This window comes from Colossoma macropomum, unplaced genomic scaffold (assembly GCF_904425465.1).
Source record: "Colossoma macropomum unplaced genomic scaffold, Colossoma_macropomum, whole genome shotgun sequence".
Lineage (NCBI taxonomy): Eukaryota > Metazoa > Chordata > Actinopteri > Characiformes > Serrasalmidae > Colossoma > Colossoma macropomum.
Window position 1 is genome coordinate 120,422 of NW_023496030.1, and position 122,702 is coordinate 243,123.

At 39.0% G+C, this 122,702-nt stretch overlaps 1 protein-coding gene across 1 annotated transcript; it reads right to left on the reverse strand.

Moving 5' to 3' along the window:
- Nucleotides 1–7,763: 7,763 nt before the first annotated feature.
- Nucleotides 7,764–106,087, reverse strand: nphp3 (nephronophthisis 3). The gene is made up of 28 exons (XM_036564688.1): nt 106,007–106,087; nt 101,461–101,844; nt 88,246–88,371; nt 86,006–86,156; nt 80,114–80,266; nt 79,578–79,711; nt 76,126–76,286; nt 74,913–75,090; nt 73,135–73,209; nt 70,371–70,526; nt 68,186–68,289; nt 61,157–61,271; nt 51,666–51,809; nt 47,626–47,723; nt 46,289–46,391; nt 43,815–43,897; nt 43,384–43,522; nt 40,853–41,017; nt 37,085–37,179; nt 35,843–35,965; nt 33,859–34,048; nt 28,702–28,943; nt 28,538–28,613; nt 24,606–24,733; nt 12,846–13,086; nt 10,861–10,986; nt 9,460–9,575; nt 7,764–9,334 (listed from the first exon to the last, which is right to left on the reverse strand). Exons 2-28 carry the CDS (start codon nt 101,782–101,784, stop codon nt 9,166–9,168), a joined length of 3,915 nt encoding a protein of 1,304 aa, XP_036420581.1. The 5' UTR covers nt 101,785–101,844; nt 106,007–106,087; the 3' UTR covers nt 7,764–9,165.
- Between the last annotated feature and the right edge of the window lie 16,615 nt (nt 106,088–122,702).

The window sequence follows — 122,702 nt, forward strand, 5'->3', positions numbered from 1 at the left end:
TATAGAATCACATCTGAAAGGAATTTTTTTATTTTTAAATTTTTATGTATCTCCTTACAGAAGGGAGCAAGAGCTCCGCATCCCCAAAAGACACGAAAATGGTCAGCATCATTTTTCCCACAGTGTCTCCAGCATCCTGTGTCAATACCTGAATGTCGTTTTTGCAACGGGGTGATAAAAAAGTGCATAGTATTTTTCCAAGCAAATTCTCTCCTCGTTGCTGAACGGGTTGATTTCCATTGTAGTTGGCATATTCTATGCCATTCATCTTCTGTAATTAACATATTTCCCTCTTTTCCCCATTTTTCTTTGACATAAATTGTATTTTCAGATTTTGCCTAAAGAAGCCCTTTATATAATCTAGAAATAACTTTATTACCCATCTCCGATTTTGATTAAAGTAGTGTCGGACTTGGAGATATCTGTAAAAGTCACTTCGTTCCAAACCATATTTCGTCTGCAAAGAATCAAAACTCATGAATAAATGTTTAATAACTTGAGAGTCCTTTTCCCATCCAGGCCTGGAATCTATCATCAAATTTGTCTGCGCACCACTTCAAAAGCCTTGATCAGCTTTGTAGGCCACATAACTGTCCCAGATTTTCATTGCAGTATTTATCCATGGATTATTCTTATCTATCATTTTATTCCTTAGTTTACTATCTGCAATCATAGCTGCTAACGGCGGCCCTTGTAACAGGGCTCTTTCTATTTCTATCTATCTCGCTGAGTATGTTGGGTTGCCTTAGCTGAGCTGCATAATAGTAATCTTATAGACAAGGAAGGTTCAATCCTCCCCTTTCCTTAATAAGCTGCAAAGATTTATATATAATCCTAGGCTTTTAATTTTAATTCAATTTTGGGAAATTTTAATTTATCCCATTCATCGAACTGTTGAGTTGGTGCGTCCACTGGTAGAGTTTGAAAAAGATAAAGCAGCGTAGGTAAGATATTCATTTTAACACATTCAACTCTAGAGTACAGACTCAAATAGGGAATATCATTCCATCTGAACAAATCTGACTTAATCTTAGCAGTTACAGGGCTATAATTAAGCTTCAATAATTCTGAGGTTTCCTTGACCAAATTAACTCCAAGATATTTGATTGAATGGGCAACCCAGTTAAATGTATTCTTCCTTCTAATATGATTTGGTGGATCATAATTAAAAGTAATAATTTGGGTCTTCTGAATATTGAGCCTATACCCTGAGAGCAAGCCATACTCTTCAAGAAAAGATATTAAATGTGGTAAGGACTTTGTGGGCTGTAATAGATATACCAGTACGTCATCAACAAACAGAGCCAGTTTATGTTCCCCAAGTTTTGTTTCTATACCTTTAATTTCAGTGTTTTGTCTTATCCACTGGCTCAATGGTTCAATGAATAGGGCGAAAAGGAGAGGAGAGGCAGCACACCCCTGTCTCGTACCACGTTCTAGAATGAATGCTTTTGACATGTAACTATTAATTTTGATGTGTGCGCATGCCCGGAACGTGTCAATAATTGAATTATGAAAACCAAACCAAATCATGATAACACCTTATATAGAAACAACCATCTAACAAACCAACTGCTTCTTGGTTTGGAGGTTGTTCAGTATACCTGAATTCAATCTCCAAATTGTGGACCGTGGCTTTCTATTCAAATGGAGAGACATATAAACTGGACTATGGCCAGAGATATCCATTGGTCTTATGTCACATTTTTCTATCCTGTGTAAGTCTCTACTGTACATGAAAAAGTAATCTATTCTAGAATAGACATCATGAGGAGAGGAGTAATAGGTGTAGTCTCTGCTAGATGTATACAGTTCCCTCCATACATCTATTACTCCAAGTTCTTCCATCAATACCGTTATCTTTTTACTAATTTGTTTTAGCTCTGGATTCCTTGTAGAACAGTCTAATCTTGAATTTAAACGTATATTTATGTCCCCTCCGCATATCAAAATCCCCTCCGCATTTGTTGCCATTAACTTAAATAGTTCTCTGTACAAATTCCAGCCACTGCCCGGAGGAGCATACACATTCAAAATGTTCACTACTGTTCCTTCCATCTTTCCGGTTATCATTACAAATCTACCTTCTTTGTCCTTCACCTCAGATATTTGTTAATACCTCAGTGTGTTATGTAGTAGTACCGCCGCTCCTCTCCTGTGCCAAGATTTGTAAGATGAATACACATATTCAAAGCCCATCCCCCTTAATTTAGCGTGCTCTTTGCCGCTGAGATGCGTTTCTTGCAAAAGCGCCAGCTGTACTTTATCTTTCTTTCTTTTTTCCTGCTTCCTCTGGGATCCCATATATTCTGACATTCTCGCGTCTAGAGTGGCCCTTTTGATCTGTTATTTTAGCTTCTAATTGCGTTTGTAGCTTTAGCATTCCCACTAAAATGTCTTCTGTACTCTGAATTCTTTCCTCTATTTTCTCAATTCTGCTTTCCGCCTCAGCAAGTCTAGTGTTTGTTTTTGTAATCACCCCCTTAATGTCCTGGAGTCGTTTTTCATTGTCTGAAATCTCTTAATTCTCGAAGAATTAGAGCCAAATCGACATTGTCGTCACCTACGTATGTACAACTCTCACCGACCCGGTCATCCTCCGGAGAGCTGCTGTGGCTTCACATACCTCCGTTTGTTGCGTGGTCTGCCTGCTCTTTAACCTAGTGTCCATCTTTACCCCTTCTTGCTCGCAGTTTTAAATTACTCAGTACAAAATTCTAAGTTTTATGTGGCTTTCAACTCATGTCGGTTCGGGAGAACCTCCTTTATGCCGCCATCTTTGCTGGTGTCAAAACCGGACCCCTATATTTTTCATTTCATAATGTATGCTGATAACAAGCTGAGTGGTCTTTATCCTAGAGGACACAGTGTCCATGATTTCCAAAAAAAAAATTTCAAATGTTGATTCGTCGGACCACAGGACACTTTTCCACTTCACCTCAGTCCATTTTAAAAGAGCTCAGACTCAGAGAAGGTGTCATCATTTCTGGATCCTGTTTATATATGGTTTCTTCTTTGCATTTTAAGAGCTTTAACTTGCATTTATGGATGCAGCGACAAACTGTTTTCACAGACAGTGGTTTCTGAGTGTTTCTGAGCCCATGCAGTGATTTCCTCTACAGATTCATGTCTGTTTTTAATGCAGTGCCGCCTGAGGGCCCAAAGATCATGGCCAGCAAATACTGCTTTTGGCCTTGTCCCTTGAACACAGAGATTTCTTCAGATTCTCTGAATCTTTTAATGATATTATGTGCCGTAAATGATGAAAAATAAAAGTTCTTTGCTATTTTACATTGAGAAACATTATTCTTGAATTGTTGCACTATTTGCTTGCGCAGTCTTTCACAGAGTGGTGAACCCCTCCTCATCTTTACTTCTCAAAGACTCAGCCTCTCTGGGATGCTCTTTTTATACTCAGTCATATTACTGACCTGTTGCCAATTAAACACCAGGCGTTTGTTTTAGCATTACACAATTTTACCAGCCTTTTATTCCCCCCGTCCCAACTTTTTTGGAACATGCTGTTGGCATCAAATTCAAAATAGGAATATATTTTTCAAAAAACGATAAAATTTCTCAGTTTCAGCATTTGTTGTCTTTGTACTATTTTTAATGAAATATAGGGTATAAATTATTTTCAAATCACTGCATTTGTTTTTATTTACATTTTGCACAGTGTCACAACTTTTTTGGAAATGGAGTTGTAAATAGCCACATAACTAAGGCAAGCTGTGACTTCATTCATTAACCGTTGAAAGGTCGCTGGTACATTCTTCATCCCAAAAGGAAAAACCTTGCAGACATCTAAAGAATCAGGAGTCACAAAAGCAGAGATTTCTCTTGTCCTATCTGAGAGTGGAAACTGCCAGTAGCCTTTTAGCAGATCAAGTTTTGACACATACTGAGCTCTACCAATACGATCTATACAATCCTCTAACCAAAGAATAGGAAAAGCATCTGTCTTGGTCACTTGATTCACCTTTCGATAATCTATGCACAACTGCAGTGAATGACCGGGCTTTGAAACCACCAGTTCCACCATCACCATCTCCTCTGACTCAGCTTCACTACACACTGGAGATGCAGACGTAACCAGTACCTCTGTTGCATGGCCATGATAGGTTTAAAGCAGAATGTGACATACCTTAGATTTTCTCCTTCCATCAAGAGTGCTAACCATGTAATTACGATCACTCTGTTTCTTTATGATGGTATATAACCCACTAAAAGCAGCACTAAAACTGTCACTTCGCTTAGGGGTTAACATTAAAACCTTGTCCCCAATTGCAAAGGCTCTTTCCACTGCCTTTTTATCATAATAGCCTTTCATATGCTTCTGTGCCCCTTTCAAATATTGCTCACCACTGGTGTCACACAGACCTGATCTCCTGCTAAATCAATTCCCAAAATGAAACTAATGCCCTTCACAGGCAAAGAAGGCATCACTTCAACTCTTTTTTTTTTTTTGTTTATTTTTAGGATCCCCATTAGACTTTGAGACCTTCTGTAATACGGCCCCAGGCGCTCAAGTAAGGTGAAGTTTGGTATGTTTAATGTCTTCTACTTTATACAGACAAAGTTTTTGACTGCAAACATACATGTATTTGTGGGACTTAACATTATTTTCCTTCTCCAAGATGGTTAAGGCCATTCTGAAGAATTAACAGACCTCAGTCTGCTCCTCCTTCTGCTGTGCTGGTTGTTGTGATTCTGTACAAGTTCCTCAGAAGAGGGAGTGTACCACAAAGTGCGACAACATATCAGTAGCTTGAGAAAACAGAACTAGTCCTCGTCTCTACAAAAACCTTTTGAGAAACTGAAGCATGTTTGACTGAACTGCAGCGATGGTATATTATAGTGTCCATGATAACATTACTTGTTGCATACTGTGGTAAAATTAGTGTGGTATACTGCATTACCGAACACTGTGGAGCTAATTTTGTGCCAAAAGTTTCAAATAAAATAATAAAAATCATTAAGTATTAAAATGTCCAAAATATGTTGCAAATACAAAAAATGAGAGTTAAATCAAACTTTTTTCCAAAACATTTTCAAAAAGATTATTCTCATCTCATTATCATTTTCTCTCATTCTGATATAAATGTATTACTTATTTTGCCCATTTTTGTGTTTTTTTTCAATTTGTTGATTTTGCTATTATATTTTTTGCATCTGTAATTGCTCTTTTGCTTCTGAAATTTTTCTTTTTGCTTCTGACTTTTGACACTTTTTAACATGGGCTGCTTTTTAGAGGAGGTCATTCACCTGCACTCTCTATTTGTCAACTAATTTGGAGTGACGGGTCTTCTAAACATGTAACCATGCCCACTCCATGAGCCGTGATCTGCTTCAAACATGGTAGGAGTGATTTGTACTGAGCATAGTACTGCCAGAGATGACTGCGTTGACATGTCCACCCTTATGAGCAATGTTTGTCATATTTATCAATGTCCTGGGTCAAGCTGTGTAATACATATATATGTGTGTGTGTGTGTATATATATATATATATATATATATATATATATATATATATAAATGGACAGTTCTGGTCCTAAAATCTGATTGGCTGAGCCGCATTGGAAGCTGTTGTAAAATCCACAATATACGCACACCTTTGAACGCTTCACAGCAACTGAACTGTGTATTACCATGCCACGGAAAAAAACCTTGTGCTGTCAATGGAATAATCTTTGACTCTTACACTGCTCGCATGGACCACCGAGTATACACCGATCAGGAATAACCTTATGACCACCTCCTTGTTTCTACGCTCATTGTCCATTTTATCAGCTCCACTTACTATATAAGAGCGCTTTGTAGTTCTACAATTACAGACTGTAGTCCATCTGTTTCTCTGCATACTTTGTTAGCCCCCTTTTACCCTGTTCTTCGGTGCTCAGGACCCCCATGGACCCTCACAGAGCAGGTACTATTTGGGTGGTGGATCATTCTCAGCACTGCAGTAACACTGATGTGGTGGTGGTGTGTTAGTGTGTGTTGTGCTGGTATGAGTGGATCAGACACAGCACCTCCACAGCTGCTGGAGGTTTTAAACACCTCAATGTCACTGCTGGACTGAGAATAGTCCACCAACCAAAAATATCCAACCAACAGCGTCCTGTGGGTAGCGTCCTGTGACCACTGATGAAGGACTAGAGGATGACCAACACAAACTGTGCAGCAGCAAATGAGCTATCATCTCTGACTTTACATCTACAAGGTGGACTGATAAGGTAAAAGTGTCTAATAGAGTGGACAGTGAGTGGACACAGTGTTTAAAAACTCCAGCAGCACTGCTGTTCCACTCGTACCGGCACAACACACACTAACACACCACCACCACGTCAGTGTTACTGCAGTGCTGAGAATGATCCACCACCCAAATAGTACCTGCTCTGTGAGGGTCCATGGCGGTCCTGACCACTGAAGAACAGGCTAAAAGGGGGCTAACAAAGTATGCAGAGAAACAGATGGACGACAGTCTGTTATTGTACAACTACTGATAAAATGGACAAAGAGCATAGAAACAAGGAGGTGGTCATAATGTTATGCCTGATCGGTGTATTGATGAAGTAAGAACACGTTTTTGTTTAAATTGAGGGCTGGCGATTTTATTAACTAGAACATCTGGTCAGCTAGCTAAGAGGCTAAAAGATAGCTAAGAGCCTAAACTACACATTAATATCACAGGCTTGAGTTAAGGTACTTACGATATAATTAACTGTAAAATGTCAATATGAAAGTCAAAAAACATAACTTAAATGGATTACATGCTTCAAATGTTCACATTTCAGACAGAAGTTGTGTCAAACCCAGGCTGAATCCCAAACGGCTCCATACTCCCAAAATAGTATGCTAGCTATAAAAGTTCGGAAATTCTAGCCTCTACAGCCAAACAGTGCATCATTTGTCAAGTTAGGATGTGGCTGAGTCCCAAATGACTATTACTTAGCTGTACTTTGCACTGCTGGGGTGCAGGATCCAGTATTCAAATTCTTATGTAGTGCACTATGTAGAAAGCAGAGAGCCATTTAAGATTCAGCCCCAGCACGAGAAGAGAGGCACCGCTGGCTTGGTGCTAAATAAGACTTGCAGTGATAATTTGGTAACTTATAAAGCGAAAGTTTTTGCATTAAAAAGTGCTTTGTTATCATATGTTCATTGTTATATGACACAAGTTAAAAAGCTGACTGCATTATACAGCAATGAACTACCAAACATTCTTCTCCTCATTCAGCAGTCCATGTGGCAGTCCACATTCTAAAGGAAGTACATTTCTTGGTGGAATACTTGTTTATGTCGATTATTGTAAATAATAACTTTTTTACACATATTCCAACTGAGTGGTATTATTGAAAAGTGGAAGCATTTAGGAACCACAGCAACTCAGCAAAGAAGTGGCAGACCACGTAAAATTACAAAGCAGGGTTAGTAAGTGCTCAACACATAATGCATAAAAGTCCCCAACGATCTATTGACTAAATAATGGCAGAGTTTCAAACCTCCTCTGGCATAACATCAGTACAAAAACTGGGGTTTTCATGGCCGAGCAGCTGCATGCAAGCCTTACATCACCAAGCACAATGCCAAGCGTCAAATGAAGTGAAGCTCCATAGTAATGCCTATAGATTTAGAATGGGATGTCATAAAAGCTCCTGTAGGTGTAATGCGTAAGTGTGTGTGTGTGTGTGTGTGTGTGTGTGTGTGTGTGTGTGTGTATATATATATATATATATATATATATATATACACACACACACATACGTACACACACACATACGTACACACACACGTATATATTTATATTTTAGGTAAACTTGGCTGTTGAATAAAGCTGTATCATCTTTCCAGCTTTGTAGTATCCGCTAAAGGGCTAACTAGGTGAGCTTTGCAGCTGTTTAAATCAGTAACCCTGCTTCCTTGCCTTGTAACACCTGATCCAACTCATCAGCTGATTAATGAGCAGGTCAGGAAATTGCAGAATCTGTGGTGCTGTGAGTCCAGAGAAATAAAGTAGCACTGGCAAAAACAAAGCACAAAATACCACAGATTCCTATGAAAGGTGGTTCAGCTTTGTTCATTCGTAAACAACTAAGTTTATGTTCATCAGTGCCAGACATAACAGATATCCTTTTATTCAGGACCCACAAATATATTACATTAATAATTTAATGACCCACATTGCTCCTAACGTCAGAAATTAGTACAACACTGGACCAACACAAGAACTCAGTACGGTGTGTTCCGCCAAGCTGGGGGCATGTTCAGAATCAGTAGACCAATAGAAAGTGCACATGAACGCCCTCTTTTAAGACCTGCCCCCTGGTAAAAAGTGCCAAAAGTCAGAAGCAAAAGAAAAATTTCAGAAACAAAAATATATCTGCAAAATCATCAAATAGAAAAAAATGACAGCAAAAAAGGGCAAAATTAGTAATAAATTTATATCAGAATGAGAGAAAATGAGTAGGAATCTATTTGAAAAAATGTCAACATTTGAATATTTTGCTCATCGATTTTATTATTTTGTTTGAAACTTCTGGCACAAAAGTAACTCCATAGAATACCAGCCCATGTCTAAGCACCACACTACCATGTTTTTGTCAAGGCTGCGCTCAAAATAGTTAACCACCCAAATACTACCTGATCTGCATTGGATCTGTGGTCAGAAAAAGAGCTTAAAATATTTGTTTAAATCCGACACAACCCAATTACTCACATCGAGTTGGAAAGGTACAGATGTCATTTTTAACATGTCTCTTGGGTTTAAATTTCACATTTGGGTTTTCACAGCCCATACTTTAGTTTTTCTCCTTACTTTGTTCATCCTTCCTCCTTTCATATTTTCTTAGGCTCATTTCAGGTTTGGACTCCCAGGCTGTATTCAGGTTTGGAGTAAAGCTCTAGTCAGAAACTGACAAATGATAAATGATGTAGAGGGTGACTAATAAATTGTGCATGACAACAGATGGGCTACTTTTTATATAAGCTACAAGGGCCTATAAAGTAGATGGCGCGCCAAGTGGTCATTAAATGGAAACTTTGTTCAAAGTTCATCCCATGCGTAATTTCATGCAGCTTAATGAACATACCAAGGTTGGTACTTCTTGATCACTGCAAGTCAGTGGTCACCTGGGCTGTACGAAGCAGTTTTATGTACCAGAGATCACCTAGAGGTGTGAGGTAGGAGGGCGGGGCCTCGTAGGCTAAAGGTGTCACTGCTGGAAGAGTGCCGGGAGAGGGCTTTCCCACAAACCAGAGATGGCTCTGCCTCCTTTATTTCCATGGCTCGTTTGTACAGCTCAGCAGCCTTCTCAAAATCCCCTTCCTCATAACTTCAGGAGAAGCACATGAAGAGAGGGAAGACAGAGAGAGAGAAAACTAGATTTGGCAACTCATTAAGTTCTCCTTAAGGGTCTCTGCTACTGAAGGTAATTAGATCAAACGAGATGAGGCAAACCTGAGTACTGCCAGATTTTTGAGTGTCTCTCCTACTCGAGGGTGCTGTCGGCCAAGGCTGTCTTCATATACTTTGAGAGCCCGCTCATATAATGGTAAAGCCTCACTGTGCTTCTTCTGCAATACACAGTAATACAAAACAAATATGAACACACAGACACCAGGTTAACATTAAAATGTTAATTTCAGTGTATCTCAACCTAATCTGCTTCATCTCTACTAGTTACCACAAACAATCATTTCAATGTGTTTCCTTGTACTTAGAAAAAACCTGATAACTTGATACCAGAAGCCACTGGGCAGCTGCTAAATTTAAACATTTGAAATCCAGACCATCAGAATTATTGGCATACTTCATGAAAATGAGCTAAACAAACTACACATTTTGCAATTTTACAAATTTTTTTGGGCTTAAACAAATGGGTAAGATGCATATTTTTATTTTTATCCTGTGTTTTGGAATAAAAAAGATTTCTTTAGTAACTTTTTTTTTTCAAAAAAACCCGATCATTAATATTTAGTGTCTCCTGGCAAGAACAGCAGCACTGAGCCACTTTCTGTAAAACTTAACAAGGTTGGAGAACACTTGTTGAGGGATCTCCTCTATGCAGAACATTTCCAGTTTCTTAATATTCTTGAGTCTTCACTTGCACTGCCCTCTTTAATACACACCACAGGTTTTGAGTTAGGTTCAAATCTGGAGACCGTGAGGGCCTTTCTGTTTTGGGTCACTATCTTCCTGATGGCCAAGGGTACTTGCCAGAAGTTCCAGCATTCTGGCAGAGACAGATTTTAGGCTAAAACCTGGTATTAAATGGAATTCATTGTTGGACTTATTATGCTACGAATTTTAACAAAAGCCCCTAAGACCATTAGTAGCAAAACATCCCCAAATGCATCAATGATCCGGCACCATATTTGATGGTGGGTATCAGGTGCTTTTCACTGGTTACAGTTTTTATTTTTGTCAGCCGTGATTGTGTGCATGACCAAAAACTACAGTTTTTGTCTCATGTGACCACCTTACACAATTGCATTTGTAATTCCAATAACATTTTGCAAAAGTTTTTTTCTATGCTCCTTCATTTTGTGGATTCAGAGACTTTTGTGGGACTGTTGCAAAAGGTTTCTACTTTTGAAATTTCAAAACCCTAACCTTATACTGAACTGTGCAGTTTGGAAACTATCAACTTTGGGCTCCTCTTTGCTTCTCTTACCTCCTCATTGTATGATTTCCTGGCAAATTTTTAAATGTTAATTTTTTGTCCCATTTTCAAGTCTTTATGTTATCACAGTGATTGTGCTTGTTATTTCAAATAAAAACTAATAAACTGAATTTAGAATCTTTCTTTTTCATGAGTGTGAACAGAGAAATGGTGCCTGATGTGGTTTCTTGTCTTACCAGCTGGCAGTACAGCACAGCTAGGTTAACCAGCGCTGTAGCCACACTGGGGTGTTTGGGCCCAAAGCTCTTCTCTCTGATCTCTAGAGCCAGCTCATATAGAGGTACTGCCTTCTCCAGCTTCCCCTACAAAACACACAAACAAAATACTATATATAAGGAGAACAAAACAGTAAACACACAAACCCAAGCACACACATAAGGGCCTGGTTATACTGCACTGAAACAACAGAAACATGCAGTGTCACAAGACAAGTACTGCACTACTTAAGACTGTACTACTTAATATTTCTGACGCTGAGTGATATACAAACAAGAAAAAAAGATATCAGGTAATCTAGGTTTCACAAATCCACCAATAGAGGGAGCTACAACACAACTATAACATAACTGTTTCTCAGCCACTTTCAGGGAGTATGCTACATTTGGTCTCAAGTGGAAACTACAATGCTAAATCTTGTGTCAGTTATGAAAAAATTATTATCTCTTGCTATGACTAAAATAGATTTTAAAAAGTTCCAAATGACATCCAGTTTAACACATAGTTCAAACACAGTTCAAACCGTCAAAGGTTTAAACACTGACCAATCAAATAACGTTTTATTAATTGAAAATAAGTTAACACATTGCCACAAGGAACAAACTTATATATGGCATTTTTCTACAGAAGTGCACAGTTTATTTTCATTTGCTAAGTATATTTTATGTTTATTTCCCCCCAATATCTTAAATTTAACAAATACTCCATAATTGTGCATTAAAATGTGCAGAAGAGAAAATCAATAACACATAAGTATTAATAAACCTAAAGTGTGTCAGAAAACACTCGCTACACCTCTATCAGCCTAGACTGCTGACACAAGTAGGTTGAGTCCATGTATTCATGCTATTGGCACAAAATTCTGACCGTACTATCTTTGTGCAGAAATTGAGATTCATCAGACTAGGCTATGTTTTTCCAGCCTTCAATTGTCTGGTTTTGGTGAGCAGCCTCAGCTCTCTGTTCTCAGATGACAGAAGTGGAACTGATGTCTGCTGTTGTGACCCATCTGCCTCAAGGTTCGACGTGTACACAATTATACAGAATGGTTATCTGCCTAATTGTAGCCTTTCCGTCAGCTTGAACCAGTCTAGCTATTCTCTGTTGACCTTTCTCGTCAACAAGGTGTTTCTATCCAACTGCCGCTCACTGGATGTTTTTTCTCTATTGACCATTCTGAGTAAACTCTAGAGACTATTGAGTCTGAAAATTCCAGGGGATCAGTAGTTTTAGAAATACTGAAACCAGCCCATTTGGCACCAAAAATCATGCCACAGTTAAAATCACTGAGATCACATTTTTCCCCATTCTGATGGTTGATGTGAACATTACCTGAAACTGCTGGCCCATATCTGCTTGACTTTATGCACTGCACTGCTGCCACAAAATTGGCAGATTATATAATTGCATGAATGAGTAGGTGTACAGGTGTTCCTAAAAGTGTTTGGTGAGTGTGCATTTCCTCACAAATGGTACTGCGCAGACAGTAACCCTGTTGGCAAAGCATTTGCCCTCAGATCAGAAGATTATGTTTGGAGCTCAGGTCCAAAGTTATCTACAGTTGGGGCATGTATGCAAAATGTTATGTTATGTAGCAGGCATCTTCTTTGGAGATCCATCATCAACCATCATAACGAATGGCATCCTTTGTCAAAATTCTGACTGCCCACCATTTATGTTCTCTAAAAAGGCCCTCCACTGGCACAGAAGAGGTTGGACCGTAATGTTTGCTGCTTTAATTGCATGTTTTAATCCAGGTTCTTTGGATTGAAAATGTTCCCGCTGTATTCTATAACTAGTTAGATCATCTTTGACCAAATATTCATAGTGGCCAGTGATCTCTTATTGGCCATATGAAAAAAAGGATAGGTGGCTTATGCTTTCTCACAGCACACTTCTGCTGTAATATCATATTGTGGTAAAACAGAGCATCACTATGTCTTACCCTGCGTTTGTAGAGCATAGCAAGATGTTTGAGGGTGTAGGCCAGTGAGGGGTGGTCAGGAGCGAGTGCTTGTTTGCGGATGTCCAGCGCTCTTTCATACAGCTTCTCAGCTTTCTCGTAATCTCTCCTCTCGCAGTGCAGGGCGGCCAGGTTGTTCAGAGACTGAGCACAGTCTGGGTGATCTGTGCCTAGCACACGCTGCCGCATCTCCAGAGAGCGCATCAAAAACACCTTCGCTGCACTGAACAATCCACAAACCACAACATAGCACAGTCACACTATAATATAATTCAGCTATTCAAGCTTGTAGTTATGTGGTTTAATTTGACAAAGCAATGGTATAACCACAATGAAATTCGCAAAACTTCCCCTTTAGCCCAAATGCAGTCAATTAACCATAATTTGGTGCCTGAAAGTTGCTTCTTCAGTTTTGTACTGGAGCTACAAGGGTAATGTGGGGTTGGATGACGTATTATATTTATGATACATTCACATAATTTCTTTAGCTAAACAAATGAGACAACATGAATAGTCTGTGCATGCACTATTATCATCAGAAGGATAACAGGCATGCAGTTGGGCTCTTTCAAATGCTACAGAAAATGGGCAGGCAGAGGCATCTGATCAAGGAAGATGAAGCAAAAGCATCAGACCGCACAGAATCGGCAGTTGTTCACCTCAGCAAAAAAAGCACACAGACAGCTCTATTTGGGATGATTGAAAACAATATACGGAGTCACTGCTTGCACTCATTAACAGAGTACAAGCAGTGACTCCAGCAGGACTACCTATTAACTAAAAAGGGAGAGCCAGTCATTGCAAGACACAAGTCCTCACTGAGATATCAGCACCCATCTGCTCCACCGTCAACAAACTTGTTTGAGGGTGTGAGAACAGCAGGATGACAGCACCAACATTCTCAGTTTTACTATAAAACTCTATGTTCATGAACACTCCGATATGCACCTTTCATATATAAGGAAAAAGTAATTAACAAGGGCTTAACTAAACAAGTAGGTTCTTGGTCTAGACTCAAAAAGCATGTCTGTGTCTGAGTCCCAGAAACTGACTGGAAGGTTACTCCAAAGCTTGGGGCCTTTGCATGACAGGGCTCTACCCACTGATGTCAACCAAACAACCTTTATTAGGGGGTGCAAATGATTTACAATGTAGCCGAACCTATCCAGAAATCAGGGATTGCAGAAATAGGAGAAGTGGAACATGAGATTGTAAAATCTTAAAAGTGTATTGTTCAGTTAAAACTCTTGGCACCTGAAGGCTAATCCAATCACTGGAACAAGTCTGAAAAATTGCATTATATACACTGAGTATTTTTGTGATGTACAATGGCATATGGCCAGCAAAAGCTTTATGGATAAAAAGAAGCCAATGTGTCTTCTGACACAAAGCCATCATGTCATACAGCATACGGTGTATACTGTAACAGTATAACAGACTGCAAGATATGGGTTGGAATATGGGGTGAAATAGGCTTCCAGAATCTGAATGAATCTGAAGTTGAATTTGAAAATAACAAAGTAATATTCTACTTTGGCTTTTCTAATGTAGGAAGTGCATTTATTCCTTAGCTGTCTGAATGTAAGCCATTGGTCTCTGTCTCCATTTCTTCATGCAAAGCCCTATGCTTTATTTCTTGCATTGAGCAAGTAAGATATTTCAGTGTTGAACCAGGAATTTGATCTTGAACATTTTTATAAGGCACACGCATGTTCAGCACCGGCAAGAATGTGTTGCTAAAATGGTCTAATGCTAAGTCAAGCGCAGGTCATTTAAAAATGATTGGACATTAAAATGCTTAATTTTTTTTCTAATTACCGTCCGAGAGCCTGACTTTTAGAGACTGACTTTTATGCTGGTGTTTATAATGTATCCGATAGGGCAGTGGTCACTAATGCAATGTAACTTTATTAATTTCAGGTACTAACAGTGACTTGGCGCCTAGTGACCTAGGTAAGCATGATGGTTATCTGGTAGAGATAAGTTCACTGTGGTACAGAGGAATGAGACCGTTTAGAGTTTTACATGTCGGAATTTTGTACTCAATGTGGAATTTAACATTACTTACTTACAAGGTAAGTATCAGTATGACAGATCGCAAGCTGTTGCTTTGCCCTGAGTGCAGTATGTTTAGCTATGCTTCTCTCTCCGTCACTAATGACACAGCGATACTAGCTTCGTTTGTGTGAGTGTAAGTTAGTTTCGTGCTTCACAGAGAAGATTATACAGTTAGAGGTGTTAGAAAAGAGCAGGGATAGTCAGCAGGGTTCAGACTCGATGTTAGAAGCTCTGGGTACCTCATGGAGAGCGAGCACGACTCCGGCAGCAGAGCCCTCACAGTGGGGCAAATGGGTGGCGGCATAGTCGCAAAGCTAAAGCTACCCTACGCAAGCACCACTCATCTCCCATTCACATGTCCAACAGGTTCGCCTCACTCAGTGAGACACCCTCTGAGCTGCCTGTTGAAAGAGCTCTGGTTATAGGTAATTCTATTTTATGGCACAAGAAAATACCTTCTTCTTTAGGGGTGCCAGTAGCAGTTAGCTGTATACCAGGAGCCAGGGCACCGGACATTAGACAGAAACTGAAGCTGCAAGCTAGCTGTAGATATTTGAGGATAATTATTCATGTAGGTACTAATGACGTTTGTCTGTGGAAATCAGAAATAATTAAAGATAACTGTAGCACGGCATGTGCTACAGCCCGCTCAAGGAGGACGCTGGAGGCAGGGTTCAGTGTTGCAGCAGCCATATTTTATTTCCCAAATAAACACAAAGCAAACAAAACCAAATAATCAAAGCTCTGCTAAGCTGGCCACTTTCCAGTGGCTTTCAACTAACTAGACTTTTCAGTCTTTTTACTCAAGCTTTTCAGCTCTTCAGTTCTCTGCTGCTGCTTGTCCCTCTCAGCTCTTGTAAAAGGCGCTCATGCTGCCAGCCAGATCAGCATCAGCTGGCTCTCAGTAAGGGCAGCGTGAGCACCTGTGCCAAGAGGGAACGAGAGCTCACTGCTCCGCCTCCCCGTCACCGCCCCTAGCTTGCAGCTCGGCTGCCTGGGTCGAACGTGAGGTGTAGTGAAGCGGCCTCACTGCGTACCGGGGGGGGGGGCTCGGGTGGCGGACCTCGGGACTCGCTCGTGCCTCTCATGGCCGGCACCATCGTCCTCGTCCTCCTCCCGCTCATAGCTCATAGTTTCTCAGATAGCCGTCAGTATAGGACAGTCAGTCACTGACAAACCAGGGCCAAGGCCAGGTTTGTAGTAAGTTTTCAGTGACAGCACCTTTGGTCTAAAGCTAGGGCTGCTTAACATAAGATCTCTTACATTTAAGGCCGCTGTTGTAAATGAAATTATTACTGATCATGATTTTGATTTGCCTCACAGAAACGTGGATTAGACCTGATAAATACTTTGCTCTAAATGAAGCCACCCCCACAGGCTACAATTATGCACATAGCCCACGGCCGGGGTGAAGGTATAGCAACCATTATACAAAAGCTTTAGGCGTGAACCAGAAAGTAGGCTACGAATTCTCTTCTTTTGAAAATCTTTTTCTTAATATCAGTGATCGAGGAACAAATAAGAATTCCTTTTCACTAATTACAATCTATAGACTGCAAGGGTCATATTCTCATTCTTACTGGAATTTTCAGATCAAGTGTAATAACGCTTTCAAACAAAATAATAACTTTCAGAGATCCACTTTGATAAACCACAAGATCCACTAAGTAAAGCATTTATATCTATCGTAGACTCGGTAGGTTTCACTCAAAATATAAAGGGGCCTACTCATTATTGCAGCTACACTCTTGACTTAATTTTGATCTTTGGTGTTAAACATAGATCATTTAGCCATTCTGCCCCAAAGCACAGCAGTCTCAGATCATTACGTACTCTCATAGGAAATTCGCTTTAGTCGTAATATACGTTTATCACCATTCAATTGTGTTAAGCGGACTATAACTTCCTTCACAGCTGGTAGCTTTATCAGAAACCTCCTACAATTATTAGCTGTCCATCTAATCTTACCGAATTAGACATTATGATCAGTGCTTAGAGGATACTTTTCATTCTATTCTAGATAATGTGGCTCCATTAAAAAGAAAAAAAGCTTGCCCAATGGTACAATGATCATCCATCCATCCATCCATCTTCTAAACCGCTTATCCTTCTGGGTCGCGGTGGGGTGCTGGAGCCTATCCCAGCTGTCATTGGGCGGAGGTACAATGATCATACTCAAGCTTTAAAACAGATGTTCTCAGACAACTAGAACGAAAACGGCCCCTGAGTAAACTAGAAGTATTCCAGTCCGCCTGGAGGGAGAGCCTTATAGACTCCTAGATCTTTCCTCTCTCATTGAAAATAATAAGAATAATCCTAGATTATTATTTAGCACAATTTCTAAATTGACTAAAAACTAAACAGGCACTGAACCCCAGATGCCATCAGCCTCCAGCAGCAATGATTTTATAATTTTTTTCAATACTAAAATTGAAGGCAAAATTTTCAAAAAGCACAGTTAAACTCTACAAACCTGCTGTCATTCCAGATCTTGAGATGATTGTAACTACTGCAAAGGGGCTGGAATCATTTACCTAACTTCAACAAACTGAGCTAGTTAAAATAAGGGATGTCCCGATCAAGTTTTTCTGCCCCCGATCTCGATCCAAGTCTTCTAATACCGACCATCTTCCAATAGCGAGTCTTGAACCAATACTTGTATTTTCCTAAATAATACTGTCGCACAGTGCAAAATTCAAGTACATTACATTTATTAAAATGCTTCACAACTGAATAGCTCTGTAGTGCATTAAGAAAAAAAATGCCTGCATTCAAGCTGTTGCTTAATGCTTTTTTTTTTATTTTAACAAAATAACAAAGTAAACAAACTAAAAGATGTCTTTATAAATAGATGAATTCAACTTAGTGCAGCATTGCAGTAGTAAAACTAAAACATTAAAATGAGTACTATAATTATAATAAGTGTTGTAATAGCTTAACATTCACAGTCATGCCATCTCAATTCCACTTAAGTGGTGTAGCAGCTTAACTTGAAAATAAAAGAACAATATATGTTTCTACTTATTAGAGTAACAGCATTACAGTAAAACCTGAATATCAAAATAATTGTACTTTTTTGTTATCAGGGAAGGCCAATTCTTAAAGTACTTTTACTGGAGTTGCTACAGTTTTTTTCTTTCTCTCATTCAGTTATCTACACTCTTTCACTTCAAAATGAAGTGAAGGGTTTTTTTGAGGAAAATTAGCATCTCTGCCGCATTAGGGAACAGCCGGGTCCTCTTCTCATCAATGTCGTTTGAGGCTGCACTAAAGAATCTCTCACTGTCCACACTTGTACAGGGGGCACAGAGAAATTTGTTTGCAATGGCAGCCAGTGAGGGAAATCGTACAGCATGTGCCTTCCAGTACTGTAGTGGATTGTCTGACCTTTGGATTGTTTGCTCTGCGAGGCAACTTTGCACCTGAACAACGCCTTACATCAAAAGTTGAGTCAATCCAGTGTGCCGTGAGGCTAAGTAATGACACTGGGGAAACATAAGAGCTCCAAATGTCTGTGGTAAAGCTAGTAGCACTCGCATCTGATAAAAGACCTCATATGTGGTCACAAACCTTGTTGTAAAGCTTCAGTATGGCTGTGTCTGAAATGTAGTGTCGAGAAGGTAGTGTGTAGCGTGGCTCCAAAAGCTCCAAAAGATGGCGATACATAGCTGGTCACAGCGATAGGCTGGTAATCTAAAGCGATGAACTTGATTACTCTCTCAGTAAGCTTTTTGGCCACGTCGAAGTCTCGAGAAAACTTCTCTGTTCTTTCAAAAGTTTGCTCTAGTGTGTTGTTTGGTGCAGCCTTTGCCTGAGTTACCGGAGTAAATTCACTGTATTCCACTAAGTGTTTACTTTTTAGGTGCCGTATCAAATTGGTAGTATTGAACGTAGCTCTCACTGCATACATTACATGTGGCTGCTGGACTGGTTTCGTTCTCCACTTTAAAATATTTCCACAAGGCAGACATTTTAGCAGCGTCCTGCCACAAATTGTGCTCTCTGCTACGACACCCATGTGACCGCTGATGTAAAACAAAGGATTGGGCATAGATTCATGCTAAATAAAGCCGACGCCGATCAGTTAAAAACGCCTTGATCGGCCCTGATACCAATCTTTTAGATCGGATCATCCCTAGTTAAAATTATTTCCTCTTTAAAATCTTCAACTTGCATATTAGATCCAATTCCAACAAGTTTACTCAAAGAAACTCTGCCAGAAATAACCAAGCCTATTCTGTCAATAATGAACTCCTCTCTTAGCCATGGCTATATTCCAAAAACTCTTAAACTAGCAGTAATTAGACCTCTGATTAAGAAAGCTAATCTTGATCCCTGCAAACTATCAAATTATAGACCTATCTCAAATCTTCCTTTTATATCAAAGATCTTTGAAAAAGCTGTGGCAACTAAGTTCCTATTTACAGAGGAATCATATACAGTATACTGCCAAAAGTATTCACTCACCCATCCAAATAATTGAATTCAGGTGTTCCAATCACATCCATGGCCACAGGTGTAAAAAACCAAGCACCTAGGCATCCATGTAAAATGACAGAGCAGGGTCAGCGGATGCTGAGGCGCATAGAGCACAAAGGTCGCCAACTTTCTGTAGAGTCAATCGCTACAGACCTCCAAACTTCATGTGGCCTTCAGATTAGCTCAAGAACAGGGCGTAGAGAGCTTCATGGAATGGGTTTCGATGGCCGAGCAGCTGCATCCAAGCCTTACATCACCAAGCGCAATGCAAAGTGTTGAATGCAGTGGTGTAAAGCACGCCGCCACCGGACTCTAGAGCAGACGTGTTCTCTGGAATGACGAATCACGCTTCTCCATCTGGCAATCCGATGGACGAGTCTGGGTTTGGCGGTTGCCAGGAGAACGGTACTTGTCTGACTGCTTTGTGCCAAGTGTAAAGTTTGGTGGAGGGGGGATTATGGTGTGGGGTTGTTTTTCAGGAGTTGGGCTCGGCCCCTTAGTTTGGGATGAATTAGAGCGGAGACTGCGAGCCAGGCCTTCTTGTCTAACATCAGTGTCTGACCTCACAAATGCGCTTCAGGAAGAATGGTCAAAAATTCCCATAAACACACTCCTAAACCTTGTGGAAAGCTTTTGGCAATATAGTGAGTACATGAAAAATTTACAGGAAAAAAGTACGGTTTTAGGCCTCACTAGTGAGAACTGTAAAAAAATCTCTTATTATTCTCTGACCAAGGAAATGCATCTTTGCTAGCCCTCCTTGATCTTAGTGCGGAATTTGATACAATAGACCACTCTATCTTACTAGATAGACTAGAAAACCTTGTAGGAGTAACAGGAATAGCTCTTACCTGACTGATCACTATCACGTTGTAAACGTAAACAGCGAATCATCTGTTCTTGCAAAAGTAAAGTATCATATTCTACAAGGCTCTGTTTTAGGAAGTCTGTTATTCACATTATATATGCTACCACTGGGTACTATTATTAGTAATCACAGCATCTATTTCCACTACTACGCTGATGACACACAATTATATAAATCAACCAAACCAGATGACAAATTTTAACTTAAGATTGAGGAGGTGTAAAAGACATAAAAGACTGGATGTCAAGTAACTTTCTCCTACTGAATTCAGATAAAACAGAGGTTCTTCTTCTTGGTCCAAAAGCTGCTAGAAACAAACTGTCTAATTTAAAGCCTAACAGTCTTCTCAATTGCATGAGGTACATCTGTAAAAAACCTGTCCTTCGATGCACATATAACAAATATTACTAAAACAGCTTTCCTGCATCTCTGCAATATTGCCAAATTAAGAAATGCACTGTCTCTACAGGATGCAGAAAAGTGAGTTTATGCATTAATTACCTCAAGGCTTGACTAGTGTTATGCCCTGCTGTCTGAATGTTCCAGCAAAAGCCTTAGCAAGCTTCACTGAGTACAGAACGCTGCAGCCAGAGTCCTCATAAGAACCAGAAAGTTTGACCATATCAGCCAGGTTTTATCAAACCTAAACTGGTTACCAGTTAAATTTCGCATTGATTACAAAATTCTTTTATCTGTTGAAAAAAAGGTGCACATCTGGGGGTTCACAGACATAGAGTTTTATGGTAAATTGGGAGCATTGGTGCTGTTGTCCCGCTGCTCTCACCCGTTCACTCAAGTTTGCTGACGTTGGAGCAGAGGGGCGCTGACATCTCAGGGAGCCCTCATGTCTCTGTTACCTTTCTGGCTCTCTCTTTAAGTTAGGCTGTAATAGCTAGACCTGCCGGAGTCTCTGCTGCACTGTTAACACTGTAAACTGTGATCAGTCACTCTAAAGTTTTCTTTGACAAGTTGTGCAACTGCCCATCCTGTGTGGTCTGATACTGTTGCTTCTTCTGCCTTGATCGGGTGCCCACTGCTCTCCAGCCTTCTGGACCGGTTTGACCAACATGGAGCTTCCCACTGTACAATGCTGTGCAAACCTCACCTGCATGAACAGACCTTTCTGATGATACTGCTGCTGCTGCTGCTGCTGCTGCACAAACACAAACGATTGACTATATAACCATTGCTTCACTTGTTTTTCCCCATTTCTGTATTTTAATATTTTATACTAACGTTGTTTGCTATCCAGTGTGGACCTGTGGAGGATGAGTTCCCCTTTTGAGTACTGTTTCCTCTCAAGGGTTCTTCCACTTGCTTTTATGGAGTTTTCCTTGCCACTGTCGCCATTGGCTTGCTCATGGGGGCTCGGACACGGATTTTTCTGAAAAGCTGCTTTGTGACAACGCCTTGTGAAGTTTGATTTGACTTGACTTGGTAATAAAGCATGAACTAGCTTTTACACACATAATAATAGAGATCCTAAAACAGAGCTTTGTGGAACAAGATATTTTACTTTTGTTTGAACAGATGATTTGCCGTTTACATTCACAAACTGATAGTGATCAATCAGGTAAGATCTGAATCAGGAACAGATCTATTCTAGTTACTCCTACAAGGTTTTCTAATATGCATTTCTGTGACACAAAGAGCATTAAAGTTATGATGAGCAATGATTTCATTTACAATGACGGCCTTAGATATAAGGGATGTTATGTTAAGCAGTCCTAGTTTTAGGCCAAAGGTGCTGCCACTAAAAATTGGTTGAACTACTTTGATATTAAATATAAGCAGAAAAAACTTTCTGAGGGTTTGTGAAATTTTGTTTGATTCAGGAAACACAGGAGACACAGTCTCAGTTGAGTGGAACCTATGTGGGGTCTTAAGGTAGTTAGCAGATGGTCGGTTTAGTTAGTCTGTGTGCTGTTTGGCCTTGTCCCTGGTTTGTTAGCGACTGACTGACCTACACTGTTCTAAGAGACTATGTGCTATGCTACAACAAATAAAAGCAGCACCCTCCCGCGATGGGTGGTTACTGTCCCAACTCAAAAAAACAGGCTTGCCCTCAAAAGTAGACCAACTGTCCACAAAGCGCACTTTTTTTCTGAACACCACTTGGAGAACTGTAGAATGTGTAGTTTGCCACGTTGAACTGGAATGGGAGAGTATGTCGAGTATACTACAGCATCAGACATAATCTTTGCTGATTTACACACTTATTTAATGTTATTTTTAGTTATTTCAGAGTGCCACAGATGAACATCATTATGAATAATTTACATAACAAACATGAATACCTATCACAGAAAATCTACAGTTAGCTAACAGCTTCAGCTTCCCTCTAATTTCCGGTGCCATGTCACCCAATATAGAGCTAACTGGTACTGGTGCCCCTAAAGGAGAAGCTGTAATGTGCCACCTATAAGCAGGGCACTTTTAACAGGCATCTCAGAGGGTATCTCACTGACTCCCGAGACACCACTCATTTACTCAGCTGTGAGGGCTCTGCTGCTGGATTTGAGGTGTGCACACCCTGGAGGTACTTGACAGCGAGTCTGTGCCATACTTACTAGCCCTAAATTTTTCTAATTTATGGATACACACCTCTAACTATACAATCTTTTCCATCAAGCCAGAAACTACTATAGATTTTTCACAAACTAAGTTAGTAACGCTACTGTAACTAGTGATGGAGAATCAGCTAAAGACTAGCAAGATTAGAGCACAGAAAACAGCAACACTCCTGCCTAGTGATTTCAAAAAACAGGAACTACATCACAAGAATTACCCGCAACGTCCAGAAGAACATTTTGTAGGTTGTGCTTCAGACCTCTTTAAGCAGATGAATCTTATGATTGCGAGCATATTGCAACAGCATTCAAAAAGAACTCAGTCAAAATTTATTGATAGACATGTCTTGCAAGCATGTAGGTCAATTATCTATTATTGTCATCATATCTTTATCAATATATGCTGATTTTTCATTTTAGAGATAAACATTGAGCTGTTGCTCGGATAAATTGTTGTACTTTGAATTGTTAAAAATGTCTGACCACAGTGCATATTTATTAGGTAGCTCTTTAATATTTTGATAGCCTGATGGGTAAATTTTGGTCGTAAAGGGATGCACATATTCAGCAACAATACGATACTAAAATCCAAGAAAAGTAAGAAAACATTCCCCACACCATTTCACCACTGACCTGTTGAGACAAGGCAGGTTGGGTCCATAGATTCAGGCTGTTTATAACAAATTCTGATCCTACCATCTACATGTCATAGCAGAAACTGAAATTCATTAGACCAGGCAATGTTTTTCCAATTTTCAATTTGAGTAAGTTTCAGTAAGCCTGTGCACACTGTAGCATCAGATTCTGATACTTGAATGCCTAGAGTGGAAACATACTACTAAAAATGGACACTGTTATATATAAAAATACAAAAAAAATGTGTTATACTGTTTCAGCATATAAGCAAGTAACAGCTCAATGTGGTTCCAGCAAGTGTGTGATTTAGGCGTGCTGTTTGCACAATGCTATATAAAATAAATGCAAGCTGTAATAAAGGCAAAGCATGGACACACTAAATGTTGAAACAACAGATTTTGATATGGTTGTTGAGGCATCTGTCTAATTGTCTGTTAAAAATATATGCTGACTGTTTTTTTCTGATGCTGAAAAATGAATAAACTGTATTTAATTGCTGTTTTGACTGGCATCTGAATGAATGAAAATAAATTTGTTGTAGTTATTAGAGGCACTTCTTACACTGGCCTCGTCAATATCACTTTGAAACACTATCTCTCCAAAGAGGATAGGTCAGGCTCAAGATATGAGCCACATCTGGATGCTCTTGCAGTATAACAGAATGTCAGGTATGTGTCATTTTATAAAATGTGCCACGTTTTACATGTACAGTACTGTGCAGAAGTCAGCATCCTGCAGATTTCTTTGAAAATCTGAAAGAAAGTCTCCCAAAATAAAAGGAAGCTGTAATAAAGGCAAAGGGTGGACAATAAATACTGAAACAACTGATTTTGATATAGTTGTTGAGGAGTCTGTATAATTGTCCGTTTAATATACGTTGACTGCTTTTTTCCTATGCTGAAAAATGAATAAACTGTACTTAATTGCTGTTTTGACTGGCATCTGAATAAATGAAAATAAATGTGCTCTCAGACTTTGGCAATTCACCACAAACCAGTTGGTCTGGAAGACGTACATTCACGATGGAAGTGGAAGCAGGTTTAGAATGTGAAGCAGGTTTAGGAAGGGAAAACACACCCAAACTGGTGTTCGTGTAGGGAAGCAGTAAGTGAATAAGAGAAGAATACTGACTCAAGGTTGTTTTGGAGGTAGTAGAGCACTCCCAGCTCATTGAGGGTTTTGGCGCAATCAGCTGAGTCTTTCCCAAGAGTCAGCTCTTCCAACTGCAGTGCACGCCGACGCAGCAGTGTGAAACCATACTGTAAAAATACACACATAGACAGTTGCAAAGAATAAAATACAAATACTTAGAATTCTCTTTAACTAAAACAGCCATCACAAACTCATACAAGTAAAATCCTAATAACTGTAGTAATTTTAATTATTTTTACTGTTCAACACTGGAACAACTGACGCAATTAAAAACTTGGCACTCCATTTTTAACTCTCATGTATCTGTACTTTATGTAGTTCTGTGTAATGTGATGTTGTTCTGTGTCGTATCTTGGGGCCGGAAGAACAACATTGTATTCCAATATATACAAGTTATATATCGTTGCTGTCCAAAGAAAACCATGCATCTCCATAATTTCAACACACCAGCTCTCCTTTATTGTGTGTGAAAATTTCACAATGGTTAGACAAATAGAAATGCTTACAATATTATCATGGTAGCAGGACACAGAAGCGCTGTAAGTGATGTAAATGCATTTATGTCACTTTTGTGCCATGCTGTCCTGCATTATTTTAAAATAAAAAATTTTAGTTCGCTTACATAGTCGCCAAGTAATTGAAAGCAGTACACGATTTTCAAGCCATCATTCAATAAATGCCATCTATCTAAACATTTAGCCCATCCACCTTTTTTAAAGATGGACAGATAGACAGATAGATACTTTATTGATTCCGAAGGAAATTTAGCAGCCAGTAGCAGTCACACAACACAGCACAGTTATAATAATAAGGGTGGTACAACATGAAAAGAAGAATGTACAGGCTCAGCAAAATTGTCAACTATAAATAATAATATGTGCAGATAGACAAAATAAACCTATGATTTAGCATAAGAGATTCATCTATCCTCTTCTTTCGTCAGTTGTGCTATTTGTAAAGCCGACCTTAGCTGGCATGAGAGTAGAAGTGCACTCATTAGTGTAGTGTGTGAAGTCCAGAAGTGTGTGGGACGCGACGATAGTTGTGCTAGCGAGCTAGTTACGTAATGCTAATGTTAAAAGCCATCCTGCTTCATGTTATGAGCTGAGCTTTAACATTTTCTATTTCGAAATGCATGCTCTCTGGAATCGTTAATGGAGTTGGAACAGACAGGCAAGTAACTGTTATTCACAGCGACCCTGTTCACGTTCCAGATAAAGTTTATAGTTTTAAACACTGCATCGTTGTCTTAACGTGGAGGCCACCGGCGCATTCAAATTCGGCGAACACGAGAGTGTTTGAAAAGAGTTTTCTGTTCTCTGCGAACGTTTAGCACCACTCGCAGTTTAAGGAGGTAGTCCCAGAGCCGGTTTATGAGGTCTTCAAGTTCTCTGGTAGTTCTCCATGAAAACACAGGGTAGCTGGACGAAGGGTTTCCGTTGAAGCGTTTACACAAATCGTTCAAATTTAACTCTTTATAGAGAACAACTCTGCCACAAACATTCAATTTTACAAATTTTAATATTTTCTAATTAAACAACGTATACAAAGTAATTCAAAGTGTTTTAGTGTGAAATGCACCATTCTATGGAATTTTACCACCAGAATTGTTCATAGTGGTGGTGACAGAAACCAAACATTGAAAGTGTTTAATCCCTCTAAAAGATATATCACAAAAAACTATTATAGGGGTTGATATACTGTTTTAAAAATTAAATCTAACACTTTTTAATACGTTTTTAACAGATAAATAATTCAGATAATACTGTTTTCACCAGTGCAAACACTCAAATATGCTTTTATGTCTATTTTACTAAAAGTGGTCAGTTGAAAAAACATAGATATAGCTTTGAGATTGTCTCTTCAGTGTATTTGACTTTGTTATCAGTTCTGCCATCCTGCTGTCCTTCATCAGTGGTCGGATTTAATAACAGGATCAATGTCAGTTGGATATTTCTGGTTAGTGGACTCCTCTGAATACTCTGAAAGTCTTTTCAGTCTATAGGCTTAATCTTATAATTGAATTAAGGATGCCCCAATTCATTTTATTCCAATGCCCAATTTTATCTGAGTAATTTAATATTGAGTATCAGCTGATACAGAGTCTGCAACTTCTTTTTTTACATAGATGATCCAGCTGCATAATTTAGGTAATACTATGCTGCCAATTAATGCTACAGCAAAAGCTGTTCATTTTTGCCTACTTGATGACCACATTATAGTGTGCTTAATATTGCACAATATTGCATAGTGGTATACACTCTATACTGACAGTTTGTGTTTTATTGGCATACTTATGTAAAATGATAATTTTATAGGGTCACAGAAGCCTGCTATTTTTTCTTGATTTTAAAAGCACGGTTTCTGCTAACTGCAATTTAAAATTAGAAGCAGCATGGCCAGTTAAGCTTGTAAAGCACTAACTGTCTTTAATCTGTGAAGGTAAAATTGTAAGTAATATTCAATTACTGTATTAGTATATGGTTTTAGTGGCAAGCTACGTTTGGCAAGTGGCAGAAAACAGACTAGACAAGAGGCAGTGATTTTAAACAGCGTAAAAATGGCACTGCAGATACTACAAGATAATTTTCTGCTTTAAAATAGTTCAGCACTGCATTTATACTGTATTGTTACCTTCTGAAACCACAACTCACTACTGCAGGTTGTGCAATAATGCCATCTGAGGCACTGGAGTAACTCAGAACATTACATACAGAAATTCAGTAGTCATTTATAGGTTTACTGGTCATTTTGGATTGCAAATAAAATGGCAATATTTGCGACCCCTGGTTCCTATCACCACTGCTGTAAAGACATTAGGAAAGATGAGGAACATTTCTCTACAATGCACCATTTCAGGTCAAAACACTTGGCTTCACATCTAAATGACTAAATTATGCAGATATTTTGCAACATTCACACAATTCCCCTTTAACTTTATCTCATGTTGAATACACTTCAGAATATGGATTATCTTGTGAACATTTTAAAATGCAAAAATGTAAAATTATCCGTTAATGGTATCAGTACTGGCCACAACAAAAGTGTTAATTATTGGTTCTACAACCCAAAAAAGTTGTGATGCTGTACAAAATGTAAATAAAAACAGAATTCAATGATGTGCAAAACATTTAAACTCTATTTTAATTGAAAATAGTATAAAGACAACATATCAAATGTTGAAAGTGAGAAATTGTATTGTTTGTTGAAAAATATTATGCTGATTTTTTTTTCTTGCCAACAACACGTTTCTACTAAGTTGGGAGAGGGGCAACAAAAGACTGGTAAAGTTGTGTAATGCTAAAAAAAACATCATGTGGAACATCTCACTAATTTAATTAGGTTAACTGGCAACAAGTCAGTAACCTGGTTGGGAATAAACAGGGAATCTTTTATGGCACATGATATCATTAAAAGATTCAGAGAATCTGAAGAAATCTCTGCATGCAACAGACAAGACAGAAAACTTTGCCCCTTGGATGGTTGTGATCGGGCCCTCAGATGGCACTGCATTAAAAACAGACATGATTCTGTACTAGAAGTCACTGCATGGGTTCAGGAGCACTTCTGAAAACCATTGTCTTTTAACACAGTTTGTCACAACATCCACAAATGCAAAGCTAAAACTGTACCATGCAAAGAAAAACCATATATGAACAGGAATGTGTTGCTGGCATTAAATTCAAAATGGGCATATATTTTTCAAAAATGAAAAGATTTTCAACATTTGATATGTTGTTGTTGTACTACTTTCAATTAAATGTAGTGTTTAAATGATTGCACATCATTGCATTCTGTTTTTATTTACATTTTGCACAATGTCCCAACTTTTTTGGAAATGAGGTTATAGTTAAAAGGTCCATAAACAGCATATTGATGCATCCCTAATAAACTCGCTCCTCTTTTCTCACCATGTGCCCTTTTTGCCGCGCCATTTTCTGTCTAATCTTGATGGACCTCTTCCGCAACTTCTCAGCTTGTTCATACCTAAGAATTAAAACTTCAGTTAAATCAATCATTAGTATCTCAAAACCTTAAGTTTTAAACTGAGCAAAGTTCTAAGCAGCAGACGTACTTGTTTTGTTTCTGGTAAAGGAGGGAGAGGGAGTCTAGTTCTCGTGCTACACTGCAGTGCTCAGCACCGTAAGCATTCTCACTGATCTCCAGAGCCTGTTTGTACAGCTGCTCAGCGTTACCAAACTTCCTCCAGTGGACGTACACCCCAGCCAGCTGGTGTAAAGACTGAGCCACACTGGGGTGGTCCGGGTCTAGAGCTGTCTCACGGATCTCTAGAGAGCGCTGCAAGGGGGCTACGGCCTGGAGAAATTCACCCGCACACACACACACACACACACACACACACACACACACACACACACACAGAATCAAAGCTGGCTGATGCTGATATTTATTGCATTACTTTCCTAATGCTCAATTTTAAGTCTGAATAATATTTTGAAGCATGCAGAAAACAAAAGGCTGATTATAGTGTAATACATTACATTCTTATCCAAGTAGAACAAAGTAATTAAGTATACAGTCTTATATAAAAGTTTCAGCACCCTTGGTCAAATGACGATCAGTTTTGTTGATTTTCTAAGTGAAAGTAAGTTTAAAATTCTCTACATGGAACACAGTTAAATGTGGCATTTATCTTTAAATTGTACTGCACGTTTTATTAGAGTTTAACATTTAAAAAAGATGCCATAACTTTGGCACAGGCCACATTTTATGTTTTTTTTTCTTCTGCAAATAAACAGTAATTGGACATTAAAATGTGCAGAAGTATGTTCTCTGTAGAAGATGTGTTAACTTATTTTCACTTAGAAAATCCATATTGACCAGGGGCACCCAAACTTTTGAAAAATGACTTTAAATATACCAAGCATAAATTAACTTTCAACTCCTTTTGAAGTCAGATCAAAAGACTATGTAACTATAGTATGTAGTTTCTATCTCAGCGCTGTGGGCATTTTAAATGTCTTGAGTTGAATATTGGGCAATTCAAGTGTATGTGCATCCCTATTGAGCTTAGCTTTCTTTCTTTTTTACCTCCAACCGCCTTTCTGTCTTATCCTATCATTTTATTACAGTTAATTACAATAATTATTATTTTTTTAATGTATACAGTACTATGCAAAATTCAGATATCTCCCTTCATTTATTTAATTTCCAGTCAAAAATGTTATGAAATTACATTATTGAAAAGTGGAAGCGTTTATGAACCACAGCAACTCACTCACCAAGTGGCAGACCACTTAAAGTTACAGAGCTGGGTTGCTGAGTGCTGAGGCACATACTGCATAAAAGTCACACCAATGCTCTGCTGCCTCAATAACTGTAGAGTTCCAGACCTCTTCTGGCATTAACATCAGCACTAAAACTGCGACGGGAGCTTCATGGCACAGGTTTCCATGGCTGAGCACCTGCATGCAAGCCTTACATCACCAAGCACAATGACAAGTGTTGAATAGAGTGGTGTAAAGCACGCTGCCACTGGACTCTGGAGCAGTGGAAACGTATTCTGTGAAGTGGCGACTCGCGCATCAGCCAGTCTGATGGATGAGTCTGGCTTTGGCCTAGGCTCCTTTTTCCAGTGACGGAAAATGTAGTGCTTCGGCATACCAAGACATTTCGGACAACTGTATGCTTCCAACTTTGTGGGAATAGTTTGTGGAAGGCCCTTTTCTGTTCCAGCATGACTGCCCCAGTGCACAAAGCAAGGCCCATAAAGGCATGGTTGGGTGAATTTGTTGTGGAAGAACTTGACTGGCCTGTGAAGAGTCCTGACCTCAACTCCATCAAGCACCTTTGAGATGAACTAGAACGGAGATTGCGAGCCAGGCCCTCTCGTCCAACATCATTTTCTGACTTCACAAATGCTCTTCTGGATGAATGAGCAAAAATTCCCACAGACACACTCTTGCAGAGAGCTTCCCAGAAGAGTGGAAGCTGTTATAGCTGTAAAGGGGGGACCAATTCCATTTTAATGCCTATGGATTTAGAATGGGATGTCATCAAAGCTTCTGTGTGTGTAATGTGTAGGTGTCCCAAAACTTTTGTCCATATAATGTGAGATAATCAATTTTTATGGAGTAAATTTTGTCCCAAAATGTTTGAGAGAAGATCATGATGTTTGAGAGAGGAATGTTATGGTTTGAGAGGACAGCGGTGCTCTGAGCGCGCAGCTAATGAACTTGAATGCAGTTGTCAGCACGAAGCACGCAGGTAAACGCCTTTGGATTTGTTTAACAAAACACTGGTTTCATTCAAAACTTGAAAATCTGCACAACAATGCATTTCCCTTTCAGAACTCGTATGTGCAAAACACTCCGGTTTTCACTCAAAACTGGAAACTTGCTCAATCGTGCTCTTCACCTTCAAAACTCGTATGTGCGCGCAAATAATTTCTGCTCTCAAGTTTCACATCTGCTCGCTGTAAAATGTCTGAACGTTTGTGTCAAAACTCCAGCCAATCACAGCTATCGAGGGGGCGTTCCTGTCAGTGCACCAATCATGGCTTCTTTTCTTAAGCAGCTTTATGCCAATTGGTCAAGGTACATTCGTGGCTGTGGTATTGAGTCGGCTAGTGTGCTTGTAGCCTCGACATTAGCTATATGGTTTATAGCTTTCAAGTATCAAATTAATAGAAATGATTTATCAGTAATACTCTGTCATAAATAATAACGTATTAATCTAACTAACATTGCTAACTTCAAATAAATAGCTTAACATTAATCAATTAAGCTGATGTTAGCAGGGTTCCTTTGAATGTAGCTAACAATGTCTAACAGTATTCTATTGAAAAGTCTTAACTCTCCTAACTTGTCTTCATAGGCTCATCTTTTTAATCCTGTATATTTATCTTGTATAATGGCATCATCAAAAAACAATACTGATGCTGTGCAGTTATATGTGGACAAAAAACCTCTTTGCAGTGAGTACAGGGAGTTATACACACACACACACACACACACACACACACACACACACACACACACACACACACACACACCTTCTAAGCTGCTTCTCCTTCTGGGTCGCGGGGGGGGCTGGAGCTGGAGTCATTGGGTGGAAGGCAGGATACACCCTGGACAGGTAGGGAGTTATATAGTTCACCCTATTTTGTTTACTAGACATAATACTGTACTTCTTTTCTAAGGCCCATACATAATGTTTTTCCTGTTGTTATTTAGCACCCATGAACACTAGGTTGGTTTGAAGCCAAACGTCAGTGTGTTTTGATAACCTAAACTTAGTGTCCAGGATATTAACTGCATTAACACATTGAAATGCTAACAACAGATGATAATCAGCCAATTAAGTCTTTTAACAGTAAGTTTCAGAATCATCCAGTTTTTATGTTAGGGTTTTAGAGTATACTGCTTATTTAAAAGGATTGGTGGAAATCCAGAGATGGTAGCAAAGAGCTGAGAATGAGAAATATCCCTTATATTTATAGTTTGTGTGCTTGATATGTTTAATCAATGATTTACAGTAACCGATGCGTGAACATCATACAGAGGAAAATACATTATGTATGGGCCTTAGAAAACAGTATTATGTCTAGTAAAAAAATAGGATGAACCATATTACTCCCTGTGCTCACTGAAAAGAGTTTTTTTGTCCATATAAAACTGCACGGCACCAGTATTGTTTTTTGATGACGCCATTATACAAGATAAATATACAGGATTAACAAGATGAGCCTATGCAGACAAGCGCTATAGGAGAGTTAAGACTTTTCAATAGAATACTGTTTACCTGAAATTGTTACCTACATTCAAAGAAACCTTGCTAACGTCAGCTTAGTTGATTAATGTTAAGCTATTTATTTGAAGTTATCTAATGTTAAGCCTCAGGTAGGAAACAAATGGCCTTGCTACCAATATTAGTTAGATCAATACGTTATTATTTATGACAGAGTATTACTGATAAATCATTTCTATTAATTTGATACTAGAAAGCTATAAACCATCTAGCTAATGTCAAGGCTACAAGAACACTAGCTGACAGCTAAGCACAGCCACAAACGTACCTTCACCAATTGGCATAAAGCTGCTTAAGAAAAGATGCCATGATTGGTGGATCAGGAACAACTGATTGGCTGGAGTTTTGACACAAACGTTCAGACATTTTACAGCGAGCAGATGTGAAACTTGAGAGCGCGCTGTGGAGTTGAGAGCAGAAATGATTTGCGCGCACGTACGAGTTTTGAAGGTGAAGAGCATGACTGAGCCTTCCAGTTTCCAGTTTTGAGTGAAAACCGGAGTGTTTTGCACGTACAAGTTCTGAAAGAGAAATGCATTGTTGTGCAGATTTTCGAGTTTTAAATGAAACCAGAGTGTTTTTGTTGAGCAAATCCAAAGGCGTTTACCTGCGTGCTTCGTGCTGACAAGTGCATTCAAGTTCATTAGTTGCGCACTCAGAGCACTGCTGTCCTCTCAAACCATAACATTCCTCTCTCAAACATCATGGCACAAAATTAACTCCATAATTTTTACTGCTACACTTGGTAGACCACAAAAACTGTGACTTTCAAATATACAGTGCTTAAAAGGAGAAGAGAAAATCAAGCTCTACTCTTGTTTCAGATCTGAAAAAATCCAGATGTTTCTGTTCTTCCTTCTACTGTGAGAAGACATTTTAACATTATGGGTCTAACAGGATATCAGCTGTCAAGAAGTTATCAAGAACTACTCTCAGTCCAGCAGTGACATTGAGGTGTTTTTAAAACCTCCAGCAGCACTGCTGTGTCTGATCCACTCAAAAAAAAGTAAACGGATAAGAAGAAGATAGGAACAGATAAGAACATTTCCAAATCAAACAAAGAAGCTGCTGACATTCTCAGAACAAAGGACTGACCACCCCAGAGCCCAGACCTCAGTATCATGGAATGTGTTGGGGAAAAATATCTTTGCAGATTTCTTTGAAAAACACAAAACAACTCTCCTGAAAAAAATAGCTACTGTATCATTTCAAAGAGTGCACACACTAATACTGAAAAACTAGTAATAGTGTCATATTTAGTTGTTAGGGCTTCTGCATAATTTGTTAAATCTGTTAAATAAATATTGTATGCTTTTGCCTCTGATCCAAAAAAAAGAATAACTTATACTCACTGGCAGATTTGACTGAAAATTAAATAAATGAAGGTCGATGTAAACTTTTGCAAAGTACTGTATATTTTTAATACTCAACAACTCAGATTTAAGAAAATCTGTGTATATACCTGACTGAGCAGCCCAAGATCCTTCAGAAATCTTCCTAGGGTCTCATATAGGTTGGCGAGTTTGCTCATTTTCTCTTCACTCTCACAGCCCCGCTCAAATTCCTTCAGAGCATCAAAATATTCTGCCGCCATGGACACCTTATCCTTCCCAACAAACTGCCAGTACGCCAGCAGCTCTGAGAAGTGTCCCCTGAGAACACACATCAGCCCATCTGCTTAATGTTCATCAAAGTGTCTTCCTTGGTATGGAAAGCAGACTTTGCCTAAATGAAGATTTGACATTTTTCTTTTCCAAACTACTGTAAAAAGCAAATACTGAAAAACTTTTGGCCCAAATGTGATTTAAACAGCTGAAAGATTTAAGTGTTTTACACTACATTTTATGCGTATTTATGGCTTATTCCGCAATCTAGTTAAACTGCACTACCACTGCACTTCCTCTGAGGCGCAGTTTGTTTTTTGAAATCAGTGCATTCAGAAGAGAATCCTAGGAACCACTGGAAAAATACATGGCTCCAGGTGACATTGGAAAAGTATGGGAGGCAAATCCAGCCAAAAAAGAAATTAAAATTAAGACAATAAAATGTAAATGCAAACCTCTTTTTGCTATTTCTTTTTCCAAACGTCTTCATGAAATGCAGAATACGTGTCAAAACTAAAATCAAAATGCAGTGTTTACAATGTTATTTCTTTTTTCATAGCAATAGGCTGCATATCTGACAAAATGAAAATGAAAATGTAAAATGAAAAAAATCAACAGCAAAGTGACAGTCTGCGATTTAGTTTTCGGTGTGGACGTGCTTCAAGTGTCGGAATAAAAAGGCAAAGGGAAACAAACACAGGCGTCATCTGCTGGTGATTTACTTTTCATTTCCCACTTTGCTTTTTTGTTGTCAAGTTGACCAACATGCAAATATATGTTATTTAACACTAGGCGGGGCTATGGGGTACATTTTAGGACATCCTCAGACCTCAGCGTCAGAACGGCATCATTCCTCGGACTAAATGACTTTGAGTCTTGAGAAAAACCATCGTCATGTCTCTGATCTGGTGTAACTGAACATCAGACCAAATGCCGTCAGACCAAATGGCCTCAGAAAAAAAGTATCTGTACAGTAAAACAGTAACACTAAATTACAAAAATAATACAATACAATAAACATTATACCATTTTTCTGAGTCAGATGTTCACTGACACCAGATCAGAGGTTTTTCTTGAGACTTGAAGTCGTTTAGTCCAAGGATGCCATTCTGACACTGAGATCTGAGGATATCTGAAAATGTACCCCGCAGCCCTGCCTAGTGTTAATTAACATATATTTGCGTGTTGGTCAACTTGAAAACGAAAAAGCAAAGTGGGAAATGAAAAGTAAATCACCAGCAGATGGCAGCTGTGTTTGTTTCCGTTTGCCTTTTTATTGACACTTAAAGCGCATCCACACTGAAAACTAAACTGTCACTGCTGTTGATTTATCCATTTTGCATTTTCATTTTGTCAGATATACAGCCTATTGCTATGAAAAAGAAATAACAATGTAAACACTGCATTTTGATTTTAGTTTTGACACGTATTATGCATTTCATGAAGAAAAGGCAAAGCCAAAGTGAGGCTTGGATTTTCTTTTCTCTATTAGCTTTTCCATTTCAGATATGGCCATGAAATACCAGAATAATGAGTAAAGTGAAATGATAAATAATTGTTTTAATTTATTTTTTGTCACAAATGACTCGTGCTTATGTGAAAAATTAAATTGCAAATGTAGGTATTTCATTTCATTTTCAATTTTGGCAGGATATTTGCGCAGATGTTTGGAAAAAGAAATGGCAAAAAGAGGTTTGCATTTACATTTTCTTGTTTTAATTTTAATTTCTTTTTTGGCCAGATTTGCCTCTCATAGAAAAGCAGGAACAAAGACGAAAAATGAACGAAGGCAGGATGAATAGACAGATCGATGGATGGGTAAATGGAGATTGAGAATGGCACCTTTTGTAAAGATTCTGTGAGACAAACAGGTTGAGCAGACTGAGCTGTAGTTTACTTCTGTTCTCTTGCTGTTGTAGTAACCATGGCAACTCATCTGCAACACGCCATGTCACTCTGTTCTGGCTTTAAACACACACACACACACACACACACACGCGCACACACCACCACACACACACACACACACACACACACACACCACACACACACACACACACACACACACATCAATTTGACAAGTCAAACTAGAAATTACCAGGTGTATTTAAGGGCACATATGATGTAAAAACAATTTTTCCTTTTTTAAAATACAAGCATTTGATGTACTATGTAAACACTGTTGAAGTTATCATTTATGCAGTCCATGCAGTTCCTATTCGAAAATGAAGTGGCAAAAACAGGCCATTAAAAAAAAATACCATGGTTTTGATGTTACAAATATGAACACATTTACACATTCAGCATTAAACTGTACTTTCACTCTATTGTTATCAGGGTGGTACCCTCAGGAGCACCCCCCACCCCCTTTTAGTCACAAAACATATTTGTACCATATTCCACTGTTATTATATGTTTTAAGTCTTTTTAATTGATTAATTAATTAATTGATTAATTCCCTTTTCCCTGGGAAAGTGAATGTAGTGTACCTTTAAAACTCTTTAAAATGACCCAATTGAACACTACAGACCTTGTTTTACTTTTCAGGGTACATTTACATTGTTTGTACTTTGGGACAAAACTGTACCATTTTGCAAGCTGAAGTTATAAGTGGTGTTATTACTGTAGTTATTGGAGTGGAAGTTGTGGAGAAAACTATTAAACATTGTACTGTTCCTGTCTGTCAGGAAGCCAAATATAAGGATCCATCTGAAACGAGTAACTGTTAAAGCTGTTTTGTTCTGTACATCGGACCAATGAGGCTCAATACAGAACAGTCAATCAGAACATGGCTCATCTATATACATCCGTCTTAAAGGCACAGTAATAAGAACACCCTGTCTTATTCTAGAGGACAAAGAAAGGTTAGAAATGGTTGTGTAATAATGAATTACCACTGATCTTGGTAAATAAAATCACACATGTGATAAGTGGACTTCAGAAGAAAAATAGAAGTAAATAAATAGTAAAGAAGCAAGGTAAATAGAAGAAAAATGTCAAATGTGGGCTTTTTAACTTTAGGAAGATGTTTATAGTTTAGAAAAACAATATTAAGATGAGCATTTGTGCAAATGAGGATCTGACCTGAGTTGCTGGCTGAAATAGCAAATGAGTTTCTCTCTGTACAATGCACAATATCTCCCTCCATCAAGAAACTCCTGCATTACAGCTTCACATGCCTGCAGAGAATACAGAGTGAAACAAACACACACACAAACAAAAACCTACCTCATTCCAAATGAAACCATTACCGTAAACTTAAACGTAGTCCTGACCACAGTGTCCCGTTTCTAGCTCCACCTCTCCTGTCTCCTCCCATGCAGCCCTGCCTTATCATTAGTGTTGCAACATACGTGTAATTTTTATCCTCCTTTCCTAGGTGGTTTCTATCCTTGTCTTTGGTATAAGTAACTCTCATGTTTCAGTCTGTCTTTGTCTAGCATCATTATTTCATATTTTGCTTTCATTGTTTGCTTTTAAGTTTGCTTTTAAGTTCAATAAAATCAATCAACTCACATATAGACCTAGTCAAGGCAGGATTGATAATGTTTTTTAAGGTTATTTATGGACTAATATATCCTAGTACAAAGAGGTTTGTACATGACTTATGGGCATTTATAGATATTTACAGATTGTTTTCAATAAATAATAACAAATAACATTTCCTGCAGTACAAACTGGCTCTTGGCACGTGGAAGGGTAACTTTACTGGGGGGAAGGAGCCGTAGCTTGTGTGGGAGGTTGAGAGGTACCAACTAGATATACACCGATCAGGCATAACATTATGACCACCTCCTTGTTTCTATACTCATTGTCCATTTTATCAGCTCCACTTACTATATAGGTGCACTTTGTTGTTGTGCAATTACAGACTGTAGTACATATGTTTCTCTGCATACTTTGTTAGCCCCCTTTTACTCTGTTCTTCAATGGTCAGGACCCCCATGGACCCTCACAGAGCAGGTACTACTTGGGTTGTAGATCATTCTCAGCACTGCAGTAACACTGATGTGGTGGTGGTGTGTTAGTGTGTGTTGCGCTGGTCTGAGTGGATCAGACACAGCAGTGCTGCTGCAGGTTTTAAAAACACCTCAATGTCACTGCTGGACTGAGAGTGGTCCACCAGCCAAAAATATCCAACCAACAGCATCCTGTTGGCAGCGTCCTGTGACCACTGATGAAGGACTAGAGGATGACCAACATAAACTATGCAGCAGCAGATGAGCTATCGTTTCTGACTATACATCTACAAGGTGGACTGACAAGGTAGAAGCGTCTAAAAGAGTGGACAGTGAGTGGACACAGTGTTTAAAAACTCCAGCAGCACTGCTGTGTCTGATCCACTTGTACCAGCACAACACACACTAACAAGCCAATGGTGACAGTAGCAAGGAAAAACTCCCTAAGAGCAAGAAGAGCAAGAGGAAGAAAACTTGAGAGGAACCAGTGTCAGCTCTGGAACCAAACTCCTTGATAGGGGTTGGTCCCTCTCCTCCTTAGGAGTTGCACAGGGTGAGAGGCACCGGGCAGGCATGGGAATACTCATAAGCCCCCCAGCTGGCTGGCTGGTGTGCAGTTGGAGTTAGACAAGGTAGACTCAATGTGAATTAAAATCGCAAGGAGGAAAATTCTGACTGTTGTGTGTGCTTAGTCACCAAACAACAGCTCAGAGTGTTCAGCTTTCTTGGAGCAAAGGGGTGGGGTTCTGGAAAGGGATATGTAGAGATGTGCTGAGCTGTCAACTGATCACCATCTGGTGATAAGTTGGCTCAGACTGCAGGGAAGACTGGTGGTCAAACCTAGTAGATCCAAGCGAATAGTGAGGGTGTGCAAAACCTTCACTGTGGAAGCTGTCAGGCATGGCTGTGGCCAAAAGTTTGTTGGTGCCTGTCAGGACGGCAACCCCAAGAACCCCCTGGTGAACACCAGTTGTGAGAGAGGCCATCAAGCTGAAGAAGGAGGCCTTTAGGGACTGGTTGGCCCAGAGAGGTCCCAACCAACAGGTCCTAATGGGCAAAAAAGGCAGCAGCAGTGTTGGCTGAAGCGAAATCCAGAATATGGGAGGAGTTTGTAGAGGCCATGGATAAAGACTTTCGGTTGGTCTCAGGGAGGTTCTGGACAACTGTCCGGGCCACTGAGAAGCGGTCAGAGTGGCTTTGCTCCAGTTGTACTTGGGGTACAACTTGACTGGGAGTGGAGAAACTCTGACTCCATTTCCTACTGGAGATCACTGAGGTAGTTGGCAAGCTCCTCAGTGGCAGGGCACCGGGGGTGGATGAGATTCACCCAGAAGTGCTTAAGGCTCCGGATGTTGTGGGGCTGTCATGGCCAACACGCCCCTGCAATATCACATATTTTAGGGGACCAGAGAGCTTGGGCTGGGACCGGCATCAGCAATAAAACGGTCATTGTACTTGACTGCAGTGGCAAATAGAAAGCTGAGCCATAAGGCAAAGCTCTCTGTTTACCAGTCGGTCTACATCCCAGCCCTCACCTATGGTCATGAGCTTTGGGTAATGACCGAAAAAATGAGATCGTAGATATAAGCAGCTGAAATTAGCTTTCTTTGCAGGGTGGCGGGCTACACTCTACTTGATAGGGTGAGGAGCTCGGTCATCTGGGAGAATTTCAAAGTAGAGACATTACTGCTCAACATTGAGAGGAGTCAATTGAGGTGGTTCAGACATCTGATTAGGATTCCTCCTGGCTGGCTCCCTTTGGAGGTTTACTAGGCACAGTCTATTGGGATAAGACCCTGGGGTCGTCCTAGGACCTGCTGGAGGATTATATCTCCAAGAAGGCCTGGAAGTGGCTCAGGGTCCCCCAGAATGAGCTGGAGGAAGTTGCGGGGACAGGGTCGTCTAGGTTTCTCTGTCTTCCCTACTGCTTCTGTGACCCTAGCTGGATCAAGTGGTTTAAGATAATGATGATTCTCCGGTTTACCAATTACCAGTGCAAATTTCTGTAAGCCTGTCTATGGGGTTTTCAGTGTTACATCAGTGCCAAGTTTACAGTGGTGGATATTCATTTTTCAACGCTGGGTTCAATATTAGCCTAATGAAAAACAAGATGATTTCAGATATCATTATGGTCAAATAATTGCACTCATTGCATCTATCTCTTTAAGTTATCATTATCAATTATTAAATTTAGCAATATATATAGCTTTATTACCCAGCACAATTTTAAGATTCTTTCTGCTCTGGACAAATGACTCACTAGTCTGTACACTGTCATGTGTACCCAGAAACAAATGACGTGAAGAGCATGCTAGCTCACATTCCAAAGCAGCAGGAGAAGATTTAGACAGCTCTGGATGATTAAAACTGACACTATCCCCTCATATTAAAGGTCTAATACAGAGAGTTACCAACAGAGTCTCGATACTCTAATTCTGTCTATGTGGCTTTGACAGGAAAGGACCATTTTAATGACATTAAAAATGGGTACCCATAAATTGTTGTCTTAGCAAAATGATAACTTTACAAGAAAAGGAATAAACCTACTTTACTTTTAATGTAAGTCAACAGAACCACACTTTTTTCCATGTCATTTTGGGCCATTTCTTTTGGTACATTCTTCATTAAATTTACACACAATGTAAAGGGCAACAGGCACTTTTAAATTATGTCAAAAACTGAAAAATGCCAGAAATAGGAGATATGATGTGTGTGTAAAGATAGACCCGCTGTGGATCGGACTTGAACTTTTTGTCTTGTTTCTCAAACCATTCCCTAACAATGTGTGCAGTGTGGCAAGGGCACATTATTCTTTTAACCAGTTGTACTGGTCAATTAATTGTTTATTTGTCTTCTCTTCTCTCACACACATAGGTGCAGAAAAGCACAAGACCTGCAGATGCTGGAAGCGTATGAGTCCGCAGCCAAAGGTGACAATGAGCAGCCCGCGCAGACTGTGGAGCAGAGAGGAGAGGGCAGGGAAACTCAGCTCTGAAAACATCTCCAACACTTCTGATTCGCTAATGCCATTATGACTGGCAAATACCAGGCACAATAACTGCAAACAAAGGATTACAAATACATTTTATGAATAATAAAACAAAGTACAGCACAGAACAAAATATACGAATAGTGTAGAAAGTAAACAAACATTTTCTTGTGGTTTCTGACACTGCACAATAGATTTTGTTTTTGTGTTTTTATTTGACTGATTAAAATATTGTTATTTCATTTTAATTCTATTACTGTTTATTGTATTTTATTTTACTTTTTACAACCCTTCACTTCTTTACAATCCTTTTACTTAATTGCTTCAAATTTTAGTTTGCCTTACTTATCCTTTTATGGTAAAACTTCACAACTACATTTTGGTTTTATTAATTTTCTTGTTTCTCTTCTTAATTAATTCTTAATTTTTTGCTTAAATATTTCTTTTTGATAGTGTTGATTTTAATGTTAAATTATTCATGTAGTTCAGTTGTTTAGTTTAAACTGATTAATTTCCATTTTCACTTCGTTTTAATCCCTTTGTATCGTAAATGCTCAGCTCCCTCAATGCTTTTTCGAGTAAAAATAAAGGTTGGCTGATTGATTGATTAACTGATCGATTAATTTACAGTTACCTAAAAACTGAACAGAAGCACACTGCACAGCTAAACATTAGGGGTGTCACGATATACATAGTGATTTCTATAGTTCTGGTTTCTATAGTTCTATTTAACAAAATCCATGATATTCCTAAAACTGAAACCAGTTCTCAGACCTGTGCAGTTCAGTTAGCCTACCTTGGATGGTTGATTAGTTAGGCTGTTTGAAATGGACAGGTTTCTCAGTCACGTGCAATAACAATGGACAAAGAGTGGTAGACTGAATGGTGACAGAGTGGCCACCTCTGTGGCCACTTGTGTAACATAGGTTTGACCAAATTCCTTATAGGTAAGTCTGTCCACATGTCTGTGATCTTGGCAATCTCTTCAGGGAGTTATTTCCATTCATTCAAGACCAGGCTTCTGTCTCTTTAAATTGGGAAAGACCTATAAACCATGAACTGAAAGCCACAACAGTACAGTAGTGTTTCGAAAACTTTTCTGAAATTACTGACCAAATCTGACAAAATAACGTTCAAATAACGCACAAAAACGTTTTTTCCAACTTGCTGTGATTACTTTGCATATCTATACAATAACAAAGGGCTTTTCCCTCTTGTAGTTTTACCATCAAGCTAACTGTCTCCCTTTTTTTGAAGCGTTGGACCATACCCATAAACAGAATGCTAGAACCCATAAACAAGTGAACTTCTTTTTAAACTGTTTAAACATCTCTTCTGAGTGGCGAGTTGATGTTACTGAGGGCATGTAAAATATATATATATATATATATATATATATATATATATATATATATATACACATATATATATATATATATATAAAATGAATGTAATGAAACTGAGCCTGTCTGTACTTTTGTCCATTTTTATGAGTAACAGAATGTCATGCATTGACCCTTATTCAGCAAAGTTGTGTCGAAACAAGCAACAGATTTGACTGCCCTAACTAAAACAAACTATTCCTCATCTAATACAGCAAAATGTCCCTCGAGGAAAAAACAAGCTGTGATTTGGGTGCAACCGATTAATCAGCTTCAATGTATGAAAAAAAGAGCCTGCACAAGAGTACCTTATTTACATATCATTTGCAACAGTCACACTTCACTTTGCCCTGGTTGTCTTCATAGGTGGAGTTTAGGGTCAAGCAGCAGGTGCATAGCTCAGGGCTTAAATACGTTTATAGTTTTAAAATGATGATGACTGAAGAGCATAAAATGTAAAATTAACAAAAATTCATAGCATTTTTCCCTGAATGGTAAAGTGATGTGAATGTGTAATGTGATTCTTTTTATAAAACACTGGCTGCTTGAGTGATAATATTGCAGTATATGAGTTTCTATTACACAAAGTAAGCTGTGTATTGCATGTTAGAGAGGTAGTTATTTAGGGTATCAGTTGTATAAAGCAATCAGTCTTTAAACTGAATGTATTAGCATATGAATGAGCATTTGTTCATAACAGTGTGCATGTAAAATATAAGAAAAAATCAGACCCCTTTTAGACTGGTAAAATATTACCCTCAAATTAACATGCATTTCTATCAGCTTTGGTGAGGGCAAATGTCAGAAACCACATAAGCATGTCTATTTGAGATTTATGTTAATGCCATTAACCGGCACGTACCAAGCACAATAACTGCAGAGAAAAAACTACACATACACATATTTTATAAATAATAAAAGAAACTAACATATGGAGTGTAAATAGAATTTAAAAGTATAAAAACAAGTGGCATACCCTGTATAACATATGCTTAAAAGTAAAGCAAAATGACTACACACCAGCATATATTACTGCTGTTTAGATGAGCTCACCTCTTTCATGACATTCCTTTCTCTGTCTGTGTTAAGTACATCTAGTGCCACCTTCAGGCAGAGTCTGTATAAAGCAACTGTATCCTGGCATGACACACAGTGATGTAGGGTCCTCTCCAACAACAAGGAGGATCTAGAGCTGAGAAAGACTAGATCTAGATGAAGACTGCATTGTTTACTTCAAAGGGTTTTTTTTTAATTTTGTTGTTTTAAATGTTTTAGACATGTTTTAGTATGTAAACAGAACACATAAAGAGTTGAACAGTTTGAATGGCCGAGATCTTTATTACTCAGAGAGCAAAGTAATGCTATGAATGAACTACCTTCATAGAGATGCATTCACCACTTTTTAATTATTTTAGCCAACACACGGCACAACAAATCAAGGCTAAATGAGTCAAGAACACATATAAACTCTGTATTGGACTTACTGTGTGAGAAGTCTGGCCAGCAGTGAGACGTAGAGAGCATTGCAGGTGGAAGCAGAGCGGCAGTGTACTTCCAGCTTCTTCTCCTGTATCAGAGTGGTGCATAAAAGAGTTTCACAGCAACATTTACAGCAGATCTGAAAGTACAACACTAAGGTGATGGTTCAATCAATTTATCAAAATTTCTGAACTTTGAGTGTTTCAGAAGTTTGTTACTTTAATTTTGCACTGGAGCTACAAGGCTAACTAGAAGTGGAAACATACAGTCAACAGTTAAGCACTGTGCAAGATGCACTTAAATTATCTTCACACTTGTATGCAAAAGTTTGGGCACCCCTGGTCAAATTACATGTGTTTTTGAAGTACAACCCCAATTCCAAAAAAGTTGGGACACTGTGTAAAATGTAAATAAATCTAAATAAAAACAGAATGCAATCATTTGCAAATCTCATAGGCTCATATTTTATTCACAATAGAAAATAGAACACATATTATATGTTGAAAGCAAGAAATTTTACCATTTTATGAAAAATATTAACTCATTGAGAACTTGATGGCAGCAACGCATCTCAAGAAAGTTGGGAAAGGGGCAACAAAAGGCTGTAAAAAGTAAGAGGTACTACTAAAAAACAGCTGGAGGAGCAATTTGCAACTAACCCACATGACTGGGTATAAAAAGAGTATTTTAGAGAGGCAGTCACTCAGAACCAAAAGTGGGCAGAGGTTCACCAATCTGTGAAAAAACTGTGTCTAAAAAACTGTGTAACAATTTCAGAAAAATGTTCCTCAATGTAAAACTGCGAAGACTTTGAGAACAGATGGTGGATCTACAGTACATAATATCATCAAATATTCAGAGAATCTGGAGAAACCCCTGTATGCAAGGGACAAGGCCAATGGTCAATACTGAATGCTCGTGATCTTCAGGCCCTCAGGCGGCACTGCGTTAAAAACAGGCATTTTTTCTGTATTGGAAATCACTGCATTGGCTCACGAACACTTCCAGAAATCATCGTCAGTGAACACAGTTCGCCGTGCAATCCACGAATGCAAGTTAAAGCCATATCATGCAAATTAGAAGCCATATGTCAACACGATCCAGAAATGCCACTGTCTTCTCTGGGCCAAAGCTCATTTAAAAATAGACTGAGGCAAAATGGAAAACCGTTCTGCAGTCAGATTAATCAAAAATTTAAATTCTTTTTGGAAATCACGGACGCTGTGTCCTGCAGACTCAAGAGGAGAGGGACCATCTAGCTTGTTATCAGTGCACAGCTCAAAACCCTGCATCTCTGATGGTATGGGCTTGCATTAGTGCCTATGGCGTGGGCAGCTTACACATCTGGAAATGCACTATGAATGCTGAACAGTATATAGATGTTTTAGCACAACATATGCTCCCAACCAGACAACATCTCTTTCAGGGAAGGCCTGGCATATTTCAGCAAGACAATGCTAAACCACATACTGCATCCATCAAAACAGCGTGGTTTCGCACAAGAAGAGTCAGGGTGCTGAACTGGCCTGCCTGCAGTCCAGACCTTTCACCAACAGAAAACATTTGGTGCTTCATGAAACACAAAATCCAGCAAAGAAGACCCAGGACTGTTGAGCAGCTAGAATCCTACATCGGACAAGAATGGGACAACATTCCCCCCCCAAAACTTTAGCAATTGGTCTCCTCACTTCCCAGACATTTACAGACTGTTGTTAAAAGAAGGGATGCTACACAATGGTAGACATGGCCCTGCACCAACTTTTTTGAGATGCGTTGCTGCCATCAAGTTCTAAATGAGTTAATGTTTTTTTTTTATGAAATGGTAAAATGTCTCATTTTCAACATGTGTTCTATGTTCTATTGTGAATAACATATAGGTCTATGAGATCATTGCATTCTGTTTTTATTTAAATTTATTTACATTTTACACAGCCTCCCAACTTTTTTGTAATTGGGGTTGTAAAAATAAATTGACATATCCTCTACAATGAATATACTTCTGCACATTTTAATGCACAATTACTGTTTATTTGCAGAATTTAACATACTGGAAAAAATAAAACATAAAATGTTGCTTGTGCATTAGTTATTTTATTTTTTTTTACAATATGTTAAACTCAGCAAATAAACATACATTTGGCACTAAAATCTGCAGAGAAATTCTGGGTGTTCCCTGTAGAGGATGTGTTAACTTATTTTCACAATTCAACAATTTGACATGGTTTTTAAACTTTTGCACAAGACTGTATGCTGCACTGTGCCAGAAACCAAATAAAGTGGTTTAATTTTTTTACATAAAGCTTTAACATAAAGCTCTTAATCATGATGGGTAAAAGAAGTCATGAAAAAATATCTTATTTAGCTCTCACATAAAAAATGTAACATTCAATTAAAGTGGATTTAGTGTAAGATCTTTGGTTGTACCATCACTGTAACACACATCAACTCTTGTAAAACATACACACAGCCACACACACACCTGGTCTTTTGTGAGTTTGGTATCAGTGTTCACACACGCTGTGTTGATGACACTTCTCACTTCTCTGGGGCTGAGTGGGTCCAAATGCAATGTGGGCCACAGCCTAGAGAAAGAAGGAAAGAAGGGCCTTATTCAAAATTCTTTTAGTACTTTTCCTCTTACAGTCTTTACATGTTTCTGTGCTCACAAACCAGTAAACTCTACACTGACAAAGCAAAAAAAATGGGAAGAACATCAAAAAGATGTCCTCTGCTTCTCACAAAACTGCAGCACTGCGCAGGATGCTTTCCACTTTGGAAAGCAGAAGAAATGAGAGTTTCTCTGTCTCATTCAGGAGCTTAAACTTTATGAGCTCTTTTGCACCCAGCTGGAATTTCGGTAACTCAGTGTGAGCTAATTTTAGAGATGTAGCTCCACACAGAATGTCTTCTTTGCACATTCTAATGCTTTTGACTTCAGTTAAAAATTCCAGCTGCAACACAGCTGACCCATTATCTAGGTTGCTGCCTTGTCAACGACTGAAACGTTACTGGTCCAACCATTCATGTTGTTGGTAAAAGTTCTCAAAAATTAAACAGCGGGCAAATAACAATGTTGTATTTTCAGCATCAGAAAAAAACCCATTTGGCATGCAAGATATCTTCAGTTATGCACATACTCCAATTAACTTACTGTTGACCGTATAGATCACACAAATAAACTGCACTCGGTTCTTTAAGCTCACATTAAATCTGGCTGAAAATTAAATCTGCAGTGTGTAAGATTTATGGGAAGCTATTAGCAGAATTGTATTTTAGTATACTAAACCATGTTATCATTAGTGTATAATCACCTGTAACTACTAATCATTGGGTTTTCAGTATCATAGAATGAGCCCTTCATATCTACATAGGAAGCAGGTCCTCTTAAAAACAGCGGCCACCACATTGTGGTGCCATGTTTCTACAGTAGACTCATTTTTACTTTGAAGAAGCAGCTTAAAGCAGCAGCTTCAATTTGGTGGCACTTTAGCACTAATTTTGACAAATGGAGGATCATAATTATTACTTAGCACAAGAAAAACAAGGGAGGGTGAATCCTTGTCATCAAAGAAGCGAAAACATGAAGAAACAAAACAAAATCGGAACAGGCGATAGCAAGAAATCTGATGGCCACCATGAGTTCTACTACACACTTGGAAAAGGAGGGGTAAGAGTGGCGTATTTAGTTGGATGCAATCTGCAACCTCTCCACCAGACGCCACTAAATCCTACACACTGCTCCTTTAATAAATCTAGCCCACTGTCTTTAGAACGTCTGCAGCGTGCAATTTGTGAATGTGCGTCGTCATAAAATACCTCCAAGCCTGTGGGCACGTCTCCACGTTGACAGACACCAGTACTCTGACATTAGCTGGAAGAGGATCAATCAGCCACTTCATATGCCGCTCAGCATTCTGGGAAACAAAAAACCGACCAATAGCAATTTCATGTAAAACAATGTGAAATACTGATGAAACAACACATTGCCCCTATGTGACCAGCTTTTCCCCTACCATGATTTAGGCTGGGCAGCCAAACACACTTACCGCCGGACTGTATAAGAGGATGGGACTGGCAAGTTAATGTCTGCTAAGTAATGCCCAATTTTATGTGGTATTAAATTTGCAAAATTTAAACATATTTTCAAATGTGAAGATAAATGTTTCGAGCTTATCATTAATATAGTAGTGTCATATAATGGTGTCCGGTACAAGAAAGCTGTTTTGTGTCGGAAACGCAGCGGCTAGCTCTAAGCTAAAATGGCCCTCAAAGAATTGCTGTGACTAAAAGCTTTTTTGATATATGTGGCATTCAATAAATAGTAATAAAAGACAAGAAATTAGAGCATGGCATTTGTGTTTTGGCACCGTCTTGGGTAAATTAAACAGAGTCAACTCCAGTGGCAGGAATTGAGAATCAGAGGTGACTCATCACTATTGCACATCACTAGCTTCCCCTTCTGGATGATTACAGACATAAGCAAACAACTTCCTATAGCATTCTAAGCCCTAATAAGCAGATGTTATAGCATGATTTTTACAGACTTCACAGTCTAAGTATTTCTATACAATATGTACAAGTTATTATTTGGCCCAGTATGAAATGTAAAACATACAGCTGCACATTAATTATTTTATATAAATTAATGTACTACAAATTAACTCCTAATCAATTACAATTGAAATTCTTTAAAATAATTGAGACTTTATTCATATGTATAGGGACTTAGTGTATGCATATGTACAGTGCATTTACTTTATATAAAAATTCTGTGTTATGACACTACTCTGTCTGGAACTACCAGCCAGTTCTTAAACAAAAAAATCAATGGAAAACAATGATAACCTAATATCTCACATTTAGACTTCGTTTCGGTCCCCTTTAACTAAGTAATTATGTACAACTCCATTTACAAAAACAGTTGGGATGCTGCGCAAAATGTAAATAAAAACAAAATGCAATGATGTGCAAATCATTTAAACCCTACATTTCATTGAAAATAGTACCAAGACAACATGAAGGTTGAAACTGAGAAATTTTATTGTTTTTTTCTTTTTTAAATATATGCCCATTTTGAATTTGATGCTAACAACATGTTTAAAAAAAGTTGGGACGGGGGCAACAAAAGGCCGGTAAAGTTGTGTAAATGCTAAAATTGCTAAAAAACACCTGGTGGTTAATTGGCAACAGGTCAGTTACATGATTGGGTATAAAAAGAGCATCCCAGAGAGGCTGAGTCTTTCAGAAGTAAAGATTGGGAGGAGTTCACCGCTCTGTGAAAGAAAGAGTAAATAAGAGTAAAATAGCAAAGAACTTAGAACTGTAGAGGAAATCACTGCATGGGCTCAGAAACACTTATGAAAACAAGTTTGTTGCTGCATCAACAAATGCAAGTTAAAACTCTAAAATGCAAAGAAGAAACCATATATAAACAGGATCCAGAAACGCTGCCACCTTCTCTTGGCCCAAGCTCACATAAAATGGACTGAGGCGAAGTGGGAAAGTGTCCTGTAGTCCGACAAATCAAGATTTGAAATTCTAAACTGGCCTGCCTGCAGTCCAAACCTGTCACCCACTGAAAACGTTTGGCACATTATGAAATGAAAAATACGACAAAGGAGACCCCGAACTGTTGAGCAGCTGAAATCCTATGTTAAGCAAGAATGGGAAAACATATCACTTTCACTATAGCAGTTGGTCTCCTCAGTTCCCAAACACTTACAGAGTGTTGTTAAAAGAAGAGGTGATGAAACACAGTGGTAAACATGCCCCTGTCCCAACTTTTCTGAAATGTGTTGTTGGCATCAAATTCGAAATGGGCATACTTTTCAAAACACAATAAAATTTCTCAGTTTTAACATCTGATTTTTGTCTTTGTACTATTTTCAATTAAATATAGAGTATAAATGATTTGCACATCATTGCATTTTGTTTTTATTAACATTTTGCACAGCGCCCCAACTTTTTTGTAAATAGGGTTGTAGTTGCATGTCCATATTTGGCATAATAAAATGGATCGGCGTATGTAACTGGAGCTATCTGTGTGCTAGTGTGGTTCTATCAATGTATAAATCTCCATGCTGCTTTTATTGCTGGACGCCCTGAAATAGATTTTGAATGAGCATACACACTTGTTCAGACTGGAAACCGAGTAGTTAAGCACTTACAATTGGCTACATTAAAGTAATAATAAAAGGTGACTGAAGTGTGAACTACATTCCTATGCATTTGTTTTCTTGTTAAAAATGGTGCTTTGAGTTGCATCACCCCACCGAATGATTCTCAGCCTGGTGTGTTCCGTGTTGAAAAGTGTCCGTGTGGGAAAAGCACCAGAACAGTTACCCTACGTGCTCAGAACCATTTGGCCCTGCAGTGGAAAAGAGTCCACTGTTTGAATGCATCCCTTCATGGCCACAATTTACCCATTGTCTAATGGCTACTTTCAGCATGATAATGCACTGTCATACAGAAAAAGTCATTTCAAACTGGTTCAATGTTCTTCTGTGGCCGTTCTGGTCACTGGATCTGAATCCAATAGAACAGGTAAACAGGTAAACCGCTAAAATCAACTTTTTTTTTTTTTTGAATAGGTTTCTTTTTCTTCTTAATTGCTCACACTGAAAACCTGTAAATTAGGGCCTGAAAAAGATCAGATCGCCCATTTCACTTCAACCACAGAAATCAAAATTTGCAGTTATGTTAAAAACATAACATGTTAAAAAACATGTTTGCAGTGATGTCAAAAAAGGGGAGAAAAGAAAAAAGGCAGATGCAGATGTGGACTGTGATTGGAGCTGCAGTCCATCGCATTTTCACTGAAAATACTCTTGTAGCTTTCCCACAGGAGTAACGTTTGGTCTGGAGTCTCTTTAGTTTTGAGGGTTTTAGCAACTCGTTTGAAATAAACCACACTCCACTCAGGGGGCTTTTGGATTAGCGTCATCACAAATCAACAATAATAATAAACCTTACTTGATATCTTCTCCTTTGTCACTGGTTTATCACTGTGAGTTTAACTACAGGTTGCTGATGCTCGGCCAGAAATCAACCGCAGATCTTCGTTCTTATTTTAAGGCTCAACTGTCGTTATTATCCGCTGTGCAAGAACGATATGAGAGCAATGAGAGTCTGTAAAGAGTCAGACGTTAAAACAGGCAGATTATACTGACGGTATACAGCACTGACGTGTTGCTAGAAGAAGAGGAAAGCCGGCTCTATTGACGAATTCTCTCATTTGATCATAAAATGCGTCCCACCAGCAATAAACTGAACATGTTTTTTTTTTTAAGCGGACCGAGACGAACAAGGTAGGAGAAAGTGCCCTTATGAACCTCTATGCCTCTGGCTAACTCTGCACTGCGCGCCGTGGCTGCGTTGTCTCAAATTGATGACGTTTAATCAGCCTGTGACCGCAATGTTTTGATTTATATGTCTCTACAGCCCACTATGAACCACTTTTTCCACCTGAGTAAAGGTCCATGGACCACTAAAGGGTGCTTCACGGCCCACTGGTGGTCCACAGCACACAGGTCGAGAAACAGAGACAGTGCACCTAAAATCTGCAGGAACCGCATGATGTAATCATGTCAACATGAACCAGAATCTCAAAGGAATGTTTCCAACTTTCATGCTACAAAGAATTGAGGCTGTTATGAGACCAAAGGGAGGCCCTTCCCAGCATTAATATTGTGTTCCTAATAAAGAGCTCAGTGATTTTATATCAAAAATGAATGTTACCATATTATTAATGTAGAATAGTAGATTAACGGCAGCAACAGACAAACAAGCAAATACTTGTTAATTATAATGATAAAAACAATCTCTGCTCATTTAACACAATTTTAAGAGCAGCTAACCTGTATTTGGTCAATAGAGTCAATGACAATGATGATGTTGCCATGGTGACGGGCAGACAGTCTCTCCAGCCAGCGTGGGAACTCCTCTAGGATCTTGCAGGGGTCCATAGACAGTCCAGAGATGGACCAGAAATGCTGCAAGAGCTACCGGAAGTAGAAAGTAATGAAATCATATTTACTCTTTACTCTTGTGTACTGTACTTGAGTATATTTTTCTGTTTACTTAAGTTAATTTTTAATGATGTACTTTCAGTAGTTTAGTTTAGTTTTAATTTTTAATAATGTTACAAAGTGAAAATAAATTATGAGCGTATCAGCTCATGAGCCAGTTAGAATAAAACCCGGTTAGCTTGAAAAAAAGTAGCTCTGAAAGCCACTCAAAACAGAGCAGCTGCCAGCAGCACAAACATTTCAGCACTGATGAGTTCAGAGACGTAAAATTTAGAGGATAAAAAAAGAAAAGAATGTTACCAACACACACAAGCAAAATACTTTATCCAAACAATAATATTCTTTTTTTTCAAATGCACTAAAGAAAACGTCATTATCAGCTGCCAAACAAGCATCTCGAAACCTGCTGACATTGCCAGTTTCCACAACTCAACTTCCACTCTGTGGAACCAGTTGTCAGGTAACAGGCTAACCCATCCTATCCTATCTATCCTAATCTATCCATGTTTTAGAATAAAATAGCAGCTATATTAAACTTAAAATCTCTTTCTTATGTTTAATTTCTAGCGTGTCAGTTACTTTAGTTAACATAGACATCATTCCAAATGATTTATCCATGTAAAATACTGTTTTGGAGGAATTCAGCTGTATAAGACTGTGATTCAGAAAATCTAGTTAAATATAGCTTCTCTCATAAACATGTAAACTCTGTCACGATTTTTCACTTTCTATTTATTTAGGCTTATTGGCCAGTCAATTGAACAGACTGCGGTGGACTGTGAAGCTCTATCGCTTAAAACAGATATCACCTCAAATGAATAATGAGCCATTTGAGACATCAGGGCCTCACTTAAACACAGTTTAAAACTGCTATATTATTCAGAACATCGTTTGGTCAGATTTAAAACAAACAAACAAATGAAAAAAAAACAAAAACAGTAAAGCTACTATGTCTGGACGGTCACTTAATTAAAAACGCATTTGCAAAAATACATTTACTCCTCAGTGTCACCTTCCAGATCACAGACATTTGTCAGTTAATCACAGAACTCAGCCTGACTCTCTCTGTGTGAGGTGAGAGGTTGTTTGAGTTTTTTTAACTTAAAATACATTTCTGATTCTCTTTGAAGTAATAACCAGGATCCTTTCTGTGTGGAGTTTGCATGTTCTCCCCTTGTCTGCATGGGTTTCCTCCAGGTACTCCGGTTTCCTTCCACAGTTCAAAGACATGCAGTCAGGTCGCCTGGACACACTAAATTGCCCCTAGGTGTGAGTGTGTGTGTGAATGTATATGTCTATCTGTCTGCCCTGCGATAGACTGGTGAACTGTCTGGGGTGTATCCTGCCTTCCACCCAATGTGTGCTGGGATAGGCTCCAGCTCCCAACACGACCCAGAAGGACAAGCGGCTTAGAAAATGTGTGTGTGTGTGTGCGTGTGCGCATGCGCATGTGTGTGTGTATGAAGTAATTAGTATAATTAACGAAGGAATACATTGCAGCAAAGAAAACCAAAGCTGGCTAAATTGTTATTACTGATTTTCATGGTAAAAATGTTCTACAGTTTTAAGGCTGTGAATGTCATGTTTACTATCTGTAGATCTTGACATCCATTAAAATAAGCTAATGTTCAAGAAGATAATGAGTAGAAGGGCACAATAACATCTTTCTGTGTACTGTTTAAGGAACAGCGTTTGTATTTACCTACATAAATATCATAGTTAGATGATTACATAAGGCCTCTTATTTTATCTCTTTTCAGTGAAGTACAGACCTGCCAACCTTGGGAAAATAATTTGTGTAGCACAACAGTGTAAAAACAAGCAAACAACAAAAAACAAAACACTTTGCTTAGCACATGGTCATTTCCCCACTCACCACCATATCACCAAGTTCGGTTATTCAACACGGCCTGCTGCTCTACCGCTCACCCAGTCAGTGTCCTCCTCATCTGCATGCTTATTTTAACTGTAAGGTACGCACACACACCTCTTGAATTGGAAGTGAGATGTTTTCATGGTGAGCCAAAAGTGGCCCATGGCAACACTGCATTTCACTGCAATGAGACAATTTATTGGTAGGGAGCAATAAAGAATGAATCACTACTTTAACTAGTTCTAACTTTCAATTATTGTGATTACTGAGTAGCATAACAGAAAATTTATACACCCTTTGCTTGTCATTCTGTCATAAAAATGTTTCAAATTCTGTTAAAATCAGACAATTGCTTATGTATTTGTAGCTCTTTAAGTCAGAATAAGGCAGGTCATATGAAGTTGTTCAAATATTGTTGCCACATTCTGATTAAAAGTTTTTAATATTTGTTTATCTCCAGACTCCACAGATTGTTCTAAGTGTAATTTTAAACTGATTCAACAAAAACTCAACAAGCAGTAAAAAAAAATCACCTCTTATACTTTAAACAACTGCAGAATAACTGCATTTAAAAAAAAAAGACTTCTATTTGCAAAATTGTCAGGCTTGGTGGAATACAAAAAATTCAGAAACTTTCTGTGCCATAAGATAAATACTGTAAAGCCTGTGACTGTATGCATGTTTGAAGTTGTAATTTGCATTTGATGCTGACTTTACCTCTGATGGCCAGAAAATATATTGCCATTCCTGATTCTGTGGCCAAGATTTATTTAAGTCAAATATCCATACTTCGTGTGCAATTCTGGAACATGCATATAGTTGAAAATCTTTATATGTTAATGAAAAGTGTAGTTTGAAACCATTATCTTTACTTCAATCAAAGAAAGAAATAATGACATTTAAGTAAATTTGTAGTAGATTAAGCATTGCAGGGGCCCATGGAGACCAATTTAATCGACATGTTGCATACTTCCTCAGGTAACTGTTTTGTATAATATTTCTAAATTTGGCTATAATCAGTAAGTAAGACGGATGGATTTGTAGCCCCTTATGTTAGAAAAAGCAAAGATAAACAGAGTACTTGCTGTCTCACAGCCAATTTTGGCAATAAAGTCAATATTTTTTGAAAACTCCACAGATTGTTTTTAGGACAAATTTGAGAAAATTTTTCAAACTTTGAACAATTGCAGAAATACTTCACAGATTTTTTAAAGACCTGTATATGAAAAAATGTCAATTTCTGTGCTATGCATGAAGTGATTCACTTTTACAAAAAATAAAATGTATAGGACTTATTGTTGTTTTTGTTAAATAGCACCACGTCATGGCTGACTGAGGTCAAACTTTAGAGGCTAACAGAGTTTGCTTATGTGGACACATCATAATATTTTTGTGATGATTGGCCAATGCTAAGCCCTCCAAATAACTGTTGAAAACTTATTGGCCAATGGTGGCCATACTCATCCAATAATTTAGCTGTACTTAACAGGTCACTGAAGTGGACCATTGATGCAGCATACAAAGTTTCAGCTCAACTGGCCAAGCGGTTGCTCACAGATTTGGTTGTTATAGTGCCCCCTATTGAACGATCAGTATGAAACTTTGTGGACTTACACAAAATCATATTGGGTATAGGCCTGTTAAGTTTCATGAGAACTGGTCAAGGGGATCCCGATCTTTAGACATTTAAGTAAATTTAGCTCCACCCAGAAGGGCTTAATTGATGTGACAGTCATACTGTTTACAAATTTGTTAAAAGAGTCTTGACCAGGAGACTCTCATGAACATTTTGAGACCAATATTGCTTAAATATTTAGATAAATCTCAGACCAGTATAAAAATAAATTTTTTACATAATATTATAATAGTACAAAGATTCGGATGATGAAAGAATTTTTATGCTAGGTCTTACAGTTCAGGAGATATGGCCAAAATGTAAAATGTTGCTCTACAGTGCCACCATCAGACCAGTTGTGCTCAATTTATTTGCCTGAGTAGTGGATCTGAAACTACACCTATGCACCAAATTTGGTGTCTGTATGACTTATGATGTCTACCCTACAAACTTTTTTAAGGATGCAGAAGAAGAAGTAGAAGAAGAAGAAGCAGAAGAAGAAGATGAAGAAGAAGTAGAAGAAGTAGAAGAAGAAGAAGCAGAAGAAGAAGAAGCACAAGAAGAAGATGAAGAAGAAGACGATGAGGAAGAAGAAGAAGAGGAAGAAGAAGAAGAAGAAGAAGAAGAATCCAAGCAATTCCAACAGTGTTCAATGCACCTATGGTGCTTGGACCCTAAATACAGTTCTGTGATTCTTAAATTCACGTTTAACAATCTGTGGCAAATGGACTATATAACTTATATAAAGCATTACTTTGCCAACTTACATGCCTAGTGAACAAGCAAGCTAGCCTGCAAATTATGTAATGTTAGGCTAACGTTATTAGCATTAAATATTTTCCCAAGGTTTGCAGGTCTGCGTTCTCGAGTCACAATTTCAACTTTCCACATCCACTCAAGCCTCTCGCTTTTAGATTTGAGTATGGCACATGCACAATTGAACTCAGAGGCATCATTAGCTTTTAGCGTAGTTTACAGTGACAAATCGTATCAGTGCACTTTGATGTTAAAATGCCTACCCGCTATGCAAAATGTGTAAAGGTTGGCAGGTCTGGAAGTAGCTCAGAATCCCTGATAAGATATGCAGAGTTTGGTACTGTTTAAGTAAATCTTTTTTGTTTGCCTTAAAAAAAATGATTACTTGACTGAGTCAAAATAACAACTAGATAACTCAACTTATAATTTATTTTGTAGTGACAGCCCCTCTAATAATATTCAGAAATAGAGTTTAAATTTAAGCATTTACTGAAGGATAGACACAGTAAAACTGCAACATACAAAGTAAAAGATATTACTTCAGTGTCTAATAGGCTTCAAATTTCAGTGTTTAAGACATTGAACATTGATGTATTACATGTGCAACTGCAACTACAATGTACAATATACATTATACAGGGAGATTTACTCGAAAGAGGTCCCGAATATTCTGTTGTAACTCCCGTTAGGATGAAGCAATCTGAACCAAAAAATATGCTACATACCTTGACGTATGTGTAATCGATTGCATTACATGTGATGTTGGAAGTGATCTCCGTTTTCTTCCAGACACATGAAGGGGTAACGGGAGGTATGCACCATTGAAATTGCAAGCTGTCCAGCGCCTACCTCAACACTCCGACGCAGGGCATCCCGGATTGAGGAGCACGTTGCACATTGTTTCATTCCGATTGCTTTGTCCTAGCAAGAGTTATTACAGAATATTCGGGGCCGCTTTCAAGTTAATCTCCCTGTACAATATACAATCTAATATACAACATTCACTTCACAAACCCTGTTCTTTAAACGGTGCACAGAAAGATGTGTAAATGTGCAATATACCGTGATCAGTCTCAGGAATCAAAATGTTTTGTCTTATGTAATATCATGTTTTGCTCAGTTTTATTTATAAAGATTATTTTCAATGATATTGCCAAGCACATTCCGAAATATTTTGAGGTTGTGATTATAACTCAATTACTCAAGCAGTTTTCCAATAACCTACTTACTTACTTTTCCCCAAGTAATTTCCTATAATAATACTTTTACTTGTACTCTAAATAAATTATCATTACAGTCACAGTACTCTCAACTTCAGATTTCAGAACGACTGACCAATTGTGCTTGCATACAGAGGAATTTGACCTACACATTTAGCCCATCTGTGCAGTGAAACAAACAATATTGCTGCAAATATAGTACAAGGAATCAAAAATGGTGGACCAGAATTGCACCAACAGTGGGCATGATCAGAACATATGATAAAGGGTGGCTGGGGCCTGATGGCATCGGCAGCAAGATCTATGTCCGGATATATTTTTGCAATCCTGCACCTAGAAAGACAGAGCCTAGGAAACACTACGTTGAAGAAAACTGTGTCTGATACTAATAGATGTTGAATGTATCCCCTTAACTGCCAATAGCCAAGAGTCATCTGAGTCCTCCTTCCATGACACCCAAATGTGGTTAAGTGACGAGGAAGGAATCATTTCAAACAAAAAAGGTCAGAGGGAAATCTGTACAACAAAAAGATCAAGATGAGGGGCAGGAGGAATGCATGGAATACGAAAGGCCTAGGTTGGATGCTAATGCCCAAACGCCACCTACAAGAAAGCATGATCGCCATTCACTCAGAAATACAATCTCTGTGAGTGGATTTGATGCAGGAACTGACAGACTTCAGGCAGGGGTTTCGGTCAGACATAAGAAAGGAGTTTAGGGCCTTAAAGGAAGACGTTAACAAAAAAATTAATGACGCCGCGGAGAAACTGCAAAGAACTACTTCTTGTGTTGAAGAAGTGGAAGCCCGTGCTCGCGGAAAGAGTCCCCGTGGCTGACGTGTGCAGAGCCTTCAAGCATGTTAACATCCACAAGGTGGCTGGACCTGACGGCATACCTGCATGTGCTCTCAAAGATTGTGCACATCAGCTGGCAGGAGTGTTTACAGACATTTTTAACCTCTCTCTCCCTCTCAGTTGTTCCTGCATGCTTCAAACTGGCCACCATTGTGCCAGTTCCAAAGTTAGCCAGGGTAAATACTCTAAATGACTGGCGCCTGGTTGCTCTGACCTCCATCATAAGCAAGTGCTTTGAGAAGCTGGTCAGAGACTTTATCTGCTCCTCACAACCCGCCACTCTGGACCCACTGCAGACACAACAGATCCACTGATGATGCAATAGCCCTGACTCTTCACACTGCCCTCTCCCATCTGGACAAAAAGAACACATATGTGAGAATGCTGTTTGTGGACTACAGCTCAGCATTCAACACGTTTGTGCCCTCAAGGCTTGACATTTAGGTCATTTGGGTGGTGGATGGTGGGTGGTGGATCATTCTCAGCACTGCAGTAACACTGACATGGTGGTGGTGCTTTAGTGTGTGTTATGCTGGTCTGAGTGGATCAGACACAGCAGTGCTGCTGGGGTTTTTAAACACCTCAGTGTCACTGCTGGACTGATAATAGTCCACCAACCAAAAATATCCAGCCAACAGCGTCCCATGGGCATCATCCTGTGACCACTGATGAAGGACTAGAGGATGACCAACACAACCTGTGCAGCAGCAGATGAGCTATCATCTCTGACTCTCTGTTCTATTAGACTCTCCTACCCTGTCAGTCCACCAAATTGCACACCCCTATTAATAAGAATGGCTATGTGCCAAAATTTAGCATTATGTCTAAAGTGAAAAATGTGAGAAAAGCCCCCCCATACTGAGTCTAGTGCAGTCCTTATTAAACAAGTGAGTTTCAGTTAAGAATGTTATGTCTTTTCGCAGCTTTAATAAGTGTGAGAAACCTTATTATGTTCTACTGGATTGTTAAGCCCTTTGGCATTTCAATTAGTAAATGCAACATTTTCCAGATCTACTAGTATTAGGGCCATACTCCAGTATCAACATTGACATAATAACAGCCTGACTAGAAATAGCATGGTCATAAAACATCCTAAAGAGCAACAATCTTCTGTAGCTTTGTGGAGTTACAGTTGGAAAACATAAAAAAAAAAAACAGAAAACAGGACAACACAATATAACACATACAGTTCACAAAACCCCTTTGCTGGCCCCTCCCCAAATGAGAGGCTGTTTAAATGCCCAAATGTGTACTGTCACTTAACATATCAAAGCTTACCTTGTGAGACTGAGCCTCACTAAAACTATATGAACATCAGCATAAAATGATGCAGCTAAGCTTAACCGTAATCAAACATATAACATTCTCTTTAAATTTCCAAACTTGGGCCAAAGTTACGACGCACTTCATGTTGGTAATGTCAGCCACAGTGAATGGGTAATAACCATGGATATTGTTAACATTAGAAAGATAGCTATCCTGCCAAGAAACTAAACCAAACCAACTAACTATATCTTCACAGAACTCTGTCCATCCCCAAAAAACATAAATCTATTCACCTTCATGGTAATATATTGCATTTTTGGTCTTTAACTTATTCGAGACAAGTAACATTGGTCCAACATACTGCTGTATGGATGTGGAGCCTCACAAAAAAAGTACATTGTTTTTTTTTGCATTTCAGGTTCTCTGTAATAAAGCCCTTGGCCTGTTTGGGATCCTTAAAGTGTGTACACTCGCCCTGCACCTTGTTAAACTCAGCCCTCCGCTTGGCAACTGCTGGAGTATAATCAGGTCGGACGTGGATTTTATTGCCGTCTCCTGTAATCAACTGTTTAATTTGCCTGGCTTTTCTTAGAACCGCCTCCTTCTCTTGTCTGGCCTTCAAAGTGAACCTTCAGAGTGGTGAGTGCTCTCTGCATGTTAGCCATTTCTCATTCCAGACCCACGATCAGATCAAACTGGCTGTCCACACGTTTCTCCAGACTCAAAGACGACCTCACATTTCTCCAGAGCCTTGCTTTTGGCATTTGCTTTATCGTTTGCAAATTCAATTTCTGCTCTGACCTGGTCAATCCGATTTCAGCAGATTGTGCCTCTGCTTTAGTGAGCAATTCAGTCCTCAGCTGGGCAATCGCTTGGAGGATAGCATCCTGCTCTATTCTCCGGTCAAGTGAAGCATTAGCATCTGGGTTAGCCCTGGAGTTAGCAAGTTTGTCGAGCACTGTTCGAGAGTTTTCAATATTTCTTCAAATTAGGTTGCATCACTACAATTATTCTTTTTTATTGGCATGCAACCAATTGAGATTTGCAATTATATATTACAGTGGATACAACTGTGTACATTTCACTTCAGACATTGGGTTCAATACTACTTATGTCAGCTCTAATCTTAAATGTTTATAAGTTTATAAGAGACTGAAGTAACATCCTTTATATGTTGCAGTTTTACTAAATTTAAACTCTAATTCTAAATATAAATGGAGGAGCCTGTTGGCCTCTCAGCTATCTACCAAGCTGATCAGCTTAGATCAGGGGTGCACAATCTTATTTTCAAAGGGCCAGTGTGACTGCAGGGTTTCAGTCCAACCCAAGTAGGAGCACACATGATCAATTGTTTGAAGACACACCATTAAACAAGTAGAATCAGATGAGCTTCTGATCATTTGGAATAAAAACCTGCAGCCACACCAGCCCCTTGGGCTATGTAATTCGTGTACATGCTGGTCCCACCGATTAATACAACATTCCAAAGTCTATGCAAACATAACAGTCAAGGATAATGCCATAAATAATACAGAATGAAACAGTTGATGCGTGTGGTCATAGGTGTGTGCATATTGAGTATTTTACAACAGCTTCAAAAGCGGCTTTGGCAAATCAGATTTTGGAACTGGGATGAGTTGTTTATGATAATATAGCGTTATTTCCATAAGACAATATCAGTAAGTCTTTGTATAATATTACAACTGGAGTGAGATGTGATGTGTAACTGTCAGACCTTTACAGTGAGGCGTTTAATGATGAGGACGGGTTCTGCGCTGGTGGAGAGAGGGCGGCCCACAAAGTGATAGAGGATCAGGGTGTTGGGGGAGTGCTTCTGTTGTAGCTCTATCCTGCGACACATTCATAGAAAAGGTTTCAACATAAACCATACAGACTCAAAACTCAAAAGCTGATCAACATGTAAATGAGGTCATACAGTATCTCACAAAAGTGAGTACACCCCTCACATTTCTGCAAATATTTTATTATATCTTTTCATGGGACAACACTATAGAAATGAAACTTGGATATAACAAAGTAGTCAGTGAAAAGCTTGTATAGCAGTATTGATTTACTGTCCTCTGAAAATAACTCAACACACAGCCATTAATGTCTAAATGGCTGGCAACACAAATGAGTACACCTCACAGTGAACATGTCCAAATTGTGCTCAAAGTATCAATATTCTGTGTGACCACCACTATTATCTAGCATTGCCTTAACCCTCTTGGGCATGGAATTCACCATAGCTGCGCAGGTCGCTACTGGAATCCTCTTCCACTCCTCCATGATGACATCACAGAGCTGGTGGATGTTAGACACCTTGTGCTCCGCCACCTTCCGCTTGAGGATGCCCCACAGGTGCTCAATTAGGTTTAGGTCTTGAGACATACTTGGCCAGTCCATCGCCTTTACTTTCAGCTTCCTCAGTAAGGCAGATGTCATCTTGGAGGTGTGTTTGGGGTCGTTATCGTGTTGGAAAACTGCCATGCGGAGCAGTTTCTGAAGGGAGGGGATCATGCTCTGCTTCAGAATATCACAGTACATGTTGGAATTCATATTTTCCTCAATGAACCCCAGCTCCCCAGTGCTGGCAGCACTCATACAGCCCCAGACCATGATGCTACCACCACCATGCTTGACTGTAGGCAAGAGACAGTTGTCTTGGTACTCTTCACCAGGGTGCCGCCACACATGCTGGACACCATCTGAGCCAAACAAGTCTTGTCAGACCACAGGACACGGTTCCAGTAATCCATGTTCTTGGACTGCTTGTCTTCAGCAAACTGTTTGCAGGCTTTCTTGTGTGTCAGCTTCAGAAGAGGCTTCCTTCTGGGACGACGGCCATGCAGACCGAGTTGATGCATTGTGCGGTGTATGGTCTGACCTCTGACAGGTTGACCTCCCACTTCTTCAACCTCTGCAGCAATGATGGCAGCACTCAGGCGTCTATTTTTTGAAGCCAACCTCTGGATCTGACGCTGAACGTGTGGACTCAACTTCTTTGGTCGACCCTGGCGAGGCCTGTTCTGAGTGGAACCTGTCCTGGAAAACCGCTGTATGACCTTGGCCACCATGCTATAGCTCAGTTTCAGGGTGTTAGCAATCTTCTCATAGCCTAGGCCATCCTTGTGGAGAGCAACAATTCTATTTCTCACATCCTCAGAGAGTTCTTTGCCATGAGGTGCCATGTTGAATATCCAGTGTCCAAAATGGATCAGATAAAAGAAAAAACTTTTAAGAGAAGAAATGTTGGAAAGTAACAGTAAATTGCCTGGTAAAGAGGCAGCAAAAAATAAAGAAAAGAAAAAGATAGAAGACAACTGTGCAATATATTAACCTGGTAGGAAATGTAACACAAACTACTGTTGACTGTTAAAAGTGGTGACCGAAGTGTGACTGCCAGCGTACCTTTTAACTTTTTAATTTTAATGTTGTTGTTGGTACTAATTATAACACCTTAAAATACTATTTTTAGCTGCAAGAACTATATTTTTAGCAGGTAAGATTAGATTTCTCACTAGTAAGAATTCAAGTCGTTCATCATAATTGCAATAATAATTTTTGTTGACATGAATTACAATTTAACATGTGGTCGTATCTGTCCACAAAATTAAAAAACATTTATAGTTTTACCTGTTATTTCATACTTTTGATTTGATTTTAGGAATTCAATTTGCACATTCCATTATTAAATATTAAATTTCAACTATTAAAAATTTAGTTTTGAGTAGTAAGAAATACATTTTCACTTGTTAAAAATTGTTATTTTTAAATGTGTAAATTGAACTCCTTTCGATCAGTTCGAACATGTAATCAGAATCTCAAATTAATCTTTTCTCATCTGGAACACATGCTAAACCTACATTCCATATACAGAAGGGGGTTTAGCAAAACATGAAATTAAACGCAGGAAGGAAAGGACAGTATAAGCACAATACCAGTTGAAAGTCTGATAGGAATCTGTAAATAATGTCTTCTTCTGAAACATCTAAATTTGCATTTCTTATGGTAGAAGTTTGTGGCAATCTGAAATCTTCCTTGTACGCTTTACAACAGCAGCTACGATGCTGAGATGCTCAGTCCAAACAGATCAAACACGCCTTTTTAATATATTGGTTAATCAGTTGATAATTAAATATAATTTAATCTACAACCCCATTTCCAAAAAAGTTGGGACGCTGTGTAAAATCTAAATAAAAACAAAATTCAATGTTGTGCAAATCATTTAACCCCTATTTCATTGAAAATAGTACAAAGACAACAAATTAACTACTGAAACTGTTTTTATTGTTTTTTGAAAAATATATGCCCATTTTGAATTTGATGACAACACGTTCCAAAAAAGTTGGGACGGGGGCATGTTTACCACTTTGTTTCATCACCTCTTTTTTTAACAACACTCTGTAAGCGTTTGAGAAATGAGGAGTACAATTGCTGTAGTTTTGAAAGTGAAATGTTTTCCCGTTCTTGCTTAACATAGGAGTTCAGCCGCTCAACTGTTGGGTCTCTTTTGTCGTATTTTTCATTTCATAATGTGCCAAATGTTTTCAGTGGTGACAGGTTTGGACTGCAGGTAGGCCAGTTTAGTGCCTGGTCTCTTAATACAGAGCAATGCTGTTGCAATACATGCAGAATGTGGTTTGACATTGTCTTGCTGAAATAATCAAGGCCCTCCCCGAAAAAGACGGCGTCTGGATGGCAGCATATGTTGCCAAAATGTATACATTGTTCAGCATTAATGGTACCTTCACAGATGTGCCAGTCATCTAAGCCATGTGCACTAATGCACCCCTATACCATCATGAATACTGGCTTTTGAACTGTGCACTGATAACAAGCTGAGTGGTCTTCAGCCCGGAGGACGCAGTGTTCATGATTTCCAAAAAGAATTTCAAATGTTGATTCGTCAGATCACAGGACACTTTTCCACTTCACCTCAGTCCATTTTAAATGAGCTCAGGCCCAGAGAAGGTGGCAGAGTTTCTGGGTCCTGTTTATATATGGTTTCTTCTTTGCAGAGTTTTAATTAGCACTTGTGGATGCAGCGACAAACTGTTTTCAAAGACAGTGTTTTTTAGAAGTTTTTCCTGAGCCCATGCTGTGATTGCTACTACAGAACCATGTCCCTTTTTAATGCAATGCTGCCTGAGGGCCCAAAGATCATAGCCAGCATATACTGGTTTTTGGTCTTGTCCCTTGCATAGAGATTTCTCCAGATTCCCTGAATCTTTTAATGTTATTGTGTATTGTAGATGAGGAAAAGCAAAAGCTATTTGCTATTTTATGTTGAGAAATGTTATTCTTGAATTGTTGCACTATTTGCCTGTGCAGTCATTCACAGAGTGGTGAACCCCTCCTCATCTTTACTTCTGAAAGACTCAGCCTCTCTGGGATGCTCTTTTTATATCCAACCATGTTATTGACCTGTTGTCAATCAACCACCAGGTGTTTCTTTAAGCATTACACAATTTTACCAGCCTTTTATTTCCCCCGTCCCAACTTTTTTGGAACGTGTTTGCTGGCATCAAATTCAAAATGGGCATATATTTTCAAAAAAACAATAAAATTTCTCAGTTTCAACATTTGATATGTTGTCTTTGAAGCATTTTCAATGAAATATAGGGTTTAAATGATTTGCACATCATTGCATATTGTTTTTATTTGCATTTTTCACAGCGTCCCAACTTTTTTGGAAATGGGGTTGTACGTTGTTTTTTTATGTTGTGTTAAGAATCACTACAGGTGCATAAAAATGAGATAAAAGCGCGGCCACGCCTCACATCACACAAGCAGTAAAACACACCAGTAATCCTCTTTATGAATGAGCAAAGGTGTCACCATGGAGCTTTTTTCTCTTAATGTCACAGTAAATCTGGCAGTGTGTTTTATGAATTTGGTCCATTATGTTTTTTAACAGGAAAAACATAACTGACCTACTTGTTATCTAGTTAATGGTAGGGTGGGCAACTTCTCTGTTTGCATATAAGTAAGGGCGGGATTTAGAAGTGAAGCCCTACTACATTAATGGGTGGCCACAATGTACAAAAACTACTGTTCTCAGTAGCAATGAACATTTTACCTGTTTTGAAAATAGTAAGTTATCACCCACTGTTTCCTCTGATCACACACATCTATCTCATCTCTACTCTGTTGAACTGATTGGCCAGATTAACTATGATTATCCAGTTAGTGCAAGTGCGCATTTTGAGTGCATTTAGCAATAGCCTGTAAGCAAAACTGGACATTTAGAAAAAGAAGATGGCTGTGAAACTGAATAAAAATCCATTCACATGAAGTAGGCCTGCTGTGGACCATCTATGCAATAGGATGTGTTGCTGCACAGTTTTCAAATTCAGTGCTTTTTATTCTATTTTAAGATATCAGCGTAACAAAAATAACACCATTTCCACCACATATCAACACACACTCTCAAATATGGCACATATTAAATATCTATTTGATTAAAACCCACTGGCACAACCCTTATTTGGTCTTTTCAATGTGTTTGGCTTTATCAGTCCTGCCATCCTCTAGTCCTTCATCAGTGATAAGACTACATCATTTTTAGACCAGAGGACTGCTGCTGAGTGGATATTTTGGTTGGCTAACTATTCTGGATTTGTTTAATCTATATATGATATACCGCCTTCAGTCAACATCAGTCATTTCAGTTTATTAACATGTAACTGATCGTTTTTTGCTCTTATTTTAAATTTTGGAGGTAAATAGTAGTATTTAAATATATTAGCTTTTGCTGCTGGTCTTCCATGTCATACAGGAACATTTAATTTAAGTGCAACCAGTGTTTCATACTTTGAGCTGCAGATACAAATCACACCAGCTGCCTCCTGATTGGTTAGACGCATCACATTGGCTGGGGATTCATTTGCATAAAGTTCAGCTCCACACAATTTCTGACACACTGCATTCCCCGAACTCAATGTGCTGGACCAATCATGCACCGCATGGCCGCATCTCACTGAGCGTTCATTGAAAACGAACAGATATGTTATGGTGCGTTGATGTGCCGGAGCACTGCAAGGCCAGAAACAAACTCAACGCAATTATGTGAATGCAAACGACAACACCCGCCCAACGCCTTGCAAACGCATGGCCCTTCTGTACAAACTTACCGTGCATTCTTACACCACTGTGGTGATTAAAGCACTTAGTATTCAAGGGGGCAATAGAGCACAACTTAGAATGACAACTACAAACCACAACTACTAAACATGTGAACAGAAGAGGAGTGTGAGTTGCTTGACCTATCCTATTAGAATGAATAAATTATGATGTAACACATATATGTCTATGCAAGGAAAAAACTGTTGCGAGAGACTCATCCAACTGCTTGTCTGCTATGACAGTTGACCAAGGAAAGCGTATTGGCAGCATGAGACAGCTTGGCCAGGCTTGGCTGTTGCTATAGCACCCTTTGCTGTAATGCTCAGAATGCAGCTCACACTTGCACTGAGTTATTAACTGGATTGTGACACAACTTAGAATGCAACAACGCGCAAAACCATGTCTGTGTAGCTTGATGCATTTGTGTTTGCATACTTGCATGATGTAGGCTGATGCATGACTTGCGTGATATGTTTGGCCTAAATGCAAGATAATACTAAGTAGCTGCTGAAATGTTTTTACCATGCTGCTGTTGTGTTGGTTAGCCAGTAACCATCAATAAAAAAGCTGCATATTTGGTTGTCACAAGGAAATATTTAAGAATAAACAGATAATTGCTATGAGTATTTCAGTTTTATTCAATTCATCTACACATTAGTAACTTCAATCCTAAATATTTTTTCCATGGAAAAAGTCAGCGCAAGCGTTTCCATGGCAGCAAGTTTATAGCAGTTGTGATTATGCTACTGTCATGTTAAAACAACATACACCAGTCAGGCATAACATTATGACCACCTCCTTGTTTCTACACTCACTGTTTTTAAACACTGTGTCAACTCACTGTCCACTCTATTAGACGCACCTGTGTTGTTGGTCCACCCTGTAGATGTAAAGCGAGACGATAGCTCATCTCTTGCTGTACAGTATCAGCTAATCATCCTCTAGTCCTTCACTGGTGGTCACAGGATGCTGCCCCCAGCACGCTGTTGACCAGATATTTTTGGCTAATGGACTATTCTCAGCCCAGCAGTGACACTGAGGTGTTTAAAAACTCCAGCAGCACTGCTGTGTCTGATCTACTCGTACCAACACAATACATACTAACACACCACCACCACGTCAGTGTTACTGCAGTGCTGAGAATGATCCACCACCCAAATAGTACCTGCTCTGTGAGGGTCCATGGGGGTCCTGACCACTGAAGAACAGGGTAAAAGGGGGCTAACAAAGTATGCAGAGAAACTGATGGACTACAGTCTGTAATTGTAAAACTACAAAGTGCATCTATATAGTAAGTGAAGCTGATAAAATGGACAATGAGCGTAGAAACAAGGAGGTGGTCGTAATGTTATGCCTGATCGGTGTATACAGCAGATAGTTGTTACTAGTTAAGGCGTGACAATGATTTGTGGTGCAACAAAATTTGTTATTATAAATTTAGTAAAGCCTTTACGCACAAACCTATATACAAACGTACACAAAACCGGTGCAACCCAGGCCAGATAAATACAATATGCTGGGACTTCGCAAAATTTAATACCTCTAATAGTGAAAAATAAGAAATTTTCAGACTTTTTATGATCTTACATTTTTGGGAACTCTTACGGTGTAAGTTTTATGCAGAAGTTAAAGATACCATTTAGCAAGCAGAAGAGATTTGCCTGAGCCTGGTCCTCCAGACACCAGCAGAGGAGGAGTAGGCGGGGGAGCAGCAACCATGTCATTCAGTCTTTCAATGTACTAAAGAAAGGGAGAGAGAGAGAAAGAGAGAGAGAGAGAGAGAGAGAGAGAGAGATTTAACTTAATACTCTAACTTAATTCAGTCTTATTGATGTATACTATATATCTGTCTCATATCATCGATTAAGACTAATTTCAATTTACTGATAATTACTAAATTACTTAAATAATTACTTAAATTGCATACTAAAATAATTAAATCAATACTTACTTATAACAGAAACCACTGATGGATTGCTGAATCCCATGAATAAATGCTTGCAATACGTGAAAGTTAAATTTTAGGATGAAATTAACATGAGAGATGTTTACTAAAGAGCTGTTCCTAAAGTCTCAGCACGTTATTTCCCCCACTTACTCAAAATCTCAGTCTAGTAGCAAGTCTGTAATTATCCACCTAGCAATACTGCTTTTCAGTGTAACACACTGTGCACTGAACAATGCATGAAATGAGCTCTAAAGTTCTAAAATATATGTACATTGTACAATAAATCACTTTTGAATTACACTGGTCCATAATTAATATTTAGGATTTAGGTGGCAAAGCGGTTGATTATAATTAGTCTGGTTATATGTAGTTAGCATTTGCTCACAGCACTTCATATCACTGCTTTCAGAACAAAACCTCATATCATCATTGTTGTTCTTTTTCAGTTGTTGAGACAATTTGAAAGTACTTGTTGTCCCTTGCATTGTATGCAAATTTCAGGATGAATGGATCAAAAGGAATGGAAAAATAATAAAATTATTATATATTCACACTAGAATGTTGCTGGTCTTCAGAACAAGCCTATATTTTAACTGGCATCCAAAATAGCTAGTAAACAGTAACTATAAACAATCATGATTTTTTTTATTTAGCATCATATATGGGTTTCTTTGGAATTAGAACAGAGCAATATTATATTTTTGTGCACTGGAACATAATTTCAGTCTGAAAGGGTTAAATGCTTGGGGCGCAATGTGACATCATTGACTAGTCACTGTACACAACTGTTGACTATTTACAGTAGTCTGTGAATTGTATTACCATATTCAAACAGACATCAGAGAGACTGTGAAACTGTAAAAAACAAAGAAAACATGTTCCTTGAATGTCTGTTACAATCTTTACTTATCCATGTTTAAGGTATTCAATACTAAAAACAAAAGACACAATAGACAGCTTGTGAATGGGAACTTCTATCAAATTAGCATTATGTTTGCAGTAACAGTTTATTGTAATGAGAATTAAAAACAGTTTCCGAAGTAAACAATGCTGTATTAAATAAATAAATGTTTCGCATGTCAAAGATTTAAAATAAAAGTGGCATATATGTGCCGTATGACATATCCATCCTAAACATTCTGCACCAGTCATTATATTACAAAGCTTAACGTGGAAATTTGTAGTTTATCTTTCTCACCTAGTTAGTTATATATTATGGTTACCAAATGTACTTAAAAGCCTGCCAATAGTGGCCAAATATTAAAGAAAACAATCTATTTTGGATATTTTTAGGTTAGCTACCAATTCTGAACAAAGCATGTATTATCTATTGCACCTTAATTCTCTTAAATGTTTTCATTCCACAATTTAAGGAAAATAAGGAAAGCTCAGCTTCATTCATGATATTGAACAGGAATGGAATAGGTGGGCCATGAGTTTTCAACTTTTTCAGGGAGAAAAGGTCTCTGTCTGCTCTTGCTTCTGCCGTGCTGTGGCTGTTGTGATTCTTTACAAGATTCACTCAAAGGAAGGACCGTTTTTATGTGATCAGAGCATGGGAGCACAAGAGGAGTTTGTGAAAGCAGAGCCTGCATGTCTAAAAAACTGCATCTTGCAGAAAATGCATCTTGTTTGATGAAATTGAACCGACTGTATTTCCAAGTGCCCACATAACGTTACCGTGCATGTTTGATACTGTGGTATAGCAAATGCCAGCATGTGTAACATACATTATGTATCTAACTTGACCAGTACCATCAAAAACTATACTCATATACAAAAAGGCACCAAATTAGGTTAAAGTTCAAGGGGAGATATTGTGGAGTTGGAATAAGAGTATGAGAATGAAGTAAGAAGAGGTGACAAGAAGAACCTTCTGGAAGCTGTGGTTGCCCGCAGCACCGCAGACATTCTGAAAAGCTTCAATCTGCTCCTGTTCATCATGCAGATCCCACAGAACGTCTCCAGAGTCCACATCTTCTCTTTCCTCTACTACTCCACTGTCGTCCAACTCCAAACCTAACAATTCCTATTCACAGAGAGTAAGAGAGAGAGATACAGTGGAGGAGGGGCATCATTATACACTTGCCTCAAATCACACAAAATCACAAACAGATCGCCTATGTGGATGCAGGTTTTCACTCTAATCAACCAGAAGCACATGCAGTTCCACTTGTTTAATCAGTTAGCCTCCTTCCTTCAACACTTGATTGTGATATGAGGTGAGCTCCTGCTTGGTTAGCATGAAAACCTGCAGCCAGAACAGCCATTTGCGGATAAGATTGGTGGCCCCTTCTGTATAACATATTGTTATCTATAAATATGGACAAAAGTACATACATAAAACAGCCTTCAAGGTGTCTGTTACTGTTTTTAGATATGCAATGTACGTCTGTATATTTTTGTAGATAACAGTGTGTCATGCAGCAAAAGAAACCACATAATCAAGTCCATTTGAGACTACTTAACTCATCAGTTTGTTATGTTTGTTATAATTTTGGCAAACAGAGTGCTTGATGCTAAAGTGCCTGCTATACGCCTTTAGTAGTTATATGCTTTTTGATCTGATCTTCTGATCTTCAGATTTATATTCTTTAATTTCTCCAAGTTTAATTACTGCATTCTTTCACCTCCAGCATGTGTTTAACACATATCTACATATCCCACAGATCAAGAAGACCCCACAACCATCGCAGGAACTGCAACAACAGTAACTTCCCCCACAGACATCACATTTTCAGACCAGGGTGACAGGTGGACTCTGAAATTGCCAGTCTGCACTCCAGAAGGCAGAGACTCACATTGACAGGGACTTAGATCAACTACGAAAACTCAACACTTCAGCAACCCTATTATCTGTTTTTAACCCATTCTCCGCTACAGACTGGAGACTAGACTAGAGACTAGAGAGTGGCATTTCACTCCACTATCATTCTCTTCCCCATTGATGGAATGGTGACTTCAACCTTCTATCGGACAAGCTGCAGTCATCCTGCCGCCTTCCACTGTTGTTATCCTTTGACCTCATACTCAACCAGTCTCATTCAACACACAGAGCAGGCACTGTTCTTGATCTGACCTTCAGCAGGCCCCAGAGCAGGATAACACAGTAATCCCCCCCACTTCTTAGATCACTTTCTATCTTTCACACTCTCCCTCACCGCTCTTTCTGTTCACATCACATCTTCCTTACTCACCCCCCACCCCCCAAATCAGGCCTCATGTTCTAGCTCTAAATTCTCTGAACTGTTTTTATTCTTTTTCCACAGATGACTTCCTACAGCCACTGACATCCAGTAATCCAACCATCTGCCCAATAGAACCCAATCCCAGCTCTGATGTCAGCATCTACTGACCAGTATCGCACTTTTCTTTCCCCTCAAAAATTCTTCAACTTGCTGTCTACAATCAATTGTCTCTCTTTCTCACTCCGAACCAGCTCCAAAACACCAATCAGTCTGGCTTCAAACTAGCACACTCTACAAAAACTGCCCACATAGCAGTGACTGAAAGGATCCAAAAAGTATCATCGGTTCTAATCCTCCTTGACCTCTCTGCAGCCTTTGAAATGGTCAAGTCGAAGATCCTTCTGTCCCACAAGGATCCGGTGTTCCACAAGGACTGATGCTGGATCCTCTTTTCTTTTCTCTTACACTCGTTCTCTTGGTGATGTAATTTCCTTTCATGGCTTCTCCTACCATGCTAGGCAGATGACACCCAACTAATCCTTTCCTTCCAACCTTCCGACACTCGGGTTTCCAGGTGCATGTCAGCACACAATTCTAGCAAGACAGAGCTGCTCTTTACCCCTGGAACTACAGGTCCTCACCATGATCTTGCCATCTCCTTCACTGGTCATTCCATCTGAAGATGCAAGAAGCCTTGGTGTGACTCTGGATGATCTGGATTATTGTTCTTAGCTCATACTGCAAACCTGAATTGGTCATGGAGGTTTCTCCTCTACAACATCCAGAGGATTTGACCCCTCTCTCTAGGGATGGCACTCAGGTTTTCAACTTGCTCCTGGCTAAACGTCCTATGTGAGTGATCGAGCCATTGACAATGGATCCAGAATGCAGCAGCACAGCTTGTCTTCAGTCTTCCAAAATTCATGTCACTCCACTGCTGCATTCCCCTTACGAGCTTCCTGTAGCTGTCCACATCAGATTTAAAACCCTGATGCTAATGGCAATGGTCAAAACTCAGTCTGTACCCCAAGCCCTTTGAGGTTCATGTCCAACCTGGCTTGACACACCATCCTACCAATTTCCACTGGCTGTCCGAAAAGCAGGACCTCTCACTGTCTTCAAATGCAGAGCGAAAACCAACCTCTTTGTAAACCACTGAAGTGAACACTAATCTAGTACTTACTGAAATGTATTGTATAGCACCAATGCCATGTCTTAATTCTTATTTTGTATCTTTCTTTCTAGGTTTCAGCACTGGCCTTTGTTTCTGGCAGTGTCTTAGCTCAAGGGTACCTTGAACCTATTTGTATTAGCTATAATGTATTCTCTAAGTGGTCAACAAAGTACTTTTGCAAATTTAGTCTGGATAAGGGTGTCTGCTGAATCACATAAATGAGAATGTAAATGTAATGTAAATGCTTCAACGTATCCAAGAGAAAATGCCTGTACCTGTTTAATAATCTTCTCTAGCTGAGTGTAAATAAGCGCTGCTCCATCCTCTGCAGAGCCTGCATGGTCCACCACCTGTACATGAAAAATGCCAAATGACCACACTGAATTCTTAGTATAAAAAAATATTAGTTTTATTACACAACATAGAACAGACTTTTTCAGACAATTATTTTTAATAATGACAAAGACAAAGTGGTAACATATTAATTGAACTCTGCTTCAAAACACTGACATAACTGTGCAATAACATGTTATGAAAGATTTTGTAATATGACTTTGTTTCATGTTACTATTTACAGACAATTGTCATGAAAGATGCCCTAATGTTTGACATCATGTGATACCACAATAATAATAATAATAATAATCATTATTATTATTATTATTGTTATTATTATTATTATGTTTTTATTTATTGTTATTATTATTGTTATTATTATTATTATTATCATAAAAATTAGCAAAAGGTAAGTTTTGCTAAGTCTACTATAGATAGTTGTCATAACATCAAACATTGAACTCAGAGATATACACGGGGCCCTAGGGGGTCTCGTTTGCCCCTGAATGTCTTAAAATCAAACCTTTTTTTTTCTGGCGAAAAAAAGGTACAAATTCTGAAGAAAAAAAAAAAACAAATTCAGAGAAAGGTCCCTGTTTAGCTTGTTTCACCCACAAAGAGTGAGCTTTTGTCTTTGGTAGTCTTAACTAACTAGAGATGCAGCACTGGTCTGCCTTACGGTTGTGCTGACGCAAAATGGTTCACTCAGTTGGTCCTTCATAGCCGAGCAACTATAACTATGCCAGGTATATCTCTGAAAAACTTTAAATCGTAGCATATTTGTCAATATGAAAACTTGTCCAATTCTCCAAGAGACTGGTTGAAAGAGTGGATTGTTACTCATTTTTCAAACAAAAGACAAAACAGGAGATGTACTAGATTTCTAAGAATATGTGGAAGATTGCATTACCAAACTAGAAAAGAGCATTTTCAAAAGACTGTTAAACCAAACCTTTTTTTCTTGCCACTGAATCTTGCATCAGCACCATTATGGTAACTGAGTTAGCAGCTAGCCACACTGTAAATTTTTTGGGGGTTTTAACTTTAAAAAGTTAGAGTTAAGGCTGCCTAAATATTATTTGATATAATTATCTGAGTTGACAGGACACAAACCACAAATTCTTGTTCCATTAACTTTCTATTTTAAATTCAATTAACTCAAAAGCCCAAGCACTAACTTCTTTAACTTCAGTGCTTACAATGCAACGCTAAAGTAGTCAGCTAACACGGGACCTCCTGAATACACACACTGACTGCAATTAACAGTGAAGTAACATGACAGTGTTATATTAATGGACATAATCTGACATGATGACTCATTACAGCATATGACATGTTTATGGCATTGTTATATCATGTAGCAGGTTTCAAGTAAAGTGTTACCAAAAAAGTTTCACTGGTAAGACAAAATGCCATCCAGGGCAGAAGACATTTATTTTTAGAATGTATGACAACACTAACCTGTTGAGACGTATTTTCTCCATTTTTATCAATTCTTTTAACAATGCTTCCATTTTTGTTCCTATAAACCAAAAAGTCCCTTTTCTATCAAAATCCAAACCTTTTTTCTATTCGAATTCCCAAATCATAGTCTTCCCTTTTAATTTTTTGGGGGCTACATCACATCACACATACATGTTTGTTTTTCATACATTTCTAAATTTGCCTGATTTCAAATAAGGGACCCTTCACACATGCAAATGGTAGTGTCCCCTACCTTAATTTTTGCAGTCTTGTCTGCATTGTTGACCCTTTCAAGTAGCTCTCTGGTGGCTGGGCTGAGACTGGATGCTCCGCTACACTCCCCTTTCCTGTCTCCCAACTTCAGATACACGAGCAGAGGACGAGAGTCTGGACACTTCACAAATGCCTCTTCGACATCTTTCACTACAAAGCTACACAGCCACAGAAAGACAAATCAAAGCTCACAGATAAGAAGTGCATTTTGTATTGTTTTAATCTGCTGTTTTATCAATGATTTTATTTATGCTTTTAATAAATATACTAAATATAAAAAGATAATAAAGAAAATATATTATTAGCTTTCACGTCAGAAAAATCTACTATTAAAATTATTACACTATGTAGGCTATGGTATGTGCGAAGAACTCCAATGTCCCTGACTACAGAGGTCTACTGGCAGAGACATTATAAAGAAGGAGACAGCTCACTAGTTGGAAAATCAATGGAAAAGCTCATTATGCTTAACATGGCGTCTTTTATGTGGAAAGTTGTCAGTTTACAGGTTAAGCCACAAGCGGAAAAACTTTTCCTCATTGTGGCGAAAAGCGCACGCGCAATAGTCAGAACAAACTGTTTTTGTGTGTCATTTGAGCCAAATGCTACAATTTTTTATGATAATTTTCTCTGACTTTACAAGAGACTTCAAAAATGCTTTTGAAATATTAATATGGTTTTTAGTTTCAGGTTTACATGTCTTTCTCCATTCAAAGAAAGCATGGTCTTTAATGACTAAAAATAACTGCCTAGGGACATTGCAAGATGGCTGTTGAGTGGACAGGCTTTCTAATAAGGACTTTGTTGTTAATCATTCAGGACAACAAATTCCATATTTTTAGTTATACTTTGCGCTTAGGCACTGTTGTTTGTAAATATTTTTATCATTTCAAAACCTGTTGCTATAGATAGGACTTCACTTCCTCTCTCTAGTGTTTTGCTAGATCCTGCATATCGAGCGGGACATTGTGGTTTTTTAAGTAGCATCTAACATGGCAAAGTTCAGAGAGAACCATGCCCTCTCTTGTTAGTTGACCCTCTTGTCTAATGTCCCTCATAGAAACCACAAAATAAATCCACCAGACTAATTTTTTTTTTTCATTTCTTTTTGCCTTTTTTCACTTTCTGCCAAAATGTTTCAGTGCATCCATAGTGTGCATGTGTGGATGAGTAGATTTATGTGTAGGACTGACCTGGACAATGAGGACTTGAGTAGCAGCACACACACAGAGCTCCTCTCAATCTCCATCTTGCGTTCATTAGTGTACAGAGCGGCCTTCTCCTCGGGAAAACACACATTCAGGTAGAAATGACCCAAACCCTCGCAAAACCTCTTCAACCCAGGGGAATGAGTCTAAGAGACACACAGTACGAATACTCAGCATTATGGTATGCAATATCACAATACTTTTTCAACTTGATAAGTTGGAAAAGACAAAATACACCCGCAAAGTGCTAAGGTTTTTCCATTTTATATAAACGAGTTTGATATAGTATGAAGCTCAGGTTTGGTTCCTAACTTGTTCAATTCTATGAACAGCACACCTGATATAATTTAAATAAGAATTGATTAGATAATGGTAACTGTAAATATTCAACTTCCTTAAGGAGAGCTTTCTCCTCCCAATAGTTACATCACCAGTTGTTACTGGAGTCCAAAAAGACAAACAAACAAACAAAAAAACATCTGGGCCACAATTGACGGCAAAAGTTGCTAAAACAGATCTCTTATATAAAAGTGTTAGATCAAGTGTGTAAAACTCAAAGTTTCAAAACATGCTGTTTATTCATCAGTCCATACCCAGAAAGCAAGCTGCAAAAATAGCCCCTGGTGAATACACTTTATGAGATGTCATGAAAAATAACATATACCTGCCTATTCAGCCTACAGCAGTATGGCTCTGCCCTTTAATGCTTAAGTTATAAAGAGTGGTAAAGACGGAGGTAAAAAAAAATAATTATTTCGAGCAAACGTTTTGCAGTTCGTAAGCACGTTTTCTTTACTTCATGGGTACGTTGTTTTTAATTCATGATCACGATTTTCTCATTTATTCTCTCGTTTTCTTTTAACCGTTGTCATGTTTCATTTTTAACTGAACGCACGTTGTTTATTTTTTTTTATTCATGTGCAAAATCAATGTAGTAGATATAGGTCGTGTTAGTTACTACTGTACAGGACAAATAACAGCTCCCGGAAACTGTCTGAAGGGTTTTGATGAGTTAGATTGATAAGATAATGGACAGAGATGCTCATCAGGTAATCATGATGCTCAACATGAGGAAACTGTAGCTCCTCTTCACAGAAAATAGCCCACAGATTTAACAGTGCAGCTGCAGTTTGGTGGTGAAATGAAGGAAGACAAACTACAACCACAATCTTCACTAAACTGCACTTTCTAATGATCATACTTAACAGACATATAGAAGTCACTGCTCCAGTGACAAGCTGCAGTGTTAGAGGTCATCACACAATTACAGGAAGAAATGGTCAGCGTCAATTTGTTTCAACAAACTCAAATTAAACCCACAGAAACACTCATGTGGGATGAGGTCAAATGGCAAGAGAGTTTAATAGATCTATAGATTATATATAGATATGTTAAGGATGTTGAAACGCTGATCATTACTTCTTGTAATTGTGTGATGGTCTCTAACACCACAGCTTGATGCGAGAGCACAAACACTCGAATTAATTAATTATTTATTTATTTATTTATTTTACCTCCGTCCCCTCCGGGGCTCCATAGCCAAGCCCCCCCAGACTAGAGGTTATTTACATATATCAGTCTAAAATGGACAGGGCAAAAACAGCCTGTTTTAATTCTAAGGGATAAAACAGAGGTTGGAAAATGGTCATGTAATGGTCATGTAACAATGAATTAGGACTAGTTTTGGTAAATAAACATACACAAACATCATAAGTTGACCTTAAGAGAAACAATAAAATACAAAAGAAGAACAAAGAACACACAGTCTCACTGTCGCCAAGCATCACTCTTATAAAGCATTAAAAACTACCGCCGTGCAAAATAGTACCAGTGGCAATTTTAGCGAAGGAGCCCAATTGGGGCACTAAATCAGATGGGAGTCATATATGAATAATGAATAAAAACACATAATTTCTCAGTGGTGAGTGCAACCTCCATGAAGCTGGCCCCACCATATGATCAGAAATGGAATAAAAATACCACTATTCATTTGTTTCACTTTCTGTGAATAGTTCATCTTATGCCTCAAAACTCTTAAAAAATTAAAAGTTGGTATCACTTTGTCCACTGAAGATCTTAAAAGGTTAAGAAACGAATATGCATACCTTTTTACCAACATTCCTTTCTTTCCATGATAAAGGTATAACATCATCATGCTCCTATAAATATCTGTGAGTCTTATTAAAACTTATGTGATGTGCAGAAATTGGTACAGCTGTTCAGTGCTTTCTGCAGCCATATCTTCCATGAAGCCATATCTTCTATGCTTTGTAGAGGATAAACATATGATAAACATATCGTGGGCCTCATTCACCAACTTCTTCTCCAAGTTTTTTCCCTGAATTTGTTCTTGAGAAAGGATAAGTCTATGTCAGATTCATGACGTATTCCTAAACTGCTGAATTTTTTGTCTCTTGAGTGCGTGTAGACCCCAATTTAAAAAAACATTGGTAAACTTCAGAATTTTCATGAAAACTGTGTAAGTGCATTTTAAGAAGAAATTTCTTCTTAAGAATGGTTGGTGAATGAGGCCCAGGGTTCAAATATTGATCAGCCTTTTTATTTCATTTAAATGCTTTCAAAATAAGCATGTTTACAGTTATTTTGGCATAACAAGCATAAATGCCCAAATATACAGTGCTGTAATTGACTACACAGTACAATTTTACATTATTTGGCACTTAAATGTTTTTATTTTATTCCTTCTGTTTTGTGTGTGTATTTGTTCATCATAGCTTGTTTTCAGGGTCTTTTCTGATTTATTAAGCCTCAGCCTGTTTTTCTCCCTAGTCATGTGTATTCGGTTAAAAAATTTCAAATAGTTAGTTGTATTTTTTAAAACATAAGCATGTGAACATTTTTACAAGCAATAACTTTAATTTTTGTGGTTGCTAAAGCAAAACTGTTACTTGTGCATTATTCTCAGCATCCTTTAAAAGTGACTTTAAATGGGCAGCTCAACTGGCTGGTAGATTTATAACTAACAATCTTAGTGGCTAATTAAAAAAATAAATAAATAAAATATTGCTTGTTGTGACTCAAATTCTAGGAATTAACCATATTTTATTTCAAGGTTAAAATGCTAAAGTGCCTTAGCTAAAGGAGCCTTTAACAACAAGGTAAGACATTTTAGTTCTTCTATTTTATCTGATTACCCAAGTACATGTAAACACACTGAAGGAATTACTGACAAAATCTGATTTTCTGGAGTTATCAGATTGACCACTAATAGTGTGTGGGATGTAAGTGTTTGCAGAGGGACTGTCCTATTTTTGTTCTAAATAGGCTGGTCATAAGAAAGCAGGCCAGGAGGAGGCATTGTGGGGCCTGAAGACAGCTGGCATAAAAAAATCTACTAGTTTATCAAGGCACTCCACAGCAGCGGTTGTTCAGGTCAACCCCCAAGTACCTGCACACTCTGTGTGTTTGTGATGTACCTGTATAAAGGCATGTAGTTCTGCTCTGGTCTCCTGGGTGTAGATGAGGTAACAGCGGACTGTATTACTCCATAAAACCTGAGACACATGTGGAGAGACCTGCAGCAGGCTGGCCACAGCTGCGTCCCAATCATCTAAAATGCAAAAAATGTAAATGTTATCTTCATGTCAAAGATTATGTTGCATTGCATTTTACATGGTTTTGTTCTTTTAACCACAATGGTGTTTTGTTTTCCTGTTTAGCTTGCACTGTGTTAAAAATAAACAGCATGTGATTGCCAACTTAGTGTGGTATAATAAGATTAAAATTCACAGAAATTGGCTTGGATTACATTGCAATATTAAACAAACTCAAATCAATATCAGTGCTTCATCAGTAGGATTTTGCTTGATACCAATACATCTGTGGGATTCCATATCAGCCACTTTAGACATCTCTTTGGCCCTAGCCATATACAGCTGCAAGAAACCATAAACACCTCAAATTACACAATAAGTTTTACATATGCAAGTTTAGCTACACAGAGCGTTCTTACCTCTACTGACATTGGCGAAGGGCCCCTCTACATCTATGAGACTATGGGCAAACTCTGGTCCCCTGTGAGCCTGCTGCAGCTGCATCATACTTCCCAAAGAGGGCTCACTACCCAACACACCTCCACTCCAATACTCACACTGAGTCCCTGCAGCTAAACACAAAGAAATGTAGAAGAATAGGGGCTTTAAAGGTAGGTCTGCTCTTCTTCCTCAGGCAGAGGCCTGTTGCAGAGGGGCTATGACCGCATAGGCTCTAGCGCATAGGCTTTTGACAGTGCAGTGACTGAAGCATGCAATGCAGTTGTTTGTGCAATTGTGTGCTGGGATTGGAGTTCTGAGGCGCTGTTGGTGCCAGTTATGAGCATGCAGGCTACCTTGCCTGCTACATAAGTGACGCACTTGTCAGCCACGTTTCTCCTCTATCTGAATGACAGTTTTTGGTTCACCTGCCAATCATGTTTCACTCATTTCAGTCTTATGAGTATACATGTCAGTTTCTTCGTTTACTGTTCTGGAAGCTTGATCATTCCTATTTGAAGTTGTTAAAAGTTTTTTGTGTTGTATTTTGTGAAGTATTTGTATTGCACCCTGACCTTGTCATTAGTTTTGTGCTTGTGTGTGTGTTGCACTCCTCATTTGCCCTCAGGAATGTTAATTTAATTTAGTATTGCTGAATCGTGCTCATTTGTTAAATTTTAGATATGCAAGTGAAAGATTTAGATTTATGTTCTCAGTATGCCTACAGAAATTTAGAATTGAAAACTTTTTTGATTAGCATAATTGAGTTTGATTGGCATAATTAAGATTTTGGTGTTAATGACCTCCCAGAAAAAACAGCTTCTCTTTGTGTCTGCCTAGGTCCATTTTATGCGTTCCTTCTGTTGTTTTATGTCCAGGACCAGGAGGAGTGAGGTGGAGACAAAGACGGTTACAGTTGTTTTTCGAAGTTACTGGCAGGAGTGTTTGCTGTTTTCTCCGCTCTATATCTTGCTAGTCCCTTGCAGCTTTTTACACTACAATCAATTAGCTGTTGCATATTACTTGCAATTAATTACAACCACCGACTTTTGGAAGTCACTTTTTTTCTCAAGACACCTGGAAGACACCACTCCTCTTCCATTCATGTGTCCAACAGGTTTGCCCCACTCAGTGAGACATCCTCTGAGATGCCTGTTGAAAAAGCTCTGGTTATAGGTGATTCTATTTTACAGCATGTGAAAATAGCTTCTCCTTTAGGGGTGCCAGGAGCAGTTAGCTGTATATCAGGAGCCAGGGCAATGGACATTAGAGGGAACCTGAAGCTGCTAGCTAGCCGTAGATATTCGAGGATAGTCATTCATGTAGGTACTAATGACATTCGTCTGCAGCAGTCAGAAATAACTAAAGGTGACATTAAAGTCAGTGTGTAAATTAGCTAAGACGATATCTGATGCCGTAATATGCTCTTGGCCGATCCCAGTTTGACGTGCCGCTCAGTGGTGCTCAGAAAAACAATGTGGGCTTTGTAGATAATTGGTCTACTTTTGAGGGCAAGTCTGGTCTTTTGAGTCAGAATGGTATCCACCCCTGACGGGAGGGTGCTGCTCTCATTTCATGTAGCATAGCTCGTAGTCTCTCAGATATCCGTCAGTATAGGACAGTCAGTCGCTGACAAACCAGGGCCAAGGCCAGGCAGCAGACAAACAGGCTAAACCAACCGTCTGCTAGCTGCCTTGAGACGCCACATAAGCTCCACCCAATTGAGACTGTGTCTGTTCCCTGAATAAAACAAAACATTAAAAAACCTTGAAAGGTTTGTTCCACTAATTTGATCAATATCAGAGCAGTTAAACCGGTTTGCAGTGACAGCACCTTTGGTCTAAAGCTAGGACTGCTTAACATAAGATCTCTTACATCTAAGGCGGTCGTTGTAAATGAAATTATTACTGATCGTGATTTTGATGCTCTGTGCCTCACAGAAACATGTATTAGACCTGATAAATACTTTGCTCAAAATGAAGCCACCCCCAGGCTACGGTTAGGCACAGAGCCCTGGTTTAAAGTGGCTGGGTGAAGGTATAGCAAACATTCATTAAAAAAAAACAAAAAAAAACAAAAAAACCTTTACGTGTGAACCAGAAAGTAAGCTACAAATTTTCTTCCTTTTAAATTCTTTTTCTTAATATAAATGGTTGTGGAAAAATCCACTTTAAAAAAAAACAAGATCTACTAAGTAAGGCATTTATATCTGAGAATGGTTTCACTCAAAATATGAAAGGGGCGCACTCTTTATTGCAGCCATACTCTTGACTTAATTTTGATCTTAAGTGTAAACAAACATCATTTAGCCATTCCTCCCCAGAGCACAGCAGTCTCAGATCATTACCTAATCTCATATGAAGTTCGCTTTGGTTGTAAGTTTATCGCCATGCCATCATTTTAAACGGACTATAACATCCTTCACAGCTAGTAGCTTTATCGGAAACCTCCCCAAACTATCAACATCTATCAGCTCTCCATCTAATCCTACCAAATTAGATATTATGACCAAGTACTGAGAGAATTCGTTCTACTCTAGATAATGTGGCTCCATTAGAAAGTAAAATAATAAGGCAGAAAAAGCTTGCCCCAGGGTACAATGATCATACTCAAGTTTTAAAACGGCACCTGACTAAACTAGAAGTATTCCAATCCACCTGGAGGGATAGCCTAATAGACTATAGAAGGGCACTTACTGGGGCATGCTCAACCTCTCTCTCCTCTCTGATTGAAAATAATAAGAATAATCTTAGATTATTATTTAGCACAATTAAAACAGCTACTGACCCCCAGATACCATCAGACTACAGCAGCAATGATTTTATGCATTTCTTCAGTAATAAAATTGAAACAATCAGGCAAAAAAAATTCAAAATGCACAGCTAACCTCTACAAACCTGCTTCCTTTACAAAGCCAATCCAGATCTTGAGTATACTGTAACTATTGCAGAGAGGCTGGAATCGTTTACTTTACTTCAACAAACTGAGCTAGTTAAAATGACTTACTCCTCAAAATCTTTTACTTGCATATTAGATCCAATCCCTACAAGTTTACTGAAAGAAATTTTGCCAGAAATATCGAAGCCTATTTTGTCAATAATAAACTTCTCTCTTAGTCTTGGCTATATTTCAAAAACTCTTAAACTAGCAGTAATTAGACCTATGATTAAAAAAAACTAATCTCGATCCCTGAAAGCTATCAAATTATGGACCTCATCTCAAATCTTTGCTTCATATCAAAGCTCTTGGAAAAAGCTTTGGCACAACAACTTTTTTGCACAGAAATCACATACATGAAAAATTTCAGTCTGGTTTAAGGCCTCCTCAAAGTACAGAGACAGCACTAGTTAAAATTGTAAAATTGTGATCTGTTATTATTCTCTGACCAAGGAAATGTATCTTCGCTAGCTCTTTCTCCTTAGGAATAGCTCTTTCCTGATTCAGATCATTTCTGACTGATCACTGTCAGTTTGTAAATCTAAACAGTGAATCATCCGATCTTCCAAAAATAAAAAATGGTGTTCCACAAGGCTCTGTTTCAGGACCTCCATTATTCACATTAAATATGCTACTATTGGGTACCATGATCAGTAAACATGGCGTCAATTTCCACTGCTATGCTGGTGACACACAATTATATATATCAACCAAACCAGATGATAAACTTCAACGTAATAAGATTGAGGAGTGTGTTCTTTTTCTTGGTCCAAAAGCTGCTAGAAACAAACTGTCTCATTGCTTAAACTTAATAGTTTGGTGTCACAATACATCCCAATCTGTCCTTCGATGCACACATGACAAATATTACTAGAATAGCTTTCCTGCATCTCTGCAATATTGCCAAATAAAGAAATGCTCTGTCTCTACAGGATGCTTACCTCAAGGTTTGATTACTGTAATGCCCTGCTGTCTGGATGTTCCAGCAAAAGCCTTAACAAGTTTCAGTTCAGAAGTCCAGAACGCTGCAAGAACCACAGAGTCTGACCATATCAGCCCAGTTTTATCAAACCTACACTGGTTGCCAGTTAAATTCCACATTGATTACAAAATTCTTTTACTGACATATAAAACTCTAAATGGCCTTGCCCCTCAGAACCTGAGTGAACTTATCTCTTATTATGAAACCATCATGCCTACTAAGATTACAAGGTGTTGGCTTACTATTAGTACCAAGAATTAATAAAGTTACATCAAGGGCCTTCTCATACAAAGCCCCCCAGCTTTGGAATAATCTTGCAGTCAGTGTTCGGGACTCAGATACAGTCTTTAAGTCTAGGCTAAAACCTACTTGTTTAGTCCAGCTTTTGGTAATTAGACTTTCTTGTTAGATAAAAGACGCAGATCTGGGGGATCATGGACATAGAGTATTGTGGTAAGCTGTTGTCCCGCTGCTCTCACACGTTCATTCAAGTATGAAGTAGAGCGGAGGGGCGCTGACGCCTCAGGAAGCCCTCAAAAAATTGTGCTGCTGCAGTCAGTGGAATTTTCGATGACAGCATTTTCTGTCACAGCTCCACTGAAAATAATGGAACATTCCAGTTTGCTGCCGTCCGTATACGGCAAACATGTAAATGCAGCAAGAGAGTCATGTATGGAAATACCTAGCATTTGAGGCAGACCACCATTGTGTGCCATTGAACTTTTCAGACAAAGAGTAAACAATTCCAACTTAGCAAAGTACTTCAAAGACAGATATTGAGATTTATTCAAAGAATTCAAGGTGAGTTTCAATTCGTATTAGTATTATATTAAGAACATATCCAATTTTGTTATCCTTGTTATCATTATCCTGGAATACACGTTACAATTATTTTTGTTTGAAACAGCTGGCATTGCTTTGTAGCCAACAATGTTCCATACAACGTTTGCAAAAGCTAAGAGCTAAACAGTAAAGTACTGTAGGCTAAGGTAATGAAACCATAGCTCATAGTAGTAGGCTACCATTATTACCGTTCAGTCTGTGTCATCTATCATCAAAATATGTTGTTAGCGTTTGAAATAAATATTTCTGGACTAATGGTCTGTCACCATATCAGTAAATTTAAACTACTACTTGAACTCATACAGAGGTGTGTGTTGCATTGTATGTGCAGCTGTTTTCATTGAACTATACCTGATAACTGAAATCTCAAAATTGTCCTTTCACAGTATCAGCCGGAGGAGGATGTTGAAGAGGAGAGTCAGGAGTAAATAATGTAATGTTCATTGTAACAATTGTAATGTTCAAATTTCTTTAATAAAGGAGTGTAAATGGCATTTAAAGTTTGAGGATATTTACCAATACCAATTACTCTAAATCAGGTTAACAGTGTAGTTATTGCAACCTTTTTTACACAAAGAGGCTTAAAAGTAATTGGACAATATGCTGTGTAGGCCTATGTTATCTGCTCAGATTCAGCCAAATGCTTCAAAACTCATTGGATAGCACTTCACAGTACAGATGGACAATGACCCGAAGCATGCTGCGAAAGTAGCTAAAGACTTAAGACAAAAAAGCAAAATGTTCTGCAATGGTCAAGGGAGGACACCCAGCATGTGGTGATGTTTCTAGGTTTCAGACCTCAGGCAGCAACGAATTTGCAACCAAGTATTAAAAAGGGCAAATGAATTTATGATTATGTTACAGTAGTTTAATTATTTTAAGCTCCAAAAAAGAATGTATGTATGAAAATGGTTGTAATTCCTACATTGTTCGCCCAGTTTGAATGTAAATAAACTCAAATTAAAGCTAAAGCATCAATTAGTTCTGTGACTCAGGGTACTTACATTTTTTTGAAAGATGGAAACATTTCTTCATGAATTTAGTAAAAGCTTTTTTGTAATAATGTATTTGTTGTGGTCTGCGAGGCCATGTGTTGTGGCTCTGTTCTTACTTGTGATGCTTGTGCGGTTGTCATCGGAGTCTGAGTCAGCTGGGTCGTAGAGCTGGATCCCCTGAGCCTGTAGCTGCTGCAGTTTGGACTCCAGATCGCGCTTTGCCCGCAGCAAATCTTGAATCTCCTTCTCCTTGGTCTCTCGGAAGATCTGTTTATCCAGTGAAAGATGATGAAGTGGTTGAGTAAAGAAGTCTAAACTAAAATATGTTTGTGGGCAATGTGCATAGCTGCCTTCTAGCCTTCATAATCAGTAGACCCTGCTCTGTCTAGTCAGAGTGAGATCAAGGTGTGACAAAGCATCAGCAAGTAATCCGACCCAAAATCCACTTGTGATCATGACATTACATCTCTGGCTTCAAAACTCAAAAAACTGTCAAATGTACAGACATGATACACAGTTTCAGTAAGTAATTCAGCTCAATAATATTAATCAATAATTCACTCAATTTCCTGACATCTCTGTTTTGACTCTCCAAAAACGTCACATATGTCTGTGTGTGTTTTGGTCCAGCATGCTTTTCTGATGTATCTGTAGAATGCGTGGTGAGTGATCAGCGCACTACAATCCTCAGAGCATTCAGAAAATCCAAGAGATCCTATGTTTACAGCTAATTTAGACTGACTAGAGCTGAAAATGCAGAGGAGTGATTCATGCAATGACTTATCTGAGGGGAATGTAGGGCACATGATGTAAGCATGTGACGGTTGTTATGGATACCAAGGTGGGGAGGGGCTAATCAGGTTTTGATATCCTTGGGTATCAAAATATCAGGAAGGAATAAATCACAATCAAAATGATTGCATTTTTAGTTTATGTCACACATCCCTCCGGCCTCGGTTCACACAAGGACTCCATTTCCCAGAATTTCTTGGGAGATCATGTGACAGAACTTACTCGTTCAACCAATCGGCGCTTTAAGTCTCCTGAGTACTGTTTCTCTATAGCTGTGTTCTTTGTCATATGACCTGTTTAGTTCAGCTTATAAGCCCAGGCTTTAGCTTAGCCATATTGTGAGGTAATGTTTCTCCTGCAGGATTACTAAGCGTTTCCATTGTGTTTTTCGCTTGCCCTTTTGGTTTATTGGACGCCCTACTGGTTATGATTGCTCTGTTTTGCCTTCTTGCTATTTTGGATTTGACCCACGCCTATACCACGACTACGATTCTTGCCAATTCCTTTTGTATTAAAGCCTCTTCTCTTGGACTTTTTTTGCAAGCGTCTGACTGGGTCTGTCACGTTACAGTTTACAAATATTCTAGTTTAACAGTAACAGTTTAACAGAAAAGGTACTTCAGCTTACAACTATTTTCGAAGTCTGTATAAGCAAAATAAAAAAACAAATAGAAGGTGCTAAGTAAATTTTAGTTTTTTTGAAATGGCAAAATTGTAGGGGTGTAACGATTCTCCAAATTCACGGTCCGGTTCATACCTCATTTTGTTTTATTTTATTTTTTGGGTGATGGTAAATAAGAAAAAAAGGGAAAAAACTCTGTTTTACTAAATCATTAACAATTTTGTCTTCTGGAACTACGACACGAGACTGTGGATGTTTGTACCATGGTTTTGGTCTCCAAATCGTTACACCCCTACAAAATTCATAAAGATATCAAAATTTTAAAAAACAACATATGAGTAGCCTAGGGTCTCTGGAAAATAACAACATGGCATGTGTGACTATCTCATGTAAATACATTGTAACTGTAAGTGTAAGTGACCGTAATACCAAAACAATTGTGAAAAATTACTTTAGACTTGAAAAAGCTTTCAGGCACCAATACAATACCTAAATCCTAAGTTGAAACTGTTTTGGTCTCCTTTAAGAACTACTTTGTTCTGTTTAGTTTTTCTTTTTATTTTTAACACTTCCATCTAAAAGTACCATGCTCAAAGTTATCAAACACACACTATTAAACCACAAAAAAAATAATCACAAACAACATAAATTATGCAAAAACCACAGTCTTTTCCAGTTAAACAAAAAAATTGATTTGTTACAAAATCAATATATCAAAATTTTTTGCCCTAAATCCGATTGGCTAGTATTGGTCAAATGCTATCTTGAATCACTGCGATCTCCTCTTACACAAAGAAAGTGCAATCTTTTAAAGGTCGTGGGAGCACACTTCACAGAGAAGGTAAAAGGATAAATTTAACTTTCCATGTCATGAAACTTGTATCCTTCCTGTTTCTGGGAAAAAGGCAAGTTGAGCTAACTAGCACTGACAAAGCTTCATACCTTAAATTGACGTTTTACTTTGTCTCTGTCATGTTCAAATGTGGCTGCTCTCTCCATGGCCTGGTACTTTGCCTCCAAAGCACTCTCCTTCTCCCTGAGAATCTTCTGGTAGGTCTTCTGCAAAGCCTGGAGACCAGCGAAGCAGACAGTTGTCAAGGCAATTTAGATCCCAACTACACTCGACAGATAAAATGTCAAACATCAAACACAAGCCTGTTGTTCTGTCTTAAGTAGCTTATATGAATGACTTAAGGAAACTCACCATAATCTTCATATATATATATGCATATGCATACACATAATATATATATATATATATATATATATATATATATATATATATATATATATATATATAGACACACACACACACACACACATATCGCTGTTGTTGGAAGAAAACCTTGTATCTCCATTTTTGTCGTTTTTCAGTTTTTGACATAATTTGAAGTATTTTTTTAAAAATGTATGTATACTGTGACCCTTTACATTGTTTGTACATTTTATGGTGAATGGACCAAAAGAAACGGCACAAAATGACTTGGAAAAAAGTCTGGTTATATTGACTTATATTAAAAGTAAAGTACGTTTTTTCCTTCTCCTGTAAAGTTACTATTTTGGAGATATGAGGTTTTCTTCTGACAACAACAATATATATATATTTCTATTACAATACCATTTCTATTAACCTGTTTTTTAATGCTCTTCATGAACAGTTAGACCACGAGGTCTGCTAGCAGATATATTAGAAAATGTGTTTTACAGCACAGGCTTTGAAAGATTTGTGGCTTTATAAACAGTTAATGCGCACCTAAACTGCATAGGGGAGAATGTATGTATACATATTTTGATATTATATCCATAATTCTATCACATCAAGGTACATCGTTTTATATACATTGCATCATAAACATTTTTTTAAATTACATATAAATTACATAATTTGATTATTTGGCTGTGACCAAGGTGAATGCAATCCTAAAAATGAGAATGATAGTAACAGGTTGAGAAGCTTGTTGAGTTGGTCTTTGTAGCAAATATAGTTTGGCATCCCTAGCAAAATTACATATTTGTTGTTTTTTGAAAGGAAAAGAAATAAATACAAAACAGCAAACTATTTAATTAACACTTTTCTGCAAACAAGATTATGCTACAGGCCTGATCTGGCTCCTGGGCCTTGTGTTTGATAAATGGGATCTAGAGGCTGACAGTCGCTAATGAGTCCTGTGTGATCTACATCACATGGATAAGAGTAATGTAGAAATCTCCTTTTTAAAAAAAGTCTTATACCCTTATAATAGTCCATAACTAGTTGCTTAACTAAGTTGCTGCTTTATTTATTATGCTTCTAAGATCACAATAAGCCATTTTGTTCAGGCACTATCAAAGGCAAGTATAGGTACTTCCATTTATTGTAGTGTGTAGACAGTCCTACAGCATGATTTAAATGCCTCTTCTATTTTGTTATTAACACTTGTCTGATCTAGGGGTCTTTTGTCTTGCAAACTGTAGTTTAGAACTGTAGGTTCCTTATGCAGCTACATGCAAGTACACATTGAAACGAAACAACATTCCTCCAGGACCATGGTGCAACACAGGGACACAAGTGTGAGACAATACAATAAACACAGTGCAGACAATACAGTACAATAAATAATACAAAAAACTTAACAATAAATACAAAACAGAACACAGGCAGTACACGGTACTGAAAGTATGAGCAACCAAAGCAGCAATATACAGTATACAGTATTTGGTTGATACAGTAATTCCAGCAGCTAACATTGTTAAAATGAAGTTAAGTGTGCAAAAATGCAAAGTCAGATATTGTTATGGAAATAAAATGTGCAAAAATGCAAGTATTCAGATCTACAGTCATATCAAGTGAAGTGTTTCTTTACCATGCACATGCTGCCACTTGGTCATATAATGGTCTAAATTTTCATTGCTGCGTGGACGACACTAACATCTATGTCAGTGTCATCCCTGCTCAGACAATTCTACCACCTGATTTGTCTAACTATATCCATGCAGCAAAGTCATGGATGAGTAAGAATTTTCAAATACTGACAGCCAGCAAAACTCAGACGCTTTTAACTGGTGTTACACCGAATTCTGTGACCATTGAGTTCTGTGACCGTCGAGGGCGCTATTTTGCAGTTTCTGTTCACATGCAGAAGCGTTTTACGTAGACTGCGTAAGCTACGCCAACGCGCTTTCGTTTCTCGTTCTGCTGCTTTTAGCAAATCGAACTATGAGAAATGCATGTAATTACATTTCATATTGTCTGTTAATCACATATATATTCTTGTACACAAATATTTAATTACAAATTTTCTACATCTGTAAACTTTATATGAGGAAAGATAATATAACAATATCTACGCCAGACAATAACAAGCTTTTTTACTTGAAAAGGTGAAATGCCAGGCACAATAAAAAATTTACATAATACATAAAAAACACACACACACACACACACACACACACACACACACACACACACAGTAAAAGCATCGAGGAGCAGTCAGAATGATAAGCTTCATTTTGTCCATGAAGCAAGATACTTCCATAAATAGAGGTAAAGCTGTGAGAACAATTCTCTCACCCCTCGCGCCTGTTCATGCTAAATAGATAAAGTGTACCATTTGAGGCTATTCTTAATCAGGCTTAATTCAGATGGGGGTCAAAAGAGCTTTTGGCTGAAGTGTTGAAAGATGGTTCGTCTCCTAAAAGGTTTTGGTTATTTTATTATTATTTTTTTTTTTTTTATAAAGTTACAGCTGAGTAATACATTCTCATGGTAGATGATGGAATTGTGATAAATTTGCCAATGCCAGGTCCTGTCTTTAAACCCTAGTTATGAAGGTTTTTAATGAAAATAATGGAATGGCACAACAGTCATCAGTTATCAGAGCTATAATCAGAATGTGTGACCTCACTGCATCTCCACAAAACAGTGAAAGATATTTCTTTTAAGAGACTTACCATCCCTTCTCATTTTTAGCCAAAAAAACCCTTCATCACTGGAGTGGACAGATCGGCCTTGGCATAGGGGTCACCAAATCTGACAGCCACTGTCAGAATTAGTGACTGCACTGAATCTCCATAAACATTAGTTAAAGTCCAACCAAATCTTTTCAGGTGACCTAGCATCAATTCATCTTTTCAGCCAAGAAAAGCATTCATGACTTGAGTGAACAGATCGGCCTTGGCATGGGGTCACCAAATCTGACAGCTGCTGTAAGAATAAGTGACTGGACTGAATCTCCACAAAAATAAGTTGAAGTCCAACCAAATCTTTTCAGGTGACTCAACATCCCTTTACATTTTCAGCTAAAAAAAAAAAGCCTTTATGACTGGAGTGGACAGATTGGCCTTGGGATATGGCATGGGGTCACCAAATCTGGCAGCTGCTCTCAGAATGTGTGACTGGACTGCATCTCCATAAAAATTAGTTAAGGTCCAACCAAATCCTCTCAGGTGACCTAGCATCCCTTTACCTTTTCAGCTAAAAAAAAGCCTTTATGACCGGAGTGGACAGATTGGTCTTGGCATAGGGGTCACCAAATCTGACAGCCACTGTCAGAATATATGACTGGACTGCATCTCCATAAAAGCTAGTTAGTCCAACCTAATTTTTTCAAGTGACTGAATATAATAATAATAATAATAATAATAATAATAACAAAACTATAATAATAATAATAATAATGATGATGATGATTATTATTATTATTATTATCACTCTTATTATCACTTATTATTATTAATGTTATTTATGTATTTTTTATATCTGATTGAAATATCATTTCACATATTTTTCCATTGCATTGTTATTTTGAACCTGATTCATTTCAGACTTCAAAGTGATGCACAACAGTTTTAGAATAATAAGTGCTCTTTATAAGCCTAAATGGTCCTTTAGTTCAAAGTAGAACCCTTAAGGCCCAGTCTAGAACTCTAAAGATTCAAAACAGAACTCTTTAGGATGATTTTTTTAGATGCAAAGAGGGGAGAAACTCCATATTAATGCCTATGGATTTAGAATGGGCTAGCATAAAAGCTCCTGTAGATGTAGATGTCTTAATACTTTTGTCCATATAATGTACGTTGCTTCATAATTTTGTTTCTTAGGTGACGACAAATTCTTATTAATGATGACACATCAAAATCTGCAATTAAGGCCGCATTTTAATCAGATGATCTCAAAGAGCTATGCCTCTACTGTGGAGAAGAAAATGTGGACAATGAAAAAAGCAAACATGCAAAAAAGAGGAAAGGACAAGACTGTACTACTGTTTGGGTAAGAAGTTCAATTAAGAAAATGCTTTGTTCAGGTCCTGATCTGTGTAGAGCACATAGAACACATACTATATTTTACATGAACATTCACTCTGAACATCTATAATTTTGTAAATATACATGTGATCTTTATTACAGATCCAGTGTGACAATTGTACACGGTGGTAATGCATAACTTGTGTGGGAAAGCCTGACACAAAGAAGCCCTACAGCTGCCTTACGTGCAAATAAGCTTTGATGTATAAGGCATGAGGACAACATTATTTAAAGTAGTGCTGTTTTTCACGATTAATTCTGTTAATTCGCATTAACATTTTCACACGATGTTAGAAATGTGACAATCAAGATTGTACAAGTTTACATTGCTTGTAGTTTAATTAAAATACCAACAAAAACTATTAAAATTTTCAAGATGTACGAAAAATGCATCTTAAATAACGCCGCCTCTCACAGGTCTGTGCGCTGACCTCAGCCGCGTGCGGTAGGAAAAAAAAACAAACACATCTTGGAGTGCAGGTGGATCTTTTTTTTTATGTACAAACAGTAATGGCAATGTAGTGTACACTTATTTACTTAACACAAACCGAAGCAGTCAGTAAGTTCAAATAACCATATAAAAAAAGGGGGGGTGTTAGGGGAGACACAATTACTTCCTAGTGTCTTTCAAACCATTTTCATAAATTAATTTTAGTAACTTTTTGGCATTTTTCTTTTTCATGCACTCTAAGGGACCAAAATAGTACATGTGTGCCTTATGAAAAACATAAAAATATGGTGTTGTTTTCACATACCTTAATTTGTGGAAAATTTTCCTAACAATAAAATAACATTTACAACCATTTCAGAATCTGTGTCTTGGAAAATCATTCCATATATAATATCTGCCTTTGTAAACTCACTTAAACCCACAATCTTTGGGTATAACCAATGATATAAATCATCGCAAAATGTGTTCAAGTACTTACAAGAAACAAATAAATGCTCAGTTGTTTCAATATCTTCTTTACAGAAAGCACAAACATTTCATCCAAATTAAACCTTTGTTTTAGAAATTCTTTAGATGGGTATATTCCATTCATTATTTTGAAGCGAACTTCCTTAGCCTTTGGGGGGGCAGGAAATGTAATATACATAGATCTGAGTTTACATGTATAGTCCTTTGGGGAAAAAAGAAGAACTGAATTTCTGAAACAAACATTTGGGTACAGTATCCTATTGATGCAGGCAAGTGTGCTCCCTGCCCCCTAGTGTGTGTGTTCACTAGTGTGCATGTATGTGGGTGTTTCACTGCACGGATGGGTTAAATGCGGAGGTCTAATTCCTCTGTGTGCAAACACAGTTGGCTAATGGTTCTGAATTCAATTGCAGTCCACTTCTACACATTACAAACATAGCTTGTGGAACCGCCTTAATGACAGTATTATATTGTTTGCGATTACAAATCAAGTTAAAGTCCTTGCAAAAATCTTCATAAGACCTAACATTACCATTTGAATCTAAAAAATGTAATGCTGACCATATTCCTTTTTCAAACCATTCAGAAATGAACAGTGATTTGACTCTGTAGGTAATACATCTATTGTTCCAGATTGGAGTATTATGTATTAGTATTCCACCAAACTTCTTGAAAATTTCTCTGGGAATATGAAACCAAAAGTTTATCACAGTCTGTAACAAAAGATTTTAACCAATTGATTTTCAGTGTTCCATTAATACAGTCAAAGTCAATGGCTTTAAGTCCTCCATTTTCAAAGTCCTTTACTAAACCTGCCTTTTTAAAATAATGTCTCTTCCTCTTCCAGATATATTCAAAGTTAATTTGATTTATGGTCCTAATAGCAGAATTTGGAAAGGCTATAGAATATGCTGGGTAAATGCCTCTAGACTATACTTCCCATTTTTGTCAAATAGATACGACCAAATATTGAAATATCTCTTTGGAGCCAAGCGCTTAATTGAGCCTTACATTTATCCAAATTATTCCAGATATTCAGGGACTCTACAGATTTATTATCTTTACAAAGGTAAATGCCAAGATATTTCACACTCGACTTAACCGGAATACTGTGTACTTACGTTAGAGGAGAATTATGAATTGGTAATAGTTCACATTTTTTAAGATTTAAACTTAATCCAGAGGCTTTGGAGAAAAATTATATCAATTGTATCACTTCAGGAACTTGCAGCAGGCGGATCTTCACAGAGGAGTAAGCTTGTACCAAAGAAAGGTGGAAACATCAGTTCAGTGGTATGAAATTGGTACAGATTTGAAAAGTCAGATGTTGCACAAATTCATGTAAAGTGTAAGTTGTGTCGAAAGACAGTTGCAACCAAATGTAGCAGTACAATTTAACAAATGCGGGTTTCACAGTGAAATATTAGTGTATCTGCCAAAGCCGAAGCTCCTCAAGCACGCCTCATTTTTTACCGACCAATCACAGGCTCCGTCGCATAGCATGTTGGTCCGTGGAGTTCGCCCAGCTGCCATGTGCGCGACACGGCGAACGAAGCCTCCGCAAGATGTCTGCGGTTGTTCGTTTGCTCCGCAATTACATTACATTGTTCGCCGAAGCCAGGTGAACGTCGTCTCGACAAAAAGTATGCTGAGGCCTTTACCTGTCAGAGGGCATCTCTCAAGCCTGAAACACTAGATAGGCTTGTGTTCCTTTCAAGAAACCAGTAAAGAACATAAGGAGGTTATGCTTGCACATTATTTAAAGTGAGAGTTGCTTGTGAGCTTGCTATTCTTAAAAGAATATCACTAATTAAGATAGTTCTTTTATGTTTTATTATTTTTTTGTTACAAATTTTGTTGTGCTTGCACAGTTTGACTCCCTTGAAATGATATTTAAAAGTAACCACTATTTGCACAATTTAATAATTACAGATGGTGCTGTTACTATTTTTGCACTTCTGCAGTGTTTTAAAGTGCAAAAAGAAATGTGTCTTTGGCATTATGCAAGAACCAAAAAAAAAAAAAATCTGAATCGATAATCATTAATAAATTTGAAAATAATCGAGATTTTACTTTTTTGCAATACTGCCCAGCACTATTTCAAAGCAAAGGAAAGGTCTAGGTCACCTGAAAAAATTTGGTTGAACAATTTTTTATGGAAATTAAGTGCAGTCACATATTCCGACAGTGGCTCTTAGATTTGGTGACCCCTATGCCAAGGCCAATCTGTCCACTCCAGTCACAAAGGCTTTTTTTGGCTACAAAGGTAAAGGGATGTTGAGTCACCTAAAAAGATTTGGTTGGACTTCAGCTAATTTTTGTGGAGATGCAGTCCAGTCACTTATTCTTACAGCAGCTGTCAGATTTGGTGACCCCATGCCAAGGCCAGTCTGTCCACTCCAGTCATGAATGGTTTTTTGGATGAAAAGATGAAGGGGTGCTAAGTCACCTGAAACAATTTGGTTGGACTTTAACAAATTTTTGTGGAGATTCAGTGCAGTCACTAATTCTGACAACAGCTGTCACAACTGGTGAACACTAAGCTAAGGCCAATCTGTCCACTCCAGTCATGAAGGGTTTTTTTGGCTAAAAATGAGAAGGGATGGTAAGTCCCTAAATTATCTTTCACTGTTTTGTGGAGATACAGTGAGGTCACACATTCTGATTATAGCTCTGATAACTGATGACTGTTGTGCCAGGACTTATGTGTGACAACCCAGCCATTCCATTATTTTCATTAAAAACCTTCATAACTAGGGTTTAAAGACAGGACCTGGCATTGGCAAATTTATCACAAGTCCATCATCTACCATGATAATGTATTACTCAGCTGTAACTTTATAAAAAAAATAATAAATAAAACTAAAAAGTGCATTTCCTGAAGGAAACGTGGAATGGTTGTGCAGCGGTTACAATGGAAGTCTACAGGCGGAATGAGGGATGAAAAAACTACACATAGAGGAGTGTGCGTCAGTAAGGCAGTGGGGGTTAGAGCTTGGAGACCTGTGTGAGTACATGTACTTTAGTGGCTGTTGGGGAAAAAGACAGATTAGGGCTTTTGTTGCGAAAGAAAATGAATGAGACTGTATGGGAGGAATGAGGGATGAAAAAACGACAGTAGAGGAGTGCTGGTCAGGGTGGCTGTGATATAGAGCTTGGGGACCTGCCCTGAGTAAGTGCACGCATTTTGGTGGCTGTTGGGCAAAGGACAAAATAGGGCTACGGTTTGGCCGAAAATAAATTAGATTCTATGGGAGGAATAAGGGATGAAAAAACGACACATAGAGGAGTGCGGGTCAGTATGACCTTGGTTGAGCTTGGCGACCTGTCCTAAGTGAGGATGTGTAGTTCTTAATTTTAGTGCTACCTTAGAGTTCCACCTTAAATTGTGTGCCTCCACAATTTAGTGCTATGTTAACCGAAGTTCCACCTTAAATTCAGTGCTAACATAAATGCAGTTCCACCTTAATTTCAGCGTCAGTGTAAACTCAGTGCTACCTTAAAAGAAGTTCCACCTTAAAATTCAGTGCTACCTAAGTGCAATTCTACCTTAAAAGCAGTTCCACCTTAAAAAAATTCTTGGGTGCTGATACTGCTGAGCATTAGGCTGTGAGCATGTGAGACTTTGTGCTCCGTGTGAGTTTGTATGTGTGTGTGAGAGAGGGACCCATTGTGACATCACGTGTGGCATGCTGCCAATATTCCGCCCATTCATTCTCTATGGGACAAAAATTCCGCAACATTCGATTGCCACATGGAATCCGTGTATCCGATCAAAAAGCTGTATACAAGCACGCATCACACAATCAGGCCAGACAATCTGGAGTTGGAACGGTAATAAAATAACCAAAACCTTTCAGGAGACGAACCATCTTTCAACATTTCAGCCAAAAGCTCTTATGACCCCCATCTGAATTAAGTCTGATTAAGAAGCTTTACCCCTATTTATGGAAGTATCTTGCTTCATGGACAAAATGAAACTGAAAATCATTCTGACTGTTACTCGATGCTTTTGTTGTGTGTGTGTGTGTGCGCGTATGTGTTAATTTTTTGCAAAATGTTTTATGTTTACACTAATTCTACTGTTATAGGGGAACACCATTGATTTTGCAAAATTACTTAATCATTCAACCGTTTAGATGTAAACAAAATCATTCAGAGTGGTTTGGTGTGAAATTGTTCGCTCTCTCTTCTTCAAGCCTCTGCAAGCAATTTGTGTATTCTGGTTCAAATCGATATGGCTCGACGACATTTTGGAAACAGACCTTATCAAAGTCCTCCACACACTTTGCCATCTTCCAAAATAGATAAGAAAACTATAAAAATGAAAAACAAAAAACAAAAGCTGCTGCCGGTGTTGTATCTGATTCAGTTCCCCCTGAATTCACGTTCCCTTTGACAAATAAAGTCTTCAGGCAAGGCACATACACTGAACAGAAAACAATGCCAAGTAACACTGGAACTACGGAAGGCGAAAAAGTTCAAAAAAAGATTGAACGGTCGCATGTTTTCACCGAATCCCCCACTATAATTTCATTCAAGATAACATGGCATAACTGAGATTCCGTAATTAATTTTAGTTTCAATTTGAGTAAACAGTAAACAACTGTACTGATAAATACTTTTTTGTACTAGCTTCAGGCTAGTAACTACAAAAGCAAGTTAGCTTGCACACATTGATCTTGAGAATGCGGCTTTGACAGGAAACACGGAAGTAATTTTGGAGTAATAGTTTATATTAAAAGTACAGTTTAGGCCAAAACTTTATAGCAAAACTAGCACAGAATAATAACAGTGTAAAAACTTAATGGGATGTAGCTTTTAGTATAAATGCTTCGGACGTCTGGTTCCTAGCACTATAATGGTGAACAATACTCTGTAAATTTCTCTAGAGAGGTGCATTTCACACCGCACCACTCCGAATCATTTTGTTTACATCTAAACGAATGAATTATTAAAAAACTTTTTTTCAAAATTGGTGGAGTTATCCTTTAAGACAGTATTTTTCCATTTCGGTAATATTGCCTCCAGCCATCCCTGAACCTAGCAGATATACATGCATTTGTAACATCTCATTTAGACTGTTGCAATGTGCTTCTATCTGGCCTCCCTGTCAAAAGGTGCACTTTGAGTAATTCAGGCCTTCTCCATGTTTCAAGGTTCAAATTGACTTCTGTGGGCGGTCGATCATTTAGTATAGTAGCTCCCAATTTATGGAATTCTCTCCCAAAGTTTATTTGGCATGACTCCTCTCTATCCTTATTCAAATCTCCATTCAGACACATGTAGACATGACATTGTTATACCTACATGTATCTGTAGTCATATCTTTTTTTTTCCTCTTTCCTCCTAGTTCCTCTTTGTTTTTTTATACTTTTCTCCTCGTGTTTTTGATCTGATCTACAATGGCACAGTTACTTGTTTCCTTGTGCTGTTTTTTTCAAAGCCTTTTTGTCTGTCCTCTAACATTCATGCATGCTGCTGTTATGGCAGTAACTGTATGCCTAATTACTGCCTGCATATGCATAGATATTCAATATTTGTTAGCGATCTGTGTGCTTGTCTGGTCTGTTCTGTATGCTAAATGGCATACATGTGTGCCCTCACCAAGACAAGTTCCCTGTATGTGTAACATAATTGGCAAAATAAAATTAATTCTGATTCTTTGCTGCATCTACAGTCTACAGGAGTCAACTGTTCAATGTCAAAGCAGTGACACTGACATTATAGTGGCATGTTAGTATGTGTGGCAGTTGAATGAGTGTATCAGGCACAGTATTGTTGATCACATAACATGGACATTTGAACTAGAGTTGGACAAGAGTACACCCTTAAAAAGGGGCTTTGTCAGGGGTGCTTTAGTAAAGGTAATGGTCATAAATTGATCATTTAAATGCTTAAATGGTTCTTTGCCTAGTTAAATTTCTTTCTATGATGAAAAGCCTTATGAATATGGCTCTTCAAAGAACATTTTTAAAAAAGGGTTCCACTATTGGTAACAGTCAAAGCACTCTTTTTCAGTATTATCTAGAACAATTTTTTGCAAAGAGTGTACAACAAAGTACTTGTATGGTTACTCCCTTTTCAAGTAATTGCATTTATTTTATTTACTGTGTTTTTATTTTCAAGTATGTACTTTATTTCTGAGTAATTACATCACAAAAAACTACAATCAAAAACAATCAAAACAAGGTACTTTTGCAGCTTAATTTACACATGGGGCATGGATGGTACTTTTTGAACAATGTTTTCATGCTATGTGAATTTATTTCGTTTTTTAAAAAAAGAAATTTGTTTTCTGTAATATCGACAAATTCTAAGGATTAATGATTTTTTTTCAAACTAAGTTTTTGTTTTTAATTCATTAGAGTACATGGCGACAAAGTTATGCAGACTTATTAACTGAAATCACACCTCAAACCACTGTATTGAAAAACTTTTCAGTGAGAAAGTTAAGAAAAAAACAGTATACATGTTCCTGCATGAGACTCAATGTGACAATTTCTTCTTAAATAGTAACTACACCCCACAACTTTCAGCTAACTCCACCCCTGGCACAACTTGAAAAATGCTAAAAAATGGGAGGGGCACTGCAGTGATGTTTGGGTTTGGAGGTGGGGCTGCGAGGGAAACCGGGTGGGCTGGCCCGTGTTTTTAGAGCTTGCGTATGTTAGCTACCAGAAAATATGGAGACTGACAGAATCAAACAGCACTTTTGCAACTGAGAGGTCTCACAAGGTTGATGATTTTTCTTCACTACCATCCCCATCTTTGACAAGGGAAGGTGTTCCTGATCAGGCAGTGTGTCTTGAGCCTTAACAGTATAAGCCACTGACTCAAGCCGCCAAAGAGTTAACGTAGTGCCAGAAAATGATTAGCAGCGAGTGGCAGAGGCGTCCGAACGGTAGAACATGCCGTAAAACCACGACAGCTAGCTTCTAATTGTCTGTTCAGCAGGTCCATATTCGATATAACCGGAGTCCTGATTACTTAGATGCTCTGAATTCCAAATAAATAAAGTGGATTTCTTTGAACACTGTTTCATTCAGTTTGATATCAAAGTCGCAGATTGCATCACCGGTCAGCCAGGGTTTGCTGCAGTGGCCCTAAATCCTCACGTTCTGCAAGCTGTTCATGGCAAATAACAGTGTTACGTCCAATTCAGTTCCCACGCAAATTCACATTCCCCTGTATAAACTGAACCCTCGGCGTGCGCACTCACTAAACAGTACACACTGGAACTATGGAAAGCAGGAGAAATGGCCAAGAAAGGCTGTACGGACGAAAGGTTGACACCATCAGTAACAATGGCCATTTAACATTAACATTTTCTGAACCTTGTCGTTTTCTGTAGTTTCAGTGTTGCTTGCCGTTGATTTCTGTTCAGTGAGAGCACGTGCCCAGGTTGATTTGTGAAGGAAAGCGTGAACCTTCACGGTTACCTAGTCTTATGTTGAACATTAGATGCTTAGATAAACTGGGATGTTTACAGTAGGTACAGACAGCTGGCATATTGAAGCCTTTTGAGGTGGGGTATTTAGCTCCTCGCTCTAGGTTCCTTTGCTTTCATATTTATGAGCGCAGCACAAGAAGGGCATCAACATGTTAAACATGATTTGCATACTGTGCCGTGTCATGGTACTTCGGTACCAAGACACGTCATCCGCACCTATAGCAGAGTTGAACCAGAGGGGTGCTGCAGAGGCAGAACTGACCACGATAAAAATTATATTTTTACAGTTTGGAAAGATGTGTTCACATTTTAAGCAAAGCTGGTATATTTTATTTTTACAGAGCAGTGCATTTCAGCTGTTAATGGCAAAAAAGGTCTTAGGGTGTAGTTACTGTTTAAGACACAAAATGCCTGAAAATGACTGGGGTTACACAATTTATAGGTTACTACAGAAATAACATTATGGTCCACTTGGTCAGAACTTACTCTAACATGTACTTACCTGTAACTCGGCACGCAGCCTCTTGTTTTCATCGTCCAGCTTGGCCTCCTTCTTCTGCATGGAGGCGATCTCATTGTTCTTGCTAACGCGGAAGATCTCATAGTCCTTCCTGAGACGTTCATACTCTGCTGCATACTCCAGCTCCACGGAGCCAGTGGACTTGAAGCTGGCTCCGATTCCCCGCGGTGCACGCCGGAATGAGCTGCGCAGGAGCCGTGCCTTAGGCTTCACCTCCACAGGGATCTCGCACGCCTCGCCACCTTCGGCACCATAGCCGTCCTCAATCAAATCTCCAGGGCTCACAAGTGAGGAGGCCGTGCCCATAGTGGATTGAGCAAGCCCTAGCTACGAGACACCACCCTGGCTAAAGGAGCACTGATGGTCCTGTGGATGTGATATAAAAACACTTATGACAGTGTAACAGCACACTTTGCTAAAAGTATATGAACACCCCTTCAAATTAGTCTTGGTTATCTCAGCCACACCTATTGCTAACAGATGCATAAACTCATTCATTCATGCAATCTACACAGACAAACACTGGCTGCAGAATGGGTCAGAATGAAGAGCTCAGTGACTTTGAACATGTCACAGTCATAGGATGCCACCTTTTTAAAATAACTGGTTTGTCAAATTTCTGTCCTCCTGGAGCTTCCCAGGGCAACTACAAGCGTTGCTTCTGTGCATTGTATATGTGTATTGCCGGCCTTATACCTTATAACGACACAAATTTCCAGTGTCGGAATTAAAATCATGAGAGTCTTGTTAAAGTTGCGTCGCACTGGCATCCTCTCGATCGTTTAGTGTGAGATGGTCAGGATGGCTGTTTTAGGTCTGTCTTTTTCTCGCCTTGACGCTGCAATAAAATCAACTATGTTTGATATTGTCGTAAGTTTTAAGTCTTGGCTCATGCAAATAGTGACGTGCCAGGTGTGCAAATAAAAACTTACCAAATAAAATATTGCAGCGATGGCAGTAAATAATGGAGAGAGCAAGCTGAATATGTGACTGAATATTAGGAGGAATGACATGCTTGCTAAAGCCTTGGTAAATGGAAACCGAAACCCCAAGTGCAGGACTCCCCCTTAAACAGCAGGGGGCATAATATTTTCAGTTCATTGCACTTTAGTTATGTTTTGACATTGTATATTTTTAACATCGGGAGCTGACAAGCTAACTAACTTACAAATTTGTACATTAATTGCAAAAAATATTCTATGAGATAAAATTCCTAAATTTAGTTACAATTTGCTTCTGTAATAAGAATTTGTGAAATCTTGAATTTGTCAGACTAAAGATAGGTAGTTTCTATAATATAGCTCCTATATTTCTAATCTGCCTCTGAAAGCAACATGAGCAAAAACTTGCTTTTCAGGAGCTTCACAGGAAGGGGTTCCCTGAATGAGCAGCCACTGACCAGCCTAAGATCACCGTGCATCGACTGGAGGGATTTAAAGCACAGTGCGACTGGACTCACACTTCATACATCACAATGGCAGTCTAAAGGATGAATTTGGGTTTTGCAGATGACAAGCAATCTGCCCCAATTCAAGGTGCCAACCATAATGTTTTGTGGAGAAACGATAATGGTTTGGTCTGGGCCAGTTCCACTGAATGAGAATCTTAATGATACAGCATACAAAACGTTCTACAGTTTTGCACTTCCAAATTTTTAGAATGACAATGCCCCTGTGTACAAAGAGAGGTCCGTTAAGAAATGCTAAATGCTATGCTCAGTTTATGTGAAAGAACTTCATTGGCCTGCAAAGAGGCCAACCTCAACTAGTGCCCGACTTCACTAATGCTCTTGTGTGAACAAGAATAGTAAGCAACCACTTACTAACTTCTCTTTAGAGACAGGTTATACAGCCTGATTTTCCAGTTAATGGAATCTATTTATCTAACTTCATATTTTCATTGTTTAAATACAAAATTGTTCAATATGGCATTTTAATACGTCAACATCACTGCATTATGCTGATTAACCTACTTTTTATTATCATATTTCTCTACAATGCCTATGTTACTAACACTGAGGTAAAGCTACAGTAAAAAAATAAACTACTTTGGGCTGGCTTAATGGTATGCAGCTTTTTTTTAAACACTATCAACTATTAATTAAGGCTAATATAACTAACCAGGATAATGAGGCCAGAAACAAGGTTAGTATTACAATACCATTACTAATCCTGGTACTTTTAAGTCTTCTTGAGTACATAAAAATGCCTTTTGTGATTTCTTTAGTAAACATTTGTATTTTTGTTTATCAGGCATTTTTGTCAGTATTTTGTTAATATTATCCATTACAACTAACTAGAAAGATCTCAAATAAAAGATTTAAGTTAACTACCAAACCCTCTGAGTATTTAAAAGTTAACCTAGTTATTTTCAGCACATTTATTAGTAAAATTCAGGGCATAAGACAAAACTTCATAAAGAAGCTCTTAAGGAAAAAAACATCAAAGGAAATTTTCTGAAATTGATGAAGTTAAGGGATCAAATATTAAAAAATTATCTAAACTCTCAATTGTATGTTGATAAATAGAAATGTACAATGCAACATACTACGGTTACTAAAGAATTCAGAAAAACAAAGCAAATTCTTTATATTTATTATTATAATATAATTATTTATATTCTTTATATTATTCATGATGCTACAGGGAATACTAAACAATTTTAGGAGAACATTAAAACGTTAGTTGGTGTTATGCACAGTGGATCATCAAAACAATTACAGTTGAAACTGAATGATAGTACATTACAAGATCCAGTATAAACCGCTGAAGCTTTTAACAGACACTTTATCAAACTGAGTTTTGCCACTACAGATGACAGAGTACTTATAGATGCCTCCAAACCCCTGTTTAGTATAAGTAATATTTTTGAGAATGATGTACTAAGGATAATTCATTTACTTAATATCACTAAGGCCAAATATTGTTATGGTATGGACTCTGCAATGCTTAAGTCTTTAAAGGAGCCCCTGGCTTCACCCATTACAAATGACATCAACCTCTCTCTCTAATACATACATATACCCATACACACACATACATATTTCTACATTTCTAAATTTAAATTTAATACTTTGTATATTTTTCTTGTAATCTTTGTACATATACATATATATCTTTATACTTTTATTGTTTATTCTATTTTATATATTGTTTGTATATTTCCTGCTGCTCTGTCTTCTGTGCTGCTGTAACACCGCAAATTTCCCCGTTGTGGGATTAATAAAGGATTATCTTATCTTATCTTATATACATATATACATACAGACATTATATATATACATATATTATATATATATATATATATACATATATATATATATATATATATATATATATATATATATTTATATACACACACACACACACATACATATACATACATATATATATATATATATATAGCAGCTTTTTAGGAGTGATATAGGTTAACAGGGCAAATCTCAGAAACATTTTTAGAGAAATAAAATCAATAATAAAATATTAATATTAATGTGTATTCAATAATGGTATGCACTACGAAAGCAGAAATGGTTTCATTATGGAAACGATTTTTTCAAAAACCTTACCTCCCTGCAAAATTAAGTTGAAAACTGAAATGTATTAAATGGTTTGCAGCATATGTTCTCTGCTGTCACATCTATGCATTGTTGTTAAAGTAGTAGCCTAGATATGGACAAACGTATATTTTCTTTTCAATGTTGAATCTTCATTCGAATGCTGTGTCGTCCAGGACTAGCCTTAATCTCTGTCCGGCAAACTGACCCACACTACTTTTAGAAGCGTTGACTACAAATTATTAGACACTAATACATTTTAACATTTAAATCAAGTCGGTTATTCCGACACTGAAACAGCCCAAAATCTAGCTTTTAGAGCAGTTTTATATATCAGAAGTGTTAACTTCTATCTACCGTCAGACTGAATCATGAGGTGGTTTTAATCTCAACTGCCTCTAAACGTAGCACTACCCAAACAAGAACCGCTAGCTAGTAAAGATACGAGACAAAAGTGGACTGATTTAATTCTTTGTTTGGTTTTCAGATTAAGAACAGTAACCTAGCTAGCTAACTCTGAACGCTTAGTTAGCTTTGGTTGCTTCTTTATTAGAATTACAAATACTGCATTCACAAATAAGTTAGCTAGCTAACCGTTAGCTACCTACCTAACTATAGAAACCCCACCTAGAGCTTAACGTTAGCTTTTGAAGGTAGGGGAGTTTGGCTCTTCCAAAACTCTGAATTAAGGTCGTGGGATTGGTTTATCCTTCACTAAAATACGTTATCAGTAGTACAGCGCAAATCTGATCAACAGCAAAGTTACTAACGTTAACCGCATACGGATTTTTCACGTTACCCAATCCTATACCCTGAACTAGTTATACCGTTACCAGCTTCCTGACGTTAACTACGACTATGGACAAAACTAACTACTTCAAATAAACACCACTATTAAAAATAAGAGACGACATTGCTCTTCGCTCATAGCTCATAGCGCTGTTTGTGTTCAGTTTTAGAATCAGAACTTACATTAGGAAAGCATAAGGAGGTAAACAAACGCCAAAGTCTTCCACAGCTCCCCCATCACCCGGGCAACCGCCTCCCTCTACGGCTCCCCTATAAGGACAAACCTCTGTCGAGCCCGAACTTTTCTTCTTCAAAGCATTGCTAAAAATGCTTCATTTTATCGCTTTAGAGATAATATGTCGTAAATAGACATAAATATATCACTCTTTTCAGGGAACTGGCATTTTCGTTAGGCTTAAAGGTGAATTTCATTGATTTCCAAAACACTGCATATTCGGTCATTAAGATGTAGCCATTCTAGAGAAACTTACCAAGTCAGAATTTTTTCACAACAGTAGTGATAGGAACCAGTCTTCCGAAGCATTTAATGTTTCTAATATAGAAGCATATCAGTATTAAAATTAAAATGCAATATGTAAAATAGCAATGTTTTTATATGTTTGCATTTAAATTTACCACTAATATATGCAATGGTGGGCTCAAAATGAACATTCAAATAGAATACTGCATTTTTAATTTTCAATAACATCTTTATTTAAATTAAAACGTATATCCAAATCTGCATATTTATGCTGAATGTGATTTATGCAATAATTGTGTCAGAATGATAATTAAAATGTAATTTATCTTAAATGCCTTTTTACTCTCTAATAATGCCCTTAAATTACATTATCAAAAAGAACACCAAGCTAAAAGGATGGCAAAATTCACATGTAAATCAGAAACAGCACCTTTCCGCTTAGGAATTACAAATTCTCACCTTCTGCGATCATTCTGTGTCGAATGCCTTTAAAAATGTATTCGACCGCATTTTTATTTTCATGGTCTTCCCAATCTGTCAATTATACTGTCAGGGTGGGGCCAACCGCACGCTCAGTGGAAAAGGTGCTATCTAAAAACATGCCAGCCTTAGAGTTTATAGTTACATATATTACATTATAGCTAGTTTATAGCTAGAAGAGAAATATAGCCAGTTGTGATGCTTAGTGTCTCATGAGAATCAAATACATGGCCAGGTTTTCCGGTTTATCAATCTGGTTGATAAAAATGAGGCTCAACTTAGCTTCTCGCCAGCTACTTTTTCAAATTTTCCGATCCAAGTTAAACAGTGCTGCATTTACATTCTGGCGCCTCCATGCACCCAAATATAACAGCAGCACAGTTTTAGGTGGAACGAAAACGTCAGAAAAGAAGCTGACTTTGGCTTCATTTCATAAACTGAGAATAGCGGCTAAAAGTGAGGCTGGACAGAGATTTCCATTTGATGCGATGCAGGGATATCTTCTACAAAGTGAGCATTTGAGGTGGATATATCATTTGGCTATCAGCTCCCCTGCTAATATGCTACGTGAGTTGTGAAGGACTGCAGAATCAAGCTAGCTAGCTAAAAGCCATCGTTAATGCTAGCTAACGCTACATTTCCAAACTAGGCCCCGTCTGCTGTTTTTATCATCTGGCTGACATAATCCAGTTCACTGTGTCATACATATATACAAGCGATATTTGTAATATTAATTTTAAAAAAGGAAAGCAGAACATCAGAGACCCCCAAGCTGATTTCAGTAAATTATGACACCGTACCGACACAGTACATTGGCTGTTGCCCACTCAACAACATAACAAGGTGGTTGTGTGATTTACACAGATAGATATATCTGCCGCATTTGTAGCCTATGGTTGGCTAACAAGGACTATAATTTAACCAGCTGATTAAAACAGAGACTTCTGCCATATGTTTGATTAAAAATTCTTTGGGTACAAAGTTATATATTGTTCTGTCGCACTATCTTCTAAAGAAAGATTGGCCACAAAACACGAAACAGCTCACTGCCCTCTTTGACACTGACTTGTCAGTGTCTTTCCTATGTCCAGGTGTGCTTCCCCACCCCTAGAGCAGCATACCTGCCAACTGGAAAACCACGACCACCCGACTCAAGCAGTCACTGGCAGTTAAGTCAACTTGGGAGGGAGAAGCTTCTCTTATCACTGTGTAGCACGGCATGTGCTACCCCGGGCTCAAGGAGGACGCTGGAGGCAGGGTTTAGGGTTGCAGCAGCCATCTCTTTAATCAAAAACAGACAAACCGAACAATACAAAGAACCTAAGCTGGCCACTCTTCAGTGGCTTTATCCTCAATAAGGAGCTTTCCAGCTCCTCAGTCTCTTGTTGTTGCTGCTGCGTGTCCCTCCCTCCCTCCCCCCCCCCTCCCCCCCCTCCCCCATCTCGGTATAATAATAACAATAATAATAATAATACATGACATTTGTATAGCGCTTTTCAAGGACCCAAAGACGCTTACAGATTACAATTAGTGGCACAAGAAACAAATACATAACAACATACAAACAGATGACACAGCAGACACAGAGATGCATATTCACAGCACAGATTACAAACTAATATGAGCTATAATAGTTTAAGATAGGGGAAGATTGTATGCAAGACAGATGTGTTTTAAGGTTGGATTTAAATGAGGACGGAGAATTAGAGAATTAGAATGGAGTGTGCGCGTAGGCTTTTGGGTTGGAGAAGATCAGAGAAAAAGAAAGGAGCAAGATTGTTGAGAGCTTTGTAGGCGAGAAGAAGGATCTTGAACTGAATACGATAGTTTATGGGAAGCCAATGGAAATTTTGGAGAACTGGTGTAATGTGGTGATGTGATCGAGTGTAAGTGAGGAGACGAGCAGCAGAAATGAAAGCATGAATGAGAGTTTCAGCAGCTGATGCTGAGAGATGCTCAGATTTTTGCTTCATTGCATAAGTAAAAGAAAGAGGTTTCAACAAGGGAGCTGACATAAGAGTCAGGTTTGAGTGAAGAGTCGAGGATGACACCCAGATTACGGACCATAGAGGAGGGAGACAAAACATCATCAACTGAGAGAGTGAGGGGGCCAGTTTTATTGAGCGCAGATCTAGAACCAATGAGAATGTGTCCAGTCTTATCACTGTTCAGCATTAGAGAGTTATGTTTCATCTAGTTCCTGATTTCTGAGAGGCACAATTCCAAATTGCCAAGACGGGGGTTAGTGGGTGAATTTCCGAAGATAAATCTGAGTGTCATCCGCATAGCAATTAAAGTCAAGGTTAAAATATCAAATAATCTTGCCAAGAGGGAGCACGTTAATAATGAATAATAATGGGCCAGGTAAAGAACCTTGCGGGACCCCTTAAGTGACAGTGGAAGTGGAGGAATGATGCCCAGAGAGAGTAACAAACTGTTTATGATCTGTTAGATAGGAAGTGAACCAGTCAAGAGCAGAGCCTACAATACCCAGCTCACTCAGTCTAGAGAGGAGGATGGAATGGTTAACTGTGTGAAATGCAGCGCTTAAATTGAGTAGCACAAGAATGCTAATGGTACCAGCATCAGCTGTCACCAGGAGATCATTAACAACTTTGACCAGAGCTGTTTTAGTGCCATGATGTGGCCGAAAACCAGACTGGAAGGGATCTAGAAAATTATTTGTTTCCAAGTAATCTTTGATCTGCATTGCGACAGCACACTCAAGGACTTTCGACAAGAATGGAAGATTTGAGATAGGACGAAAGTTATTAAAGTTACATTGGTCAAGGCCAGGTTTTTTAAGGACTGGAGTAACTGCAGCAATTTTGTACACTGAGGGAACATGGCCAGAAGATAATGACCGGTTAATCATAGTGGTGTGGGGAGGGGGTCAAGGGAGCAGATTGTACTACTAGAATTTGTAATGATTTCACTAACAACAGACTAACAAGAGTAACACGGTTGAAGGCAGGGAAGCAGGGTGAGTCTAAGGGCTGGGTGTTTGAAGGAGATCAAAAGAACATTTTAGGGGAGGAGGCCATAAGAGAGTTGTTGATTTTAGATATTTTACTTACAAAGAAATGTAAGAATGAGGTACAGAGTTGCCACAATGCCTACTGGAGGTTTGAAAAGCTTAGAGACGGTTGAAAATAGATGGCAGGAGTTTGAGTTCGGCTTGTTAAAAAGACTAGAAAGATAGCTAGATTTAGCAGTGCATAGTGCATCTCTCTAAGCACAGAAACTCTCCTTATAAGCATCAGCATGCACTGTAAGTTTAGATTTTTTATACAGCCTTCCAAGTCGACGACAAGCCTACTTCATGGTGCAAAGTTCAATAGTGTACCAAGGTGCAGAAGTGGTAAAAGAATCGGCTTTGGTTTTCATAGGGGCTACTGCTTTGAGGGACTCAGAGAGAGACATATTCAGCATTGTAGCATGTTCCTCAGGAGAAAGGGGCACAGTGGAGTGGAAAAGCCCTAGAAATAGGCTGGATAAGAGAGCGAGGGTCAACAGATTTAATACTACGAAAAGAGAAAAGTCTTTTCACTGACTGATGAGTTACAGTAGCAGGGACTGCAAACAGAATAAGCGTATGGTCTCATAATGTAAACGGAAGAGCAAACATTCAAGGAGAGACAGAAAATCAGTCACATATTTACTAGTAGGAACATTAATATGAATATTACAGTCACCGAGTAGCAACAAGCGGGAGGAAGCTGAGCTAGCACGAGTGAGTAGCTCTGATAATTAAGAGAAAAAAGAACCATTAGGTTTTGGTGGGCGGTAAATCAGCAATGCAATAATGATCAGAGTAATGCACAGATCTATTGCGATTTAATCTCAAAACACGATGAACATAATGTCGTCGACAGCGACATGTATACCAGCTCTACTGGCCGCTACTGCACGCATTTTGGGGAGACGATAGGAGTGACTATATTTATGCAGTTCAGTAGCAGTGTAAGACAGATGGTGTGACCAAAACGGCGGTTCCAGAGACGGGTAGGGACAAACTAAACCAGGGATAACTGGACTAGCTAGCAATAATATCAGAGCGTTTAATAGATGCATTGACAGACCAGAGGATGAGCCAGTTCAGTCAGGGCTAGTGTCCAAGCATATCGGAGTTGGAGCAGGATAGCTGGGATGCCACAGGTTTAGAGCAGAATAGACACAGTGCTAACAGTCCGGTTGAGCAGGGTAAGAGCAGGATAGCTGTGGGGCTAACAGTCAGGCTCCGGGGAAGTGGAACAGGCTAGCCGCAATGCTAACAGTCAGGCTCCACGGTAGCGGAGCAGGATAGCCACGGCGTGACAGTCAGCCTCAGGAGAAGAGGAGCAGACTAGCCGCAGTGCAACAGTCAGGCTCAGCAAATGAGGTTGGCAGGTATGGCAGCCCGGAACAATCAGCTTTGGGTGAAGTGAAGCAGGATAGCCGCAGGCCTAACAGTCAGCCTCGGGGGAAGTGAAGCAGGCTAGACGCAGTGTTGACAATCAGCCTGGGATGAAGTGGAGCAGGATAGCCGTGGTGCAAGCAAACAACCTCAGGGGAGATGGAGCAGTTTAGCCGCGGTGCTAGTCGCCCGGCTCTGCAAGACTGGAGCAGGATAGCCGCAGCGCTAACAGGCAGGCTCTGCAGGGTTGGTGCAGGATAGCCGCGGTCCAACAGTCAGGCTCAGTAATGATGATGGCAGGTACGGCAGCCCGGCACAGTCAGCCTCGAGGGGAAGAGGAGCAGGAAAGCCGCGGGGTAAGTGAAGCAGGATAGCCGCGGTGCTTATAACCACAGTGTTAACAGTCAGCCTCAGGGGAAGTGGAGCAGGATAGCCGCGGTGCAAGCAGGACAACCTCAGGGGAGATGGAGCAGGATAGCCGCGGTGCTAGTCGCCCGGCTGAGCAGGATTGGAGCAGGGTAGCCGCAGTGCTAACAAGCAGGCTCAGCGAGGTTGGTGCAGGATAACCACGGTGCAAGAGTCAGGCTCAGCTATGAGGTTGGCAGGTACGGCACAGCCGAGTTGGAGCGGGATGGCTGTGCGATAGCCGTGGTGCTGGAACTAAACAGCTGCAATGCTAGCAGGCACAGCAGGGCGAGAAGGCGGCAGAGTTGGAGCAGATAAGTCACAGTGTGAAGATGTTAAACCCCAAGAAGATGCCGGATGCCTTTAATGCCCACCAGGTTATAAACTTCCCTCAGCTGCTTTGAAGTGAAATTGGTACCTTGGTCTGTTAAAATCTCTCTAGGCACTCCTACTCTGGAGATAAACTGGATGAGAGCGTTAACCAATTGCCTTGTTTTTACCTTTCTTAATGGAAAGGCTTCAGGATAGCGCGTGGCAGAATCACATATTGTGAGTATGTATCTATTGCCAGAGCGGCTGCGTGGCAACGGTCGCACAATATCAATCGCTATCCTCGAAAATGGTTCCTCCACTATCGGTTTGGGAGACTTTCACTGATTTTGGTGCCTTGCACCTTGGCTTGCCTTCTCTCCCTTTTAGTTTTCTTTTGTTTGGATGTTTCACTAAAAGGTAATTCTTTTAAGGCTTCTACATTGCTTTGCCTTTCCCTTTTAGCACTTTGCCTTGTAGTAACCAAGACCTCGGCTTTGCTTTGTTTTTCGGTTAAAATGTCAATTAAAACTGGTACATCTCTACCCAAAATGACCTTATAGGGGGATTTTTTGCATGATCCCTACTGTAAGCAAATACGTTTGCCCTTCAATCTCCAAGCTAATGTAGCAGATGTGAAAGAAGATTTATTTTTTTATTTCAAATAAAATCCTTCTCTACTTTTGTCTATTATTTTGGTAAATATTCTTTGTTTATTATCTTCTTTATTTATCTATGTTTTTTTGGTTGATTTTATATCAGGGACAATTTGTTTGAAGTCATGCTTGTAGCAAACGTTTATTTTGAAATAGCGGAGCTCGATTGGCGATGTTATTGGCGTTGGACTGTTCCGTATCCTCAGTTCGCAGCAAAAACTGAGAGGATACGTAGGTGTTTTTAGAGCTGTCTGTAGAAAGTTGTTTTTAAAGTTGTTCAAAGCACTTTTCATGCATTCAGATGCTCAGGTAAGATGTTTAATGTTACTAAAAGCAAAACAGCTTTGATTTTGTGACTTGTATTGAGCGTATGAGAGTGTTTTATCGAGTGTAGCACTTTTTACCAATGAATGTACAGCTACCATTTAGGCTTAAATGGCATCTTTTTTCTCACAGCATGTGTACGTGAGAGAGACAGAGAATTCATTCAGTGCTGTGCTTTTGCCACTCTCATTTTGTATACAGGTACAGTAACTCTCCAAATGCCAATATATGCTGTTGTGCTGTTTATTTTTAGCATTTTCTTTGTTTTGTGAAGTTTAGTGTTTTATAAAACTACATGTTTTATTAGGGTATTCATTTCTTTTTTTTTTCTTTACATAAGAAAAGAATAATGGGTTGTACAAGATTTCATCTTAAAATATAAATGTGTATTTTTATTATAGTATATTTGCTGCTATTACTGTTTGTCTATCTATAGTATATGTCATGAAATATTTCATTTTATAAGCTGTATTATTTTACATATTTTGTAATCTGAGAGGATAGCATGTGTACGTGAGAGAGACGGAGAATTCATTCAGTGCTGTGCTTTTGCCACTCTCATTTTGTATACAGTGAAAGAGAGCGAGAGAATAAATTCCCAGTCGTATGGCAGAGCGTGTCCAGTCTTCCTCTTTTACACCGGTAACACAACGCAGAGGGTTTTGGAGTGTAGAGGGTGCAGTTGAGCCGCACATGCATGCAGACACCGGTTACAATGGTGCCGTGACCCAGATCCTGTTGCTCCAGATCAGTCTTCAGTGGATCTTCGGAGACACATTCACTCAATTTGTCAGGTGTAAGGTTAGTCATGCAATCTGATATGAGAGAACCCCCAGTCTTTCGTGGAGATGAATCAGACAAGTTCACTATACATGAATGGGAGGAGGTATTGCAAACACATTTAAGAAAGCGAGCCATACCAGTGTCAGAGCAGTCTCAAGAGATACTTTCTAAATTAATGGGCAGAGCCAAGGACATAGTAAGGATAACCCTTCGCAGTAATTCTTCTTTGAGGCCTACTGCTAATCCAAAAGTAAATTTTGATGTGTTAAAGCAACACTTTAGTGAGATCAAATACTCATGTATGCCTTTAGCTGACTTTTATGGTACAGTACCAGCAGCAGGGGAAAATCCTATTGAGTACTGGGTCCGTCTAAACAAGGCTGTTGATGCAGCAGAGGAAGGCTTGAGGAGGCTAGGCCGGCAAATTGAGGACCCGTGCCATGAAGTAGCCATGATGTTTGTTAAGTACTGTCCTGATCCTGCTCTCTCTGCTGTTTTCAAGTTCAAGGCACCAAGTAAATGGACAGTGAGCGAGATACAAGAACACCTTGACCGTTATCAGCCTGAATTGAGAGAACAGACACCAGCCAAGCCTAAACGGCCCAGTCATGTGAAACATGCGACTGTTCATGTGCAGACCCCTGAACCAACTGTCATGGTGCCAAGCAATTGCCCAACAGAACCTCTTGTACGGACTGAAGCTGCTGCTGTATCTTCCCCACTGGTTGAGGACAACTGTATGAAAGCCCTTGTAAGTCTTCTTGATCGTGCCCTAACACAAAATAGCCAGATTGCAGCCAAGCACCCCACTTCAACCCAGCCAATAGCAAAAAGATGTAAGGTCTGCAGATCTAATGAGCACTCCACTCTTGCTCATTGTAGACAACAGCGTCTGTGTCTGATTTGTTTTCAGCCCGGTGTCAGAAGAAACTGCACTAATGTTGGACTTAATCGATCTTCCCCATCATCATCTCAAGAGACACAGCCTTTAAACTAGGCAGCCTGCACCCAGGAGGGAAAGGTGTGGGCAAGGATGAACAACCCCTCACTGATCTTGAACAGTGTTTTCAGAATGCATGCACTCAAGCACCCGTAGGTGCCAAAGTTATAGTGCAGAATATACAAAGAATTGAGCCTTTTGACGAATTGTTTTATGCACCAGTTAGTGTGAATAACAGATTTCAAGTACAGGGGATGCTTGATTCCGGATCCATGGCATGCACCTTAAGCGAGGAGGCAGAGGCAAGAATGCTGAATGAAAAAGCACTATCAGAACCTAAACCTTTGTCTCAGGAGATAGTCTTAGTTCAATGTGGGGGTAAACTGACCAGACCTAAATGCATGTACGAGGCAGAGTTAAAGGTGTATGGGGAGAGCTACATTGTGTCTGTTCTTGTTGTGCCAGGACAAAAGGATGAACTTGTATTAGGCACAAATGTGATCAAATTCCTCATTCATCGAATGAAAGTCAGTGATGATTATTGGCGTCTCATTTCCAACAGTGCTCTACAGGCATCTGTTGAGTGTAAGCAGTTTCTAGACCTTATGGCAAACACATGCTGATGGAGAGGTGATGAGTTACCCAGCGAAGTGGGAACTGTTAAACTCCAACACTCAGTCAAACTCTTGGGAAAGAAAGAACACCTGCTTTGGGGAAAACTACCAAGCAATGTTCCCATGTCCCCAGGGAGCACAGTTGTTGTTGAACCCACATCTTCCAGGGCCATGCCACGCCACATTATGGTTGGACGTATTGTTACTCCACTGTGGAGTGACAGATGGATCCCCATGAAGGTCACTAACTTTTCTGACCAGCCTGTCACTCTTAGAAGAAACACCAAATTAGCTGATGTGTCACCGTGTTCAGCTGTGGAGGATTTTGAGATTTTCCAGGGAGTGAGCGAGGCTGAAGTGACTTCACCATTCCAGCAGACTCCAACAACTGGTCTTTTAGATCTCAAACAAAGACTGCAGGATGTTGGGCTTGGTGATCTTGATTTCGACCCTTGCTCCGTGGACTTTGTAGGTAAAGAAAAACTGGTCCAGCTGCTTGAGAAGTACCATGACATCTTTTCCAAACACTCTTTAGACTGTGGAGAAACCAAAGGATTTGTCCACCGCATCAGACTCACAGACGATCGACCGTTTCAACTCCCCTATCGCCGTGTGCCTCCTGCTCATTATCAGAAACTGCGGCAAGTACTATCAGAAATAGAAGAACAAGGCATTATTCGTAAGTCAGTCAGTGAGTACGCTTCTCCTCTAGTCTTAGTGTGGAAGAAAGATGGCAGTCTAAGAATTTGCACTGATTTTAGGCGGTTAAATGCTAGAACCATCAAAGATGCACATCCACTTCCACACCAAGCAGACTGTTTGGCAGCACTAGGTGGAAATGCCTTTTTCAGTACCATGGACCTGACTTCAGGTTTCTACAACATACCCATGGCTGAAGAAGACAAAGTACACTGCATTTACAACTCCACTAGGGCTACATGAATACAACCGTATGCCACAAGGATTCTCCAACAGCCCAGCTTCATTTATGCGCATGATGCTAAGCATCTTTGGTTACCTTAACTTTAGTAGCTTACTGTGCTCTCTTGATGATCTGTTAGTATTTGCCCCAAGTGAGGAAGCACTGAAGAGACTGGAAATTGTATTCCAGCAGTTGCGGCTTCATAATCTTAAGCTCAGTCCAAAGAAATGTCATTTGATGCGTGAATCTGTCAAGTTTCTTGGCCATCTCATAGATAGTAATGGGGTTTCACTGGATCCAGCAAAGGTCGAGGTCATCACAAGGATGTCAAGGGCTGATCTTATGGAAGAGGATGGATGCACACCTTCAGTGAAAAGGATCAAGTCCTTTCTTGGTATGGTATTCTATTACCAACACTTCATCTCCAATTGTTCTGTTATAGCTAGGCCACTTTTTGCACTCACTGCTGGACAGAAAAGGAGAGGCAAAGTCAAAACAAACACAAAGGCGGGGACCTTCCGCCACCTACAACCTACTGACTGGACTCCTGAATGTGATGCTGCTCTCTCCAGTCTGAAGGAGAACCTTTTGTACAGTGTGGCCCTTGCACACCCAGATTTCTCACGCCCCTTTGTCTTGTCAATTGATGCTTCCTTGGACGGTCTTGGAACTGTCTTATCCCAAGTGCCGGCTGGTGAAGAGAAAGCCTGCCCCATCGCGTTCGCAAGTAAGTCCTTGACTAAATCTCAGAAACGTTATCCAGCACATTGTCTTGAGTTTTTGGCGCTCAAGTGGAGTGTATGTGAGAAGTTTAGTCATTGGTTAAAGGGTCATTTCTTTACAGTATGGACTGACAACAATCCACTGACATATATAATGACCAAGCCCAAGTTAGACGCTTGCGAACAGCGATGGGTATCCAAGCTTGCACCATACACATTTGATCTCAAGCACATACCTGGTTGCAAGAACACTGCAGCTGATGCTCTGAGCAGGGATCCATTCACAAAGACAGTCAGTCATAGACTTATTGATGAAGCTTACAACCACTTGCTTGAAGAAGCCGAAGGGGTGGATGAGGATGGAATTCAAGACACTTTCCGTCTCAAGGTACAATGCCTGTGAACTGCTTCCCTGCCCAAGCCCTTAGATTCTCCTTGTGACAGCATGACCATCAAAGCTTGCTTGAACACACATGAACTGTGGGATACAACAGAGCTGAGAGCATCACAAGTTATCCAGTCTCTTGAGAGTTTCACACCTTCTGACCATGGTGAGCTTTCAGTTATTAGCTTGGAGGAACTACAAAACAGCCAAGAGCTGGACCCCACCATTTCAAAGATCATGCCATTTTTCAATCAGAGAAGACGGCCTTCAAAACGGGAGAGGAGCAGATTGGACTCGAAAACCCCCGTACTTCTTAAGCAGTGGGACAGGTTGAGAGTCCATGATGGTGCTCTCTACAGAGTCAGGAAAGACCCTCTTAGTGGGCAGAAAAGACATCAGTTTGTTTACCTGCAAGTCTATGGGAGAAAGCTGTGCATGGGGTACATGATATTGCTGGTCACCAAGGACAGGCAAGGACGCTCTATCCTGCACGCTGTTAAATATTATTTTATTTCATTTTACTTTATTTGTTCCTTATTAACTTTGTAACTTCTCTTAAACCTTTTCCCTGTTTTTTCCCTTGCCTTTTTGCATTAATCTCGTTTGCATTTTGTATGTTTCTCTTGGGTGATGTGTGGGGGCTGTGGAGAGCCGTCCTTTGTCATTTAACGACCCCCAATGGTTAGCCTATCTCACATCTGGTTACCTATAGCCCCCCAATCTAGCAATGCCATTTGCTGATGGTGATATCTCGGACCCATCCTGGTTCCTAGTGTGGGCCTCAACACCTCTATTATAATTACAAAGGTACAGGCAGTTGTCCATTCCGTGGGGGCTTCCGGGGGTTCGTTGAGACAAAGAGACAACTGAGGGTGTGGTGTACATTTCGTGACTATAAGTTTGTCAGTGTGTAAGCTACTTTAGACTTGTTTGGTTAGGAAGACGCGCGTTCAATAAACTTCATTTTCCTCAAGTCTCCACTCCTGTTTGCTTCAAAAAACCAACGCCTGACAGCAGAAGTCAACAACACCAACGCTTTTTTCTGGCCCAAAATGGAGCATGATGTCAGAGAGTATGTGAGGCGTTGCCAATGATGTATTTTGGCCAAAACACCTGAGCCATCCGCGAGAGCACCATTAGAAAGCATTAGGACTACTGCCCCTATGGAGTTAGTGTGTTTAGATTTCTGGAGTGCTGAGGACAGAAAACAACGTTCCGTGGGTGTGCTTGCCATTACAGACCATTTTACGAAGCTGGCTCACGCATTTCCATGTTCAAACCAGACTGCAAAACAAGTCGCCAAGAAGTTATGGGATCGTGTCTTTTGTGTGTATGGGCTTCTCCAAAGAATTCACACCGATCAGGGCGCCAATTTCGAGAGTGCACTCATAGCAGAGCTTTCGAACTTATCAGGAGTCTCCAAGTCACGCACTACAGCATATCACCCCATGGGCAACGGGGGGACTGAGAGGTTCAACCACACGCTTGGTAATATGCTATGAACTCTCCCTCTTCAGGAAAAGCATAAGTGGCCTGAGCAGATTCAAACGCTGACGTTTGCATACAGTGTGACTGTACATGAAACGAGAGGGTATGCCCCATTTCAGCTTATGTTTGGTCGAATTCCAAGACTCCCTGTTGATGTAATGTTCAAGCAGGTACTGCGTGATCCTGTAGTTGTCGACCACGGAAGTTATGTGAAAACGTCGTATCTTGATGAAGCGGCTGGTATCGCACAAAAAGCATGCAGCCAAAGAACAACATAGACAAGCTGAAGGTTATAACAGAAGGGTCAAGGGAACACACCTTAACGTAGGGGACAGAGTACTCATTGCGAACAAGGGAGAAAGAGGAAAGAGAAAACTTGCTGATAAATGGGACCCGACAGTCTACACTGTGGAAGACAGAAATCCTCAGACCAATGTATACAAATTGACAGATGGTGAAGGAAATCACAAAGTTGTTCATCGCAATTTGATTTTGGATGTTAGTTTTCTGCCTGTAGATATATGTAATGACAAGTGATGACCAGTTCAGTGATGGATGTCCAGAGAACGAGTTTTGCATTCTGGACTCGTTGGAGACCTCAGAGCACGAAAATCCAGAGAATAGTACTGCCTGGATGTCAGATTCTGAAGATGCAGAGAGTTTGATGTCATCTGTTGATGGTGTTAAAGATGATAATCCTAGTCCAGAAGATGATGAGTCTAGTATTCAAAGAGATGACAATGAGAAGGACCGTCTCACACATAATGCTGGTGTAGAGGGTCCGGATTATGATTCAGACCAGTCAGTCATTACAGACACAATTTCAAATGCTCTTGGCTCATCAGAACGCACAAGTACTGAAACACAGTCACACATCACCGACACACAGGATGTTGTTAGGTCTTGTGCAGTTAGAATTGTAAAGAAGGTCAGTCGCTTGATTGAGTCTATGGCTCAAAAGTCTTTTAATGTTGAGGATTTTGCTAGCACAATCACTAAGAAATCCCAGTCACTCAGATGGTATTCGTTGGGGTAGGCCTCGCCTTACCACATCACACACAGTATAAGCAGCCAGGCATAGCAAAATTAAAGCTCAGTTAGTCAACACAAAAGACACACAAAGCAACACGAAGGACACAATTAGGACATGGGGAGAAGCGGCAGTTAAACAGAGGGACACCAGCGTACTCTCACCCCACAATGACATACGTCAACAGGAATGTCTGACATCTCTTAATGGATGGCAGCTCACCACCTGAAGCCCAATCCCTGCAACTACAAGTCCTCATCATGATCTTGCCATCTCATTTGAGAACTCTGATTGTTCCGTCTGAGGATGCAAGAAGTCTTGTTGTGATTCTGGATGGCCAGTTATCATTCTCAGCTCATATCGCAAACCTAACTCGGTCATGCAGGTTTCTCCTGCACAAAATCCGGAGGATTCGACCCTTTCTCAGTGGAGAGGCCACCCAGGTGCTAGTTCAGTCTCTTGTCATCTCAAGGCTTGACTACTGCAACTTGCTCTTGGCTGGTCTTCCTATGCAGGCCATCAAGCCTCAGCAACCCATCCAGAATGCAGCAGCACAGCTTGTCTTCAATTTTCCTAAGTTCAGTCACGTCACTCCACTGTTGCGCTCCCTTCACTGGCTTCCTGTAGCTGCACGTGATGATGCTTGCCTACAAAGCCAAAAACGGACCAGCCCCTCCCTACCTGATGGCAATGGTCAAAACTTGAACTGTACCTCGAGCCCTTCGAGCTTCAAGTACAGCTTGGCTTGACCCGCCATCCTTCAAGATGCGTGGAAGACAAGCATCAAGACTTTTCTCTGTCCTGGCACCCAGGTGGTGGAATGAACTCCCACTGGCTGTCCGAACAGCAGAGGACATTTAAACGCAGACTCAAGACACATCTCTTTTCAAAGCACTGTATGTACTGCATTTGTTGAAATGTATTGCAATGCGCTGTTTAATTCTGTTCCTTTTTTTCTAGGTATCAACATGGGCTTTTGTTTCTAGCAATATCTGAGCTCAGGACTAGCTTTCTCTCTAACCTATTTGTCACTAGTAAAGATACTTTCTCTAGGTAGACAAAACACTTTTGGTAAGTCGCTCTGGATAAGAGCATCTGCTAAATGTTGTAAACGCAAATGTAAATGGAGGAGGGGGCTCCTGGTTATGGTGGGGGGCCTGAGCCAAAAGTACAAGTTATAGCTTGTTCCTATACAGGATGTGTGCATACTCGGGTTTGATTTCCTTATGGTGGCTGGGGCCATGCTTGACACCAGGAAGGAAATGCTGGGCTTAGAAAAGGGACAAGTAAAACTGGATCCCTGAGGGCTGTGGGCAGTGTGCACAAGCAGTACACCCATCAGTATTAACAATGCAGTGGACTTATAAATTGAAATATACCTTTCTAATCATATTTTTCAGTTAGATGCTGATCCATAAGAGATATAGCAGCTGTGAACCTAAATGTGGGGTAACTACTACTTCTACTATGTTCTACTGTGCAGAGTTCCTACTTCTGAGTTAAGTCAAATGCAGCCAACTGGGTCATAGATCGGTCTTTAAGCGTGACCAGGCCTGGGTCATTCAGTGGGCACATGGGTCCAGGGCTCCAGGGTTCCCCAATGAGTAATTATGGCAAAATCTTCTTTTTCCACTGTCAGCGGTGATAAGGTGACCACATTTCTGAAATGAAAACCGTGGACATTTCCAATTTGGTGGTCAAAATATCACTAAAATATCCAATGTTTTTATCTATGAAATAAAAAGGAGAAACAGTTCCAGTTTCATGTATTTTGACCATGGTAACTGTTGAACTGTAATAAACTAGGTAAAGGCTGACTGATAAAATTGGATACTAACAGGTGACGTAGTAAACCATGTCAGAAAATCATTCAGTAGCATACCACAGTGAGTGAGGCAGTAATAAACTTTATAACACTCAATAAAAAAGGTCAAACTACAATGGTTCAATAGATTTCAGCATCACCCCGCACAGTTGCTGATTGAGAATGACGTTAACGTTACTCTTAGCAGGATGCGTGGGAATAAAGTACAATAGTAGAATAGTTCTATAAAATATTCACATGTTCTTGCTTTCCCCCTTGTGAGATTTGTCACTCGTTGCTTTGTAGGAATGAAGTTGCTATGTATGAAGAGTCTCAAAACTCACTCTAACAGCTTAAGCAAGGATGAGGCAGGCATTTTTTGTTTACCACAAAAGACTCAGTGGTTGTATGAGCCCATAATTCATATTCGTATTAATTATTTTGATAGTAAAAAGAGAGCTGTGGCAACAGAAGAAAGAACCCGTGGCCCAGTAGCCAGACCCTAAAGCTATGTTTACACATGACGCATTGGTAATGGCACAAGGGTGCAACTGCCAAAAATGACTCAGTTGCGGCACCTCCGACCTGTCGCAGTGCGTGGCTGTGCACCTCAGAATTTAAAAGGGAACTCCACTGATTTTGCAAAATTACTTAATCATTAAATGGTTTAGATGTAAACAAAATCATTGAGTGGTTCGATGTGAAATGTGCCTTTTAATGGCTCTAAAAGCTATATCCCAATACAGTATTACACAAAATAGTTAGAAATGCATCGCTTGATACCCAAGACATTGTCAAGTGTTGTTATAAAGTTTTGGCCTAAAGTGTATTTTAATATAAATGATTACTCCAGGATTACTTCTGTGTTTCCTGTCAAGACTGCATTCTTAACTGAGATAAATGTGCGCAAGCTAACATACTTTTGTAGTTACTAGCCTGTCGCTACAGCCAGCTAACGCTGTACAACGAATATTGTGGCTCTCGGAGTGGGCATGGCTACATGTTCAGAAGACCTGTTACTCCAAATCAGTTGACCAATAGAAAGCACAGGGGAATGCCCTCTTCTAAAACATGTCCCCTGTTAAGAAGTGCCAAAAGTCAGTAACAAAAGAAAACAATCAGAAGCAAAAGAGCGATTCC

Bases quoted from the DNA above. Each gene is read 5' to 3' on its own strand.
- nphp3 (XM_036564688.1), bottom strand. From the start codon at position 101,784: ATGGGCACGGCCTCCTCACTTGTGAGCCCTGGAGATTTGATTGAGGAC. The intron at 61,272-68,185 runs GTATCTTTAACT...AATGTGTCGCAG, and splicing joins TCTCTTCTGCTTGCTAAATG to GATAGAGCTACAACAGAAGC. The intron at 46,392-47,625 runs GTATTTTATGAC...TTCTTTCTCTAG, and splicing joins ACGTGCCCACAGGCTTGGAG to GCTGTGGCCCACATTGCATT.